This window comes from Lepidochelys kempii, chromosome 8, assembly GCF_965140265.1.
Source record: "Lepidochelys kempii isolate rLepKem1 chromosome 8, rLepKem1.hap2, whole genome shotgun sequence".
Taxonomy (NCBI): domain Eukaryota; kingdom Metazoa; phylum Chordata; order Testudines; family Cheloniidae; genus Lepidochelys; species Lepidochelys kempii.
In genome coordinates this window covers 21,611,356-21,724,615 of record NC_133263.1, presented here as the reverse complement: position 1 = coordinate 21,724,615, position 113,260 = coordinate 21,611,356, and the positions used below count along the sequence as shown (strand labels likewise).

Here is a 113,260-nt window from a genome sequence, read left to right as displayed (position 1 = left end):
GACTTTGATTCCAGGCAAAACAATGGAGCCGCTGCTACAGGATTCAATAAAGAATTAAAGGAGAGTAAAATAATTCATGCCAATCAACATGGATTTATGGAACACAGATCCTGTCAACATAACTTTATATCTTTTGCTGATGAGATTACAGACTTGTTTGATAAAGGTACTAGTGCTAATGAAATATACTTAAGACTTCTGTAAGGCGTTTGACTTGGTACCACATGGTATTTTGATTAAAAAACCAGAAGGATTGAAAATCAATGTGGCACACCATTAAGTAGATTAAAAACTAGCTAACTGACAGGTCTTAAATGTAATTGTAAGCAGGGAATCATCATTGAGCAGGTGTGTTTCTTAGTGGGATCCCCCAGGGATTGGTTCTTGCCCCTTTGCTATTTAATATTTTATCAATGACCTGGAAGAAAACATAAAATCCTCACTAATGAAGTTTGCAGACAACACAAAGATTGGGGAAGTGGTAAATAACAAAGAGGTCACTGATACAGTGCAATCTATACTGCTTAGCAAACAGGATGCAAGCAAATAATGTGCATTTTAATATGGCTCAATGTAAATATGTACATCTAGGATCAAAGAATGCAGGCCATGCTTACAGGATGCGGGATTCTATCCTGGGAAGTGGTGACTCTGAAAGAGATTTGGGGGTGCTGGTCACTAATCAGCTGAATGTGAGCTCCCAGTGTGATGCTGTGGCCAAAACAGCTAATGCGATCCTTGGGATATAAAAATGGGAATATCGAGCAGGTATAGAGGGGTTACATTACCTCGATATATGGCACTGGTGTGACTGCTATTGTGTCCAGTTCTGGTATCTGCAGTTCAAGAAGGATGTTGATAAATTGGAGGGTGTTCAGAGAACAGCCACAAGAATGATTAAAGGATTGGAAAACACGAGAGAGATTCAAGGAGCTTAACCTATTTATTTTAAGAAAGAGACTGTTAAGAGGTGACTTAATTACATTTTCTAAGTACCTACATGGGAAACTACAATTTGATAATTGGCTAACAGAAGGAGGTATAACAAGATTCAATGGCTGGAAGCTGAAGCTAGACAAATTCAGACTGGAAATAAGGCACGCATTTTTAACAGTGAGGGTAATTCATTATTGGAGCAATTTACGACGGATTGTGGTGAAGTCTCCATCACTGGCAATGTTAAAATTGAGATTGGCTGGTATTTTGCTAAAGGATATGCTTTAATTCAAACAGAATTAATTCAGGGAAGCTCTATAACCTGTTTTATACAGGAGGTCAAACTAGATGATCACAGTGGTCCCTTCTGGCCTTATCTATGACTCTATAAGCCTGGCCAGATTCAGCACTCAGAAACTTAAATTGATACAGCCTTGAGATAAGTACTGGAGTGGAAAGTAAACAAGAGAAGGCTGCAGGAGTTTGCAATGCAGAAAAAGAAATGATGGCCACGGTAATACAGATGCTATTGAAGCTGTGTGTGTGTGTGTGGTTATAAACATCTTGCCTGACCTGCTGCAGGCCTGGCACCGTGTTCATAATTGTAGCTGCCTGTCTAACATTGCTGTGATGGCACACTGAATCACTGCACAAATAAACTAAAAATGACACACCATTAACTGAGACTCAGGGAGCTGGAAGTCAGGTGATGGCAGCCCCTGCCTAGGAGGAAGGTGCTATTTCTTCAGACCAAAGAAGCTGAGTAATGAGACCTGAGCCAGAGAATTTAAACACCTTGAACCACCAAAGATTAGCAAAGGATAATGCAAACAGGAAACAAAGTTTATATTTAAGATCAGTCCATTCTCTGCTCCTTCCCTTCTTCCTCAGGCTGAAAGAGCAACAGGACTCAGAGTACCATGAACATTCTTCTGGACCACTCTCTCGGTCCTTTTTCCATTTGCTGCTTCTTGTGACTATCCAGGGTAGAGGAACTCTGGAGAGAATCCAAGCTGATGGTTATTCCCCAGCTCTGCTAATGCTGCAACTCTGTGGATAAATCTAAAGGCATGGGGCATGCTCAAGGGTGCTAAAGTTGCCCCCCCATCCTGAAAGCAATCCCAGTTTTGAACTACCCCACATCCTCCTAGGCTAGAGTTGGTGATGCTGGGAGGATCTGAGGCTGAATTAGTTAACCTCTGACTATAAGGTTCTTTAGGCCCTTCTAGCCCCCCATTTCAAAGAAGATCAAATTATTATGGAGGTCTCATGATGTCACCATGCCATGCCCCTCTTTGAATCCTTTCATGACCTTCCTCCTACTTACAGCACCAGGCTCAAGTTTCTCATTCTCATCGTTCAGGTCACACACAACTGTCTCCAGATGTTGTTATAATTAATAATACCTAGCTTTTATATAACACCTTTAATCTGGTGATCTCAAATAACTTTACACAGGGAGGTCAGGATTATTATCCCCATTTTGCAGATGGGGAAACTGAGGCACGGGGAGATCTTACCCAAGATCATCCAGCAGGCCAGCAGCAGAGGCAGGAATTGAACCTAGGTCTCAATTTACATTGAGTCCTAGTCCGGCACTCTGTCTCCTAGGCAGCACTGCTTCTTAAGGCCTCCACTTCTAAGCCTCACTCTGAGTCATGTCCTTTGTATCCCACTCTCATTTTTAAGCTTTTTTCCATGCTGTTATGGAATGCTAAACTGTGTTATACTGTTCAGCCACTAGGTGGCATTGTGTGTAAAATACCTTATTTAAAAGAAACCTCAAGGATTCTATGATGAACACATCCAGTGTGTGTAAGTAAATTCTGTGACCAGTCCATATGTGGAACAAAAGAACATGACATGGTGTCAGGAATAAACTAAGAACAGAAACAGAAGGAAAACAGCAACAAAGTTTGCAGACAAAAGGAACAAAGAAACAAAGGTGGCAGGAACTCAACACTCTTCAATGCACAAAGAATTTCAGCTTTGACAAACTGTCAGATTGGATAGACTGGAAACAATATTTTGCATGACTTGGCATTCCAAACAAATTCCACAAAGAAACTGGAGATATACATGTATCGTCTTTAACTTATGCTATGGGGAAGCAGGCAGAGCATATCTTTAAATCCTTTACTGAAGACAGTCATACAGGTGACTAGGAAAGGGATCGGGCTAGGTTTGAAGTATATTTTTATATTCTAGAGAAATGTGGTTCATAGGCACCGACTCCGTGGGTGCTCCAGGGCTGGAGCACCCATGGGGAAAAAAATAGTGTGTGCTCAGCACGCACCGACAGCATCACGGATCAGCCCCTCCCTTGCCCCTAGCACCTCCCGCCCGCTAGCGGCCTTGCAGATCAGCTCCTCCCCTTCCGTCCCAGTGCCTCCTGCCTGCCACGGATCAGCTGTTTAGCAGCGTGTAGGAGGCACTGGTGGGGGAGGGGAGTAGCAAGGGCGGGGTGCACTTGGGGGAGGGGGCGGAACAAGGGCAGGAAGAGGTGGGGTGGGAGCTTGAGGAAAAGGGTGAAGTGGGGGCAGGGATGGGGTTGAGCACTCCCCAGCAACTCATAAAGTTGGCGCCTATGATGTGGTTTATGAAGGAGCATGTTTTCACCAGAGAATTCAGCCCCTGGGGAGAATGTTGCATGTTTTTTAAGAGCTCTGCATATGCTGGCTGAAAGCTGTGGTTTGGGGACTGCAAAACACGAAAATATCAAAGACAGGCTAGTTATTGGGTTAACAGATAAAAGCCTTGCACAGCAGCTACACTTGAAGAGAGATTTAACCCTAACCAAAGATATACAGGTAACAAAACAGTCAGAATTAGTCAAACAACAGAACAAAGGGCAGGAGCAACTTGAAAACCTGAAACTAGCTTTGAAGCTAGAAACAGACACATAAATGTTAAAAGTCATTATCAACCTCCAAAGTGGCCAGACAGGAAGAGAGTAGCCAAATCTGATAAAAAGGCTAGAAGAGCTTGTGAACACTTTTACAACAGAAGTCACTCACTTTGAGAACTACCAGGTCTAGAACCTGGTGACTGTGTTACTGTCCAACTGGATGGAGAAATAGGATGGACAACTCCTGCTGTTGTGAAGAAAAAGAATTCAGCGCCCAGATCCTATGTGGTTGAGATCATCAATGGAGAGTTGAACGGAAACCGTCGACATCTACAGTTTGTTCCTCAGAAAGAACAATCAACAGAGCAAACTCTATCAATGGCAAATGCAGAACAAGAAGACTCAAGGATTCCAAACCAACCCCCGCCAGTCATTGCCCCTACTGGACAGCCTGATGACCAATTTGTCATGCATTTGGGCCATGTAATTAGAAAACCAGTACAATTCTGGGACACTCAACAGACTGATATGTACTGAACTTCAAAGACAGCGTGATAGTGTAAATATTGTAAATGGTAGGAATGTAGAACTTAAAGGGGGAGATGTAATTGAATGCTAAACTGTATTATATAGTTCAGCCCTACTGATGAACCTCAGCCATACCTGGCAGAGCATTAAAGGATCTTATGATGACCACATCCGGTGTGTATAAGCAAGGTCTGTGAACAGTCCCTATCTGGTACAGAAGAACATGACACATGCCATCTCTAATGCTTATCTGTAAGAAGCACAGATACAGCTCAGAGGGGCTGTACACCACATAGTTCACATCAGTTGCGGTGGATACCCTCCTCCAACATTAACAATGGGCTCGCCACCTTGGCTAAATAAAATAATTCTGAAAGTGTCAGTAACAAACAAACAAGTTGCAATTAGTTCAGGAGCAATGAAGTCTTTCCTGCTGCCTTGCTGTAGAAGCAAACTGGATGAGTGAAAGATTTGTAATATCTGCTGCATTCTGCACTCCCTACTGTTTGCAAGATAGTAACAAAACCAAGACACATGTGGTTTTAAAATTAACCAATTTACAGTTGCAAAACCTGATCAGCTGCAAAAATGACACAGTACCAGAGAAATCTAGACCATAGAATGAGCAAACGGATATTAAAAGCAGTCCTTTTGCTGCGAGGTATAAGCAAGAGCTGTTTGCCTTTTGGAGAGATTAAATAGATTAATAAAATACTCCCACTTGGACACCACTGTTTGTGACTGCGGCTGGTTCAGTCAGATTAACAACAGCCACATAAAGCAATTTTACATTCTCCTATCAAGACAATCTAAGATGCCATAATTCATGTTTGTACATCTAACCATGAAAGGATGAAGCTGTGTTTTATTGCAGCCATACGCCTAGGAATATCTCCTTGCAGTTATTTTTTGGGATGGGGGAGAAGCTTTGGGCTGCATGAAACTTTTTGGAAAGTAAGAAAAATATTTAGATCAATTGTGAATGTCTGGGTATTCTAAAAAAAAAAATCTTTTGGAAAGCATGGCTCAATTAATCACTTTGCCCCATCCCAAAAACCAAGGCAAACATCAGTGCTTGCTCAATTCTAGAAGCTAAAACATCCACAATGTTCAGTATGTGGGGAATATAAAGAAATGTTGAGTTGATAAATGGTTGGTGGATTAGGTAAGCCCTACTGAAACTATGTGGGTTGGCAGGCTTGGATCTGGAACTAGACAGAAAAAAGATACATGAGGCATAATTAAGTTTTGACACCCTTTGGTGCAAGGTGCCATAGGCATACAAAGTGCCACTTCTATGCCTTCAGCTGAGTTGTGCCCGCTGATGGCACAGCTGAATATGCCCTACCGTTTTCTAAGCCCTACTTCTTGGAATCAAAAAGAAAAGGAGTACTTGTGGCACCTTAGAGACTAACCAATTTATTTGAGCATGAGCTTTCGTGAGCTACAGCTCATGAGCTGTAGCTCACGAAAGCTCATGCTCAAATAAATTGGTTAGTCTCTAAGGTGCCACAAGTACTCCTTTTCTTTTTGCGAATACAGACTAACACGGCTGTTACTCTGAAACCTGTCTTCTTGGAATCAGTGTGTCAATGCATGTGTTGGAGACTGAGAGATGGGTTAGCTCCACAGAGCAATTATCTGTTTTCAGGGTCTCCAGTCTCATGGCAAGAGGAAAGTAGGTGGAAAATGATCCAATGAGATGAATAGGCCAACAAAAATACTGAGAACACCAGGACTGGTTAATAGCCAGTGACATGCTGCTGCTGGAATGCAGGCTTGTCTGGCCGATGAACAGTTCTCCCCCAACGGATTTGCCAGCCTCTCTCTGAGCAGCCATCGTGCCGTTACATCCTTACATCTTCTGAGTGGGAGAGGACAGGGAAATTGCTGCTAAGGGAGGGTTGCAGACAAAGGTCTGGGACAATATAACACCATCCTGACAGGGGAGGTTCGTGGCTAGTGGAGAGTGAAAAGGCCAGACTATAGATACCGTCCCAATGTCGATCAGATGGTTCACTGTGCGTATAACACAAGGCACACTCGTAGTAACATTAAATGACTGGCTCAGATATCAGGAAATATTAAGGCCCTGGCTAAGCTCTCTTTTATGTTTAAGATCCAGATGATGTTTCGTAAGGCATGGTGTAAGTGAAATCTGGTCACAACAATGTGTCGTTTACATTCTCTAATGATGCAGGCATTGAATGCTTCCCCTGACCGGTGCTTTTGGTAAAGCTAGCCCCCCTATCCACTCCGCCCACCTCACAACCATAGGACTTCACTAGTGGCAGATACCGGCACTAGCTGGGGATCTATTAGAGAGGAAGTTATGGTACATGCGATGTTGTCGGCTGAAATTATTCAAAGAAGCCTTCAAGTTACAGACCTTGAAGAGTTAAAGGGTGATCGTCTCTCCTCCAAAATCTTCTATCAGGATACTCTTACACCCTGGAGAGCCCCAAGTTATTTCCACTTTGATCTGGTTCTTGTTTTCCTCCTCGCTCCAGTTAAAAAGATGAGTCTGATACAGTTCTCGCTTGGTCTACGGTGGCTCACAAGCTGCTCTCCCTAAGTTGAAGGATCCTCGCTCTCCCGGACAGCATTGCTGTTACCAGATTAAGCACACACCCCCACAGCAGCGACTGGAGTCAGTGGATATTGATCCCTGTCCTGGGACCCTCCCTCATCTCAGGTGACTTGAGCAAGGAAATAAAGACCAGCCCCTTGTATTCTTTGTGTCATGCCTTTATTGCAGCTGGAGTGTTCAGTGCTCGCTCAGGCTCAGACTTTTAGAGGCATTGGGGTGTGGCTGCACTCAGTGATCCAACACCTACGTCTCCTTTTCAAAAGTGATTTAGGAGCCTAAATCCTGTTGACCTAGCCCCACAAAGCCTAAATACTTTTAAAAATATGGGACTCAGCACTTAAGATGCTTGCAAGAGATCTGCTTAATTTTGTGTCTGGTTCCAGCTGGCTGTGTGCTGGGGTGGCTTTAAGGGGGGTTCATGGGTTCAACTGAACCTACAGAAATCATGGAACCAAGGGTGCAAAACCAAGCAGACATAGACTTCTCCCAGCCTGGTGTGGAGGGGAAGCCCCGGGCAGTTGGGTGTTGGAAAGTGAGCCCACCCTGTATTCAACTCTGTCCCACAGGGCTGGGTCCGGCTCCTCCATCCAGGCATTGTGACCTGGTGCATGGGGTCACAGTGCTACTCAGGTTTGGCTCAGCTTCCCCTTTGTCATGGGGTCCCTGGGGCCACTCCCCCACACCAGACAGGCTTAGGGTTGCGATGCCAGGGCAGAGGGTGCTGCTGCAGGTGGTCAGTGACCCATTGGCAGTTTAGTTTAGTGCACCCACTGAATCAGGAAGTTACATCCACCCCTGCTGTGTATAACAAGAGATTCACAGTGCCCTGGCCAGACTCTGTCTGGGAAGCTGAGCCCTAAAAGGCACAGCCTCTGATACCAGCACAGCCTTTACTTATTTGACTTTGGGGCAGAGACCATTAGTCACATACCAACGAGGTCTTTTCTCTCTGACCGCAGCATAGACTCTAAAGTGCTACTGAAACATTTCTCACCAGATGCATTTGACAGGCGACTTTTGGACTGGAGTTTTGGTGCCCACCTGAAAGGCAGCCTGCAAACCCTGCCTCTCTCTCCTCTCCTCCATCATGCTGCCACAAACTCCAGTGTGACTGTGCTCCTTTCTGTTCTCTTCAATCTGACGAGAGTCCCTTCTCTGATCCACCACAACTTTTGGTGTACAGTGAAAATTCAGGACAAAGGAACAGGGCATTTCTGACTTTATTTGTGAGAACAATTTGTTCTCTGGAGAGAACAGAGGATGTCAGGTTCACAATAGCACTCACAATAAATGCAGCGTACAAAGACTCCCTCTGCAAGCCTGCCATGTGCATTCACTATGCTTATGTGCAGCTTTATTCTGCATGCCTACAAGGCGCATGTGCTTCTGTGTGTTGAGCAGTGTACAATGGCGCTCTCAACATGAACTGTGGCATCAGCCAAGGTGGCACCAGAATAAACTGTGCCCGTATGCCCACAACTGGTCTTAAAAAGCCCTCTTCCCAAGAGCCACGGGTCAATGCAGTCACACGAGCTGCTAAATGGTGCTGCACGCCTCCACTACCCAGTTTGAATTTGTGGGAGCTGGATTACTTTGGGATGGAGATTTGGTCCTATCCTGTCTTCAGCAGGATTTAGTTCCCTCCTGGATAAACTAGGACTTGTCACTGAACTTGTTCCAAATTCTCCCTGTGTCCCATGACGTGGTAGCTGTCTGACCCCTCATTGTGAAACCTGTGTTCAATCTTCCCGGGTGGTGAGGGCAAGGTCAACCTCACACATGGTACTGGGGAGCTATCCGTGTACGGCTAGTGCTTCAGGCATTGCTTCTAGAGCTAATTTGAAAACAGCTCTGTCACAAACTCCTCACAGCTGGAGTCAAAATTGAATCAGCCTATTTGTATGTCAAATTAGAAGGAGTTAAGAGAATAGCAACCATCAGGGAGCTGGAGAGACTGATCTGTGAGGAAAGATTAAAAGACTTAAAGGGGCAGTGCTTGGAAAAAGGACATCTTCCCTTAGACATGATAATGAGTGACACGGACTTGAAAGGTATGACCAGGTGTAGGTGTGATATTAGTAGAAGCTTTCTGACCTTGGCTGTGGAATGGTCTCCCAAGGGAAGTGGTGAAAGCCCCATTGGCTGAGGCATTTAAAAATAGACTTGACAATCCGCTAGCAGATGTAACATAGGGAACAAACCTGTAGGGCCTCAGCAGATGGACTGGATAGCGTCTAAGAGATTTCTTCCATCTCCTATGACTCTGTGAGGAAGCAATTGGTGGTAAACAGATCATAGATGACTTTGGGGGCGTGTTTGTGATCTACCAGTGAGACTGTGTCCATTTTAGTTACTGTCAGCTGCTCCCACGCCCACACAAGAGAGTATTAGCAGGAAAAGTAACTGAAAGGATCCTGTGTTGCTCTTTGGCCTGAAGAGAAAACTCATGGTACCATTTCTAAGAGAGACTCCATGACTAATCAGTCACTGCAATGACTCCTAGGCTTTGTTCTGTAAAAGGACAGTCCTCAAACATTAACAGAGTCAGGCCTAGAGTTCTCTCTCCAGCATAAGAATTCACGGGAAAGTGTGCTAAGGGATAAAGAAGTGAGGTTCATGGCCTCATTCAGTCACACCGGTTTGAATGGCTTGGGCCGAGGGTGAGCTGTTGAGGAGAAGAGAATGCCTACCCCATTTGCCTACAGAGTCACTTCGCAGCCAGCATCTAACCAGCTGCACTATACTGTATGGTAGTGTAGGGCACATTGGAGATACTGAGCCAGATCATCAGATGCTGCCAACTGATGTAGCTCCTCTTCAGTGGAAATATGCCAACTCACAGCAGCTGAGAACCTGGCCACCAGGTGCTTACAAGGCAACTGTATATAAAACAAATTTGATTCTGCTGTAGATGGCAGCATTGAGAAAACAATATTAAGAATATAAAGTACCAGAGTCTAAGTAGCGTACAAACATGCGTTTTCTTACACACACACATACACACACACACGCTCTGTACCCTTCACATCCTGCACAGCAGATAAAGAAGGTCAGACTGCAGCCTCTTGTTTTGTAAACATCAGGCAACCCCAGCGAAATGGCTTGCTTTTATTTTGCTAGAGCTGAAGGCCAGCTTACGGCATTACACAAGTTGTCAGTGGCTCCCACTTGCAGACACAGGTTCGGAAGCGGGTCTACAACAACACTCCGCAGTCCTGTTTTTGTGTTACATCAAGCAGCAAATAAAGAAACCCAACTGTACGTTAGTGAGAGGTTTTCCAGGTGGAAGCCCGGCCTGCCTGCACACTTCTTGTCAAAACAGAGCTGTGTGCAAAGCTGAGAAATTCCGTTATCGCTGCTGGTCCTCAGAACTCAGGGGGCTGTTAAGCAGGCTGATAAGCAGAATCCTGCACTCACTCAGCTGAGCCGGGTGCTTGGCATACAAGACTATCCTTTTGCCATCCAAAACTGCAAGAACACCACAGCTTTCCTACTGTTTGAATTCGTCTTTCCAATGGTTTGCTGCGTGGACCTCTAGCTCTCTGCCTTTTTCTTTGCAACATGGGTAAAGAGATGAAGGGCCTCCTGATCTTTTGAGATGCTGAGCTCCTGGGAGGTGCTGGTCACCCAACGCCCCTGGGTGCCAGTGGAGGTTGAGCGTCTCGTGGACAGTGCTAGGCAGCCTCTGAACCTCACCAGATCAAGCCCTTAATAGCCAAACCAGGGCTTTTCATTTTGAACCCTTTTGTATATTTAATAAGCCAGGGAGCTCAGTTTTCAACAAGGATTGACTTGTCCATGCACTGATTTCAATACCCGAATGAGGGATTTGAGCCTTGTATGGCATTTGGGGCTCAGGTCTGAAAACTGGGCTCCAAGGGTGTGGTGAGTGCTGTTTGACCATCAGGGCTGAAAAGTGAAAGGTGAAGCAGCTCTCTTCCCATCCCTGCTAAGTGCAAAAACATGGGGTCAAATCCTAGCGCCTTACAGTCATTGAAGTCAGTGTCTTGGGGTCTGTGGGAGTGTTGTCTGAGTAAAGACCTCAGATTTGGCCCATGTTAATGTTCCTCTTCTATCTGAGTAGGGCTGAGTGGCGTATTGGGAATTTATTAGTTTCTACCCATGGCATCTTCTCTGTCTCTTCCTCTGTAGAAACAAACACAGAGTAAATAAAAGCAAACTTCAGTGTTCCTTGTCTTTCTCGTCTTTAAAAGGTTCCTGTTTCATCTGAACGCCACTGCCAGCATGTGGACAAAAACCCATGGCCATGTTCCTAGCAATCCCTTGGCCTGGCCAGGAGGCAGTGAGCTTGGCTTCTTTTCCATGAATTGGCCAATGGAGAGGACAGGGCAGCCCTAGAGATTTCTTGCCTTTTGAAACTGTGCTTTCCGAGGTTAACATGACAGGGAAACCCCTGGATGTCTTTTTTCCTCCTGCATGGAACTCAACTCATTCTGTACTGTGTTGTTGGGCCATGCTATCACCTTCCCAGAGTAGATCCAATTTCACATGGTTGGTTCCGGAGATGTGGCTCTTTCAGGGCAGATCCTGCTCTTACATCCCCCTCAGATGCTTGATGCGCTGATGGATCCTCGCCTGGGTCGCTGTTACTCCTTCATCAGCTTCTCCTTCGGGTGACTCACTATGGGTGATGGGCTGAGATGAAGGCAGTTGCCAAAGCAATAGTTTCCCACCGTTTCACCAGCCTCAGAGAAGCACGGCTGTGCTCCTGCTTTCTCTCTCCAGAGCTCTTGTGAGCTCAGCATGGTAAGGAAAACACTTCAGCCCATTCAACTTTCCACCATTCCAGGACACCCAGGGATCTCTGTGGAGCAGAGAGAAAAATTATCAGCTTTTTACATTACAGTTTTACAGGCCTAGAAAAAATGAAGACTTTATACTGAGTCCTGGGAAAGGGATTACACCTCCCCCACTGCAATTTATCTGCTAGTGCTGTGGGCTGTATCCAGCAACTACAGCCCAGTAACTTAAGCACCCAGTCCTGCTCCTGTTAGTGTCAGCAATAAAAGTCTCCTTGGCTCCACATGGCCTATACGTGTATTTAACCAGCTAATGCAGACCTCACCCGGCAGCTCTACTCACTGAGCATGCAAGGCACACATTACCATAGACAAGACTCGAACTGGGAGACTCAAGTGAGCAAAGCCTGGCATCCATGGATTTAGAAGGAAGCTCACCAGGCACCATATCCCAGGGGAAGCCTGCTCTGGCATTTCCAGTGTATTTACAGGGTCTGTCTCCTTCCCGCAGCATAAGCAAATAAAATATCTAGCCGCATTCCCTTCATGCAGCTTTAAACTTCATAACAAACTGTAGACAGAGGACAGCACTCCCCAGAGCTGCTCACTGTACAAGCAGGATACAAACCCAACAGGAGCTGCTTGTGTCCTTCAGTGAGAGAAGTCAGTTTCTGACTTGGCAGTCAATGCGCCTCTCCCTCTTTCAAGCCTCTGAGCCTAACTAGGCTCATCCACAGCTAATTACCTCAGCTGCAAGCAGCAGGCCTACCTCTAGCTCAGGGAGCCTCCCAGATGGCAAAACTAGTGAAGAACCATTCTTGGGACATGAACCCCTATAAGACCCTCCCCCACCCCTTTCAGACACCCCCTCAGGACACCACTAGCTATGGGGCACCAAAGAACCTGTACCCCTCATTGTGATCCTCAGCTGCTGGTAGCTGTGCTATGCTCCCCTTGTCTGGAGAATGCTCTTTGCACACGTCAGAGTGCAGCTGATGCTTCTCCTTCTGCAGGTAGGTGGGGTTCCGCTGACACTGTCCCTAGAGACATTTCCACAACAATCCTGCGATCTCCATTCAGGTTCTCTGAACAATCTCACAAGCGGCTCAACAGAGAGCACACACAATTCTGGACATTTTAATTGTTAAACAATACTTTCCCCCCAACAGCAACCTCCCCACCTCCCCCCCCCCAATGGCTCAGTATCACTTCCCTGCAGAGAGCAAATAACAGAAATAAATAACGAATGCCTCCTAAGCACTTTTAGGGTATTACATAGAGCTTAAGACCAGAAGGGACCATCTAGCCTGACCTCCTGCACATCACAAGCCACTAAACTCCTCCCCGTTACCCCGGTATTGAGCCCAGTAATCAGGATTAGACACAAGTATTTTAGCTTTCAGGAGACTCAGCTAGCATAATGGTCCCTTCTGGCCTTCAGATCTATGAAAGGGTGGAGAGTGCAGTCTGTCAGAGGGATTTTTACTTTTCTTGGTTAAGTTTGTGCTCCTATACCCCAGTGACCGTAATGATAGAAGAAAAGAAGAACTCTCAATTTCCTGAAAATGGAAGGGTGTCGGAAAGAGAGAGAATATCCTGGGTCTGATTTTGTTTTTATTTTTATTTTTAAATGCTATTTTAATGAATGACTTGATGATTTTGACACAAAGACCTAGCTTTATGGATCTTGGAGGGCTAGAGGAGGACCTTTCAGTTCTATGAAGGCTGAAATAAAGCAAAATTTCTGTTGTGAATGGAAGTCAAACTTCCATAATGAGACAGATGATTTACAATAGTGTTGGCTGCCAATTCTGTCTGGTTTCAAAGCCACCAGTGCTGTCTCTGCTCTGTAAAATACAGACCCCTCTCCACCCTTCCTTCCTTCTAACTTACAGGATTTCTGGCTCTTGTGATGATAGTTTCTGCAGGGCTTGAAGATTATTTTGTACACTGAAATCAGCAGAGGGAGGATGGGCGCTAAACTTGCTGAGATGAGAACCACATTTTTCTTGAGGCTTTGTGGAGAGAATTGCACAGCATGGATACAGAGAAATGGGGCTTCCCTGGGAAACCATAGCCGCACTGAGACATGGAATCAACCCAACAGCTGGAGAAAAAAATTGCAATAAAGTATTCCCAGACACTCACTATGGGCCTGATCCAAAGACTACCCAAGGCAATGAAAAGTCTCCCATAGACCTCAGTGGTGTTTAGATCAGGCCCCAATGTGAGTAATACAGTAGAAGAATTGGTTTAAACTTTCTTCTGTGGCTTTCACACAGAGTTTGATTCCTCAGCTGGGGGAAAGGCTATCAAGGGTTCTGGCCTGAATGAATAAGCCAGTGAGTACTCTTCTTTCCTTTATTGCGATTAGGACTCCTAGTATCCAGGCTTCAGAATTACCCAAAGAACCATCTCCACGCATGCTTCATGTAGCAGCCCAATGGCATTGTTTTGACAGTATTGGGTCGTGGCTGGCAATATCTGGGGGAAGAGAGAGGCAATGTAAATAGGATTAAATTTTAATTTTATTCCTCATGAAAGTGAGGGGGATGGCTAGTGCTGACTAGATCCAGGATAGCATGGGAAGAAGCAGTGCAAGTTCCTCTCACTCAGCTCTGCCAAGGCACTATCAAAAAAGAACTACATGAGTTCATGGCGGATAGGTTCATCAATGGCTATTAGCCAGGATGGGCAGGGATGGTGTCCATAGCCTCTGTTTGCCAGAAGCTGGGAATGGGTGACAGGAGATGGATCACTTGTTCTGTTCATTCCCTCTGAAGCACCTGGCATTGCCACTGTCAGAAGACAGGATACTGGCCTAGATGGACCTTTGATCTGACCCAGTCTGGCCATTCTTATGATGTGTACCACCTTCTTCTATGCCAGCTCTTCTCATAAAAAGAGACTCTGATCTACTGTATAGTGGTTTTGTGTGGATCGGATAAAGATCTCCAAACTCAGTAGTGACTTCAGCCGTGTATGTGGGGTGGCTATCCAATAACAATAGTAGTTACAAATACTGATTAAAGGAAACTTAAAACTACACCTCAAAGACAAAAACAGAACATTTTAAAACACTTTATGATGAAAGCTTCTATTAGCCACACAAAGAAAAAGGAAGAGAACATGACCATCGGTATTTCCCCCTCCAAAAAGGTCTACTGACAGTTAGTATTTCTGTTGTCACAGCTATTAAAATACCCCAAGGGTTGGTCTGATATACACTTCACACAAAGTTAGTGGGAAACCGATTCAGTAAATAATCTTGGATTCTATTATTAATAATAATTATTTTATGTAATTTGTTTCTCTCATTGTCTACAGTGTATCATAAACTATTGAAACCTCTAAGAAATCATGTTCCCTGCTCCAAAAAACTTGCAGTCTAGCAGCTTACTTGAAATTCCTTAAGGCTTCCTAGGTGCAATGTGGTAGATATCAAGATTCCATTGGTTTCAATGCATAACGGCACCACATTAGGTGCAGTGAAGGACCTGGAGCTAGAGGTTTAGCACCAAAAAATAAGAATATTGTAAAGTCTGAAGTACCATTGCAAAGGTGAAACAAATCAGTCTCAGCAATGAAATGTGAAAACCACCCTTGAGTGAGACAGGAAAACTGGAATCAGTGAGTGACGCTTTTCCTCCTATCTTACCAAGTTGGAACCTGAAGGGATCTTTTTCAGTTCCCCTACAGATGGAGCTTTTGAGCTGACATTGACAAGGAAACTAACTTAAAACCTGGGGTTTGCAGAAGTGCTACACTGCAACCTCTGAGAGAAGATCCTAATTTTTGCAAGGGATTCACTTTAAAATAAGGGAAAGAATATGCCGGGCAAATAATATGTATGAAATCCGAAATAGGAAGTCCAAAAAGCAGATCAGGATTGGGTTTGATAGGACATAGCAATGGCAACATACCTACCCATTCTCTAACTTTGGAAGAGCCACGTTTTGGCTCTGCTACACACTCAGTCTTGTAGGTATTGACTGCCCAGAACTCTTAGGTCTAGGCCTCAGGTCCTTACACAGTTCTTACTCAGACAAACTCTCATAGAAGTCATTCTCTATCTGTAGCTAGTTTATGAGGAATTTATTGTGATTATTTGGTATTCTAAATTCAGTTAGTTTTGACTGGACAAATCAGTTACGTTCCATATTTCTGCTTCCTGACTGGACAAGTTGAACATTTATACTCAAATTTCCAGGGCCAACAATCACCGTTTCATTTGCTTTTTGTGACTGTCTTAAAGGGTGCTGATTCCTGCCAGTGAGCTCCTCTCCTAGCATAGTCACAGACAGCAAACACAAAAGAGGCAGGAAAAGTTATGCAGCATTTTCCCATCTCTAATCATTCCCATTTCAGTAACACTGAGCAGTAATTTTCATCTTCCATTCATGCTTAGATCCAGGAGTGCTGCCTCTAGGGAGTATTTTTCACTTTGATGGGACAATAAGTGTGAAATGAAGGGCGATGTCTCATTCTCACACTACCATACACATCCATCCTGTCCAATCCCCTTCAGCCACGTATCTCAGGGAATAAGAACTTAAGGGGAGGAATACATTTCTTCTTGAGTTTGTCATGTTCCCTCTATCTGGGACACTGGCCACTGCTGTTCTGTGACGGGATTTGGAGCTTCTAGAATATCCTCACAACTGAGCGTGCCAGGAATCCTCCTTTTTTTTTTTCTCTCTTTCCTAGGGAGATTCATTACACTCTTCCTCCCCTTTGGTGCCTCATGCTCTGTGACTTCTCGGGAGTTGCAGCAGGTGTGGAATCACTTCACTGTGTAAACTCTGCTGATGACACTACTTTCTTAGCACACACGCACTAGTAAAAAAAAACAGTCCTCTAAAAACAATTAACAAACTGGCCAGAAGCCAATAAAGGACTCCAGGCCAGTGGGGGTAAACAGGAATAGCTCCACCACTGACTTTAATGGAGCCAGGTGATTTACACCTACTGCAGGTCTGGCCCTCCACTTCTCCCGCCATGAGAGCCATAAGAACCCCAGACACTTGCCAATACTTCCTCAAGCAAAAGCCTCTTTAAATCCCTGAAGGTCGACAAGCTCAGGCTCCCACAAACCCTCTAGGAAATGGAGTTCCTGAGCCAAAGGCCCTTTCCTGAAAAATCCGTTTCCACCTTCTCCTTCTGTTTAAAGCTAGGGGCTGATGACAGCTCGAGCTGCTGTATCATGACAGAAGGAGAGAGGCAGCCCTGAGGTAGCCAGGACCAAATTTGTACAGGGTCAGAGTCTCCCACTTTCACTTTCTTAGTCTTCAAACCGTCCCCATTGGGAGTAAGGGGGAGGGGGAAATCTGGCCCACAGAAATGTAGAGGTCAAAGTCAATGCCCTGAATGACATCTAGTAATGAAGTAGAGGACAGTGCAGAATATTTAGACCAGGTGCCCCATGCTTCCTGCAAGCAGCACCACAAAGCAAGCATCCCACTGCATTTTTCCCCAGAGGCAGTTTCAGGTGCACCTGCAGACACAGTGGGACATCTACATTTGGGACCAGTAGGTGCCATTCCAAATTAATTAATTACTGTTTCAAGAAGGTAAGTAATAAGGCACAACAGGAAGAGGCTGATGCTACTGCCTAGGGAGTGTAACCTAGGAGGCATGAGGCAGAAGTGTTTACAAAGGCGCCGGGTGTGGTAGAGATATTGGAAGGTATCGCCCGCCCTGCAGAGTCTCACTGCTATCATAGTATGGCTGGTGAATTAAACTAGATGGCCAGATTCATTCCTGGTGTAACTCCACTGAAGATAGTGGATTACCCCATGGATCAACCTAGCCCAACAAGCTTTATGTAGGAGCATAGTTAATGCTTTGCTGAAGAAAAAAATAATCTATTTATTTGCCCCCGATACTTAAGACCTCACACTGGGATGATGAAAGGCCAGATTCTGATCTCTGTTACACCATCGTAAATCAGGAGTAACTCGAATGGAGTTACACTACATTTATATTAGTGTAACTGAGATCAGAATCTGGCCTGATTTCATATTATCCTGGTTGGGAATGTCCAGTGGTCATCCAGTTTCTTATTTCTGAACATTTTGGGCCCAATTCTCCTCTCACTGGCACTGGAGTAAATCAGGAGTAACACCATCAGAGTCAATTGTGCTGATTTTCCTCTCATTTACACCAGTGTAAAACCACTGTAACTCTCTTGACGTCAGTGGAAAAACTCCAGTGTACACTGGTGACAATGAGCGGAGACTCAGATCCAGCATATTTACACTGCTGTAAAACTGTTGTGAGAGGAATATCAGTTCGGCAGCATACAGTATATACAGGCAGTGATGGAAGACAGGGCTAGCTGTCCTAAGAACTGCATCACCTAAAGAATTCTTATTTATGGTTCCTGAATGTGTGTGCACATGTAGGAAGGAGGCTAGGAAGATGACAATTAAAATAAACTTCAGGTTGTTTTTCCAAAACATCTGTCATATAAACACAAAAATCAGATGTTGTTCTGGAATGCGAGCTATCTGCCGCTCTGCATAACCCAGTGGGAGCTGCAGCTTGCCTGACCTCTCATGGTCTCGCCTGTGATCTGGGAACTAAATTCCTGAGAGTTCACAAACTAAAACATGGGTTTCAAAACAGAAGCCAAATGAAGAAATCTCCCAATCCCTCTTCATGATTCCCAATCCCTGCTTGCCTATGAGAAGCCCAGACTTCATAAAGGAACAGACATAATGGTATGATGAACCACCTGCATACCAGAGTGCAATGGACATGACCAGGAGACTGGGCTGTGTGCCAGACGGAGGAATGTTACAGCCGGCATATGTGTGAATCTTATTAATTTATTGTATCTTACTAGGCCAGTCAGAACTCATTAACCATATTTCCTGGTTTTGTATCAATATGCCCTGTGATGGGTTTGGGCCCTTTGGGGTGTCACCTCATGTGCTGGGTGCTACTGAGTCAGCCTATTCTGCCAGCCTGGGTCCCCTTTACCTGACCTTTGCTGGGCTAGGCTCACAAGCCTCTTGCAGTCAAGTACACAGGCAGGGCCACACCCAGCTGCACAGAGAGACAGAGATCCATGCTGGAAAGATTCAGCCTGAGGGTCTTGCCCCAACACCCTGGTGCCCACTCCCTTTAAGGGGTACAAACCCAAAGGTTTTATGAAATTCGCTCCCTTCCTCAATGTGGAGGGAGAGATGCACAACTTCTTGCCCCTGTCCCCAATTAGAAATTACATAAACTGGGTTATATTATAAACAAGAAATAAGTTTATTGACTACAAAAGGTGAATTTTAAGTGAATATAAGAGATAACAGACAGAACAAAGCAGATTACTGTCCTAAAAAAGCTAAATATGCAAGCTAAGCTCAATATACTTAAAAAACTGGTTACAAAATGTAAATTCTCACCCTAAATGTTATTTTAGGCAGGTTGCAAAGTTTCTGTGGTTCAGAATTCCAGTTATACTCCTTTTCAGACTGGACCCCTGTCTCAGTCTGGACTCCCCGGCACCTTCCCTTCAGGTGGCTTTAGCAGTCTTTCTCCTTGGGGAGACAGGCCATGGAGAGGAAGAGTCCCGTTTGCCTTCCTCCCCACCCTTAAACAGGATTTACATAAAGCGGAAATCCTTTGTTTCCCAAATTTGACACACACACCCGTTCCCTTCCAGTGGAAAGTTACAAGAAGTCCCAGGTAATGTTTAGTATCAGGTGACAAAACCACCTGACCTAGTAGTGTCTCAGTTACATCCCCAGACACCTCCCAGGAGGGAGAGGGATTAGTATCTTCGTGGTTTTGTTGTTCCTTCCTGATGGCTCATCAAATTTGATGGCCTGTCGTCTGCTGGGTGTCTTCCCAATACATACCCAGTTGTAATTGCATACAAATTGGATAATCACTTCAGTAAATCATAACCTTTCCAATGATACCTTACAACACCCATCTTGCATAAAATATATCTCAGTTTGTCATATTCATATCATAAGTATATTTCCATAAAGAATATGGAGTGAAACGTCACACGCCCATGAAAGAGGTGAAAAACTAGTGGGGAGAATGCTTCTGTTCCATTGTGATAGGTCCAGCACAAGCTTCAGGGCAGCCATTTTGTAGGGGCACTCATTTGTTTGTGAGGAAAATGAAAATGACACTTGCACACACAAGCCATCCATATTTCTAACTGGATGTCAAAGGGCACTCTGAGTAATGGGTATTTGTGGTGAGGGGTTCAATGGGGGCTGGAGGAGGATAAATCATCTCCAGGCTATGGCTTGATAGCAGAATGCTTCAGTGGCCTCTACTGTGTCCCTGTAGGAGCCCCTGTAACATGCACACCCTCTGAGAGGGCTTGGAGGATCAGCACAGTCATAGACTGCCAGCCCCACCCCTCATCCAGCTCATCCCCAACTCCCCACCCTGTGCTGAGGAGCAGAGAACCACAGCGTAGCAGGGAGGGACGGACACCCTGTAGGCAATCTCCAAATCCTGCTGTCCCAGCGCAGTAGAATCACACTATGTCCTGGATGCTTGGTGTCCACTGGATTTGGGGTTAAGTGGTGGCTGGGGCAAAACTGGGGTTAGGATTTACCCTACATCTCTCCAGCATACTCAACAAATCAGAAGAGTCCATTAGCTTAGCATTGCAATGGCTCTGTGCTGATGAGAGAAATCTCTTTTTGTGTTTTTGTAGTCACTGATTCCCACATCTTCACCTCACTGCCCTTTTTGCCTCACCTGAATTGCTCACGTATGAAAAGAGAACTCATCAGGAACTCTTCTTATTATATCTCATGCCCCAACCACCTGCCACCTGTAGTTTGCATCTGGCCACATGGCTCAGAGAGTACATGCTAAACGGCTACCACTCTGTCCCACAAAGCAGAATACAAAATGGCTCTAGGGCAACTGACTATAAAGTAATCTATCAGTTACTTCTTCATCTCATACTAAAGTACAAAGGAACCTGATTCCCAATGCGAAACAAGAGGAAGAGTTGTATTTCCCCAGAACGGCTGCAGGACCCCTCTAGTGTGTCAGCTCTGCCTGGCAGTTACATGATGATAGACGCCAGGGAGCTGTGGTGTTCTATAACCCGATTTATTTAGGAAAAGGAAAGGTTGAGCATCAGACCCGTTGGTCGAATGTGAGCTAGGCAGAAGCTGCCCGGAAGATATTAGGATTGGCCGGAAAACAGCAATTCCTTTTTGTGAAAAATGCTGAGCTTTTGAAATACATTTTTGTTCCAATGAGGAACTGAAAAGAGACATTTCTTGAAAAGACCCACGCACGAGAGACCAAGTCCTACATCCAAATAGCCAGTAGCCTGGTGGAGGAGACACAGCTTCAAGTGCCTGCTCTGCCGGATTCAGAGTGATCCAAGATGAAAAGCTCTGCTCTGAGTCAGGCAAAGCAGTGGTTTGTAACTAGGTCTCCTACATACCAGCTCAGTATCCTGACCACTAGCATATCCCTACCTCCTTCCAAAATGCAAAGCATGGGTTTCAATCTGCAAACAGACATCTTGACCCAAATCTGCCTTTGCAAAGACTTTCGAAAGTTTTCCGATTGTTTTTATTCCAATGCAGAAAAAAAATCGTTTATTTTGAAATCTATTGGCTGTTCTGGGATGTCTGTCTGTCTGTCTCTCTCTGGGTTTGACCAGAAATTCCATCCTGGAGCAGAGAGACCTTCCTGACAAAAATGTCATCTAAGTTGATATATTTCCCTGAAACAACATTTTTTAAAGGAAAAAAGGGTCATCTACCTTTTTCCAGCCAGTCCTAGTAGATATATAAGTATGCTCAGGAGGATGAGAGCTAGGGTTGCCATCCATCCTGGTTGTCACAGAAGTGTTCCTTCAAGGTTTTGTGGTCTGTCTTGCATCACGCTGGGCAAGCCAAACCTGCTGACATTTGGATTGCCCCTGCCAGGTGAAATCAGGGCGTCAGGACATCACAATGCCAGATTGCAATAAGAGGCATGTCTCTTCCCTGCTGTTAAACACCCATGGCTGGCCCCTGTCAGTTGACTCGGACTCAGGCGATGGGGCTGTTTTAATTACAGTGTAGACATTTGGGCTCGGGCTGGAGCCCAGGCTCTGGGACCTGTGAGGAAGAAGAGGAACTTCTGTGCCACAGTTAAACAGCCCTGTGGCCAGAGCCCTACAAGCCCAAGTCAGCTAAAGTGCACCACCACGGGGGTTTAATTGCAGTGTACACATACTCATGATGTTCTGCTTTTGCATCATGGCAATGCCAAATGTTTCCATTCTGATGTAAGGCTATAACACAACACCCTCTCTAATGTGTAGTCAGGAGTTTATGCCACAACTGCTACATATCAGCTGGGACTTAGGGAGTATGTCTACTCTGCAATATAAGCCTTGAGTGAGTAGAACTCAGGTTAGGAGACCATGGGTTTGTTACCCTAGGGCTTGAGTGTCTACGCTCATTTGTAACCCGAGGTTAGAACTGTTGAACCCTGGCACCCAACCTGGGGCTCTAGCATCTACAGTGCATTATGGGGGCTCAAGTCCAACCACCCGATATCCCAGACTTCCTAGCATGCTCCCAAAACATGACCACCCTAGAAAGTCAGCCTCTGGGACTGTGGGATACTTTAGGTGGACTCCCAGAGCATGAGGCCATTGGAGCTGCATCTACACCGCAAAGCAATCGGACTTTAAACTCTGAGTCCCGGCTCGACTCAGTCTCAGACCTTCCATCATTGTGGGGTCCTGGGACACTGGGTCTGTGCTCTGGGTTAGCACAATTTGTGTGTAGACAGGTTAGGCTTGAGCCTGATTTTGAGCCCTGCACTTTTGTTGCAGTGTACAGTGGTGCAAGTGGAATCCATTTCTTACTGATATGGGGGGAGGACACGGAGGGGCACGTGACCTCCTCACGTGACCCCCCCCACATGACTCCTCCCCACCCTGCCACCAGCATGGGGCCCCCACGCTTTTCCTGTCCCCTCCCCATTATCCACCCCCTGTACCTGGGGAGGGTGGGGCTCTGTCCTCCTCCTGCTGTGCCTTCCGAACCGCAGCAGGGAAAGGAGCAGAACCTGGTGCCACTGGGCAGCCCCACGCCGGCAGCTCCTCCGGCGCAGTTGTACTGCCCCAGCCCTTCCACACAGGGTCTCATCCGTCTCTACAGCAGCAGCCTCACAGAGGACAGGGATGGGGCGAGCTTGGGACAGTACAGCAGCTGCGCCAGAGGATCTGCCAGCGTCGGGCTGCCCAGCGGCCCCACGTTCTGCTCCTTTCCCTGCTGTGGGTCCTGGGAGAACTGCAGGGCTCTCCCAGGAACCGCAGTGGGGAAAGGAGCAGAACCTGGGGCCACCGGGCGGCCCCATGCCGGCAGGATACCAGTGAAAATCACTGGCTCCTAAAGTGGTGTACATGACAGTCCAGCTGCTAATTTCCAATGTGGGTTCTCATTTACTTGAGTGAGAAATAACGTCCAAATACTATTTTACATTTCAGGGACATTTTCTCTTCCTGGCAGTGGATAATTTGAGTAATTCTGGAGTTTAGTCAGAATGTGGAAGAGCTGCAAGGCAGCAGGAGTTGAAAGGCAGTGTTATCCTATTTCTCCTTCTTGTTTGCCTGGCCCGGCTTTTCTGATTTTGTTTTTAAGTCCCTGAACAATTTGGACCTTGGTCCCAGAAGTGCTGTAAGTCCCTTGAAACTCTGTAAAACCAATCTATAAAATCTCCATTCCGGCAGGAGTTTTTGATTATATGAGAGTCAGGAGGGCTTGGGGTGTTTTTGCCAACAATATTTTTTTTCCTCCCTCGTATTTCCGTGACCGAAAGGCTGCGTGTGTGTTAGTGCATGCACGAGAAAATATTTTCACGTGTTGCGTTTGTGCCCTCAAATCTGTGAAACTGGTTTCCTCCACCCAACAGAGCTACTGTGATGTGAACTACCAGGGGACCAGGGTGAGAGAGGAAGGCCTATGAAGATGGACGCCCGTCCTCCCCCTCCCCCTTGCCCCCGGATCAGAAGGGGAACTAACAAACAGGCTCACCCAGAAATATTGGTGGCAGTTTCATTTCCACCCAAGAAGCATTTGGTTATTGTCAAGGAGGAAGGGAAAGGAGGTGAGTTTTTACAGAAACCAGACTGTTGGGTTACTTCCCTAAGTGGGATTCACAAGGGAACATACAACAAAGATAAAGAAACCACAGCCTCAGAGTACACATTCCTTATATTCAAGGCCCTGACAGCACTGTAACAGCTACATCATGAGGCCTGGTTATAGATGAGCACGTGCCCAGTGTGGTGACATTTCTATCACAGTTTGCTCTTGCAGTGTAGATGGAGCCCACTTGAGCCTACTACAAGCTTGACCTTTGGGCAGCTGCAGCAGAGTTTGCGAATGCTTAAAACATGCTTCAATCTTGTCTGACCTGCAAGACTAAAGCCCAGGTTTTAACTATGTCAGAGACAAGAGTTTGTGACCGAGTCCCCTGACACTGTAGTTATACTGTAGGCTGGACCCTAGTCTACCCAGTGCACATTCTTTCTTGTTGCTGATATGGTTCTAGTGTAGTATGGACAGGACCCTGGCTTGGGTTTAAGTACGATTATCAAAACAACATGTTCAACTGCTACACCTGGAAAAAATAAATAGCAACGTTACATTGACTAGAAATTCTCTCTTTGCCTGTAGGGATAATGGAGCAGTCTAAATGCACCTCCGCTCCTCCATCTATCTGTGTTCTTATATGGCATCTATCATGGTAGTATCTGAGTGCTGGAGAGATGTCAAGGGACGCATGGGGGGGCATGCAAGGTTGTGTGCAACCCTCCCCCACCATTTGCTGCTTTTGCTGCCTGGCTTATACCGAGCATGCTCACACGGACTCCCTCCCACCCCCCACTGCTTGGCTTGTACTGAGCATGCTCACACGGAATGTCCCCCCATTCCTCCTCCCCCACACCATCGGCAGGCATGGGTCATCGGGCTTCTAACTCCCCATCCACCCAAATCAAAGCAGAAATGGAGAGCGAGAGAGCTTCCTTTTACAGTATTTAATGACTGCAGATTCCAGTTGCTCTCTCTAAAAATGTGGATCCAGACACAGCATTCTGTCTCCCCACACTCCTCTACTGACAACAGAAACAAAGTTCAGAGGAGTGGTAATTGCCAGGCAGACATCAGTGATCCCAACAGCTGTGTTTAATCCCTTCTATCAGTACTGATTCTGTCTCAGAAGGTTGCGCAACATGGCGGTGGCTCATATACATGGGGATAGCAGCATCCCTCTCTTCCTACCAGGCTTACCCAGGCAGCCATCATGTGTAAATTGCTACATTGAATTTTCCTGCAAACTGCCTACTCATGGGTAACATAAGACACCCTCTCTCTCTCTTCCCCAGTCAGACATTAAACTCTGTGTGGCAGGCTCCATGTACTACCTGATCGCAGTGCTCTTGAGACGGGTTGGGTGTAATCGCTGCTGCACTAGAACAAGGAGAGGCGTCCCGGCTGCAATCTCAGTCAAGGGTTCCTTTGCTATTAGTAAATTCCACCAGCAAGAGCCATTAACTAAAGTGTTGCTCTGGTCTCTGAGTGGAGAGGAATAATATATGTGAAATCAGAGGGGTCCTGTCAGCTTGATGAAGCCCTAAACCGGACCTCTTTAAATATTGCTCCTTTGATTCTGAACCTTTGAATCCCCTTCCAACAATTGCTGTTTTAATTAATGATACAATGAATATAATATAGTTTGGGTTATTTTAAAAAACTGTGTCTAGCCTTCACAAAAGCTACCAAACCTGACACCCCGAGAGTCTGAAGCCCTCCATGCACTGAAAAGGCACAGCACCAGTGCAAATCTTCCCCTTGTTGTCTCCCCAGGTCTATGTGCCTCAGTCTGGATGGGGTGAGATTCCCACTGGGGATGGGATGGCAGTTCGGTCTCCATGGCTCATTCAGACCTTTGCCGTTCTGCTAAGCTTGCCATCAGTAGGGGTCCTTAGTGCCAGTTCTGGTGGTGTTTTTAGTGAGGTGGCTACCTGCTCACTAGTAAAGGGACAGAGACCCATCAGCCTCCCCAAAGCCGTCAGCTGGAAATGGCTTCCAATGGAAATGCATGCTTCGGGAGCTGCCTATCCTTGTTATTACCAGATGTGTTACCAAGCCAGTAACAAAGATAAGCTTGGCCAAGATTTTCAACCCTGACTAGTGATGACAGTGTCTTGGTTTCGGAGTACCCAGAGGGCAGGTGCTCAGCACCGTCTGAGGATAAGACTCCTTTATGCTGTCTTGAGTTGGGCAGCCCAAAATGGAGACAACCAAACCCCCAAGTCACTTTGGACAGTTTAAGCCAAGGTCCATGCGTTGTCTAATTTTAGATGCAACTCAGTGAGTGAGAGTAAGGAACAAAAGGGCCATGGGCTGAGGAAGGACAGGTCTACAGTCACAGGACTGTAGGATTATTCAATACTGGCATGGGCACATTTTGAGGATCCAAACAAACATTACTTTCAAATATACCACATTAAAATTGGTCCTGAGTCTGAAGGAGGAAACCCTTGTGGACACTTGGCTTCAGGGGATGGAAATACTTCCCCAGCTGTAAGACAATCGTTTGTGAAACTTGAGTATGAACTGCAATTCCCCCCTGACTGCTGAGCTGTTATAACAATTCCTGGGAAACTTCATGAGTGTATTTTTGGTGACTTGTTTGATTGTGCTACATCGTTATGACTGTGCTATCCAAAATAATTCAGGGGAAACCAATAATAATTCTTACTTTAAAAAGTCCAACTTCGTGACCATCCAAGATATGGATAAAGCTGTGCACACAAGTAGAGTCCACTGGTTGTTTTCGGAGCACACAAAGGTAGCTCTAGTTGTTACCATCAACAAGCAGATGCGTGATTTCTTGTTGTGCTGTGCATTTATGGCAAGAGGACCTGGAGGGTGACAACTACAAAAGAGAATCCCTTCTCAACTCTGTTGAGGGAATTAATCAAGTTGACATCTCCCATTTAAATGCCAGTAAAACCCATCCTCCCTATGCTGAAACACTGTTGAGGGTCTGACTTGAAATGACGAAGGCTGGGAAATTCAAATTTAAACTGAGTATCAAGGTTAATAGATTTAACATGAGACCTGTCAGCTTTATTTTATTGTGAGAACACAGTCACTGCAGTCTCCCTTCCTACTTCCTTCTTGTGAACTGGCAGGGCCTAGAAACCTACAAGAATCCAACAAAAAAACACCGCAGTGACAACACAGCATCCATGGCAGCAACCCTACAAAAACCAATCACTGGCTCACATATAACTCATGTAACCAGCCCCAAACCCACAAGTAACCCTACATTTACACTCTACCATGTGCAGCCAAGTGGCTACGAGCAACCCTACAATAATGCATTTTCTGCTTATATATAATGGACGCAACAAAATTGCTAAGGAAATACATTGCCATTCTAAGCGCCACACTTGCACTTAGGAGTGCAGCAAAAATGAAAACCCTTTGTGGGGCCAGTAGGAAATGTCACAAGGTAAACACAAGATTGGCCCTGCACTGACTGTCCAATCCAAAGACACTGAAAAGGCTCCATTATGGTCCTCCCCATGAACTCCATCTGAACGAGTTTACTTGTAGGAAGAATCACTTTGAATAGCTGGTACCTTACTTCCCAGCCTCTTCTGTTTTCAGTTTTTCAATCCCCATGTAATTGCTATTAGTTTTATTACTGGAATGGTTGCAGTGTCTGAATATCAATGCGTGTGTATATATAAGAAAATTCCAACAGCATCCCTGTTTTAATCTGCTCTCTGGATTGTAGAGGCATTTTTGCAAAAGCCTCTGATCCTGCAGCGATCCCACTGAGATTACTTCTTGAATAGAAATACCGCTAACAGGCCCGATGAGGAGGAAATTCTCTATCCCTCAGTCATGTGCATTTCCTGCCCTGTGGCTGCGTCCCCGGTGTAAATTGTTCCCACGTGAGCCCACCATGCGGAGGGTCAGTAACCCAAAGTGGACGAGAGCGGAATGTGGGAAATGATTTACAGCCTTAGAGCCAAGTCCCTAAACCCCAGGCAGCCTATTAACCCAGCATGTGCGTGGGGGAATAGATGCAGTGCGCAGGGTTGGAGTCAAACACTTTTACCCTTCTCTTTCAAATCGGGGTGCCCCTGCTGCACCACAGCTGGTGGCTTTATACTGCAGGAATTCCTTACTGGTACAAGTTTCTTTTCTGCAGGTGAAATGGGACAATTAAGCTAAATAGAGCTGAGCTGGGAATGCGTGCTGCTGTGACAGAGACTGCTTCCCTTTTGCTCCTTTGCTCTCTCCCCAACTTCCAATGCACTCTGTTCCTCCCCCACATCTTCTTCCCCGTGGGCCTAGTCTACACTTAAAACTTAGATTGACATAGCTAATTCTTCAGGAAGAATCCCCCTCTCTGAGTGCTGTCGGCTCTGCTGACCTAACCCCCGGTAAAGGCGCAGCGATGCTGATGGAAGAATGCTTCCATCAGCCTAGCTGCCAGCACTCAGGGAGACGGAGTTAGAGAAACCCTTCCATCGCTGTCATCTGTGTCTGCACTGCAGAGTGATGCAAGCATGGCTCCAGCACTGTAGCGATGCTGCTATGGTGTTCGTAGTGTAGACATGGCCTCAGTCTTCTCAGTGTCGCTTTCCTCCTTCGATGACACACAAATGGTTGCAGGGTGAGATGCAAAAGCTTTACACTCCCCAAAAGCTAGCCAATCTGCTTGAGAGTAGGAACTGTTAAGAGCAGAATGTGGCTGCACAAAGGAGATGGCTCCCTTAAGCCTGCTGAAGAGGGAATGTAGTGCTGCTGTATGAAATTCATGGTGGGCTGAGGTATAGATAATGCAATGAGTCCAATTATGTTCCTATCCACTTTATTCCAGCCAAACCCCTGGTATTTTGGGTGTACAAGCAAGACAGGATCCCGTCCATTGTTATTAATGTAATAATACATCGCTCTCAGATAGCACCTTTCATCTGTTGCTCTCCAAGCATTTTACAAGGGATATAAGTGTCATCGTTCCCATAGGGTGAAACTGAGGCAAAAAGAGGTGAAGTGACTTGCCCAAAGTTACACAGCAAGCCACTAGCAGTCAATAATAAAACCCTTGTCTCCTGAGTTCCAGTCCAGTGCACTGTCCTCTGGACCAGTGACCAAGTGGCTCTTTAATGTGTCTCCTCTGGCTCTTTGCAGCACATGATATTCAAACACTGTGTGATTTCATTATTAGCCAATCAGGATGCTTTCCCTACGTTATTAACCAATTGTAAGTCGATAAAATAATAATACTCGATCAATCATTTTGCTGTGAGAATAAAATATATATATCTATCAAAACTATTTCCCCTGTGATACTGTTTAAATATTAATATACAGTCCTATAATAAATGAAACAATGAATTCACACGACTGTGGCTCTTTTGGGTAATGCTGATCACTAATTTGGCTCCTGAACCACTGAGTTCTGAGTGTCACTGCTCTGGACTATCATGCTGTCTCATACTATGAATTATTCATAATAATGTATACAATAACACAGATGTGCATGGCACTTCACCAGCAAATAAACAACTAGATCCCTCCTTTAGGAGTTTATGATCTACATTTATTTCTTATTTAGTTAATTTCTTTTTGACTTATAAACTGGATCTGACCCAGCTATAGTTGATGGGTTAGGGTTAGGGTTAGGGGGAAGTGTACAAGAGAACAAAAGAAAGTCCTGAGATGTGCTTTATTGTATAGTACACATCTTGTTACTTCCTGGGCTTTACAAATATTAATTAATTATATTTGCATATAAATATTTGAGAACAGTGTCCACTCCAGAAAGAACTCTGGGTCACGGGTCAGGTCAATGATCATAGAATCATAGAATATTAGGGTTGGAAGAGACCTCAGGAGGTCATCTAGTCCAATCCCATGCTCAAAGCAGGACCAACACCAACTAAATCATCCCAGCCAAGGCTTTGTCAAGCTGGGCCTTAGAAATCTCTAAGGATGGAGATTCCACCACCTCCCTAGGTAACCCATTCCAGTGCTTCACCACCATGATGTAAGGCACGGCCCAAAAGCAGTGAGTTCTGAAGATGATTTTGATGATTTATTCTTTAAGCACTGTTTTTCAGAGTTGCACCAGTACGACTTCACATTCTATTCTGTTCAGTTTCTTGTACTGGGTCCATCACTGTAGTATCTGACGACTCAGTATCAGTGTATAGTTTCAGGGTGCAGAGGGATATGTATTAGTTAATCTTGTTTCAGAGGGATCCTTGAGGATTTCTGTGGGTGTTCAGGGCACAATGTGGCTGTCTGGTCGAGGACTCACAATCCCTTTTGTAGAGCTTTGGTGGAGAGCTAAAGCTAAAGGGGAACGATCAATGAATTTTAGCTCTCACAGGGGCAGACAGTGTTGTCAACTCTCATGATTTTAACATGAATCTTGTGCTATTTGGTGGTTTTTCTCAAGTCCAGGGCCTGGAGGCAAGTGATTAGGTGAGGATCTCAGCTTTCCTTATAAAATAAAATATAAAAGAGTACCGATCCCTTGAGTTTCCAGAGGAAAGCTTAAAAACTTGACATGTGTTCACCCTAACAGCTCATTAAGCAGAAGACAGAGAAAAAGGACTCAAACATTCTTTTCTAAAAATACCCAAACCCATGATTTTTGCATGCTTCAAGTGGGCACTGTTGGGGAAGAGGTTACATTACAGCTGGTGGAATGATTCCGCAGACAGAAGCCCGTCACAGTCAGCAAAACCTCTTCCTCAAGAATTAGTGTCTACAATGAGAAAGAAATGTAAGAATCAGAATGTAGACAGGTTGGGAATCATTCCAATTTGAAAACCCTGGGTGTACAGCATTATTTCCCCAAGATATACCTCGCTCCCAGGAGCCATTCTTAGAGCCCTTCTCTGACACTAGTGTATGGTAAGGGAGAAAGCTGGACTGAAGTTAACCTTTGTTTGCGAGGATCCAGATAGTTTCCCTGCCCCTGACATTAAACCCTAACCTGAACTGTTTGTAGTACATGTGTGTGTGATTTCCATAGAAACAAGTGTGCAGGAGATTGCTTTTTGTGTGTGTTTATTTTTTATTGGAAACTTCATTTCCCCTCTAATGATGGAATCTGAAACACAGCAGCCTTGTGTTAGCCTAGGAGCACCCCGACTGAGACAGACTAGAAACAGCAGTGACACTGACTAACCTTCCTCTGCTCTCTCCTCCTGAGTGGCGTGTGCAAATGAAACTAGCAGTGTGTAAATGTTGCACGTACATTGGATCCTTTACAGTTCTCTCAGCTGCAATGAAGATGTTGTTAGTGACACAGATAAGGACATTTGTTTTAATAAAACCATGCTAGCCAGCTTTATAAATACCACAAAGAACTGCAGCCAGCCCAAAGGATCTGTGTTTAGCACTCTGCGTAGCAGGCAGGAAACTCAGGCTCAATGTCCTTTCTCTTACTCCCTAAATTAGTTAAGGGTTGCCAACAAGGTGTCTTGCTCAGCAGTAAGAAGAACTAGGAGTACTTGTAGCACCTTAGAGACTAACAAATTTATTTGGGCATCAGCTTTCATGGGCTACAACCCACTTCATGAGATGCATGGAGTGGAAAATACAGTAGGAAGATAGATAGATAGATATACAGAGAACAAGAAAAGATGGGGGTTGCCTTACCAACTCTAATGAGACAAATCAATTGAAGTGGGCTATTATCAGCAGGAGGGAAGATCACTTTTGTAGTGGTAATCAGGACGGCCCATTTCAAACAGTTGACGAGAAGGTGGGAGTGACTCTTCTGGCCAATCTGAGTCTAATGCTGGTGATCTCAAAAGGGAGTGCAATCCTGCCCTTTCCATCTGAAGGCAGGTACCAATGGCACCAAGCCGTAATACGTTGTGGGGTCTCTGCTGTAGCGCAACACAATCCCAATTCAACCTGGATGCTGCAGGGTGGGGTACAAGTGCCTGTTGATAATGCAGATTCATCTCCCTGCAATGACCTCTGTGTGGCTGCTAAAGCCTTCTGCTTTAACAGCATTTTATTTTTTCCCTTGCAGATAATTTGACCCAAGTAACCATCTTTCCACTAGCTATAGGCTGACATACACTAAGGACCCAATCCTGCACCCTTGGAAAGCAGTGGCAAAGCTCCCAATCATTTCAGCAGGACCAAGCCCATAACACGCTCCTCACCCTAATGCAGCAATGCCTGTGTATTAATGAATACTCCTGTTCTGGGCTGAGTTGTGGGAAAAGAGCCCAGGGACCTACGATTGAGTTTGCTAGTTTAGAATGTAAGTGCGCTCCAGTTAGTTTTGGGTGCCTTGCGTCAGGACTCCGTGTCTATGTGAAAGTGATGGGTGCTGCAATAGTTGCAGAGAAGTCCAAAACTCTTTTAATATTGACAGGTTTCAGAGTAACAGCCGTGTTCGTCTGTATCCGTAAAAAGAAAAGGAGGACTTGTGGCACCTTAGAGACTAACCAATTTATTTGAGCATGAGCTTTCGTGAGCTACAGCTCACTTCATCGCAGTGAGCTGTAGCTCACGAAAGCTTATGCTCAAATAAATTGGTTAGACTCTAAGGTGCCACAAGTCCTCCTTGTCTTTTAATATTAACACTCTCTTGGGTCTGTGTCTAGCTCCTCCACGCCACAGAAGAGCTCTAGCAGCAGCTGCAGAAACTGAAACCACACAGAGCTCCATGGCCTCTGACATCAGGCTTCTAAGTATGTTTCCTTATCAGGAGGCCAACCAGCAAACAAAGACCAGCATCCTGCAGGCAGTGACTACCCTGTGACCCTGCTCATTGATCTTGTGTGCCCTACTCTCCCGACAAAAACTAATTGCCCCCAACAAACCAAAGAAGGGAACAGAACAAAATGCCATTTCACTCCAGAATAGCCTCTTCCTATGATTGCACATCTTTCCCCTTCCCCCACCTACTTTGCTGGGGGCGGTTGTGGGGAAGAGAGTCCTCTGCCAGAAACCAAAGGATCCCTCTCATTTGGACTCCTGTTCACGCTGTCGCTTTCATCCTGGAGGTCTCACTGGGCAGTCTTCATCTATCAGGGCACTGAGGACTGGACAGGGTTCCCCTCAGGGCTGGTTGGCATTGGTCCTTAATGGAGGGTACTATGCAGCAGCACAAGACATCTCATTGCCTTACTGGGGTGGTCGGTATGTTTCTTTTGCAGGGGTATTTTTTGTCTGGGTTGTCCAGGGCAAATGAAAGCATGACGGAGAGAGCTAGGAACCAACAGCTAAACCTGCACTTTGGTCAGTTAAACTCCAATTAATTCTCCTCCAATTAATTCTCCTCAAGGTAGACCTGATGGGCCTAATTAGTGGGTTAGAATGGGCTGGGGGAGGGCTAATGGGCAAATTGGCCCATTAACACAGGAGGGATGAGAAGGCACAGGAAGGATGGGCATGGGAGAGAGAGGCAGGGTAGCAGAGCTAGAACCAGGAAGAATTTCTGGGTAGAAAGATCTCTTCCCTCTTCTCAGCAGAGAATTGAGGAGAAACTGCAAATCATTAGGAGCAGGATGCTGTCCTGTCACAGAGAAACAGGGGATGGGAATCAAACTCAAGTCTCCTGCATGGCAGTTGCAGACAGCCCTGGCTTTGCCTGCTAGCCCAGGGCGAATGAGAGACCAGGAATGGAAACTGAAAGTGGAGCTCTCTGATGGAAATGTAGAGCACAGATACAAAACCTGCAGGCTAGTTGGCAAATCATTGTGCTCTATAATAAATCATAGGCTGGTGGGTTCCCGCACTGTCGCTAGCTCCCAGGGAAGTAGACATGGAAGGTCTCAGTCTGGATTCTTCTCCTGATTTGAGACCGAGCACTGCTCAGTGAGCAGCACTTCTGACTTTCACCCTTCATGCCTGTTGGATGCTCCTCCAGTGGAAAGCCTACCCTGACTGTTTCCTTGCACAATACATCTGTAGTGTCTCCCTGCCTGAATGTATGGCACCTGACTGTTCTCCTCACTTTTTTCAGTGATATGTAACCTGAACAGAAAAAACTCAACAGGCCAGATTCTCATCTCAGTTACACTGAAGTAAATGAGAGTAAATCCATTCACTTCAAGCCAGTTATGCTGCATTTACACCCAGACAACTTGGCTAAAAACAGGCATTGTGGCACTTTTCCTAGCCTGGGCTGTGCCATTTGGGGTTCTAAAATGTTATCCTTTATGGGAAATGCATGGACCTTGTTACTTCAGTAATGGTCATACTAAAATTATGTAGCTGGATGAACGGATGGGAGAGGGATAAAAAAAATCACTTGTTTTTTAATTCTCCGCTGCAAGATAAATCTAGGGTAAAAGTTTCAAATGTACCCAAGTGACTTAAGAGTCTAAATTCCATTTTCAAAATTGGGCAATAGTTCACTCATCAAGAGTAAGTAATTTTTATTTGACAATATGTGGAACAAAATTGATTTTACCCTAATCTGCACCATGAAGGGTGGAGCAAGTAGATTTTCTGCTTGAGCAGATAAATGTCCCTGAGTTTTGCAATGGGGAGCAGAAGAGTCTGTGAAAAGGATGTCAAGGCCAAAGGTGACCAAGTTATAGTATTGTCTGTTTGGCCTAATCTATCAAACCAACATTACAGCCAGCTAAGCAACGGGTGCAACTCTGAAAAGCTGGGCCACTGATGGTCTAGCAGACAGAATGTAACATGACACGATGCAACCCTACAGGAGGTGAGTGACCTAGTTCTGAAATATAAACAGAATAAAAGTAATGACCTGGAATTCATGGGTAGAGCACATGTAACACCCAGATAAATAATATCCCAGCAATGGGGCCTGTTTTTCCAGGCCCTGGCTTTGTGTGGTGATTGCACCATATCAGCCCTTGGGGGCTTTTCTGCAGAGATCTCTAGCAATCACCATCTTAAATGAGCAAGAGGTTGGCATCTGCCACAAGGATATAAAAAGATTTCCATGTGAGGCAAAGCTCTGCTTGCTGATGATATCATGGTTTCAGTCACGGTGATCTTCCATGCTTGGTTGGAGCACCCACTCCAACATCCTGCTTGCTCCCTGCTTTGTTAGCAATTTTTTTTTTTTTTTTTTTTGGTTGTGCTTTCAGCCAGGAAACCCAGGCACTCTGAACCTGCTGATCTGCAGCTCAGATCTCATCCTGACATATAGCTCGACGTAAGGACACTTCCTCCCTATCCCCAGAAGGGATGGTAGAGATCAGACAAGGCTTGGAAAAGTTCCAAGAGGGGAAAGTAAAATCTAAATGTTGCCATCAAGATTTGGAAACAGCTGTTGCAGGATTTTAAAGGGACACGGAGGCCTAACGATCATCAAATCCTTACATCACAATATCATGACTCTACAGCACAATTTCACCTCATATTGTGAAGGCAAAATGTAACATGGTACCAGATTTAAAATGTGGATGGTCCCATGATATTTGGCAGTGAGTTTTGTACCACAGGCCTAACTGGACCTTTGTCGCTACTGTGATGAGCTCCTGGGGAAAGTCCTCTGGATTCCTGATTTTTTTTATTTTTTTTTTTTAAAGGTAAATTTCATAGTGACAAAAGCTGTGCCACTGACAGACCTAGAGGCTGAAGTCCTCGATTTACCCAAAAGAGAGGTACAGTACAGGCAGTGGTAGTGGAAGTTTCTCCACCACTGGCCTCCAACGTATCTTAATCCTGACCCAGAGGGAACCCAGGAGAGATCAGTCTTCATGACCATTGGCCTCTCTGCTGAGATTGCCAATACAGTAAAGGTACAGATTACTATCATTTGTGGTGGTGGTTTCAGTGACATAAAAACCCATCCACTGAAGCTTAGAATGAGGGCAACAGAATTTATTTCACATAAGCTACTGAACAGCCATCACATGCTAACATCTTCCAAAACAAGCCTGCTAAAAGAAGGTGCTGGCAAGTTACATTTATTCTTCTTCTTCGCCATCACCTTGTCCAGACAATCAGGGTCAGTGGCTCTCATTCTTCATCTCCAACAGTTCCAGTGTTGTGTGTCTTCCACGATGACAACAATGTTCTTCATGTCTTTCTTCAGCATCTTGAACCATTTCCTGGGTCTTCTTATGGCCTTTGTTCTGTGACTACTATTTCTTGTATTCTCTGGCCAACATATTATGTGCTTTGTCATATCACATGACCCAGCCATCTCAACTGATACTGCCTTGGCTTTTCTGTGATGGGGTCTACCCACATCATGGATCGTACCATTTTACTGTGTAGCCTATCAGCTCTCATCTTACCCAGCATCCACCTGAGCAGTCTCATTTCAAAATATTTATATGTCTACTTAATTCTATTAATCTCTCCTCATAAACCAATCCTTCGGTTGGTTTGATTGCTCGTCTCTGAATTCTCTATTATATGTTATTAAGAAGAAGAATTTATTTATTATTTGTATTGCAGTAGCACTGATGAGACCCAGTCATAGGCCAGGACCCCATTGTGCTAGGTGAAACACCAACAGACCCCAGTCATCAGCGGGTGGAATTGAACCTGTGACCTCTGGAGCTTAGTGCATGAGCCTCAAGCCAATGGGCTGTTAGCTAAGGCTGTAGAGCAGACTCATTTATCTCTCTCTCTCTCTCTAAGTGGTCTCGGTGCCACTAGATGGGACAGAACACCACACCCAGGAGGTGTGTAGGTAACACTAGGCACTGTACAAACACAGAATAAAAAGATGGTCTCAGTGTCAAAGAGTTTATAATCTCAGTTGATTGCATTTTGTTGATATCTTTCATATATTGAAGTGCTCAGAACTGAGGGCATGGCTACACTTGCAGATGTAGAGCGCTTTGAGTTAAACCCGCCTTCGGAGAGCGCAGTAGGGAAAGCGCTACTGTCTGTCCACCCTGACAGGAACAACCGCACTGGCATGGCCACATTTGCGGCACTTGCAGCGGCATTGGGAGTGGTGCATTATGGGCAGCTATCCCACAGAGCACCTCTTCCCATTCTGGCACTGTGGCTTGTGGGAAGGGGTGGGGTGCAGGGCATTCTGGGTCCTGTCCCAATGCCCTGTGATGCATCAGTTCGCATCCCAGCAATCCCTGTGCTTCCATCCGCTTTTGGCGCCATCTTTCCACGTTTTTTGTACTGCGCGCTCTGTCTTCCCTTTCGGTCTGCGGGAATGGAGCCCGAACAGCTGAGGAGTATGCTGATGAGTCTCGCCAGCATGTCACGTTTGGCAGTCAAGTTATTCCTTATGATCCAAAGTGACAGCGATGGCGCCAACGATGAGATCGACTCGAGTAACGCATATGACACAAGTTTGCTTGTGGCATTCACAGACATGCTCACCACCGTGGAATGCTGCTTTGGGGCTCAGGAAACAAGCACTGAGCAGTGGGATCACATCGTCATGCAACTCTGGGATGACGAGCAATGGCTGCAGAACTTTCAGATGAGAAAAGCCACTTTCATAGGACTGTGCGGAGCTCGCCCCCACCCTGTGGCGCAAGGACACGAGATTGAGAGCGGCCCTGATGATGGAGAAGCGGGTGGCTATTGCAATCTGGTAGTTGGCAACTCCAGACAGCTACCAATCAGTCACTAACCAGTTTGGAGTGGGAAAGCCAACTGTTGGAATCGTGTTGATGCAAGTTTGCAGGGCCATTAATCGCATCCTGCTCAGAAGAACCGTGACTCTGGGTAACATGCATGACCTTGTGGATGGCTTTGCACAAATGGGTTCCCCTAACTGTGGAGGGGTGATAGACGGTACACATATTCCAATTCTGGCACCAGCCCACCTAGCCTCCAAGTACGTTAATCGGAAGGGGTATTTCTCTATGGTTCTCCAGGCACTTGTGGATCACCGCGGGCGTTACATTGACATTAACTCAGGCTGTCCCAGAAAGGGTGCATAATGCATGCATCTTTCAGAACATTGGCCTGTTCAGGAAACTGCAAGCCGGGACTTTTTTCCCAGACCAGAAGATCACGTAGGGGAAGTCAAAATGCCCGTTGTGATCCTTGGAGACCCCGCTTACCCTTTAAACCCTACACAGGGAGCCTTGACAGCAGCAAGGAACAGTTCAACAACAGGCTGAGCTGGTGCAGAATGACTGTGGAGTGTGCTTTTGGCCGTTTACAGGGCCGCTGGCACTCTCTGCATGGGAAGCTGGACCTGGCCAATGACAGCATCCCTGCCATTATAGCCACGTGCTGTACCCTCCGTAACATTTGTGAAGGGAAGGGTGAACAATTCACTCAGGCATGGAACTCGGAAGTTCAACACCTGGAGGCTGAATTTGAACAGCCAGAGGGCAGGGCTATTAGAGGAGCCCAGTGCGGGGCTGCAAGGACTAGGGATGCCTTGAGGGAGCAATTTGAGGCTGAAAGCCACCAGGAATGTCTGGTGCCCTGCACGGGAGTGAGGCGCAGTGGTTCCAGTGTTAGTAGGAATCTGTGTTTGCTACGCTGACTTGCAGCACCTGCTTCTTTCCTGGGCTAAGGTATCTTTTACTTTATGCAATAAAAAAGAATGTTTTCAAAGCCAAAAAATTCCATTTATTGAAAAGAAAATTCATTTATTGCAAAGAAACACAACTGCTTGGGAAACAGAAAGGGCAAAAGGGTGGGGTGGGGAGGGGAATGGTACAATCACATGGTACAATTTGCGTATGTCCTGTTATCATACTCAGCCTTCCTGTCTGGAGTGCTGTGCAATGAGTGCTGCACTTCAGGATGGCTACACTGCATGGTGATGGTGGTTGAGTGCAGAGGGTAATAAGGGTCGTAGTTTTCAGGGCTGGGTGGTGAAGCTTCCGGGGTTGGAGGCAGCTGGTGGCGGTAAGAACCCGGATGTTGGGGAAAGTGGGTTGGAGGTGAAATGGGGGCACAAGGGAAAGAGTTTTGGGCTGCGGGGGGGGTCTGGCACAGTAGTGCTCCGCCTGCATGGCTACGAGCGCCTGGATCGAGTCTGCTTGGCGCTCCATTATGCTTATCAGCCGATCCGTGCTTTGCTGCCGGAGCTCCGTGCTTTTGTGCCGGCGCTCCTCACTCTGCTGGTGGATCCTCCTTTCACTGTCCCGCCACTCCTGCACTTTTTGATTTTCATTACTTGAATGCTACATTACTTCATGCAACATGTCTTCCTTGCTTCTGTGTGGCCTCTTTCTGATTCTTTGGAGTCTTTTGGCCGGTGATAATACAGATGGCTGAGATCTCAAGGTTGCATCTGTAGAGGCAAAATGCAACACTTAACAGAGGCAGCATTGTTCAAACCAGACAGAGCAATGATTCCCCCGTACTTAAGGGAAAGAACAGTTTACAAAATAGCATAATTTGGCCTGTCCCAAAGCGAGCACACATAACCCATGGGAGCCCCAAAATGGTGAGTAAGCACAGTCAAGCATGACTGATTGTTTCATGGCTGTACTGTCCTCTGGGTTTCTGTGCCTTGGGGAGAGCCAACAGTGGCAGGGGACCCCTATACTGAACACTGTCCCCACATTTTCCACAGGAGTTCGTCCTAGAAGATATCTCACTGCTGAGGGTGAACTGGGAAGCAAGGGAGGGTCTTCTACTGCAAGACGGATTCCGCCCTGGCCCATATGCAGCTTGCCTGTGTGCAGCAATGGTCCCCCTGCCCCTCACGGCACAATGGCGTGGACAAGTTAGCCTTACTGGGTCAAGGAACACAATGGCTCTCCCAAGAAACCCGCACAAGCGCATTGCCCAAGTTCTGGATGAGACCTTTGAAGAGATCACTGAGGCCGATTACCACGATGTGAGAGAGCACATCAACGCCCTATTCCGCATCTAGGCATGCACGCAGCCCTAAACCTCTACACCCCAAGAGCCCGCACCGAATAACTTCCTTCCCAAAATATAAGCCGCTTACCGGGAACGTCCTCTGGTGTTTGTCCTTCCCCAAGCACCGGCCACCATGACTGGCTACCTTCCTCCTGACTTGAGAACAGCTCCTGGCTGCATGCATCTAGGGATTCCGGGGTGTCTTCCTCAGCCTCATCACCCTCGCTCCTGCTTTGCTGCTTCTCCTCCTCCTGCTGCCTTAATGAACTGGGCTCTGAAGTGTCCATGGTGGTGGGGTGGGCTTGGAGTGGAGGTGGGGTGGGCCCCAAGTATTGCGTCCAGCTCTTTGTAGAAACGGCAGGTCACAGGGGTAGCACCAGAGTGGCTGTTTGACTTGCTGCTTTGTGGTCGGCATTCCGCAGCTCCTTCACTTTAATCCTGCACTGCAGTGTGTCCCGGTCATGGCCCCTTTCCATCATGTCCCTTGATATCTGCCCAAAGGTATTGTAATTCCTATGGCTGGAGCGCAGCTGGGACTGGACAGCTTCCTCCCCCCAAACCCTGATGAGGTCCAGCACCTTGCCATTGCTCCATACTGGGGATCGCCTGGCACGTGGAGGCATGGTCACCTGGAATGATTCGCTGAGAGCACTCCACGCCTGGCTGAGCAAACAGGAAGGGGATTTTCAAAATTCCCAGATAATTTAAAGAGCAGGTCTGATGGTTGGTCACCTGAGGGCAGGGCAGTAGAGTTCAAAGTGATGACCTGAGTGGCTAGAACAGGCATTGTGGGACACTTCTGGAGGCCAATCAGAGTGCACTAACAGACCAAGGCGTCCACACTGGCGCTGCGGCGGTCCAGAGGGGGCGCACAAAAGGTTATTCCACTCGCCGAGTTGAAGTACCAGGAGTGCTCTAGGTACGGAGTCAGAGCGCTCTACGTGCCTTGCCAGTGTGGACGAGTAGTGAGCTAGTGCACCCAGGGCTCCTTTAATGCGCTGTAACTCGCAAGTGTAGCCAAGCCCTAAGGAAAGTGTCCAAAGGACTTTTAAAAGTGAGAATAACTTAACAAGGATTGCAGTGGATTCACCATCACTGGCAATTTTTAAATCAAGAGTGGAGGTTTTTCTAAAAGATCTGTACAAGTTCAAACATGAAAGAATTCAGGGAAGCTCTATGGCCTTGGTATACAGGAGGTCAGACTAGATGATCACACTGGTTTCCTCTGGCTTTATCATCTAAGACTCTGTGATGAACCCATATATCCTGGTAAATCCAGCAAATGAAAGAACATGAAAGGAAATACTGAGATCATGAGGAGATATTTAAAAGCATAGAACATGCATAACTTGGCCAAACGACAGCATAAAGGGACTGGTGGAACATAACTGATTTTAAATGTTTGAGAGAGACAAGGTGGGTGAGATAATATCTTTTATGGGACCAACTTCTGCGAGTGGATGGGACAAGCTTTTGAGCTTCACAGAACTCTTCTGCATGTCTGGAAGGGTTAGAATCATAGAATATCAGGGTTGGAAGGGACCTCAGGAGGTCATCTAGTCCAACCCCCTGCTCAAAAGCAGGACCCATCCCCAATTAAATCATCCCAGCCAGGGCTTTGTCAAGCCTGACCTTAAAAACTTCTAAGGAAGGAGATTCCACCACCTCCCTAGGCAACGCATTCCAGTGTTTCACCACCCTCCTAGTGAAAAAGTTTTTCCTAATATCCAACCTAAATCTCCCCCACTGCAACTTGAGACCATTACTCCTTGTCCTGTCCTCTTACACCAGTGAGAACAGTCTAGAACCATCCTCTCTGGAACCACCTCTCAGGTAGTTGAAAGCAGCTATCAAATCCCCCCTCATTCTTCTTTCCGCAGACTAAACAATCCCAGTTCCCTCAGCCTCTCCTCATAAGTCATGTGTTCCAGACCCCTAATCATTTTTGTTGCCTTTCGCTGGACTCTTTCCAATTTATCCACATCCTTCTTGTAGTGTGGGGCCCAAAACTGGACACAGTACTCCAGATGAGGCCTCACCAATGTCGAAGAGAGGGGGACGATCACGTCCCTCGATCTGCTCGCTATGCCCCTACTTATACATCCCAAAATGCCATTGGCCTTCTTGGCAACAAGGGCACACTGCTGGCTCATATCCAGCTTCTCGTCCACTGTCACCCCTAGGTCCTTTTCCGCATAACTGCTGCCTAGCCATTCAGTCCCTAGTCTGTAGCTGTGCATTGGGTTCTTCCATCCTAAGTGCAGGACCCTGCACTTATCCTTATTGAACCTCATCAGATTTCTTTTGGCCCAATCCTCCAATTTGTCTAGGTCCCTCTGTATCCTATCCCTGCCCTCCAGCGTATCTACCACTCCTCCCAGTTTAGTATCATCCGCAAATTTGCTGAGAGTGCAATCCACACCATCCTCCAGATCATTTAGGAAGATATTGAACAAAACCGGCCCCAGGACCGACCCCTGGGGCACTCCACTTGACACCGGCTGCCAGCTAGACATGGAGCCATTGATCACTACCCGTTGAGCCCGACAATCTAGCCAACTTTCTACCCACCTTATAGTGCATTCATCCAGCCCATATTTCTTTAACTTGCTGACAAGAATACTGTGGGAGACCGTGTCAAAAGCTTTGCTAAAGTCAAGATACAATACATCCACTGCTTTCCCTTCATCCACAGAACCAGTAATCTCATCATAGAAGGCGATTAGATTAGTCAGGCATGACCTTCCCTTGGTGAATCCATGCTGATTGTTCCTGATCACTTTCCTCTCAAGTAAGTGCTTCAGGATTGATTCTTTGAGGACCTGCTCCATGATTTTTCCGGGGACTGAAGTGAGGCTGACTGGCCTGTAGTTCCCAGGATCCTCCTTCTTCCCTTTTTTAAAGATTGGCACTACATTAGCCTTTTTCCAGTCATCCAGGACTTCCCCTGTTCGCCACGAGTTTTCAAAGATAATGGCCAATGGCTCTGCAGTCACAGCCGCCAGTTCCTTTAGCACTCTCGGATGCAACTCGTCTGGCCCCATGGACTTGTGCACGTCCAGCTTTTCTAAATAGTCCCTAACCACCTCTTTCTCCACAGAGGGCTGGCCATCTATTCCCCATGTTGTGATGCCCAGCGCAGCAGTCTGGGAGCTGACCTTGTTCGTGAAGACAGAGGCAAAAAAAGCATTTAGTACATTAACTTTTTCCACATCCTCTGTCACTAGGTTGCCTCCTCATTCATTAAGGGGCCCACACTTTCCTTGGCTTTCTTCTTGTTGCCAACATACCTGAAGAAACCCTTCTTGTTACTCTTAACATCTCTCGCTAGCTGCAGCTCCAGGTGTGATTTGGCCCTCCTAATTTCATTCCTACATGCCCGAGCAATATTTTTATACTCTTCCCTGGTCATATGTCCAACCTTCCACTTCTTGTAAGCTTCTTTTTTATGCTTAAGATCCGCTAGGATTTCACCGTTAAGCCAAGCTGGTCGCTTGCCATATTTACTATTCTTTCGACACATCGGGATGGTTTGTCCCTGTAACCTCAACAGGGATTCCTTGAAATACAGCCAGCTCTCCTGGACTCCTTTCCCCTTCATGTTAGTCCCCCAGGGGATCCTACCCATCTGTTCCCTGAGGGAGTCGAAGTCTGCTTTCCTGAAGTCCAGGGTCCGTATCCTGCTGCTTACCTTTCTTCCCTGTGTCAGGATCCTGAACTCAACCAACTCATGGTCACTGCCTCCCAGATTCCCATCCACTTTTGCTTCCCCTACTAATTCTTCCCGGTTTGTGAGCAGCAGGTCAAGAAAAGCTCCCCCCCTAGTTGGCTCCTCTAGCACTTGCACCAGGAAGTTTGTCTCCTCCACCAACAAAAGTTGATCCAATAAAAGATATTACCTCATCCACCTTGTCTGTCTCATATCTTGGAACCAACCCGGCTATAGCAACACTACAAACCATAAATATTTTAAGCATCTAGATACCAAGGAAGGAAAATAATTATGAAGATTGCAAACTAGTGGGAGCAAGAACCAAGATTTCCTTTGTGTCTTGTATGGCACGTCTCACACTGTCAGTACCGAACAAACACATTCTGATTATAATCACTGTTTAGTGTGGTTCAAGCAGAAATAACTCGTAGCAATGGGATGAAATTGAGCAAACATCAAGTGTAGGCAGGATAACAGAAAATACAAGGCACTAAGGTATATTGGACAGATCTCCGAAGGAAAATGGGGGAAGACCCATCATCTGAACTGGGTAAAGTACTCAATATTTATTTTAATAACTTTGCAATTGTTTACCCAGTGACGTCTAGTCACAACACAGGTGTAATTGTGTGCACTGTAGTGCAAGAACAACCCAGCACTGGGCTATGGGCAAGGGATAAGATGACCTAATAGTTCTAATTCTATTTATCATCTGTTTGTAACAACCAGCATGTGGAAATCACGGCTGAAATCCCTAGGGGCTCCCTCAGAAAAAGCCAAGACAGGATCTAGCCCTATGATTCTATAATTAGTGTGTGTACAGAAACTTACGCAGTAGAACCCTCCTGTTCCCCTGGCCTGATTCACTCAGTGATTTTGCTCTGGTGTTTGTGATACAATTGCTTCCTTGATGCTGGGTTGTTATATCACAAACAGCAGAACGTAGCATCCCTGAATGAATCACGCAATAGGATGGGTATAAAGAAAAAAGTCCTGTGTAAACAAAAACCCTCTTGGCAATCGCCATCAAACATGCATAGTCTACTAAGGACTGTCGCACCAGCCAGAGTTACCACGGTTGATGGTGTCACACCAGGCATCGTGTACTGAAGTTCCTAGATCAAGCTCAATCCTGCAAATCCCCAGTTCTCTGGGATGATCCTGTGGGTGGCACCAAGGCGTGCAGCCCTTTGCACATTGATGGAAACTTTGAGAGCACAGTGTGCTGGGATGGTTTTATCCTTGCTGGTGACACAGCCAAAGAACACGCAATGCCACTTTGGATATAATGAATGATTGAAGAAAGGCCAGATATTTGCAAGTTTGTAACATTTCATATAAAGTCAAACCACTTTATGCTCAGGATTTTGCACATCTCCAGTCAGCAGAGAGAAGGAAATACAGAAAAAGTTAATAAGCTCTTAGTGTGAAAGAAAAGATAGGTTTTTGTGCAGGGGACCGTTGGTTTTAAATTAGACAGGATTATACAGAACTAGCTGACAAAGTATAACGCCAGGGCCAGGGCCTTCTACTGCTACTAGCTAAGAGTTATTACTCTGTTATTAGCTCAAGTAATTATGTCCTGGGCTTTAAAAATGAAAGCCCTGGGTTTTCTCACTGGCTGTTTTACAGACAATCTCACAATAGTCTAGGTAAGAGCTGGCAATATAACAAAATGTGTTGATTAACAGCTAGCAAAGTCTTGCTGAATCTCTATTGGTAACCGGATCAGGCTGAGGTTCAACTTCCCTTGAGGATGCCAAGTAATGATAATTTCTGGCACTTATAAAGGTTCTCACCCCCTTTGCAAAGATGAATGAATTTACTCTCTCAGCCAGCATCTGAGGTAGGTGAATAATATTAGGTGAACATCATTCTGGGATGTATTAGCAGGAGTGTTGTAAGCAAGACAGGAGAAGTAATTCTTCCACTCAGCACTGATAAGGCCTCAACTGGAGTACTGGGTCCAGTTCTTGGCACCACACTTCAGGAAAGATGTGGACAAATTGGAGAAAGTCCAGAGAAGAGCAATAAAAATGATTAAAGGTCTAGAAAACATGACCTGTGAGGGTAGATTGAAAAAATGGGGTTTGTTTAGTTTGGAGAAGAGAAGACTGAGAGGGACATAACAATCTTCAAGTATGTGCAAAGTTGTTATAAAGAGGGAGGTGATCAATTGTTCTCCTTACCCATTGAGGACAGGTACAAGAAGTGATAAGCTAAAATTGCACCAAGGGTGGTTTAGGTTGGACATTAGGAAAAACTTCCTAGCTGTCAGGGTGGTTAAGCACTGGAATAAATTACCTGGGGAGGTTGTGGAATCTCCATCGTTGGAGGTTTTTAAGAACAGGTTAGACAAACACCTGTCAGGGACGGTCTAGTCTTGCCTCTGCACAGGGGACTGGACTCTATGACCCATCAATGGTCCCCTCCAACCCTACAGTTTTATGATTCTAGCTCGATCTTACTGATGAGAGAACTGAGGCATGGAGAAGTGAAATGACCACAGCTGGGAACAAAACACAGATTTCCTGACTCCCAGTTCTGTGCCTTAACCATAGACTATTGTTTCCAGAGCAAGGGGGTGATTTTTTCTCACCCCAACAGATCCTGCTTCTCATGCCTGCCACTCACAACCCCCCTATTCTCTCAGCGAATGGAGTCAGTCCTCAAATGAGCCCCAGGCATTGAGGAGCCTTTGTGCAGAACCGGAACAATTAAGCTTGCAGAGGCCCACGCCACAGACTCGCACGGGTTTTAGTACCAATAAAGATGCAATCGCCACCCACTAACCCTGACAATTGTGACTGCTCATCAGTGGAGATTGCAGATGTGAGATTGGGAGTATGTCTACATTAGCCAAAGACCACGTCTACACTATGAGCTAGGGGTAGGATTCCCACCTGTCATGCTCATGCTGGTTCCCACCGAGTTAGTGCCAGAATGAATAGCAGCACAGCTGCAGTAGCAGTGATGGCATGACTGAGCCATGCTGCATATATACCCACCAGTTTCAGGTGGGTTTATACTTAGCACAGCTTAGCTATGAGAGCTAGAGCGAGTATGTGTAAATGAGCTGGGAATTGCACCCCTAACGCAGAGTGTAGACTTAGCCAAGAGGTTAGCTAACATCTTAGCTAATCACTTACTAACCATCACTTTTTCTCTAGTGTAGACACCGGCAAACATCTTCTACTTCGCTCTGGCTGGTTGACCCTAGGGCAGTCAATAGGTTACATAGATGTGTAAAGTAGAGCATGTGTTTAAGTGCTAGCAGGACTGAGGCCTTTGACTGTAAACTCTTCAGGGCAGGTTTCAGAGTAGCAGCCGTGTTAGTCTGTATTCGCAAAAAGAGAAGGAGTACTTGTGGCACCTTAGAGACTAACCAATTTATTTGAGCATGAGCTTTCGTGAGCTACAGCTCACTTCATCGGATGCATACTGTGGAAACACGGTATGCATCCGATGAAGTGAGCTGTAGCTCACGAAAGCTCATGCTCAAATAAATTGGTTAGTCTCTAAGGTGCCACAAGTACTACTTTTCTTCAGGGCAGTGACTGGCTCTTCCTGTATGTTCGTACTGCACCTAGCACTATGGTGCTGTGACCCAGACAGGGACCGTTGTGAACCATTGCAAACTGACTAATATGAATTAAAAATAAACTAAGATGGGGGAACAAGAAGAGATGGACAATAGGGCAGAGGAATCCTGCACACAAAGCAGAGTCCCAGTCAGTGAAAAGCCCGTATTTGAACTCCTTTCTTTCCACACTTTCTATGCGTCTTTCTATGGAGAGAGGTAAACAACTTTGATTGCTGCAGGGAAAATGCCACATTATTCACACATTCACTGGCTTTCAACAGGTGGCCATGCTTAAAAGCCAGCCCAGTCCCAGGGAGGGAGATACAGGAGAGAGAGAAAAGACCATGCAGATTCATCTTTGTACCTGTTGGATGCACTCACTGAAAAGGGATAATGACTCAGAATAACAGCCACACACCTGCTCCACACCCATTGTAAAAATGGGTTTCAGGTAATTAGAGCAGCCTTGGAGAAGGAAGCTGGCTTGCTATTAATCTTAAAGGGACACATCAAAAAACAAAACTCCAACAATCAGGCCAAGCTTGGGAAGGGACACAATGAAAGAACTGTATTGCCACAGATAGCCTGATGTCTGCAGGGCAGGATTAACTTTTTGTGGGCCTGGTGCCAAACATATTTGTGGGGCCCCCTGGGGAATGAAGGGGTCGGGGCAAAAGCACAGCGGGCAGGGTGGATTTGATTTAAATCATGATTTAAATCACTAGTCAGGAAGACTCGATTTAATCATGGTTTTCTACAGAAAAGTGCATTCTTGTTGGTTGTTATAACCTTAATGCATATTCCTCACAACTCAGAGATAGATGTAGGTTTCATTTTTAGAAGGTACACACTATACATTTTTAAACAGTGATTTATTTTGAAAACTTTTCAGATGAATTTTACAGCTATATCAGAAAATGAATGATTGGTTATTTCATTTACCAAAGATAATTGAAGCACATATTTATGAAGTCATTGGGAGGTGAACTATCTCCAATTCAACAGGTTAATCATTAATATTTGAAGGATTTTCTTGTCAAACTGTATTAGGAGGAGAACATCACCAGACGGACATTTAAATTGTTTTATTTAACTAAAACAACAATATTAAGTATTCTGGATTTTTTTCTTCAACAGCAAACATAATATTTTAACAAAAAAGCATATGTCCCTCGCTTCTCACATTTATCTCCAGACTTCTTCTCCTTGTCCAGATCTATTCTGCCCCCAACAATCTTCTATTCATTGAACTTTTTGAAAGTTTTCACTTTTAAAGAGAGGTAAGGATTGACTCTGCACACAAATTTGCAGAGGGACAATAGAGTTGAGGTCTGTTATTTCTCACCTCTATATATTATTTATTTAAAAACATTTTTGCTGTTAACAAGCATGTTACCTCTGGAGACACAAATCCACAGTTTGAGAACTGCAAAACTAAGCATCTCTGATGGTATCTTCTAGACTGAGCACTGAGTCCCATTGGGTAGATAGAAAGATTAACCTAAATAATCTATACAGAAGCCTATGGAAGCCCATCAGATTGGGTCCCTAATCCATGAACTATTAGAACTCATTTACAAAACTTTTCTTAAACATTACATGAATATATTGTCTCATACTATAGAATTAGCATTTATAATCCCTATTCCATGATGAGATATAATAGGTTTTTTCCCTCAAAAATCCAATTTAAATTTAAAAAATCCGATTTTTAAAATTTTTTTTAAAAGTAATTGATTTTTATCCACCCTGACAGCGGGGCATGGTGGGGGGGGAGGATTCGTCCCCAGCTGGAGCGAGGCAGGGGCTAGGGGCAAGATGAGCACAGTGGGGCATGTGGGGAGGATTAGTCCCTGCTGACTGGAGCAAGGCAGGGGCCAAGGGCAAAAGCACAATGGGGCGGGAGCTAGGGTTGGTCTCTGGAGAAAGGGAGGGGCCGGGGGTAAACTGCAATTGCAGCAGGGCTGGGGAAGGGGTAAACCGGATTCCCCCCTGCCCCTGCCCACATAGAGTAGGTACCTACCTTCTCCCTGGTTCTAGCCCATTCTGTTCATCTCTCTCTGCACTGAGCTGAGGGTGGGGGTGCACTGAGCACAGGGCTGGGGATGCATGGTCTGGGAGGGATTTAGGGTGCAGGAGCAGGGTTGGGGTGCAGGGTCTGGCCAGGAGCTAGGGTGAGGGAGGGGGCTTAGGGTTGGGGCAGGAAGTTGGGGTGTGGAGTACTTACCTGGAGCAGCTCCCATTTGGTGCAAGGGGTGCAAGTGAAAATGTGCGGGGGGGGGTGCAGGAGCTCTCGTTTGGTGCTCAGGGTGGGGGGTGGGGATGGAGGGGGTGCAGCAGACAGGGCATGGGGTGTAGGGGTGCTGGGTATGTGGGGGGGTGCAGGAGTCAGGAGTAGGGGCTCGGTATGTGGGGGGGTGCAAGAGTCAAGGCTGGGGTCGTGGAGGTGTGGGGGGGGTGCAGGAGTCAGGGCACAGGGCTGGGGGTGTGAGCTGGGGCCGTGGGGGTGTTCCCAGCCTCCTGCAGCTCACGGCAGGGGGCTGAAGGGGGTATGCTCTGATTCCACCCCCTTCCCCAAGCCCCAGCCTCCTCCCCCGCCTCCTCCCCCGAGTGGTGAGTGCGCTGCGGCCCCGCTCCTCTCCCTCCCTCGTGCCAGCAAACAGCTGTTCGGTGGTGGGGGAAGCACTGGGAGGGGGAGGGGCGGAAACACGGCATGCTCAGGGGAAGAGGCGGGGTAGTGGGGAGCTTGGCTGCCGGCTGAGCCAGCTCTGCTGCAGCAGCAGGAGTCGGCAGGACCAAGGTTCTGCCCGTTGCCCCCGCAGAAGGGAGTAGGGGGCGGAGAAGAGCGGGCTGGACCGGGGCCCCTTTGGAGCATGGGCCCAGCAGCACGGTAAATCCGGTACTGACACCAGGGCCGTGCATCCAGGAGCAACGGGGGGGAGGAGGGGGCACTACTTTGCCCTCCCTCCACATCACAAGCCCAGGAGGTTGTGGCTGCAAGAAAACCCCCTGGTGGCTGCATTTGAGAAACGCTGCATAGACCACAGGAGGGCTCTTACTGGAGGAAACCTTTTCAGTGAGGCGTGCAGGTCTCTGAGAAGGATTTAATGAATGCTCTTGGCTGGTAGTGTTGTGAGGATCCTTGCTCTGTAATCTCAGCCTTGGCTGAGTGAGGGTGCACAGGTCACGCTGGGTTATGCAGAAGAGCTAATCTATACGTGTACCTCAGTCACATAGGGTCCCATGTACGCAGCCCATTGAATAACAAGGCACCTTTTGCCAAGATTTGTCTATGAGGTCACTGTTTGGACCAACAGCTGCTGGACTGTTGGCTCCCGACTTCCAGTGAAAGCCTTTGACAAACTGCAAACTTCAGTGTTTATGTGAAATGAGTGTGAAATGAGGCTTGGGGCTCATGTGGAAATGCCACAGGGAACTCAGGCTGGAAGAGAGTCAATGCCGAACAAGGTTTCTGTTCATCTAAATTCCCAGAACCAAAGCAAGGGAAGGCCCTACTTGACAATGCTTCCAGCTAGTGGCAGCTCTTGCAGGATTAACATATCAGCGAGGCGTGTCACAGCCGCCGAGTGGAAGGAAGGAATGTTCTGAAACGGTTTCTGTGGCGGTGGCAGCTGAGACTACGGGATGGTGGGGAGGGAGGGGAAAGACGACTCTAGCCTGCTAGAATTTGGAAGAACGTTCTTCCCTGTACAACAGATGATGGGGCAGGTATAGGTGAGAGAACAGGAGAGAGGTGGCCATGCAGGATGCAGCTGAGGGGACAGGTGCAAAGAATGCTGGAGGGGGTAGAGAGGGTTCAAACAAGGGTGCAGCGTGCAAGTCAAGCTGCAACTATCAGGGCAGGGTGATGGGGCTGTCCACACACAGTCCTCAGGCGCAACCGCCATGAATTAGATAAGTAGCCTTGCAAACTCTACTGTCCCTGGCGCCAGTAATGCCTTTTGACGGGCGAGTAAAATGTCATTCAGTTTTTTCCATTGCCACCATCATTCGCATTAGTGCAAAGGGCAGGAAAGTAGGTTTTATGACTGGGTAGTCAATTTCATGTCACAGGGTTTCAAGAGATTTAAAAACTGCAATAATACACCCTCGCTGGTGATCTGCATTATCTCCATCACAGGTATATTCACACATAGATATATTGAAGTCCTAGGCACATTGCTCATGTCTGCATGACTATTTTGCCAAATGGGGGATGGCAGTATGCTTTTCTTTCTTTCTTTCTTTCTTTCTTTCTTTCTTTCTTTCTTTCTTTCTTTCTTTCTTTCTTTCTTTCTTTCTTTCTTAAATCTCCTGAAATCCCAGTGGTTGAACCTAACATTACGAAGTGCATTGGTTCCCAAAACCAGCCATGCATTTTATTATTATTAATCATGTTTATTAGGATAGAGCTTAAGAACCTTGTTTATGTTCTGGTTTCAGTTCAGAATCCTATCAGACATGACGGGATCATGACCATCCCTAACACTACACTAAGTCAAACCTGATTGTCAACCTAGCTGCCAGAGTTTGTACCCAGGGGGTCAGGCAGGATGGTACTCGGGTGACTAGCCCAAAACACCACCCATGCCACTGAAGCCTCGGTCCTAGCTCGAGCACACTTAGTATGTATACATCCACCAGAGCTGGAATTACACCTCCCGGCTACTGTGTAGATGTGCCCCTATTGACTGCACAGCATCTGGGATTTGTTCAGAACACTCATAGCCCACTGGAGCCAGGAGCTTTTCCATTTTCATGGCTTCATTCAAGACCTCCACTGGAAACCTGTGGAATTCCATGGTGGACAGCTGTGTAACTGGAGAGACATGGCCATTTTCATCCCTATTTTAACCCCATTTACTCTACTGGGGATACATGAGGGCTGAATTTCACCCATGATGTTAAATTGCAATGTAGAGTCTTAAAAGTAAAGATGTGTTTGAATCTTGGATCTCATATATTCTTTTTACATTGATGAATCCTGCAGTTTATGACCTAGGAAATTAAGGGTCTCTCTACACTACAATTAGACACCTGTGGCTGGCCTGTGCCAACTGACTCAGGCTCACAGAGCCTGGGCAAAGGGACTGTTTTATTGCAAGGTAGACATTTGGGCTTGGGTTTGGACCCGCCTGGACTCCAGCCCCAGCCCAAACATCTACACCACAGTTAAACAGTCCCTTAGCTTGAGCCCTGCTGGCCTAAATCAGCTGGCCCGGGCCATCTGCAGATTTTTAATTGCAGTGTAGACACACCCAAAAGAAACAATATGGGGGCATAAGTGACACAGCAGATTAGTACCCTTGTCTTTCAGCTCTGGAGATGTGAGTTCAAATCCTGCCTCATGGTTACCAGTGAACACAAAGAATAGGAATTTCCTCCTAGGATTAAATGCTGGCCAATGCCACAGCCCCTTTTGCCTGCTCCAGGGATGAATTTGGCACATACATTGTGGCCAACTCTTGTAATTTTTAACAGGAGTCTTGTGGTTTTTGGTGTTTTTATTATTATATAAACATTGCAGCTTTTTTTCTTTTTCTTCTTTTTAAGTTTCTGACCTTCCTGGCTGGAGAGAAAAGCTTGAACATGTGAACCCTAAATGCTCAAAACCCAGAAGGGAAATAAACAGAATCCAAAATGTATTCGTAAAAAAACCCTCAAGATTTTTATGTTAATCTCATGATTTGGGGAGGCCTAGCTCATGGATTTTGAATCCTTGGGGTTGGCAATACTGCCATTAGTTATTATTATTGTTAATTATTATTTGTATTTCCTAGCAGGCCCAGCTATGAGCCCAGGACCCTATTTGCTAGCACTGTACATAACAAAATGATGCCCCTGCTTCAAAGAGTTTAGTGCTATTGTTGTTCTTCCAACATTTTCAGCTTTAGGGGAAACTCTTATGCAGCAGAAAGATATTCATTCAAGCACATGGGGTTTGCTGTTCACCTCTGGCATAGAGGATAACATGACAAGAAAAATACTCCAATCTATGGAAAAGCCCCGAGAGCTTTGCAGAATCACCGTAGCACAAATGCTAGTGTTTTGGTCCATTCCCACAGAACCCTGTAGTGCTGTCCTACAAGGGGAGACACGTGATGTTTGCCCCGGGTCAGAGGGCAGAATGAGCCTGATAAATGCCTGCATCCAGAGGGGAGATAGGAAGATGATGTCACGTCTCTGGACCTCCCTGAGCCTGGAGCTGGAGGGACATCCGAACATGCGTGTGTGATCGAGATCAGCAGAGCAGAATGTTTCACCAGCCGGCAGCTACGAAAGCCAAAGAAGATGAGGCTTTGTGATTTGTTTTTTTCTTCCCCATACTTTGTTTTTATCTCCACAGGCCAAAGTAAACAAGTCACACTAAAAACAACAGCCTCATCTGCCCTGTCCTGCCTGCTGCCGCCCCTGCCTTTGGTTCTGAGTCTGGTGACACTTCATTTGCATGCTGTGCTCCTGACCTTTCTTTGCTGGGAATGGCCTGGGCCCTTCGCCACGGATCACTTGACTCTTGTGCTCCTCATGCTGTTAGGTACAGTGCAGCTGGATAAGCCACACACCCCCATCCTCCCCCATCCCCGCCCACTGCTGGCGACGTACAGTATGTCATCACCTTTTATTGCTAGTGAGAACTGACCACAACTGTCACTTACGGTCTGCTAGCAAATGTCAGCCCACAGGCTGCATTAGGGAATTGGGGGGTGGAGAGGGGGAGCACAGACAGAACAGGGTGTACGTTACTCTCCTTGTGGGAGACTGAAAGATGTTCATTCAGGAATGGACAGTTCAGTGATACCTCTTTGCAGGGTTCCGGCCTGGAAATAAACATTTCCAGGAACCCCTGGGAGAGGGGATTATCTCCTCTGCTGATCCCCATGCCGGGGCTTGGACAACCTGCCAGTTTTTCACAATGAACTGAATAAGCGAATGGCACATTTAGTGGGTGCTGTCCTTTTTTAAGTCATACAATGCCTTTGCCATGATTTTGTTCACACACACACACACACACACACACCTCTCCCGGCCCTTCCCCCAGGTCCCCTCTCCCTCTCTCATTCTCTAATTGCACTGAACACATATTAATTAGTTCAAATGGTCTCTGATCCTGCCAGCTGCTGAGTCCCTTCTATTCCCCTGTACTTGGGGTGGGGGCTCTCATGGTCTTACAGCCACCAGCGTCCCCACTCTGCAGGTACCCGGGACACCATGATCTTCCCAGATCTTCTTTGCTGTTTGAAAATGTTACCCTGTGGTGAGTGTGTGCTACAAGAGCCCCTCTGTGCTGGGCCACAGAGGCTCTGACTCTGATATAGAGCAGTGATGCTTTAGTTGAAGCTGTAGCCCCTCGTATGTTTATCTCTGCAGGTCTCTGGGTCAATCCCTGCTAGGTCAGCTAAGACGACAGCCCTCACAAAAAGACAACATCCCCATCAGTTGGGGTAGGAGCAGAACTTGGGAAGGAGGCAAGGCCCGGCATGGCCGGGTGTATTTGGATCTCAGCCTCCTGGGCAAGGAACTGTACTGGCTCCGTGGGGACTATTATATGTCAGGTTTGCTCCCTCAAGAAGCAGGCTGCTATAATTACCCCAATCACAGGCTGCTGTGCATTTTCTTTTTTAAACTGGCTGTTGTCTTGGAGGGGAGATAATGTTTTAGGTGAAGAGTGACAGGGGAAGGAAAGGTGTCCGTGAGTGTCAGGGTGGGAGAGGCAATGGAGGGCTGGTTCTGATCTCACCCTGGTTTTACACTGCTGTAACCATTGACTTTAATGGTGGTATTCTTGATTTATACCCCCAGGAGAGAGGAAACTACCAACTCGATTCTGACTAGAACTACAGACTTGTACATGGGCGCTGGGCACAGTTGCCAACTTTCACACAGTAAATAAGCACCCTGACTTTCACAATAAGACAAAAATCAAGCTAATCCCATTTCAAAACAAGGTCAAAACAAGCCAATCCCTAAGAACCCCAACACTCTAGGTGACTAGACCCCACGATGTGCAGTCCGGGACTGTGGTGGGCCCGCTGTGCACCCCTGACTCTCTCCCCCCTTGTCCCTGCTTGCCCCTTGCCTCTGCTTGCCAGGAGCCGATCAAAAAAAAAAAAAAAAAAAGAAGCAACAAGCTACAAGCCAAAAACTAGCCCAATTTCTGTGGTTTCTTCGCGGATTTGGCATGTCTGGCACTGGGAGGAGTAAGCCCCCATCTTACGCTCCTGCATAGGCAAGCAGGACCACAAAGGTGTGACTGGGCACTGCATGCCTCTTTCTTCCCCCGGCCCTGGCCAAAGCAGGCAGGAAGCCTTGGCACTGTGCCCCAGCCCACCAACCAGCACAGCTCTGCCAGTGCAGTGGGTGTCGTCACTTGGTGCTCGTATAGAACAGCAAATTACTGCTCCCCTGGAGCAGGAGGGAAGCAGGGAAGGAACTGTACCTCCAAGGGATATCGCTGAGGCACAATGCCCCCCTCAGGCTATGTCTGGTGCAGTGCATTTTGCATGAAACCCCCTAGTTCAGGGCGGTGACTAATGTCTCACAATCAAGCCCTGAGCAAAATACAAACTGAAGACACTGATACCTTGTCTACACTAGGGAAATTTGCCACATTGAGTAATATTTGTTCCACCAGCACAGTTGTGAAAGCCACCCTCTCCGCAGTCATTTCACAACCATGCCAGCAGCCATGCTTCACAGATTATGCTTTTTCAGAGTTTACTATCAGTTGTTGAACTTGATGTCAGTGGAGTGAACTGCAGATTTTCACCAGTGTGACAGAGAGCAGAATCTGACTGTGAAAGGACAAACAAGCTGAATAATAGGCAATTAAAATCAGTGCCCCCGCAGGTCACAACACAGCCAAACCTACTGGGGAATTACAAGAGCTGAAGATACTTGGGTTTAATAAGGATGAGTCACACAGGCCCTTTGCTTCTGAGTCCTGACCAATTGACAGCACATGTACAGAGGGTGGGATCAATGAGGGAGGAGACATGGGAACGGTAAAATGGGGATCTGCATATAACAAGGTGTGATGGGGAGGATCAAATCTTCTAGTGAGCACAACCTAGAACCTATCCTCTGAGATTCAGCATTAATTTAGCAACCCCAGACCAAGGCAGTGGTCACTGTGATGTTTCTCCCTCTAATTATCTTTGTTTCCTGACACAAAGAGAAGGGATTTCTTTTTCTTTCTATTCTTTTGGTTGCTAGGCTGATCACACAAACCTTATACCCAGGAGACTTCTGCACCTAGAACAAAAGGGATATTTTAAACCTAGAACGTGCATGGAAAGAAAAAGGGCCAGGTTTTCAATTCAGCTGCACTAGTGTAAATCTTCAGTATTATGATGATTGATTCATATTACAGTAGCATGCAGGGACTCCAGTCAGGACCAAGGCTCCGTTGGGCTAGGCACAGTACAAACACACTGCGGGAGACAGTCTCCCTTCCCCAAAGAGTCTGCTGATTGAAAGCAAGGGATGCCAGGTTCATTTACACTAGTGTAACAGAGACTTGGCTCATGGGGCCTCACTTCAAGCAGGAGCTTATTGGATATGGAATGACAACCTATATTTAACATACACGGCTACCTGCCATCTAGTCTCAGAACAAATAAATCAGGTGGGACCAAAAAGGGTGGGGATTCCTGAGCCAGGAATGAGAAAACACTTGGATAGTGAACGGTCTAGAACTGGGGTCCAATATTAATATATTGATAAATGAATTAACAAATAATTAAGGTAGTTCCTTCTCTCCCTCCTTCCCCTACCCCTGTTTCATGTAACTCTCCGGGAGCTATGTCCCATGAAGCAATATCTCCTTTTAAAAACATGTGACCGAGAAAAGCTATCTTATCGAGCTGGATTGTGAGCTATTTACTCAGGTTTTATTCAGTGCTTACTCAGGCAAAACTGATAGTAAAATCAATGAATAAAGACTGAGTAAATGCCTTCAGGATTTGGTCCTGGATCATGTAACATTTATGAGCCCAGTTACACCCAGGGGTTTGAGAAGCAAGTGTTCAGGTTGCAGTGGTGAGATTCAGAAAGGGTGAGTAATGCTTTCAGCTGGGTGGCTCTGATAGGAATAAGGACTGAAACCTCGGGGCGAAAGAGAGCCCTTCCCTCCACGCCCAAGGTTGCCTGAAGGGTTTCCTCCTCTTTGTGGACCTAAAAAATCAAGCAAAAAGAAAAGGAGGACTTGTGGCACCTTAGAGACTAACCAATGTATTTGAGCATAAGCTTTCGTGAGCTACAGCTCACTTCATCGGATGCATTAAGTGGAAAATACAGTGAGGAGCTTTATAGACACACAGAACAGGAAAAAATGGGTGTTACCATACACACTGTAAGGAGAGTGATCACTTAAGATGAGCTATTACCAGCAGGAGAGTGGGGGGGCGGGGAAGAAGACCTTTTGTAGTGATAATCAAGGTGGGCCATTTCTAGCAGTTAACAGGAACGTCTGAGGAACAGAGGGGGGAGAGGGAAATAAAAATGGGGAAATAGTTTTACTTTGTGTAATGACCCATCCACTCCCAGTCTCTATTCAAGTCTAAGTTCATTGTATCCAGTTTGCAAATTAATTCCAATTCAGCAGTCTCTCGTTGGAGTCTGTTTTTGAAGTCTTTTTGTTGTAATATTGCGACTTTCAGGTCTGTAATCGAGTGACCAGAGAGATTGAAGTGTTCTCCGACTGGTTTATGAATGTTATAATTCTTGACATCTGATTTGTGTCCATTTATTCTTTTACGTAGAGACTGTCCAGTTTGACCAATGTACATGGCAGAGGGGTATTGCTGGCACATGATGGCATATATCACAGTGGTAGATGTGCAGATGAACGAGCCTCTGATAGTGTGGCTGATGTGATTAGGCCGCATTTTCTCCAACTCCTCAGACAAAGACAAACACCTACAAGATCTCTATCAAGCATTCTTACAACTACAACACCCACCTGCTGAAGTGAAGAAACAGACTGACAGACCCAGAAGAGTACCCACCTACTACAGGACAGGCCCAACAAAGAAAACAACAGAATGCCACTAGCCATCACCTTCAGCCCCCAACTAAAACCTCTCCAGCGCATCATCAAGGATCTACAACCTATCCTCAAGGACGACCCATCACTCTCACAGATCTTGGGAGACAGGCCAGTCCTTGCCTACAGACAGCACCCCAACCTGAAGCAAATACTCACCAGCAACCACATACCACACAACAAAAACACTAACCCAGGAACCTATCCTTGCAACAAAGCCTGTTGCCAGCTGTGTCCACATATCTATTCAGGGGACACCATCATAGGGCCAATGAGAGACTGCTGAATTGGAATTCATTTGGAAACTGGATACAATTAACTTAGGCTTGAATAGAGACTGGGAGTGGATGGGTCATTACACAAAGTAAAACTATTTCCCCATGTTTATTCCCCCCCCCCACTACCTCACCCCCTACTGTTCCTCAGAGGTTCTTGTTAACTGCTGGAAATGGCCCACCTTGATTTTCACTACAAAAGGTTTTCTCCCCCCCCCCCCCCCCCCGCTGGTAATAGCTCATCTTAAGTGATCACTCTCCTTACAGTGTGTATGATAACACCCATTTTTTCATGTTCTGTGTGTATATAAATCTCCTCACTGTATTTTCCACTGAATGCATCCGATGAAGTGAGCTGTAGCTCATGAAAGCTTATGCTGAAATAAATTGGTTAGTCTAGCCACAAGTACTCCTTTTCTTTTTGCGAATACAGACTAACACGGCTGCTACTCTGAAACCTTAAAAATGAAGGAGACTCTTGCACTAGCATGCACTTGAGAGAAGCAAATATTTATCTAAGGAGAAAAGACTTGGAAGGGATTTCCCTGAGGCTCCTTTTGCTGCCTATACATTTCAAAGGACCGGGTTGAAGCTGCAGGATTCAGCTCTGGAATTTGAACACCTGGAGCCCAGGAAGGGGGTGTTTGGAACCGTGGGTTGGGACGGTCTATAGTAAGGATCCCTACCTTCCAGACCAGGTTTCCCTGCTGCTTGAGCCTGCCATGAAGTCAGGTGTTTGTGAGACTGCAGGTAATTTTCATAGTAACCACTGTGATGTCACATTGTCCTCGCTACAGTGACATCACTGCAGGATCAAACCTGAGGAGGAGGCAGGTTGGGGAAGGAGGGAAGCCCCGGTTCAAACACAAAGGGATGGGAGAATTGGTGGTCATGGCTCATAAGGGTAAAATGCCTTTCTATGTAGTGTGATGTGGCTGGAAATTTACTCCAAGATGAGGTCCCACTTGAAAGTGTAGAGCTGATCCTGTGCGGTGCTGAGTGCCCTCAAAGTCCATTGAAGGTCTGGCACCAACTCAGGGCCCACCCTGTCAGGAAAGGCTTGGATCTCTCTAGTGTTCTCAGTCCTTTTTAAAACTAATACTTATCAATGAAGAAAATGATTAGATTCTGGATAGTTGTGGTGGCTTTGGCAATGACTGGGTTTAACCATTTCCCTGCCCAAGCTGTGCTGTGCCTCTGCAAAGCCCTGCTATTATTTTTTGGGAAGGGGGAATGCTGAACTACGCAGGGCATACACAGGCCTTTCACTACAGAAGCCCTTATCACAGCCCTATGTAGCATGAAGAATGCAAAATACTTTTCATTGCAACACTCTGGGCTGTGTTTCTGGCTGACGTTAACCATTTTGTTTCATCTCGGACACCTGCAGTGATGGGTCCCCTGGAGCAACCAGAGGAATGAGGTTCTGGAACAGCCTTCCACTAGGAGTAATGGGGGCAAGAAACCTAACTAGATTTAGGATGGAGCTTGATAAATGTATTAATGTGGGGTTGCCTGTGATAGCAAGGGACTGGATAATCCAGGAGATCTGTTACAGTCCAGTGTTCTTATGTTCTTCACCAGAAATCTTTATCTGCATGGTACAACGAGCCATAAAACTATCATACTTTTCAAATACCCCACCTAGTTGCTCCAGCCCTGACCTGGAACTACCTTCAAGGAGTTGTAGAGGGTACAAATGGAAAGGACCTATCAAGGTATGCTATTGCCATTCCCTGCCAATGTAGGACTGGTCTCCAGGATACATTTTCTAGTGCTCGGTCCCGTCTCATTTTAAATGATCTAATCTAGCAGGGGAACGCTCTCAGTATTTTACATCTGTTTCTCTGAAGTCCCGCTGGAACACTGGCACTGGAGATCAGCAACCAAACGGTTTAACAAAGCTGTAAATAAGTGCATGACAGCACCTCCTAAACAGGCCTGTTCTGTGGCAAAAGTACATTATTCATTCAGGATACAAGGGGGCGGGGGGTGTGAGGTAATATCTGTCATTGGCCCAACTTCTCTTGGTGAAAGAGACAAGATTTCAAGCTAAACAGAGCTCTTCTTCAGGTCTGGGCTCTGTGTAGCTTAAAAGCTTGCCTCTTTCACTAGTAGAAGTTGGGCCAGATTCAGATTAAGTTGGGCTTAAATTAAGCCGGAGCTGTCCGGAGCAGAGGTCTGGTAAACATTTCCAAGCCCCAGTGTGCCTCCCATGGAGCTGAAGCCCCAAGCCCCAGTGCACCCACCCCCAGGGGGCTGAAGCCCCGTGCCCCACACCACACAGGGCAGAAGCCCTAGCCTCACCAGCCTGCAGAGCAGAAGCCCTGAGCTCCACTCACCCTCCCCCCACCCCAGCCCAGATGCTGAAGCCTGGAGCCCTGAGGCCTCCTGCTTCCCCTCTCCTCCCCCACCCTCCCCTCTCCCCATTTGGTCCTGGAATTTTTATAGCATGGCGGGAACGACATGTCCATTATTTATCATATCCGGGAAATAATCTGTGAGAATTTAAGCCCTGAGTTGGTCCAATAAAATATATTACCTCACCCACTTGATCTCTCTAATATTCTGAGACCAAGATGGCTATAACGATGCTGCAAGCAGTATTCATTCAAGACAGTGATATGTTGTTTGCAATGTGATCAGACAGAAGAGCAGACGGATTGTTTGAAAACCATTAGAATGATAGCCCTCGATGGTGAGATGAAACAGAGAGAGGGCCCTATCCTGGGAAGTGCTAAACACTCTCAATTCCTGCTGGATTCAGGAGATGAAGGTGCTCAGTCCCTCATTGGATCAGGCCCCAAGAGAGGAAAACCTTATGCAAAAAAGGTTATGCAAACTCAAGAAGGTTTTGCATCCTGCCTGCTAATGCATGGTTGGTGGCTTTGTTTTGTTTCCAAATCTTGGAGGATTTATCAGCAGTGTTTGGGGGAAAGTGTGAGACATGCAACCAGCCAAAATGACAGCAAATCAACGGCAGAAGCAGTACCATAAATACTCTTTATTTAAACACATGTCAAACAGTAGGGCCTGTAATAAATACTCAGACTTTGTACATACATATTTTCATATATCTCTCTCTCTAGCTAGCTATAAGAACAAAAATATATTTACATTTCTTTACTCCATATTTTTATATAAACAATTGTGCAAAAATGACCTTACCAAGGACAGTAAACAAAAAACTATTTCCCCATGCACTCTCACTGGCACCAGCAATATTGCACAGGACTTCAGATATCCTTTCCTTCCACTGGGAAGATGAGAAGATGGGAGGAAAGCTGTCATTATGTTAATGGAGGACCTGCAAGCCCATTTTTGTGATTCAACAATATTCTGTCAAGGTCTGACACCTTGCAAAATATTGGTCCTGATTCTTCACTCCATTACACTATGATTCCTGTGTAAAATTGGAGTCAGAGTGGTGCATCGTGGTTATTTTGGCACAATCTTACGAATAGCCCCTGGCAGCACTTTACAGGCAAGCTGGCCCAAGGAATTCTACAGTGCAGCCTGTAGCTGCCTTCATATTTAGTACAGATAGAAACTACAGCTCCCACTATGCTCTGTCTTGATCCAGGCTGTGTCACTGAGACCTGCTGGGGTACTTCTACGTTAAAGATTAGGCTAGTTCATAGTCTGCTCTGATCCTACAGCTGATACATACGTGGACTGCTGTGCCCAAGCAGAGCCTGTTGTAGCTTCAGAGCGGCATTCCCCGCTTGTAGTATCACAAGAAGTGGCTGGTCCTGTGCACTCCCTTCAGTACCCACTGGGTATGTCTACACTGCAATTAAAAGCCTGCAGCTGGCCCGTGTCAGCTGATTTGGGCTTACAGCACTTGGGCTAAGGGGCTGTTCAATTGTGGTGTCGACATTCGGCTGAAGCTGGAGCTCTGGGACCCTCTCACCTTGCAGGATCCTAGAGCCTGGGCTCCAACCCAGGTCTGAATGTCAAACACAATTAAACAGCCCCTTAGCCCAAGTCAGCTGGCATGGGCTGGCCACAAGTTTTTAATTGCAATGTAGACATACCCATTATGATCAGTCATAGTTATAGGTGTTACCATACCCACTATCATGAGAGTGATCAATTAAGGTGAGCTACTATCAGCTCTCTCGTGATAGTGTGGATGGCAACACCTATTTTTTCATGTTCTCTGTGCATATATCTATATCTTCCTACTGTATTTTCCACTGCATGCCTCCGATGAAGTGGGTTTTCGCCCACAAAAGGTTATGCTCACATAAATTTGTTAGTCTCCAAGGTGCCACAAGTACTCCTCATTCTTTTTGCTCAGTATGGTGTCAGTTACTGATAACAAGGTCATGCAGGAACCTTGTTCCATCCTACTTTATAGGGGAGGGCAGTTTCCATTACACAGGTGGGCTCAGAGATCCCAGACAGCAGAAAGTGAACCTAGCAAAGGGAGAGTAAACAATGGAGGGAGCCTGCAGCCTGGGGAGATGACCTATTCCATAAGTTGATCTCATTGGGAAACAGATTTGCCAGGCTGGTGAAAAGAAGCAAGCAGAACAAGTAGAAGAGAAAGGCGAGAGAAAGCCAATCTTTCCTGTTTGCCAGCCTCAGTGTTTCTAACTCCTGAAGACTGGGCTGTTGTAACACAAGAAGGCAGGGAGATTCAGTGGGAGGATCTCAGCATTCTGTTAGCTCTTGCTCAGCATTGTCAAAATTGGTAGGCCTCATGCACTGGCTAAAATAGGTCCTTTATAGTAAGTAAGTAAATAAATAAAGGGCTTGAAAAATGTAGAGCCTTGTGACATTGCCAAGCTGGAGAGCATGGTATGTGCTCACTCACCCTTTGGTTACCTCTCCAGAGAGGCAGGGGCTCTTTCTTGTTTCTTAACTTCTTTAAATTTCATGCTGCTAATATTTCTGGATATTTGGTAACTAGCTCTCCTCCTCCCTTTCCCTGCCTCCGCGCCGTGTCTCAACACAACTCTTGCTCTCATCTTTAATGTGCCCAGCACATTAGACTTCAGCCATTTAGGAGCTAAACACCTGGCCCAGAATGCAGAGGAATGGGGGTAGATTTACATGTACAGTCAGTGGAACCTCAACTGTTTGCCCTTGATCCTTCAGCTCACAACCTTGGCTCCTCTATATACATCCATCCATACATGCCCTTTTGATATCATGCTATAGTATAATATGCATTGACCTGCAGTGCCTTTCATCACTAACTTCCTATAGCAATCAGCTGTTTTCTGATTTTGGGGATATGACTTAGCTAGATTCTACAGCATATACCATATGTCTGAACTAAGGAAAGCACAGCTGAGAGAGAGAGAGAGATTCCATAGTAACTAGAGATGGGCATAGAGCAAAACCCTGCTTTCAAAATTCACCATAGGCAGAATCAAAGCCCAGGGTCCTGAACTTGTGGGAGTGAAATATAGGTGTAAACCTGGACTTCTCCAGATCTTGGGGTGTTTGGAATTGGCCCATTACAGAAAAAGGTTTGAGCTGTGAGAATTCCCCATAACTGGGGCTCTGGATCAGCATACTTCTCATAGGTTAATTGTACACACATCAATAATTCTCTGATATTGACAATTCATCTTCTGAGGCCAAGGCATCTCACAAAGCAAAAGCTCTCCAGGAATGTCTCCAATGAAGCAAAAGACTGACACAGTGGAGGGACTCTACATACTATGTCTGCTTTGGAGGACGGAGCGAAGACAGCTCCTGAAGTGGAAAATGCAGCTACCAGAGTAAAAAAAGACTCAGGGGTCTGCAGCTACACCATTATTCGGCAACACTGCTAAAGCAGGAATTACAGCACCAAGACTTACAAGAATTCAAAGAATTACACAACTGAGCATGGATGTTATGCAAAACTCTATTCATCCAAAGTGCAATAAGCAATAGATGGGGAGGGCACTTATCCCCCACTATAAAATATATTCACAGGGACTATACATATACATACACAAGGGGTACAAAATATTCTACTTGCCTCTGGTGCAATCTCAGTGACATGGCAGTGTTTGTGGGAGGTACAAACCAGCAGCACAGAATGTAGGCCTGTGTGTTTTCAGTGGAGCACATTATTTTAGGTCTGGACAAGGTATTTCATTTCAGTGACAGTGGAATTCTCTAGGATTTATTTTTCCACGAGTGAAAGCAGCACAATGCGTATTATACACTCTGAGCCAGATCCTCAGCTAATATAAACAGACAAAACTGCACTGAAGTCACTTTACACCAGCTGGGGATCTGGCCCAGATACTTTATCTATATATACCTGTTTCTGCTGTTTTTTAGGATATTTTCTTCATTACAAAATAAATGACCAGGCAAGAGGTTTTCCTTTCTGCATTTTTTAATCTCCACATGGCAGTTTCTATAGGGGCCCATTTATTGTGTGTGTTATATTGTAACTGGTTGGGTCCATGACAGTTTCATTCTCTGAACTGTCATGTTTCTATGGAAAGTCAACAGTTTTCACTGAGCCAAGTCCAATGAGAGTTTTGGCTGAGTAAGACTGAGTAACACATGACTAAGCACCTGAGAATCTGACCTATTGTTTGGTGGATTTCCAAAGAAGTTGCTGATCCTTTCCTTCAGCTTCAGCTAGTTTGAGACCTCCACAGCTCACACCCCACCTGTGTTGACGTCAGAGAGAAAAGTAAAACCTGAAGCAATTGTCAGGTGATCTACACGCAAATCTCAGGACTAATGATGCCTCCTTTACCCATCCTGTCTGTGTTGATCAGTGCCACCATATCCCGGTCATCTTCCCAGCCTTGCCTCACAGTGAATAACCTATTGCTTCCTGACCCTTCCATCTTCCAGTGCTTGGAACAGCCCTGTGGTTCTGAGACAAGCCATGTCCCTGTTCACGCCTCTTCTTCAGATACACACAGCAAGAGCATTTGAAGTTTTAATATCAAATAGCCAAACAAATGTGGTCATTGACAAAATATGCACAACACTAGCAATGAGGGTGTGGCATTGTTTACACTCAGGGCCCACTCCTATTCCCACTGAAGTCAATGGAAGTTTGGCAGTAACGTCTATGACAGAAGAACTGGGCCCTTGCTAAAGAGAATGTCACCCTGCCACTTGTGAGGGGTTGCCGTTTCCCTCCTACTTGGCCCAATCAATCTTATAAGCTACCCTATCCTGGTGTGTATCCTCCATGTCACATGTGCATGTAATTCCATTCATGAGGGTATATTCATATTCCAAACACTGACAGCGATTGTTGGTTGCTGGCTGTTCAGACTAAAAAACACAGGAGAGGAAATCGAGAACCACAACTTGTACCTAATTTTTTACTTACTCTGGACTGCTATATAATAATAATTAATATACACACACACTGATGCAGCATATGCAACATGTAGATAATGAATGTGTGTGTTTACATGCACCTACTGTACTGTACAATAGCATTCTGTATCTAAATCCTCATACTACACAAAACGAGCTTCATTAACAAATGGCACCTGAGTTTCTGAGTTCCTAAATCTTGCACTGTGTCAGGTTTCATTCTGCTAGGACAGTGTGTTAATGTTTATCTGGAAAGAGATTGTTTTTGTAGACCCAGTGACTCCCCTAACAGCAATTGCATGTACCCTGTAACGTCATCACTATGTGTTTGCTTCAATGGGACTGGCTGTATTTTAAAGGCTTAATATGGGAATTGAACTGTGCACAGGATCTGCTTACAGCCTGACATCAACAGCAGGGAGCGATGCACCAGGCAACTTCCTTAAAGCAAACCCTGTTCTCTGCTTGGTGCTAGGGGGCAGTCAATGCCAGACAAGCAGGGATATCTTGGAAGTCATCTCCCATAGGAGGGAGACAGCTAGTGAAAGAGGAAGAAGCTTTCTCAGGCCACATTCTCTTTCTCTGTATATACTTTGGGCTCAGCCCTGCAGTCCTGACCCAGGCAGAACTCTTTGTAATGGCAACCACACCTCCCATCCTCTAAAGGAGGATTCAAGGATCCGGCTCTTTTAGCCACTCTTCCCAGAGGACCATGCCCACTTTGCTGGGGAGAGGGAGGAGCACCCATTTCAACTCCTCTTCCCTATAAAATGCCAATAGTTGAGACAAGGCTTCATGGACACGGTTCAAAATGTCTCAGAGCTGAATTCACCCTAGCACCTTGTATCACCATTGCTACCAGTGCAAAGTGAGCGTCAAAACAAAGCAGAATGGCATCGTTTACACCTGCTTTGAACTTACTTCACAATGGGGCAAATGACTACACAAGGTGCAGGTCAATGGCGAATTGGACCCTAAAGGGAATGTGGGTGCTAAACAGTTATCTCTACAATCCTTCCACAGACTTCTGCAGGGTTGAACGCTCCGCATGTTTAAAGAATGCCTGGTATTTTTATTTTAAATTTTGTTGCCATTATTTTTTATTTCACATTCCACATTTTTAGAGGCGATTTGAATCATTCCACTCCCCCCCCCGCCCCGAATTCCTTCATTTTCCCGCACACACACACTTTTGTAGTCTCTGAGCTCGCATCACCTTGTCAGAAAAGCCATGACATGGTGGCCCCCCTTTAACTTGCAGATACTCCTTTGCAAAGTAGCACAATAGTGCAAGTGTGTGTACTGTGACTGCAAGGTCTCTGCTATAAATAGTCCCACTTCATTGTGTTGCATGGTGTCTGGCTTTGTCTTTTAATTTGGCCTTCTCCTTTAAGGACAACTGTTAAAGGTGCAAAAGATAACGCAGCATTGTTTTTGTGGAGATTTGCCTTAGCATTCTTCTAATTTCACAGATGCAGTGAGTCTCTCCGTTAATCACACTTCGCAATTGGCCCCTAGCTGCAGAAAGGGCTGTCAGAAAGCCCCATGCATTTTGCTCCAAACTCTGCTGCAGCATGTCCCTCCCGGTCACCTCTCTTGAACCTGACGGCAGGCTTTTTACTGTTTTAATAACCACCTTGCATGGTGTAAACACTAATCCCAAGCATGACTATGCACAAATTGGAAGGTTTATGAAGGTGGTTCGGGCTACATATGCTTACTAGCTGCTAAACAAAGTGCTTTCTCCACTTGGAGGGTAGGTGAGTGAGTTGGGCAACAGGAAGAAACACTGTATATTCTGCAAAGAACAACTCAGCATACCTTTTACCAGTTTGGCCGGGGAGGGGGCTCCGCTACTTAGTTACATCCCTCTGGCATCTGCAGTTAACAGACACAACAAAAGATCTAACCTGAAAGAGAGAAAACTACAGATTTCTGATCAAGATGCAGAGACTTTAGCTTGTAAGAAATCAGTAGGCAAATCCTCACCACTCACTTGACAATCTCTGCAGCAGGCCTCACTTGAAAGGATAACGCTTAGGAGATCGAGCTTCCTGACTGCTCAGCAGCTCCCAGGAACCACAGGAAACTTCCCCAACTATGTGCCAAAAGTATTTTCAATACAGAAAGAACATAAGGCGAAGCCAATCTATGCTTTACATGGACAGCTTTCCAGGAGTTATCACAAATGATTTGCAAAGGCTCACTCAGAAATTCATTGGAAATACCAATTACAGTTAGTGACGATATTCTTGGTGGAGAGTTTTTTCAGGGCAAAGGCGTGGGTGAGCGGTGAAATAAATGCTGAGGTTGGGAGCAGCTCACCATTTGAAAACACCACGACTCTTTGCATTTGTTTTTTTGTTTTGTTTTCTCTGATATTTCTTCCCACTAAGACACTGTTCCAGGAAACTCCTTGTTGGAATCCTAGGGCACAGGTCAAAACAGTCTTGGTTGCCTAACCCATGCATGATTCCGAGATTGACCAAAAGCTATTTCAAGCAAATTAGTCAAAGCTCAAAGCAGTTCCCTAAGACAGCACACCTGTATTAACAGAGTGCAATAACAAAGCAGCAAAATAGAAACATACCAAGATATTAAGCATTCAGATACTGTGTTGAGGGATCTGGCATACAAATACATAGAACAGATTGGAATGGAAACTTTGTAAGGGACCCAGTGTGTGATCTTCCCCCACCTCAGTCTTTTTCACATGTTTTGAAAGGACCCTTCTCTTTCACATTCTCTTTGCAGCCATGCTGCACCCTTTTAAAAAAACATCTATGTAAGCCTGAAGGAAGAGTCCCGTTTTCTGATCACTGCTTCCTGCATCGAGAGGCTGCTCTGCTGAAGGGTAACAGTCTCCTCTCGCTCCCCCACAGGTCTCTGTACTCCTCCCCACCCGCACCTGTCCACTTGTGTCTGAGTATTAGCTTCCCATCTGACAGCCCCGGGGAGCTTGCAGCCAACATGAAGCAAGGTTTGCAAACCAGGAACAAAATGTAAAACCTGCCAAGAGGGAAAGCTAATAAATAAAACGGGGCCAGAAAAACAAAGACTGATCTACCCTTCCATATCCACTGTCTCCTGAGACCAAACACTCTCTGAATTAAATACACCTTGTTATTTTATTTTAAAGATTGGGAAAACCTTTAGCTAGAGGAATTTTCTGTGATTTTTAGCAGCACACAGGACAATTTTCCAGCTACCTTCTCCAGGAAATTTACAGTCATAGTCTTCTACATTCTCCCAAATTCCCCAGGCCTGTTTCTTTTTTTTAATGAAAAAGTCCTATAGAATTGAACAGAGAACATTAGTTTATTTGTTTCTTTAAATCAGCCTTCCAAATTTAACAGAAGTATCTCTCTTGTATAGAATTCTATAGAGCGATTCTATCTCCCCCTACAGAAATTATCTGGTTTCCTTTAAAAATCTAAAGGTTTGATGGTAATTTTAAAAGCACCCGACAGAACTTTGTTGGCTTCACCCTTGTACAATTCCAGAGGACTTTTCCATAAACAGGGATTTGTCCCAGACCCTCCATCTGAGGCTAAAATTGATTCATGTTTTGACCGCATGTTTCATTTGATTGTTTTGTTTTGTACATGAGAAATCATGTTCAAGAGCTGGTTTATTGGATGTGGAGGGGGGATTTCACTGTACAACAGCCTGGAGTGGCCTGGCTCATGATACGGTGTTCCTGTCCCTCATGAGATGGGGGACACAGTCGGAGATTACACAAAATGCTTTATAAGAGCACTATAAAGGGCAGACTGCCAGGCCCATGATCCCCTTAGCGCTGGGACTCCAGTGGGGGTGTAACCACCGTTGAAAGATGGGAAGACTAAAAGGGGAAATTTCAGGAGGGGGAAAATACAGCCCAGATGAATTCCCTCAGTGACCCCCAAAGCCCATGATTTAGAGCTTAAGCTCGCTCAGACCGGAGGGGTACAGCTCCGAGCACACTGAGTGCTTAACAAATAATACAGAACATAATGACCGGGATCAAACCACCCTTTATTTCACAGGTCATTGCCGAAGAGCCCCCACTGCGTGTCCTAGCCTACTCCACGCTTGGACCTCTGAGGCCACTGAGACCCAAATAGACAGGGGGAAAGCGCCTCTATTGTGAACACTGCCACTGAAGTGGCGTTGAAATGTCTTTAGAGTCCCTCTGTAAACGGAACGAGCTGTCAATGGGAACTGCTCACGGGCTACTCCCTGAGCTGAAACCTGTTGGAACCTGCCGAGCACTGCTCTGCCCACCTTTCCAATCAGTGCTCGCTCGCCTCCAGGGCAGAGCAAGCTCAGCCACGGGGTGGTGGCAGGGGAATCAGGTTCAGTGTGGCCAGAAGGGAAGTGCTAGTTATCGTGTTACAGCCCTCGCTGAGCTTCCCAGCCGCCCCCGCTCCCTGCTTTTGGATGATGTCAACTGCAGAACCCTAGTGCTAACAACTTTATAATTATGGGCTTAATCCTCATGAATTCCGCTGGCATTTAGGCTCAGACCTCTCCAGATGCCAAGAGGGAACAAAGATCGCAAGTGAAGAACACTATTAGCGTAGGAAGCCTCTAGTAATGGGGAAAGGGGCTGGTTTCTTTAGCATACGCGGACATTGCCCATTAGTTTCACAGCCAAGTCTTTGGGATTTAAATAATGCGCAGTAATGAAAATGTGACCATCATATTTGTGTGGGTGGAAGGGAAGCTCAGATCTCAAAGGAAGGGCAGTTGAAAGGTATGTTTACTGCACTAACATGAAGACTGAACTGGGATTAATGGGGATTTGGTGCGGGGGAGATGAGCCATTCCTAGCAGAACTGAGTATGAAGTCATTAGAGCATCACTTAAAGTTGTCACCATACTTTTATACAGTGGACAGGAATTTGGACAAACAGGTGCAGTGAGGTCATCCTTACACCAGTATTCACTGCACAAAGAAGTAAACTTCAGACTCGATTCCCCCAAACGACGGCAAATCGAGCCCTGACTCGTCCCCGAAGTAAAGGATCATCTTCCCCTCTGATGGGAGACAGCCCACTCACCAAAGGGACAGGAGTCCTGCTAGGCTTGAGGGCAGCAGTTACGTGCTTATTATTACTAGATCTCTGAGGTAGATAAACACAAACACCACAACAGTCATCAAGTCTTCAAGGGATGACCCTCATCCACAGTCTTAAAATAATCCCAGGTGCATATAAATATGTACTTGCCCGAGGATTTTGTACATCCTGCAAATAAACAACCCCCTCCCGCCCCTAAAGGGGGCACTCCCACATACTTGTATAAAGGTTGCTAGTTTTAGTTCTCTTGCAGTTACTACATTAAAGGTGCCTTTTTCATTGGACTGGGTTATTTTTGTTTTTGGTAAAGGCTCATCTCTCTACAATATGCAATCGTGTGTGCTATGACTGATGCTCTGGGACTCAACGCAACCGTTCAGCACAGTACCTTTACAGTGCAATAAGTCCTCACTGGCAGGTGGCCCCGCTCCATCACACAGCAATTCACACGTTTTGTCTTGTCCCAACTGATATCCATCGTCCTCCTCGTTGAAGTCACTTTTCCCGTTGCTGTTGGAATATCCATTGGCGTGCATCTTCAGGGCAGATCGCCGGAGGCACAGGAGCTCCTGGAAAGCATACCTGAAGTCCGGGCTTCTGCAGTAAATAAGGGGGTTGAAGCCGGAGTTGACGTATCCCAACCAGTTCAGGAGGATGTACAGGTAAGTGGGGATAATGTTGTCCTGTATCACGTGCACGATGTTGACTATGAAGAAGGGCAGCCAGCACAAAGTGAAGGTGCCCATGATGATCCCCAAGGTTTTCAGGGCTTTGTGCTCCTTCAAACAAAACTTGGAGGTTCTCCTGTGACTTCCTCTCCCGTTCTGCTCCTGCTGGTGGTTGTTCTGGTTATGAAACCTCCTTTCACATTTGTCTATCTTCTTCAACTGCTTCTTGGCTACCTGGAAGACCCTGGCATAGACGAAGACCATGACCACCAAAGGCAAGTAGAAGGAGATGATGGAAGAAGCGATGGCATAGGCTTGGTTGGTGAAGAAGTCACAGCAACTCTCATCTTTGTAACACTTTTCGGCTACCGGGCCCTCTGCTCTGTACCAGTGCATCTGGATAGGCAAGAAAGAGGTCAAAACAGACACTACCCAGACCACGAGGATGACAATCCTGGCTTTGCTCTTGGTCAGCAGGCTCTGATACTTGAAGGGGGAGGTGATGGCGAAATACCTGTCCACGGCAATGACGCAGAGGGTCTCGATGCTGGCCGTGACACACAGCACGTCTAAGGAGGTCCAGAACTCGCACCAGAAGTTCCCAAACTTCCACTGCTTCAGCATGATGTGGCTGGCTCCGAAGGGGACCACGGCCAGCCCCATCACCAGGTCGGCGCACGCCAGGGAAGTGATGAAGTAGTTGGTGACGGTCTGCAGCCGCTGGAACTTGGCGATGGCCGTGATCACCAGGATGTTGCCAAAGACGATGGCCAGCACGATCACAGACATCAGGATGCCCATGCCCACCATCCAGACGTCTTGCGACAGGCTGGAACTGCCCGTGTCCTCGCTGCTGCTCACATTGACCGCAGCAAGCCCCGGGCTGGTGGGACTCACCGATCCCATGGCTTCCTACCCGCAGCAGCGCACGTTCTGCGCTCTGCTCCCTGTTGACATGCAAGCCTCGGGCGGCCCCGCGACCGATCCCCCGCCGCACGGCGCCGGGGCTCTTCGCAGGCAAGTCTGGGACAGGCCGATGCCCACTGCGCAGCGCCGGCGCTCCGCTCGCGCTCTTTACACGCCGGCTGTCTCCTGCGCTCGGTGCCCGGTGCGCCTGGCTGGTGCCCTGGAGCAGTCACACGCGCGCTGTAGGAGATCCAAGCTGGCTCCCCGAGAAATGCCGGCGGTGGCTTGGCCGGGCTGGGGGCCTCTTGCAGTCAGACTTGTTGACAGACTGTTTGGTGGCTAGGGATTTGCATTTGTTTGTTCCCCCTTTAGCCTGCTCCCTCCCCTTCTGCAGCTGCAGCCTGGGCAGCTCCGACCCTGCCGGGAGTCTCGTCTACAAGTGTCCTGAGCCCGTTATGTGTTGGGGAGCTTATAGGAACAGCCAGCCGTGACATCAGGCAGCCCCCAGCCAATGGGCTGCTAGCAGGACACGGGGACACACACACACACACACACACACGGCTGACAGTGGTGACGGTGCTCCTGCTGGTCTGTCCCCTAGGGTGGTTCTCGCAGCCCCAGTGCCGGTCTCTCCCGGTGCCCTAGTTGACGGGGGAGCCTCCACTTTGATCCGCTGCAGCCTGCAGACGTCCCTCTCTCCTCACTCCCCAGCCCCGGCCACGGGTGCTTCTGGCAGAGCTCGCAGTCAGCCCGGATCGCTGCTTGCCCCGGTCCCATTTGCCTCTCAAAGCAGGGCGCTCCCTGGGAACACAGCCCGCAGGCTGATCCCTGGCTCCAGGCGCTTTTGCTGACAGAGGCAGGCGCGCCTTCCCTGGCGCTTTGGTTTCACTGTTGATACTTCGGCCCTTTTGCAGCGAAGGTTTCGAGTCTGCGACCGAGTGGCATTTTGCACAACTGTCTGCATTCACCCTCCCGCCTCACTTGTGCATTGCCAGCGAGGTTGGTTTGCGTGCGCCACGCTCCGTTCCCAGCGAACATTACTGCCTCGCGATCAAGAGAACTTCTCGCTAGTAAGTGCGTGCTAGGTCCCGAGAACTTCTCGCTAGTAAGTACGTGCTAGGTCCTTGTGTGTTTTCAGACACACAACTGCCGCAGCGTCCTGTGGAAGTGGATTGGCCCGGAAACCACCTGTGGAGCGGTGAAGTGAAAAGTTACAGATGCTCACTGTAAAAGAGAGGAAGAGGGATACTTTCTCAGCATACCTCGCCACCTAATCCCCTGGGGACCTGCCGCTGCATCGCTCGCAAAGCGAGCCAACAGCCTGTTGTTATTCCTTAGACCTGAAGTTTCTCTTCTTCAGCTTTAATTCAAATCACCGCGTAGCGCTGGAAATGGTACATTTCTAGTCTCCCTGCCAATCCGCCAGTACCCTGACATGCAGTTAGTTAGCATCACTGAGGCAGCTACCCATCTGTCTAGCTACTTTCAACGGTTAGCCAATTTACATCGGATATAGATCGGTATGTGTAGATATGATCGAAATCAAAGGTTTCGAGCAATAAGCGCAACGGCTTTGGTTGCTGAATTAGCCTTCGAAGTAGACTGTGTCTCTCTGTTTACAGCATTCATCTTCCAAAGCCTCCTTTTACATGCATGTCTAAACTTAGCACGGGATCTCTGAAACCAAGTCATATAACCGGTGTAAAGAAAACTTCCTTCCCGGTCACGGAGGGGTAGAAGAAAATATAACGCATCATTTACTCTGGAGAAAGCAAAGAGCCAGAAACCGAAAGAACAGTGATATATTGACAAGGCACTTTGAGACAGGATCCGAATCTGCCCCCCCCCTCCAATTATTCCTGCTAGAGCTAGACCCATTCAGAGAGACCACTCGCACAGCAAAATAGAGCTCAACAGGAGTAAGGGTGGCAGAATCGGGCCCTTTACTATTTTTCAGTGTTTGTTTTAAAAGCAGGCACAGTACGCCATTGCATGGAGAAGTCACGTAAACAACGGACAGCGCAACACTGGAACGGAGGGAAGCTTCCCCAGGTTTGATCCTAATGAGAGGTGCTGAGGATACAACAGTACAGATTTCTCATTGTTAGTTTCCATCCAGATACTATCTGTCTATCTCCCTGCCCGGGAGCTATCAACTGGATAAATCCAAGAAAAAAAAAAGAGGATGGAGGGAGACCATGTGTTTTGGACTGAGTTGGAAGATGGCAGGGGAAGTGGAGTTCAAGAAATCTGGAAGAGGTGAGGCCCCAATCTCAATCTTGTTTGAGCTACATCTGTGCTCTCAAAGGCCATATACAATTAAAGACCAATATAGTCTTTTTTATAGTCAGTTTAGCTCATCCTGAGGCCCTGAACACGAATAGGAAGACCTTATTCTTCCTTGGATTGTGCTGCAATTTAAAGTTTCCTGATTTCTTGGTAAGTAGAGATATCTTTTGACTGGAGAAAAGGAGTATACAAGGAGAGGAAGGAATTTTTAATGTGCTTTTCTTACATGATAGCTTTGTCTTAGTTTTTCCCCCCTCTACCTTACACTGGAATTGTTATTACAGATTGTACCTACTTTATCTGGCTGTACACTCAAAAGATAATCTTTTCAAATTAAAGGTTAATAACTTTTAATTTAAATGATTTGTGGCACATGCCTGGGGTGAGTGAGTGCCCTTTCTCTCAACAGCTCTAAAGGTTTCTCCTTAATGCACATTTGCTTGTAATCACAGCTGTGACCCATCTCCAGTAAAACCAGGGAACTGAACAAATGCATTCAGTTATTTCCCAAACACTTGAGAAATACTGTTAGAAATATGCCTGAGCTGACCATGTAACTTCAGTGCATCCCACTTGGTGATGTTGAAGCCAGATATGGTTAACCTGGTGGTCTGAGTGTAAAAGCATTTTCCCCAAAAGCAAACAGTTTGCTGTGTTAGGGAATAAAGACTACCACAAGCTCCTTTTCATCTAAATGAAGATAATTTTGCCTTTTATGTTTAATATCTGCTTGTTTATTTATAATTAACCCATATTGACTCAGCCCTTCTTGTTTCTGAGATAAATTGCATTCCATGCAGTGTGTGAAGTCTTTTGGACACGACTTTAAAACCTGAGGTCCTGTGGGCTGTGATTTGAATGGACTTAAAGATCTCCTGGCATTTAAGATTAAGGATTGCAGCAGTGTCTTTGGCTAAAAATACACCTCCATCCATAATGACAGGTTTCAGAGTAGCAGCCCTGTTAGTCTGTATTCGCAAAAAGAAAAGGAGTACTAGTGGCACCTTAGAGACTAACCAATTTATTTGAGCATAAGCTTTCGTGAGCTACAGCTCACTTCATCAGATGCATTCAGTGGAAAATACAGTGAGGAGATTTATATACACACAGAACATGAAAAAATGGGTGTTATCTTACACACTGTAAGGAGAGTGATCACTTAAGATGACCTATTACCAGCGGGGTGGGGGGGGTGGGGGAGAAAACCTTCTGTAGTGATAATCAAGGTGGGCCATTTCCAGCAGTTAACAGGAATGTCTGAGGAACAGTGGGGGGAGGGTGAAATAAACATGGGGAAATAGTTTTACTTTGTGTAATGACCCATCCACTCCCAGTCTCTATTCAAGTCTAAGTTCATTGTATCCAGTTTGCAAATTAATTCCAATTCAGCAGTCTCTCGTTGGAGTCTGTTTTTGAAGTCTTTTTGTTGTAATATTGCGACCTTTAGGTCTGTAATCGAGTGACCAGAGAGATTGAAGTGTTCTCTGACTGGTTTTTGAATGTTATAATTCTTGACATCTGATTTGTGTCCATTTATTCTTTTACGTAGAGACTGTCCAGTTTGGCCAATGTACATGGCAGAGGGGCATTGCTGGCACAGGATGGCATATATCACATTGGTAGATGTGCGGGTGAACGAGCCTCTGATAGTGTGGCTGATGTGATTAGGCCCTGTGATGGTGTCCCCTGAATAGATATCTGGACACAGTTAGCAACGGGCTTTGTTTCAAGGATAGTTTCCTGCGTTAGTGGTTCTGTTGTGTGGTGTGTGGTTGCTGGTGAGTATTTGCTTCAGGTTGGGGGCTGTCTGTAGGCAAGGACTGGCCTGTCTCCCATCCATAGTTGTGCAGTGTGCTGTGCACCTGGTAACTGCTGCCCTCCCCCCACAAGAGATAGCTGTATTTCTGCATTTCAGTGGTGATATATATACACACACCCTTATTCACAGAAGCAGGTCTTACTCACAAGAGTAATCCCATTGATTTCAGCAGAGCTATCATGCAGGGACTGCTTATGTATGCAAGTGTTTGGAGAACGGGGCCCACAGTTTGCAAAGTTCTTTGGGATGAAAGGTGCTATTCAAATGCAAATATTATTCTTAATTGAATGGGTTTGAAGTAGAGGACTGATGATTAATCTTCTTCAGATTTCTGAAGGATTAGTAATGTTGAATCACACTTTAAAGTTATTAAGACAATAAACATGCATAGGGTTTCAGGATTCTGCCTCATTTTTCTATTGCTAATATAAAAGTAAGAAAACCCTAGATGTTAAGTTCTGCTGAGTAAACCTGCCTACAGTTGCTCTGCTTCTCTCATTGTACCCATCACTTCTCAGGCCTTGTGGTATGAGCAAACTGCTCAGAACCTACTGCTTCAAAACCACTACTAGATGTCCCATGTCATGCAAATGCTGCTCTTAGAGGATGTATTTTTTCAGCCCAGAGCTGCTATTGTTAGAGCGCTACATTGTTTATAGGAAGTTTATATAAAGTTTTGTGGTTTTATAAAAGAAGGGTTAGTGAGGTGCTAGAAACAAGAAATAAGCTGTGTGGTTTTTGCTAAATGTTGCCGAAGTTTCCTTACGAAGTATCAGCCACAGTACTGCAAGCATTTTCTGACCCTACCCCCACATTTTGTAGTTAAAAACCACCCCTGCACACAGGGTCTTTAACACTACTAAAATGAACAGTATTTAAAAAATAAAATTGATGGTCTATATACCACCTGTTTCCACTGGAAATATCCAAGGCCTCTGGAAAGAATAAGGTTTGGATAAGCAAAGCATGCGGAATATTACACTAGGGAACATAAATGACCTTTGATAAAACAGGAGTTTCAGTTAACTGGAGATTGAGTAAATGGGGTTATACTCTAAATACATCTCTATCCATAGTTATAGGGCCAGATCCCCAACAGGTATAAATCAGCCTAGCTCCATTGAGTTAAATTGAGTTACACCAACTGGGGGGAGGGAGAGCTCAGTGGTTTGAGCATTGGCCTGCTAAACCCAGGGCTGTGAGTTCAATCCTTGAGGGGGCCATTTAGGGATCTGGGGCAAAAATTGGGGATTGGTCCTGCTTTGAGCAGGGAGTTGGACTAGATGACCTCCTGAGGTCCCTTCCAACCTTGATATTCTATGATAGCAGCTGAAGATCTAGTCCATAATTGTTTAATGTAGTCCCACTTGCTTCGAGACCATTTAATAGCTTGCTCTTAGCATTCCTCTTTTGCACATGCATTCAACCCTCCCCTGCACCAAAACTAGTGGTACACACTTTGCAGTGGGGACACTGAAGAAAATAATTGGGAGAGCATGCGGGGTATTAGGAGAGCAATATCTGAGAGAAGGTAATGGGCAAACAGAGTAGAGAAAGGAAGGTAGGATGCACTTGGGACTTTAGGCACCTAACTACCTTTGGGGGTCTCGGTTTGTCACAACACCAAACCCACTGGCTTTTTGTCCTGTCTTAAGAGCTGGTCAAATAAATCAGAAAATGATCAACAAATGTTTTTGTGAATAAAGTAGGAAGTTCACTTCGCTGTACTTTGTGGCATATGATATTATTTATTGATTGTGTTTAAATATCTGCTCCAAGAGTTCAAAAAGCATATGACAATCTCATGACATTTATTTCTAACCTCCATTGCATAAAATCTCCATATCCCTAAACATTCCTTACACACACATACACAGTATATGCCTGTTTGCATCATTTCAAAAAAGCATCATATCTTGAAAAGAGGAGGAAACTTACTGGAAAATACCTGGGAGATAGTAAATGCTGAATGATCTGTTTGCAAGTCCAAAAATGCTGCATGAGGCCTTGCTGCTTTCACTCTCTCTCTCTTACACCTACACACCCCTATCTACTTCAAGCAACTGGCCCATTTGCTCCCGTCACAACTGATCTCAGAGCTCTAGAGCTCTCTATCATTTTGGGTGGAGAGAGCCACTCAGCCCACTTTAATTCTTTGCTGATTTACAGACTCCATGAACCACCGCCTGGTTAGCAGGGTACGGTGGGGAAGTTGGGCAAGGAAGATTTCCACTGACTCAGGCAGGCGCCTGTTGGCCAAATGGTGGGACTTGTCTCTTTACAGACATTCCATTGAGTTTTTGTATGAAGATGGTCCATTGACTGATTTGTCTGGACCTTGTCCACTTTATTAACTCAATATAATCTGCTCTGCTGCTCTCAAAATGAAGATCTCCATTAGTTATCTCCAACACAAAGTTTTCAAGAGTTGATTGTATTGTTAAGAAGTAAGGGGGCAGGTTCTTTGGTCCACTAAGGCCATTATGTCAGCCAAAGATTACCAGTAGAGAATTCTCCCTACCTAGATGTGACGGGGAGGAGGAGACATGTTGAGTAGGTGATGGGGCTGAGGTCCACTTCACCAATCCTCTGCTGGTTGAAGGACCCTTATGCCAGCAGTGCCAGTGGCATGAGTTATAGCAGGATCTCTCCTACTCTAACTTACACCAAGGCCTGGCAGCTCTGAATCAGACATAGTGAAGACTCAGGGGGGTATGGGAAAATACTCTGTGTGAAATGCTGGCTCTGGTGAAGCCAATTGCCAAATTCCTATTGACTTCAATGGTGCCAGGATTGCACCACTGACATCTTGTCAGAGTGAAGCCTTCAGAGGTCTCTGGGGCTCTAAACTATAAAATTGGAGCTCTTGTAACATTCTAAAACATTCACAAGACACCACATGCACATCATAATGGATGCTGCAAACTCTGGGACATGTTTCTGCAACCCTTTCTGTGTAAAGAAGATTGCAAAGCCGTAATACCACTATTCAAATAACATCGACCCATTCTAGTTTTTGTGGTCACTGAATAAAACCGGACTTTGTTGTGGATGGACAAATAGTGTAGATTTTTGATCTGCTCTGGGCATAGCTACAAGGGGCAGAAGTAAGATTGCCCTATTCTCAGAGGTTAACGAGAACAATTTTTCTCCCTCCTTGTAAAAACCTTTTATGTACTTGAAAACGGTTACCATGTCCCCCCCTCACTCTTCTCTTCTCCAGACTAAACAAACCCAATATTTTCAATCTTTTCTCATAGGTCATGTTTTCTAGACCTTTAATAATTTTTGTTGCTCTCCTCTGGACTTTTCCTAATTTGTCCACATCTTTCCTGAAATGTGGCGCCCAAAACTGGACACAATTCTCCAGCTGAGGCCATATCAGGGAGGAGTAGAGCAGAATTATTTCTTGTGTCTTGCTAACGACACTCCTGCTAATACATTCCAGGAGGAGGAGGATCTTTTTCTTTTCTTTATTTTTTTTTATTTTTTTTTTTGCAACAGTGTTACACTGTTGACTCATATTTAACTTGTGATGCACTATGACCCCCAGATCCCTTTCCGCAGCACTCCTTCCAAGGCAGTCATTTCCCATTTTGTATGTGTACAATTGATTGTTCCATGAATACCCTGAGAGAATCTGATGCAAGAAAGAAAGAAAACCTTCTCCAACCTCACACCTCTACTTGTCACCTGCCACCCCATACTGGAACCCATAAAGGTATCATCAAACCATTACAATCCATACTCAAAGGGGACCCCATCGTGAAAGAACTCTTTTCTGAACCCACTCTTCTGGCCTTCAAACAAGGCCAGAACCTCACCAAGCAAGCTCCCCCACAGGCCAGGACACACAAACTCAAAGCAGAACCAGACCCTGCCAGAACAACAGATGCAAAGCTTGTAGCCATATCTCCACTGCTACAATGATCAACACCCCGCACAACACATCTTTCAAGATCCAAGGGTCCTACATATGCCTATCATTCACAACATATGGAGAAGTGTTAACGGGCCACTTAACTTTCAGTGGTCCCTTGAAATATGAGTTAACTACTTATGCTAAACAATCGGTTCCACCTTAGTTAGCTGTGAGCCTCTGAGTACATTTCTCAGACCTGAAGAAGAGTTCCGTGTAAGCTTGAAACCTTGTGCCTCTCATCAACAGAAGTTGGCCCAATAAAAGATATTACCTCACCCACCTTGTCTCTCTTGGGGCTTGTCTACACATAACACAGTACAGCTACAATGCTGCAGCACTTCAGTGTAGACACTACCTAAACTGATAGAAGGGATTTTCCCATCTCTATAGGTATCCACCAGACAGTAGCTCTTCTGTTGACGTAGCACTGTCTACACTGGTTTCAGAGTAACAGCCGTGTTAGTCTGTCTTCGCAAAAAGAAAAGGAGTACTTGTGGCACCTTAGAGACTAACCAATTTATTTGAGCATGAGCTTTCGTGAGCTACAGCTCACTTCATCGGATGCATACCGTGGAAACTGCAGAAGACATTATATACACACAGAGACCATGAAACAATACTTCCTCCCACCCCACTGTCCTGCTGGTAATAGCTTATCTAAAGTGATCATCAAGTTGGGCCATTTCCAGCACAAATCCAGGTTTTCTCACCCTCCGCCCCCCCTCCCCCCACACACAAACTTACTCTCCTGCTGGTTATGCCGCTTGGGGGTGTGGATTTTTTACACCTTTAACCAACATAGTTAAAACAAACTAATTTTCCAGTGTAGACCTGGCCTCAGTTTGACTCTAACACTCTGAAAAGGGAATATGCAGTCAGACCATTACTGTGTGGCTGCTGCTCTGGAGTCCAGCAGCAGAAATCAAATGCAGTCCCCACAGCAACATCTGTGGCAGGTATGACTGTTGTGGTGGAGAATTAAAAAAACAGAGAAAGGGAAACTTCAATGGGTGGGTTCACAGCTGATGCGGGATTTGTCCAAACTTCAAACAAAAGAGCCTGGCAGGCGGCATGTAGCTTTTATGAGGGGATTGTTGTGGTAACAAAATAATCTGGCCTGGTGGTTCTTTATTTCTCTTTTCTTTCTCTTTTTAAATTGTAAGGTGCGGCAACTTGAGATTAACCTGGCACCATGAATCACTAGAGAAGGAACGTGTTTATATTTGTTTTGAGCCACAGCCTGCTTGCCTTAGTCTGATTTGAAATTAACACTGAAGTGACACATGAACCTGAGTTTTTCCTTTCAGGGTTTCCTCCATTTCCCTATGAAAGTCCTGAGGACCCCCCCTTCCTACCTTTTATACCCTCACTCATGATGCCCCACTCTGAAGCTGCCATTCCTACAACCAAAAAGGAACTAGATGGGAGCTACCTTCAGAATCTGTCAGCACTTCTGCCAGAGGGCTTGGTTTACTATGGAATAAAGATGCAGCACTCCCTTTCTTTTCTTTTCTCACAGCGGGAGAATGTGCCTCCTCTGAGCTCTAGGAAAACATGCTCCCCTATATAATGAGAAGACATTTACGATAGATCTAGGCTAATGGCCTGGGCTCAGTCTCCAGGCTGGCAGGAGCTGTAGCTAATGGAAGGACACCTTAGGTGGCAGATGACAAAGAAAAACTTCTTGCTTCATTCAGTGATGATCCTTCCTCTTGTTTAAGGAGAGACGTTGGCCTACTGGATGGCTCAGCATATTGGCTGTGAGCTACTGTTTCTTTCATCTCTAAGTCACCAATCTGAATCCAGGTCAGTAGTGATTGGAAGGTGTTGCTGTTACAACCTGGCCCAGTTTTCTCTCCTGGACCCAAGTCCTGGGCCCCACACACTTCCAAACACCACCAGTCTGGGTAGTGACTGATAACAGTTCCTAGCTCTGGGTCTTTCAGACACACTCCCAGGTGCAGACCCTTTGTCTGACACCCTTCTTGGGCACTAGGACCCAGGAATCCAGCTGCCTTATCCCCTGAAACCAGTGCTGCAGCCTTCCCAAGCTGACAGTTGCTTAGACATATTTCCCCAGAGTGCACTTGGCTGTGGGAGCTGTAGTTTCTAGATAAGCCCTGCTGGGACAATGTGGCAGGAAAGCAGGGAACACAGGCTTAGCAGAGAAATTTCTTAACCAAAGATACTTTATTCTTAATAAAGCACACTAGAGAGTTATAGCCAGCAAAATCCTGAACATACACCACATAGTCTGATCTCACCCCTCCTGCGAGTCCTGGGGTTGGTGAGCTTCCTGCTTTCTTTCTCCTTAGTCTGGTGTTCTTGCCTGTGGTGGTGCTCTGACCTCTTGCTTAGAAAAGCACCCTTCTTCTAAGACAGACTCTCCTATTTCCCCATGTGCTTCATCCAAGAGACTTCCATATTTCAACTCCCCTTTCTGTTTCTGAGCAGACAGACATGCAAAGGCAATCGCCCTACCAGTAGAACACCCATTGTTCCAATACAGGAGAGTCATTTAATGTTGGTGGCCTCTGATTGCTCTCTCACAACTTCTCAGACATAGCCTTCCCCTGAGGTGTCAAGTCCCCATTACAAAATGGATGCTCTAATACAGTAGTTTTCACCCTGTGGTTCCTGGACACCTGGGGCTCTGCAGACTATGTCTAAGGGGTCTGCGAAAGGTGACCATGAGAATAAAGTTTCAGATCCCAGAAAAGGCATTCCATTTTTCTGATCAATCAAAGGTATACGAATATCCCCGCCCACAGGTCGAAATCCAGAAGCGTTGTCATTACCCTAGAAGCCCACAGTTTAGCGCCCGTTCTCACACTGTGTCAAATGCCGTGCCGAGCACATGCAACATTTGTAGTTGAATTCTGTTCAGTCAGTTTTCAGCCTTAAGGCTTCTCTGGCAGCTGTCCACGGACCACAGGTTGAATTTCCAAAGTGGTCTGCACCTCCATACAAAATTTTTAGGGGACCACAAATGAAAAAAGGTTGAAACTGTAATTCATAAATGAGGGTGCAAAGAGACCGGAAGAAGGTCACACTCCAAACAGAAGCAGACAACACAAAACCAGTTCATGCTGTGACTCAGAAATCTCCCCAATCTTCCATAATTACCAGCGGTGTGAAATCAGCCTGGTGGGTCTCATTCCAGTGGACAGGTCTCTATATCACAGTGGCACTGTCTGGATTTAGGGCACTTGATAGTCAAGAGCTGAATGAGTTGCAGAGATCTTTTTCCAGGTCAGGAGGGAAATATTTCCACTGCCCAGCCAAGTCAACAGATGTTGAATGTGGTCTCAACTCCTTACATGAACAGGCCCTATGTGGGGATGGTGTGGGCGGTCCGCAGGAGCACTGCGCCAGGGATATTTTATTTTACAGCAGGCTAACCAACAGCCTCTGATCTTCTTTCTGCCTTCTGTGGAGTGTGCTGGAGATTAGGATAATCAGAACTGCCTTTCAGACAGGACCAAGGGAACAGGAAGCTGGTCAAGATGAGTAATCATCCCAGTATATTTGATCTGCTTAATATGAAATATGATATTGGATACAACAGCTGAACACTGGGAATTTATAGTCTTCAGAACAAGTGCTAAATTGTTCCGGTAAAAATCAATAACAATGCTGAACAGAGGTTATAAAATGACACAGTGTGAAGGCAAAAGAGGAAATAAAGAAAACTCCAAAATAATAGTTAAAAGATAAATGTGTTTTTGAAGAAGCTTCTATTATTACTAGGGATGGGGGGTGAATTTTGTGCTCATAAATGTGGGTGACAGATAGCGCGAGCTATCACCAAGCATAATGCTGGCTGTGCCTCTGCCCCAGAGCTCTGGCAATGGACCTTGATCCTGTCCTGCAAACATCTCCTTCTGTTGCCTCCCTGTCCTCCCCAAAGCTCTGGGATGGCACCTCATGTCCTGAGCTGCAGACCCCATACTGTCCCTGGGCCTCTCTGGGGCAGAGACTGACTCTAATGGTGAATAGTGCAGGGATTTTATGATGTTTTGAAGACTGGGTTGAAAGCCCTATAACTAGTTTTCACTTGTAACCTAATTCTGAGCCAAATTCTCATATATGGACAAGACTCCCACTGAAAACAACTTGGACTATGTATGCACAGCTAAGGGTAGATATCCAGGTGTCCAGCAGTGAAAGGTTCAATCTTTTCTTAGGTTTCAGAGTAACAGTATGCATCCGATGAAGTGAGCTGTAGCTCATGAAAGCTTATGCTCAAATAAATTGGTTACTCTCTAAGGTGCCACAAGTACTCCTAATCTTTTCTTAATCGTCATTCCATGGCTTTTCAGTTGCTGGTAACACATAATGTTATTTGTAATGTTCCAGTCTAGAGCAAGCCCTCTCCTGTCAGACACAATGGCCCCAAATCATCCCCTGTGAATGGAGTTACACACCAAGGATGAATTTGTACCACAGGAAGTAACTACATCATGTTTACTACATGAAAGTCAGCTCTGATAAAGAGAAATGGTAAATACTGATAACGAGCCCACTGCCTATGTTCCTGCGTTTGGAGAGTACATGCATAAAAATAATTGAACCGTAATCCTCCCCCATATTCTGCTCAGGCAAAAGCTGGTATCTCGGGCCTTGTAGCGTGCCCTCAGATTCAGGCTCTGATGGAAAAGCTTGAGGAATGGTCTCCCAAGTCAAGGATCCTTCAGATAAAACATCCTGAACTAAGACTTTTACATATGGCGGTGTCAGGACCCAAGACTTTTAAATAAGGCAGTGTCAGCATGGGCACCTCAGCTGATTCCAGCCCTTTTAGAGGTGGTCACTAAGGCGTCAAGAGAGCCAAGCCTCCCACATGGGCTGTGTAGTCTGATGGATAACACTAGAGTTGGGAGTCAGGAGCTCTAGGTTCTATTCATGACTCTGCTACTGAATCATGGTGTGGCCATTGGAAATCGCTTCCCCTGCATGTGCGTCAGTTTCCCCATCTGTAAAATGATGGTAATTATCCTTAATCTCCTTTGTAACCCACTCTCAGATCCTCAGAGGAAAAGCCATATTAAAGTGCTGTGTATCCTTATTATCACTCGACAGGACTCAAACCACAGAGGGTTTACAGATTTCTAATGTCAGACAATTGATGCTACTAAACCTGTGGGGACTTGAACAACAAGAAGGAGCAACATGGTAGAAAGAATAAAGAATGTATAGGGCCAGCCACCCTTCTTCCATTTCAACCACGGATGTGGGATAGTAATGGACTGAGGGTGAAATCCTGGCCCCACTTAAGTCAATAGGAGTTTTGTCATTGACTTCTATGGGTCCAGGATTTCACCCCTGGTTTCTAATTTTAGAAAGGCTACTTAATGAGATTATAGGAAAGGGAACTCTATGTGCTACAGTATGTGCCCAGCTCTATTTAGTCCAAGAGGAAATTCGTTTTTTCCTGAAAGCTTTCTTATCAAATCTGCTGCATATCAAACCCAAAATAACTTGTGTGGCTGCTGGTCAGAGATATTTTTCTTTCAGTTCTATGGGATCATTCCAACGGTTGATGGAAGGAAGATAGAGCCAAGAAGAGTCATGGGGGTGAAAGAGCAACAGGGTATGAAGAAGTGGAAGTGAAGTATTGCCCCTCTGTTCCTGATATAAAAAACACTGTCACATCTCTCCTTCCTCCAGTTTCTCTCCATAGGGAAGGGCCAGCAAGTGTTCTCTCCTGAACAAGAGGGTCAGCTGTGGAGGAGGGGAAGAACTGCTTTCAGTTTCTCACTCAAGATAGTGAGAATCCAATCCCCTCAGTGGCTGATACAGTCAGAACCTAATGAGGGACCACAGTCCAGCCACTGGCAAAGTGTGAAAGAAGGAAAGTGTAAGGAAAGGATGAAAAGTGAAGAAGGGTAGTTTTGTGGTTAAAGCACTAGATTGGCTCTCAGGAGAGCTGCGTTCAGTTTCCGCCTCTGCCACAGGTGTCTTGTGTGACCTTGAGCAAGTCACCTAGGCTAACATTTTCAAAAGTGACCTAAGTGAGTTAGAAATCTAAATTCCCATTGAAAGTTATAAAGAAGGGCTGTGATCAGTGGGATTTAGACTCCTATATCACTCAGGTGCTTTTGAAAATGTTATTCTTAATCTCTGCGTGCCTCGGCTGCCACTCTATAAAGTGGGAATAATACTTCTTTACCTCTCAGAGGTGTCTGGAGGACACATTCATTAGTGTTTGTGAGGTGTTCATTGGCAAGGGCTACATAGACAGTGACTGGTGGTTATTCATTCCCTGCTGTACAATCCACAGCATTGTTCTGGAAGAAGGTTGTTCTCTTGGCCCCTAGTCTGGTTGTCTTAGATATGGACCTGCCCTTTTCCTGTCAGTCTCTGTCTGCTCTCCTGGTTGGTTCTTTCACAGAAGGTAGGGAGCTGGCTCGAGTAAGAATAAAGTATTCTAAGGCCACGCCTGTGACACTGTCTCGCTGTGTCTTGGTTTCCCTGATTGTCTGTTTGGATCCATCTGTTATCTCTTCTTTTATACTTCAATTGTAAGCTCTTTGGGGGCAGGGAGCATCTTTTTGTTCCATGCATATACAGTGCCTAGCAGAATGGGGTCCTGGTCTATGGCTGCCTGTGGCTCCTAGACACTATGATCATACAAATAATAATGACTCTCAAACCAAGAGCAATCATCTCATTGATAATTGTCCATGCAACTTATATTCTTTGCACTCCATAAAGCATGATCTACAAGCCACTCTTCCAGTTACATGTTTGTTGTTAAAAATGGGATCAGGTTGTAAGAGTCCAAGTAGGGGCACATGGTCAGTTCATGCCAGTTCTGTTAGACATTCACAGGCTGGGTGGGTGATGGAGCATTTTCTTTTTTAGGAACATATCTATCCCTGTTGCATGAGGGCACAAGCACTCTTTATGTTAATAGTTTTGTGGGAGGCAGTCTTTACAAGTGAATGTAAGGCTGGTGACAGGTGTCTGATTGACAGCCCTGGAGACTAAAATCTCTAGAACAGGTACAACTTGGGTGGAGACAACATAACTCCTAACTCACCCTCTGTGGCCAGTGGGCCTCAACTCTGATCTGGGATAACCTTTAGATGTGAGAAGGACATTAGTTAATAGGTTCTTCTCACACTGTGCCTATTGCCATGGTATCTAAGTAGAATAATTCAATCTCCACAGCTCATTCACTCCTTGATCTTTCTCTGGAGTTTGTTAAGGCCAACTGTGGTGGTGTGTCTGGTGATGTGGTATCTGTTCATTAAGAACAGGACTCAGATCTCTCCCCATCCACAACTCATCTTGCACAGGCCATTCACCTGTCGGATACTGTCAGCTTTTTCTGCTTATTAACAACCTGAGCCAAATTCAAGCTGGTCGCCTGCAAGCGAAAGGCACCGTATCCCATGACCACCTAATCCCCTTATCCACCCAGGCCTCCAGTGTCAAGTCAAAACAAATGTTGTGTGTAATTTCTTAAACAATGCATGTAATTGATTTTAGATTTACTATTGTGTGTGGCATTCATTTGTGTGATGGTATCAGTGAGTGGTGTTTTGCACTGATATTTTATGTTAATAGCCCATGCAATTAAATCTCCGACTGGTGTTTTTATATCCTATTGTGTGGTAATGGATTGATTTTTCTCTCTAACTGATGGTTTTATAGCTCCTGTTCCTCAGGGAAGGGAACTAATGTAAAGATGTATCTTCACTGCAGAGAAACCTGGGCTCTTACTCAGATGTAGACCCAAATGACCTCCTGTCCACAGGCCCTGTAACCTGAATTTGGGTATGCTTTCAACCCAGGCTAGCTAGTCTGGTTGGGGTTGCGGGCCAGAACTTTGGTTCTTGTGGCACCTTAGAGACTAACCAATTTATTTGAGCATAAGCTTTCATGAGCTACAGCTCACCTCATCGGATGCATACTGTGGAAAGTGTAGAAGATCTTTTTATACACACAAAGCATGAAAAAATACCTCCCCCCACAAACCCACTCTCCTGTTGGTAATAGCTTATCTAAAGTGACCACTCTCTTTACAATGTGTATGATAATCAAGGTGGGCCATTTCCAGCACAAATCCAGGGTTTAACAAGAACGTCTGAGGGGGGAGGGTAGGAAAAAACAAGGGGAAATAGGTTACCTTGCATAATGACTTAGCCACTCCCAGTCTCTATTCAAGCCTAAGTTAATTGTATCCAATTTGCAAATGAATTCCAATTCAACAGTCTCTCGCTAGAGTCTGGTCCAGTCCACACAAGAGATCCACTTCCTGGACACTACAGTGCTAATAAACGATGGTCACATAAACACCACCCTATACCAGAAACCTACTGACTGCTATTCCTACATACATGCCTCCAGCTTTCACCCTGACCACACCACATGATCCATTGTCTACAGCCAAGCTCTGCGATACAACCGCATTTGCTCCAACCCCTCAGACAGAGACAAACACCTACAAGATCTCTATCAAGCATTCTTACAACTACAATACCCACCTGTGGAAGTGAAGAAACAGATTGATAGAGCCAAAAGAGTTCCCAGAAGTCACCTACTACAGGACAGGCCTAACAAAGAAAACAACAGAACATCACTAGCTGTCACCTTCAGCCCCCAACTAAAACCCCTCCAACGCATTATTAAGGATCTACAACCTATCCTGAAGGATGACCCAATACTCTCACAAATCTTGGGAGACAGGCCAGTCCTTGCCTACAGACAGCCCCCCAACCTGAAGCAAATACTCACCAGCAACCACATACCACACAACAGAACCACTAACCCAGGAACCTATCCTTGCAACAAAGCCTGTTGCCAACTGTGCCCACATATCTATTCAGGGGACACCATCACAGGGCCTAATAACATCAGCCACACTATCAGAGGCTCGTTCACCTGCACATCCACCAATGTGATGTATGCCATCATGTGCCAGCAATGCCCCTCTGCCATGTACATTGGTCAAACTGGACAGTCTCTACGTAAAAGAATGGACACAAATCAGATGTCAAGAATTATAACATTCATAAACCAGTTGGAGAACACTTTAATCTCTCTGGTCACGCGATTACAGATATGAAAGTTGTGATATTACAACAAAAAAACTTCAAATCCAGACTCCAGTTAGAGACTGTTGAATTGGAATTCATTTGCAAATTGGATACAATTAATTTAGGCTTGAATAGAGAAGGGGAGTGGCTAAGTCATTATGCAAGGTAACTTATTTCCCCTTGTTTTTTCCTACCCCCCCCCCCAGACGTTCTTGTTAAACCCTGGATTTGTGCTGGAAATGGCCCACCTTGATTATCATACACATTGTAAGGAGAGTGATCACTTTAGATAAGCTATTACCAGCAGGAGAGTGGGTTTGTGGGGGGAGGTATTTTTTCATGCTTTGTGTGTATAAAAAGATCTTCTACACTTTCCACAGTATGCATCCGATGAAGTGAGCTGTAGCTCACGAAAGCTCATGCTCAAATAAATTGGTTAGTCTCTAAGGTGCCACAAGTACTCCTTTTCTTTTTGCAAATACAGACTAACACGGTTGTTACTCTGAAACTTTGGTTCTGTTCTCACTCTGTCTGGGAACTCGCCTGCTCTTCAGTGAGGACACAAGCTAAATCATCTGAGTATTGATAGGTTTCAGAGTAGCAGCCGTGTTAGTCTGTATTCGCAAAAAGAAAAGGAGTACTTGTGGCACCTTAGAGACTAACAAATTTATTTGAGCATAAGCTTTCGTGAGCTACAGCTCACTTCATCGGATGTATTGATAGTCCTCCAGTGCCTTCCCACAATTCCCTCCATGTGCACAGAAGGACAGACAAGTTCTCCCACAATTCATTGGGAAAGAATCATGCAGCAACTCAGCTTACTGTAGCACAAAGAACCATGGGATGTTGTACGTCCTGGGGACATACGCACAGTGAGAACGCAGTAACTCAGGTAGGGCTTTATACTTTGTAGTGTGGCTGTTTACACCTAGGCCAGGCTAACCGGGACACTCAGACCAGGTGCCAGTCACCTAGGCTAACTCAGCAGTGGAGATAAACCCTAAGTGAGATCCTGCCATGGTAACTTGCACAAAATGCAGCATTTCTCTGCAGGGTCCTCTGCCTCTTTCCCTGGGACGCAGTCATGCAGTTGCACTGAGTCTTTATGGGATCCCTTCAGTGACTGGGCTCCTACCACAATAAGTTTCTTCACACAGGTTTCCTACCTATATTAGATACATGGGGCCAAATTCTTCTTTCAGTTGCACCCAGTTCAGCAAGACTGCTGGGGTATTATTGGGGGCAGGAGTGAGGGCTATGGGCCGTAAACTGGGGGGCACAGCAAAGTTTAACATATGAATTGGGCATATCATGGGCTGGCTCCTTGCCGTGCCCCAACAAGTTCAATAAAGAAATACAATGGCACTTGAATGCTTGTAAATAATACCACAGTGAATTGGTCCCGCCTCAGCCCTTCACTTCCCACTTCAAAGGTCAAAGTCACTTGGTTTCACAATAGTTGATGTAGCCACTTAACAGGAGTGAAAGGCAGAGAGAGGGAACCTGGAGAGACAGGTGAGGCAGCGAGAGTGATCCCACATTTCCAAAACAGCCAAGAGAAACCCTGAGAATATGTCACCTATGAGGGCTAGGAGTGGTGAGAAACTGGGAGATTGGAGGGCTCAACACAACACCACCCTAGTATGGTGCTGTTTTATAGCCAGTCCCCATAAACAGCCCTTTTTAATGCAGTCTGAGTGGGGAGGCCAAAGACTGAACGAGTGGTAGAGACTGAGTTCCTGTCTCACCTCTAATGCTGCTTCCAACTGAATCTGGATTTGAGGCAGATGGATGAGGAAGAAAATCACCACTGTTGGAAGGCTGAACCGTATGCAGTGCCAATTCCCTGGATAAAAAGGGGCCATGTATACAGTGTCACAAGCATAAAATTCCCACATAAACTTTGATGGGAAACTACAAACATGGCTTACATCAAAGGAATCAAGTACATAATTCAGCTAAAACCATCTCTAGGACTAAGCAGCCAGAGGGCTCTCAGCATTGGTTCTTCTGTGCAGAGCATTTCCAGGTGCGAGTGAATACATCAGCCCAGACTGTGGGCATGTCTACTCAGCAAATGAAGGTGTGACTGTAGCACAGGTGGGCATATCCAGGCTAGCTGTAATTGAGATAGTGCAGGTAAGGGATGTGGCAGCACAGGGGCTAGCAACCTGCGTATGTACCCAGGGTCCCTGGCGGTGTTGTAGTCAGGCTGCTAGCATGCGCTGAAGTCCAGGTTAACATGTCTTCACTCTGATTGCTACCCAAGTTAACTAGATTAAAGCTAAATCAGGTATGCTTACCTGTGCTACAGTCTCACCTTCATTTGCTGTCCTCTTCCCCATCCCCGCCATTTGGAGAGTCTTATAGGGAGAGGAATAAATATGTTTTTGTGTAGGCCTGAAGGGCAGCTACATTTTTTATCTTCATGACTCACATATAATCTTCACACACACATACCCCCCCTTCCAGTGCCAGGGTGCCATTCGTGAGTTACTTAGTCATCATTACCTCATTCATAACGTAACCACAAATGACCTGCTGGATGTAATATGAACACCATAGATCCATGTGCACACATTATATATGTTTCCTATGACTGCCATTCTCAGCCCAGAATTAGCAAGAAATGTAGCAGGTCAGGGTTGATGTGGGTAACCACAGCACTGTGTGTTTGTATCTAGGCACGTGTGAAAGGGCGGGTATCCTATGACTGGCATGGCAGGGGTTGTTGCTTGTCAGGACTGGCAGAACTGTGCCAGGATCCTGAAACTGCTCGCACAAGGAATGCAGTTGATCAGAATTAAGGTGTATTGCATTAAGTCATGCATGATGTTAATTTTGCACAGTTCCTGCCCACATATGGTATGTCTACGCTGCAATTAAACAGCAGGGGCTAGCCCATGTCAGCTGACTCAGGCTCGTGGGGTTTGGGTTACGAGGCTGTTTGATTGGGGTGTAGATGTTCAGGCTTGGGCTGGAGTATGGGCTCTGAGACTCTCCTCTCTGGTGGGGTCCCAGAGCTCATCTACACCACAATTAAACAGCCCCATTGCCTGAGCCCCACGAGCCTGAATCAGCTGACATGGGCCAGCCACAAGTATTTAATTTCAGTGATAGTGCTTAATGGTGGCCAGAACTACTATACAGATCCTCAGTTTCATGAGCGTTACATTCATACCACACTATTTTCATATAGCTAAAAGGAATGGGCTGATGCTTTCAAAGCTGTCTAAGGGATTTGAACATCCAATTCCCATCAGAATTGTCCAGATCTCCTAGATGGCTTTGAAATTCTCAGCCCTGGTGGCTGTTTCATAGGTTAGGTCCACGTGTAATTTAGTTTGACGTAAACAATGAGGATTCCAGTGGCACTTTAAAGACTAACAGATTTATTTGGGCATAAGCTTTTGTGGGTAAAAAACCCACTTCTTCAGATGCATGGAGTGAAAATTACAGATACAACATACATAGACTGGCACATGAAGAGAAGGGAGTTACCTTACAAGTGGAGAACCAGTGTTGACAAGGCCAGTTCAGTCAGGGAGGATGTGGTCACTCCCAATAATTGATGAGGAGGTGTCAATACCAAGAGAGGGGAAATTGCCAGCTACTCCCAGTCCCTATTCAAGTCCAAATTAATGGTGCCAAGTTTGCAAATGAATTGTAGCTCTGCAGTTTCTCTTTTAAGTCTGTTTTGGAAGTTTTTTTGTTGAAGGATGGCTATATCTGAAGAAGGTTTTTAACCCATGAAAGCTTATGCCCAAATACATCTGTTAGTCTTTAAGGTGCCACTGGACTCCTCATTTTCGTGGAGACAGGCTAACACAGCTACCGCTCTCATACTTAGTTTGACATGTGGCGTTTGCCTACTATATGGGCATGATCAATGATTTAGGTGAAGGACTTGTCACCTATCAAATGCAACTCAATCCTTTTAGCAGTCACCATGGCTATTGGATATATTTCCTACTAGGCTATCTAAACTTAAAATATCCTAGATAATTTCATAGGCAAGACAGAGATGTGGAGAAGATCAGTTATTTAGTTATGTCGGCTATTACAGACACTATCTAAAACTGTATTGTGAAGCATATAGAAGACACAGTTCCCCACCATCACTATATGTTAAAAAAAAAATGAACCTTGTTCCTTTCCACATTTAGACATAAGGCTTTTCCTGGTCTATAAACCCTAATAGGAGATAAACTATTTTTAGGAAGGTATATATTCCCTTTCCTTGCAAATCCATAGCTTATTCTGATTGCATTAGTTAAGGGAGAACAATAAAGCTTTAGTGTGTGTGTGTGTTTTTAAAATTAAAATCATAAGATCCAAAATAAACAGCACAACGAATTTGGCATTATAAAACGATTCAGCCACACTTAAAAAATCAGCACTTCCATCATTTATCTGCCAGGACCTGAGTTCAGAGGTCTATGCTTCCCCAGCAAGGGTTGATTAGGATGGTTTATACAAGAAGCTAAAGAAGCCCAAGGAATTCAGAAAGTGTCTTCTACTGCTTATTATGGCAAGGGAGGCAGCATTGTTCGCTGAACTGAGCATGGTCCCAGGAAGTCCTGAGTTGTAGTTCTGGCTCAGCTGTTGATTTTCTTGGGTAAGTCACCATCTAACCCTTCTTTTTGCCCATAAGCAAGAGTTTGTGAGGATTAATTAGTTAACTTGTGTAAATTGCATTAGTATTTATTATTATCAGGTCATCAGCTTTTGTGGGAGAAAGAAAGAACCCTGATTCATTAGGGCGTCAAAGTTAGTGCAGAAGAAAGTATATTTGAGTCCAGCCCTGCAAGATACTGGGTGCTCTCAACTCCCACTGTAGTTAATGTGAGTAGCCAGAGGAAGGTGCTTGGCAGCGTTCAAGAGGTGCTCACCATCTCACAAGACTGGCCCTCTATTTTCTATTTTGAAAATTAAACACACCTCCTACACACACCTTCTCTTACAACCAGTGTGACAGTCAAGGTCCAAACATCCCAAGAGGAGAACAGAAGGGTTAACCCCCCACCCCCAAATGAGCAGTTAAAGCTACTGATTGCACGATATTTTACTGTAAAAATTTATCGAGTAAGTTCTTTTATGAGAGCTTGTAATGTTCTGGACTTGATGGTCATTATGAGATATGTATGCAGCCTGTGATTATGAATCTGTGTACACAGAAAACTGTGCTCATAATGACAGGTTTCAGAGTAACAGCCGTGTTAGTCTGTATTCGCAAAAAGAAAAGGAGGACTTGTGGCACCTTAGAGACTAACCAATTTATTTGAGCATAAGCTTTCGTGAGCTATAGCTCACTTCATCGGATGCTCATAATCTGTACTATAGCTTCAACGTCATCTCAGAACAAGGCAGTGAAGCAGTCAAGTGTGGAGGGGCATCTCTAGGGCCCTACCAAATTCACGGTCCACTTTGTTCATGGTCACAGGATTTTAAAAATCATAATTTTCATGATTTCAGCTATTTCAATCTGAAATTTCAGGGTGTTGTAATTGTAGGGGTCCTGACCCCAAAAAGGAGTTCGGGGAGGGGGAGGGGTTTGGCAAGGTTATTGTGGAGGGTGTTGCAGTACTGCTACCCTTACTTCTGCGCTGCTGCTGGTGAGGCGGTGCTGCCTTCAGAGCTGGGCGGCTGGAGCGCGGCAGCTGCTGGCCAGGAGCCCAGCTCTGAAGGCAGAGCCGCTGCCAGCCGCAGCGCAGCAGCAAGAGTGGCATGGGCTGGTGTTGCCACCCTGACTTCTGTGCTGCTGCCTGCAGAGCTGGACCCTCGGTAAGCAGCCGTCACTCTCCTGCCACCCAGCTCTGAAGGCAGCAGCGCAGAAGTAAAGGTGGCATGGTTTGGTATTGCCACCCTTACTTCGGCACTGCTGCTGATGGGGCGCTGCCTTCAGAGCTGGGCGCCCGGCCTACAGCCGCCACTCTCTGGCCGCCCAACTCTGAAGGCAGTACAGAAATAAGGGTGGCGATATCACAACCCCCCTAAAATAGTCTTGTGACTCCCCCCTGCAACTCCCTCTTGGTCAGGCCCCCCAGTTTGCAAAACTGTGAAAATCTGTATAGTGTAGGGTAAAAGCACACAAAAGACCAGATTTCACAGCAGGGAGACCAGGTTTCATGGTCCATGGCTGTGAATTTTGTAGGCCCTAGGCATCCCCAAGCCAGTTGTTTACATGAAACCCCTTCAAATACCCATCCATTGTCCAGCCCTGGAAAAGACAAAGGTAGACAATCAGAGTTAATGGGAAAACATTGAAACAACTTGAAACTGAAAAGCAAATCCCAGTCTTCAGAAAACAAGAAATTAGGGAGTTTCCCCCACTTTGCGTATCAAGTGACTGAAGGGGAAAAAAAAACCTGCAAACCCTTTTAAAATGGAAGAGGTTTGAATTGACGACCATCCAGAAACTGAGGGGCAGTCTGTAGGTGGGAAGCTGTCTAGGAATAGCTGGATCTCCTCTTTGGCTAGGTGGTACTCCAGGAATCTGTGCAAAGGCAATAGGCAACTTGTATTAGAAACCAGGGTTTATCTAGTATGAAAGTGTAAAACCTACAGTTGCTCTTGAGGTTTGTTTTCTGTGTAATTTGTCTATGTTTGCTTTCCCTCATTATTTCATCTTTGAATCTGTGGTTTTTCTATTAAATAAACTTTTTGTTTATTTTTACCCCAACCAGGTCTCTGGTGTGCAAACTGTGTGCAGTGTGTGCCAAAATGAACTGATAACTGGGGAGCTGCTTCCATGTCATCAGGGGATGACAAACCAGAGGGGAATGGTCCAAGTGTCTGGTACTTAAGAACTTGGGAAGAATGGTTTTGGGGAGACTCAGGACTGGAGGGGTTATTGGTGTCAAAGAGTAACAAGGCTGGTGAGAGCCAGGGTGAGGCCTTATGGTTGTGGGGTGGTTACTGGTGTCAGGGATCTGAATCATAGCCACACGGCACCAAGGCACCCAGAAGCTAAATGACAGGCGGTGACTGAACCCCTTACTGGTCTGGGTGGTCCCCAAAACATCATGGCCAGATCCTGCAGCCCTTACACAGGCAGAACTGCCAGTGACATCAATGAGAGTTTTACCTGAACAATGTCTTTGTAGCCACTGTAGAATTTGGCTGGTTAGGTTAGCTGTCTAATGATTAGAACTTAGATATCTTATTCTTTTTCAAGGATTTTTAAATAAAGCTTTATGATTCCCCTGAATCTGGGAAGCCATTTCTCAAAGCTGGCTGCTGAAGCTATGTGCATGAAACGCTGCGTTAGTGGGCTGTGGTTAGAACTTAGGTGCCTCATATTTAAGGCATTAAATGGCCATGTAAAAGCCCAGTCATGAGGTTGGGGGATCAAGTTTGAAAACTGAGTCTACCATCTGTGTCTCTTTCCAGCCTGTATACCATCTACCTTTCTCACTTTTCCATTTGTCATTAAATTGAACTAAAACACATTGTTCACGATCAATGTCATGATACTACCCTCTAGTGAGATTTGATTTTCTTAGCCAGCATTGTTTCAAGTTGTGCTGTATACCAGTGTCCTTAGAATTTGTCATTCAAGTAGTGTAACTCCAACATTTGAGCCTCAGCACCTTCAAAGAATTGTAGCCCTGTAGGAAATGTCTTCTGTATTCTAAATCCTCGTTTTACTGACCTACTTACTATGGAAATATTTACCCAACAAAATAAAAAATACATACCAAGTGTTTCGGTTTGGCCTCATTTCTACATGTCAAAGCCAAAAACATGCTGGATGCTTGGTTATTCATTATGTAAATAGTTTTTCGAAATTAAATAACAACCCTCCAAAGAACGGATTGGCCCATGTACATCAACATGGGTTGATAAAATGGGGGTTGGATGCGCAGACTCTAATAAAAAAATTAGCAGGTACTTAGCACCCACTGGCAGCCAAGCTCCTCTTCCTCCCGACCTCCCAGCAGCGCCTCCCCCCCACCGGTGGCCCCGCTGATCAACTCCTCCCCTTCCCTCCCAGTGCCTCCTGCACACCGTGGAACAGTTGTTCCATGGCATGCAGGAGGCGCTGGGAGGGAGGGGGAAGAGCTGGGATGGGGCGTGCTCAGGGGAGGGGGTGGAAAGAGGCGGAGTGGGACAGGAAGAGGTGGGGTGGGGCTTTGGGGAAGGGGTGGAGTGGGGGTGGGGTCAGGGGCCGAGGGAGGGTTGAGCACCCCCCAGGTAGAGAGGAAGTTGGCGCCTATGGTGCACATTACAAGAAGATTGGTACATTAGTTCGGTGCTATAGTAAAATCAGGAGACTAAAGGGTGTGTAGTGCTGATCACTGGGGAGAGCGTGGTGCAGTGACTTTTTGCACTATTTTTTTTTATCGTGGGAGACATGAGTACAAAATGCTGCTTAGATTGGAAGTGCAAAAAGGCTGGTGGATTTTATTATAGTTCACATTTTTGCAGCTCATTGCAAAATTTGCAGGTGCAGCCAAAGCTAGTCACTGAACTGGAAAGGCCAAGGGTGCTGCAGGTAAAAAATGAAGTATATTGTCAAAGTTGGCTAGGGACCCAAAAATGGACTATCTGGGGATAATGCAGGCCTCCATGAGATACACTGAAAGAACTGTGTGTGTCACAGGACTGAAATAACTGGGGTTGGGACAGGTCATAACAGGTGTATTAACAAAGCTGTATGGGGCTGTGAGACAGGATTCTGCAAGGTAATCCTGAGGTGTGTTGATGAAGCAGTCAGGTGTGCAGGACGGGAATGTCAGTGTACAGGGAAGGACTGAGGTGAGTTGACAGAGCTTGTATGGAGGAGCCACAGACTGGAAATGGAGGTGATGCGGGTGGTCAGGACTCACGCAAAGTTCTACATGTGGGAATCTCTGGGGAAGTCTGCAGTGTCTGTGGGATTCATACTTGGTCCAGTAGGTGGGCTGCAGGTGCAGAATGATAGCATGCAGGGGTGGTATCTGGAGGCCCATAGAACTAACTCTGCTTCTGATACCACCTCTATCAAGCTCTAGTAACCTTATAGTCCTTCCCCAGGAAAGGAGGTATAGGGCTTGGGGGGATATTTTGGGGGGAAAGACATTTCCAAGTGGGCTCTTTCCTTGTTCTTTGTGTAACACTTTGGTGGTGGCAGCATAAGGTCCAAGGACAAAAGGTGAAAGTTTGTACCTTGGGTAAGTATTAACCTAAGCTGGTAAAAATAAGCTTAGGGGGTCTTTCATGCAGGTCCCAACATCTGTACCCTAGAGTTCAGAGTGGGGAAGGAACCTTGAATGCATCCGATGAAGTGAGCTGTAGCTCACGAAAGCTTATGCTCAAATAAATTTGTTAGTCTCTAAGGTGCTACAAGTACTCCTTTTCTTTTTGTGGATACAGACTAACATGGCTGCTACTCTGAAACCGCACAGTCCTTATAACTCAGGCAGTGAATACACAATACGTGGTGAGGGGGAGGGAAAGGACCATAGGTTCCCACAGGTACAGGTTGATAGCCAAATATCCACCCTCTTATCTGTGGCCCAGTAACTAGCCTCCATACCCAGACCACCCCATTTCTTCACAGTTATTCTAGGAAGACCTTGCCATGGATTCTCAGAAAAGTCAAAGCATGGTAACAGTGCCGAGAACCATTTCAGTTACAACAGAGGAAAGGCCTCATCAGCAATTCTAGGCTTTGCCTGCAGTGACTTCTGCTGCTGTACTGGAGAGACATCAGATCAGATTTGCAACTGATAACTGGTTATCCCCTTTAGAAGACATGATTTCAGCTAATCCCCAGCTTCCCACTGGTGTGACATGAGATGAGGATTTCAAAGCAAATATTATCTGATATTCTAACAGCTGAAACATAGAAATAGCCATGTAGCAGGTGCAGAAATTATGAGTGAAGTAGAAAGTCATGAGTGTAATAAATTATGCAGTAGAGGAACAAGTAAAATCTTTATAGTGTCACAAGCTGACTTAGTGGAAAGGGTTCCCTTGGGAGCCCTCTGCTTTCCCTGAACTTGCGGCAAGTTCTGGTTTTTGGAGTGAGCAAGAAGGAAGATGAATATCAGGTAGACATCTGACAAACTTGGATGACTAGGGTGATGTCATAAGTTAGGGCATCAGCCTTTCATCTCTAGGAAGTGGGTTCAAATCCTACCTTCCAGCCTAATGAGTTATGTGTTCTTTTATCGTCCCACCTGCGTCACATTTGTCCACACCACAAAATTGACCATGGCTACGAGTCTCTGGAAGTGCCTCAGGTCACGAAGGGGGTTTTGGAGGCGAGAAATGCGCTACTTTGCAGAGGTGTCTGTGGGCTCAGGACTGGAAGAGCCAGCAATGTTGCAGGTCAAGACTGAGGTGGAAGGGGCCTAGGATTATGATAGCAGGATGTCATGCAGCTGGATTTAAAATAAAAACCCCTCTTGCTGTAACTATGGTAAAAATCTATGCAAGTGTCTTAGGTCATGATTGGAGTCCATGATGCACAACTCCTCATTTATACAAGCTATTGTGGTAGCTAGAAGTTACACATTGATGTTCTCTGCACCAGGGAGGTTAGAATCAGAACCCTTAGATTCTGGTTAGGAACCCAGGACTGGAACCCAGCCAGATACATCAAAAATCCCCTCCCCACTTATCAAAATCTTACAGGACCCAGGAACCCATTTAACTGCTGCATGCTCCATCTGGTATCTCTTTTGTGCGAGTTGCTGATCTCTGAGATATGCTTGTCGATAAAAGGCTTTGCACGTTACTGGGGATGGGAGGGTTCGCCTTGTCTGTAGCATCAGGTACAAGCTGCTGCCAGAGGCAGAGTGCCCCGTCAGCTGAAACAGACCTTTGATCTGGTATGAAAAGTCTTATATTCTTCTGAGCCTCTCCCCTCTGCAGCAAGCCCTGCAGTGTGCTCAGAATATCCTGCGGAGACAGGAGAACAGTTCCCTTTGCACTCACGTGACTTGGCAAGCAGCAGTGATGGCAGAGGAAGAGCAGATCAAACAGTGATAGCTGGAGGTGAGGGGGGTTAAGGATTTGATAAAATCATCTGTATTTTAATATGGTCCTGAGTCTGAAAGGCATGGTAAAGCCAGGGTCCACTCCATGGAAAGGATTAAGGGCCAGTCCTGCAAGAGGCCAAGCACCTTCAACTCCCATTGAAGTCAATCCTACTCCCATTGAAACCAATAGGACATTTGCCATTGGCTTCAAAGGAAGCAGGAGCAGATCCGAAAGGAAATGAGAGTGCGCCGCCCATTGCAGCATTGGACCCCAGGTTGGTAGCATTTCCTAGTTTCTATGCAGTTATGGACCTGAATTGGATTCCCTGCTGTGTCACTTCTTCTAATAATCTCTGTCTAGGGACAGAGCGATCAGAGCTGTAATGCCTCCTGGCACATCAGATGTTCTTGTACCACTTCAGCTGCACTCTCCAGTGCTGGTGGCATGTCTTCAGTAGGAGGCCCTGCCTTTGGAACTCACTCCCCTTGGCAGTCAGCAGGACCTGGAGCTTTGCTGCTTTCAGAGCATAATGTAAAGTGGGTTTCTTTGGTTTAGACTTGGGTTGAGGTTTATTTTTAGTTCTTGGGGTTATATATTGTGTTTACAGCACTGGTCTAGTCTAGTCTATATAGATATTTATATCACCCTCATCACCATTGTATCCGAGCAACTCCCAGTAGTGCATGAAGTGACGTGACTGACATCTGTTACATGTAGTTCATTCTCTGACAAGTTGGAGAATTAGGTGTGCAGTGAAGTGTTTTGCTTTAGTACTTATTGGTGTTGTATTTTAATGTACAAGCTGCTCCAGGTTTATGTTAGAGAAGGCAGGTCAAAGCAGGTGGTGAGGTTTGTGATGGTCCTTAGTTCTTGTAGGAATTTGTTCCTAAGAAAGTTCTGTCTCCTGCACACAGAAGCTTTGTGGTAGAAAGGTCCATTATCTCTGAGAAGTGGTCCTCATCCTGGAGCTTTAGGCAATCATTTACTTATGCTGGGCCCATTGATCACTTCAAAAAGGAGGAATGTGATCCTGAACTTAACTTGACATTCTAAGGGAAGCCATTGTAGAGTGTAGAGGACAGGTTAGATGTGTTTGCAGGAGCCGATTGTGGTGAGGGAAGAGAATATTGTTTGGAATGGGGGAGTTGTATGTTTAAATATTATGAAAGCCTTATTCTGTACTTGCTTACAACATTGCAACTCCATTGACTTGAGTGGAGTTGCTCTTGATTTACACTAACATAATGAAGTGGAGTATCAGGCCCTTGGTGTCCATAGCAATGATATGGCAAAGCAAAATAGTACTTTATGAGTTAATTAATTAATATTCTGGGTCTGATGTTTCTCTCACTCTTCTGTAAATCAGAAGAAACTCCACTGAAGGCAATGGCATTGTGCAGCTGCACAGGAGAATCAGGCCGTCCATGGTTTGATTAGGCTGAATGTTCTAACTATTAGTAGTTATGAATTATTATTGTCATCATCAGTAATTTGAGTGCAAGCAATGTGGCCAGTGTTTTGAAAACAGAGAAAGAGATGTGGTATCTGCCCCAGAGAGCTTACAGTGTTGCTCAGATGTAGTCAAAAGTTTGGAAGGTGAAGGGACAGACTTGAGGTGATGTCTGTAGGAATCTGTAGTGGTGATTGCTGAAAGGTCCTTTGAAGAAGAAAATTCGGTTGAGCAGGGAACTGAATTGAGTGGTGGGGATGTTTGGGGCATAAGACAGAGATGCATTTCCAAGCATGGAAAATGTCACAAAACTGAGACGGATACAAGTGGGCAGTGACGAAAGAGTCTTGGATGGAGCAAAGGGAGAGGGCGCAGAGCAGAAGAAAATAAGAACAGAGATGTAGCTGTGCAGGGTCCTTAGAAGTGAAAATTAATAACTTGAACCTAACATAGAAGGCCAGGGAAAGCCAGTGAAGAAATTTGAATATGTGAGTGACAGGATTGGAACCATAAGAAAGGAAGACTGTCCTGGCAGCACATTCCTAGACAGATGTTCCAGGAAAATCCTGTCTTTAGATACTCAGTGGGCAGAAAGATTCTGTTCACTGTGCCAAGTAACTCTGAGGGCAGCTGAAAATCTCCAGGAGTGTGGATAAAAAATCCTAACTGTGCTAGACCCTGAGCATAACAACAATCTAGGGGTGTTAGATACTTTACAATTAAAGAAAATGAAAGCACCCTGTGTCTTTCAGCCTGCTGATTTCAGTCTCCCCCCACCTCTTCATAGCTGGTGTTAGAGATAATAGAATGTACTGACACTTCAAGGAAAAAGAAGCAGTGAAAAGTGTTGGCCTGTATTTGGAATCAGAGGGCCTTCTCCACTGATCTCTCCCGCACTACTCTCTGGTCACTGAATAGTAAACCTAAAGAAATGTAATTGGAAGGAAAATAAGCCTTCAGAAATCCAGTGCTGTCAGTGTTAATGATAGAAACATAGAAATGTAGGGCTGGAAGGGACCTGGAGAGGTCATGTAGTCCACCCCCCTGCACTGAGGCAGGACCAAATAAACCTAAACCGTCCCTGACTGTTTTTTTTTTACAAATCTCCAATGATGGAGATTCCACAACCTCCCTTTGAAGCCTATTCCAGTACTTAACTATCCTTATAGCTGGAAAGTTTTCCCTAATATCTAACCTCAATCTCCCTTGCTGTAGATTAAGCCCATTACTTCTTGTCCTACCTTCAGTGGACACAGAGAACCATTGATCATAGGCCTCTTTAAAATATATTTGAAGACTCTTCTTTTCTCAAGATTAAACATGCCCAGTTATTTAACTTTCCTCGTAGTTCAGGTTTTCTAAATCTTTCATCATTTTTTGTTGCTCTCCTCTGGACTCTTTCTAATTTGTCCACATCTTTCCTAAAGTTTGGCTCCCAGAATTGGACACAGTACTCCAGCTGAGGCCTCACCAGTGCCCAGTAGAGCAGGACAATTACCTCCCATGTTTTACATACAACGTTCCTGTTAATACACCCCAAAATAATATTAGCCTTTTTTTGCAAGTGCATCACATTGTTGATTCATATTCAATTTGTGATCCACTATAACCCCCAGATCCTTTTCAGCATTTCTACTGCCCTCTCAGTTATTCCCTATTTTGTATTTTTGCATTTGATTTTTCCTTCCGAAGAGTATTACTCTGCACTTATCTTTATTGAATTTCAGCTTTGCTGATTTCAGAAAAATTCTCCAATTTGTCAAGGTCCTTTTGATCTAATCCTGTCCTCCAAAATGCTACCATCCCCTTCCTGTGTAATGTCATCTGCAAATTTTAAAAGCATACTCACCATGCCATTATCCAAGTCATTAACGAAAATATTGACTGTGTCATCAACTGATAATCTAGCTGGCCTGTTCTTGCTTCCTCGCCTACTTTTTTTCTCCTATCTACCCACTTGCAGACCGACATCACCAATACAGCTACTTACTAAGAATCAGACATCAGTGCCTCTCTGGGAACTAGCCCAATAAAGGATATTCTGTTGTAGAGTTAGCTGAAGCTTACACACACACCCTACTTCCTTCTTTTTCTGGCGCTTGCATGCAGCCGTACCTCCATGGGAATCCTGACATCTTTCCAAACCCAGGTCCCTAGTGTGCCTCTGACCTGACACAATGAGGGTCCTGAACTGCTAAAGGAATTGGGCTGGCATTGTAGAATGCATTCTCTCCCCAGGGGCTCAGAAAACACACACTGAGTGTTCACTTCCACCCAAGCAGCCAAGCTTCCAGGACCCTGAAAACAGTGAGATTAGCACAAGGAATGGTTTTGGAACTCCTCCAGGGCTGGGTCAGCACAATAATACTTCAGGATTTTTAAATTTTATTTTTGGATTCATTAAATAATAGCCCGTACTGCATACAGTTTAGTCAGGGCATGTTCTGCGCAAGATTTCCACATAGCTCCATAAATGCATCTAAGTTGTGATCTGCAGCACCATCTGCTAAACTAATTCTAGCCCCTGAAACAACTGTCATAATGGCCCTTATTCCTGGCTTGACCATGCTATCCTAGGTCTGGCCCTCCTCGCAGCTTTTCCTGTCAATGCAACCCTGTCCAGACCTACTGTGCACCCTCCTAATCCAGACCTGGGCCTCTCTTGAAGAGGGAGCATCATGTGCTAGGTCTATTTGGTGGTTTTGTGCTGGGCTGAGACTGAATTCACTCTCTTGGTGATCCAACAGACATTTGAATGCTAGTCTCCTTTTCTGGAGAAAATGACACAAATTCAGTGCATCATCCTTATTCCTTTGCCCTCCAACTAGTGAAAGACTTGCTGATCTTTTTGTTGTTTGTTTGTTATCTGGGTTGTTGGTTCCGCCAAACCAGCTGTTCTTTATGTATAATGACTTTGTCAGTTCTGCAGCCTGGTGTCTCCATCACCTCTAGACTGTTAGACGCTACTATCTCCTGCCTGTAGGAAGATCACTCCCTCTGTTTCCGCAGCTTAAGGACGTAACACAACTTAAAGACATCTAGCCACTAGTTTTCAGAATAAGGATCTTAGTTTTAATATATCTCTACTCATCACCACAATTCTTATGGACACACACATGTATAGGCACATATACGCTCACTGATACAGCTTGACGGATGTAATTGGATACAGATGTATTTCATACAGGAATAGGGCAAAGCACTTCAGAAAACAGGGCTGTGCGTCAGTAGCTTTTGGCCCACCCCGCAACAAATGTTTCTGCTGATAAGGACAGAGCATTGTTAGCTTTGGATTCTTTACTCAAAGGGGGGGAAAATCATGCATTGCTACTGTTACATATTATAAATCATGAGCTTCTTAGCAGCCAACTGGCAGCCAGGATTCCCCAATGTTCTATGGCACTCTCACTTTGTTAACAGTTCCAGCTTATGCTGCTTTCAGAGCACGGGGGCATCACAGTTCACGGAATGACTTTTTGTTCCATTTAGCCAGGGGAGATCGTCTCTAAGAAACCAATTGTGTAAACCAATAAATAAACCATAAGCTGATAATAGTAACTGCAGAATTAAACACTCAATAGGGTTCAGATCAGCATTATTATTATCTGACAAATGAAGTCTATGAGCCTTATTGCCACACATTAACATTGCTCTTATGCTGTTATAAATCCATCCATTTCAATGGAATGGCACTTGATGGCCCTGAGAGGAGAATCAGGGGCTGTAAGTCATGTGACAAGGATAGTTCATGTGATGAGAGGCACAATGGCTGAAAATGGTATTTGTTCAGAAAAGCAGCCCTTAAAGTTTGATTGCACTGTAGGAAACCATTGTATCCCTTTCACCATTTGGCAATCACAGCTTTGCTTAGCCTTTTGCTTAGGCCTTTCATGACCTTGCCAACTGCTGCTCTGTCCTGTGCGGGAAGGTTTTTGAAAAGGTCATGGCAAAGCAGTTCTCAAGTCATCTGTTTTCCTCTGACTTCCTGAATCCTTATCCATCTGCTGTCTCCTTTTCATCAGACCTGAATAGTGAGGGCTCTTTTTTCCCCAAAAGCTAAAATGTTGGAGGACAGTCCTGAGGCCTGGAAATGCTGAGTGATTGTTTTTTCCCCATGTCCCTTTCAGAGGCTTAAGGAGTCGTCTGGCTTTTTCTCGCTTTATACACCACTTCCACTTTGTGGCCTTATATCATGTCAACCCGCCCCCAGCCAAAAGAGAATGGAGGGGACTCCCTTAGGAACCTACCAGTGCCTCACTTTTAATCAGTCAGAGAGGTCATTGATTGATGAGCAATGCAAGGCCCCTCTAGCCCCTTCCAGCTCCTGCTAAACCCTGGTAAGAAAAGCCCAGGAACTAAACTCTGTCATAGGCCTTGCAGAGAACTATACCCCGCTCCTCCTTACCACATTAGCTGTAACATGGTAGAACATGAACAGATTTTTAATAATTGCATTGGAGGAGATCCTGGGGAGATCATGCAAAGATTTCTAAAGATACCTGGGCCATGCCCTATAGCACATTTTTAACCCTGCCAGTGGCAGAAAGATTAAGGAGGGATTTTTTAAATTAATTTTTCCAAGATTACCTCTATTTGTTCAACATGACTTAGCACAATTGCATTGTCCCTATCCAGGGACAGATTCAGTAGGTCAGTGTTTTTCATAAATAAGTACTTGTGAGAAAGGACTGAAGATCACCTGACTACTATCCAATACAGCAGAGAAAGGGCAGAGGCAAAGGGCAGAGGATCTACTTCTGCTGTTACGTGTGAATTCTTTGGTTATTTGTTGTTGTTCTGAACCACTACATCTCTCCCTTCACCCAGTGGCAGATTTAGAGTTAGTGGGGCCCTGTGCACGGCTTCCTTTTCAGTGGCCGCCCCCTCGGGACCCAGTCAAGAGAAAGAACATTCTCTCTTATCTCCCCCTCTGTTTTTCATTCTTTTTTTCTTCATCCTCCTCCTATATTATAAGTAATGGGAAGTAAATGAAAATAAAGTGAGGTACCTTGCTTGGGGCAGGGGGTTGGGGTGTGGGAGTGGGTGAGGGGTGCAGGCTCTGGGGGAAGTTTGGGTACGGGATGCAGGCTCTGGGCTGGGGCAGGGAGTTGGGGGCAGGAGGGGGGCAGGGGGTGGTGCTTACCTCAGGCAGCATGGCTCCCAAAGCGACCGGCACACACACTCCTCCGCAAGCGGCTCCTAGGCAGGGCGGGGTCCAGGGGGTCTCCGAGCACCGTTGCCCGCAGGCGCCGCCTCCACAGCTCCCATTGGCCACAGTTCCCGGCCCATGGGAGCTGCGGAGTTGGCGCTCAGGGTGGGGGCAGCGTGTGGAGACAAGACACACACACACACACACACCCAAGGGCCGCAGGGACATGCCAGCTGCTTCTGGTAGTGAAGTGGTACAGAGGGAAGGAGGCAGAGCGGGCAGGGAGCCACCTTAGCCCTGCTGCTGGCATGTCTCTGTGCACCCCTTGGGAGGAGGGGGGCAGCGAGTCTCCAACCGCTGCCCGGGGCAGGGGCAGTGCGTGGAGCCACCTCCCCCCCAGCTAGGGGCACACAGAGACATGCCAGCAGGCAGCCACTTCCAGGAGCAGCATGGGGCTACTGGCCACGGCATGCAGTCAGCCTGCCTGCCTCAGCCCTGCTGTGTCGCCGGCCGGAACTCAGGGGCAGGTTGTCAGATATTTGTCCTGCCTTTTGGGGGCCCTCCAGTCATTGGGGGCCCCGTGCCACCGCACGGATAGTTTCATGGTAAATCTGCTCCTGCCTTCACCCCTTCAAAATGTGTGTGTTTTGGAATGGAAAGAAAGAAAGAAAGAAAGAAAGAAAGAAAGAAAGAAAGAAAGAAAGAAAGAAAGAAAGAAAGAAAGAAAGAAAGAAAGAAAGAAAGAAAGAAAGAAAATACAAGGACAGACATTTTTGGAAGAGAATTCTTCCAGTTTAATAGCACAGCCTGGTCTATATGTGCGTTCATGGTCACTTATTTCCCAGCCTTTTCCACTGGGGAAGAATGTCCCCCCTGCCATAGTTTTACAGGCGCATGTTTATCTATCTGGGGGGTTATCACTCCAATTAAGAATGTGCAGTGGATTCCCTGTTAACTGTTTCACATAAGCAAGTTTAACAAAGTCAGACTCTGAAGAAAAACAACTGCTAAAAATGGATGGGCAGCAGCAGCAACTGGAGACAGCAGAGGCTCAACACCCGCTCTTGCTCGTCCAGCTCTTCTTTGTTGTCTGCAGACACTGGCGTAAGTGTGCAACCACACAAACACACATGCATCCACATGGAACTGTTACATGCACACATAACAGGCATGTGCACACTTACACATATACGTAAATGCACATGCAGACCCATATGTACACATACAAGTCCATGTGCACACATACAAACCACATGTATCCGCACAAGCACACACAAATGGCATGTTTGCATGTGAACATACAGGGAGACACACAAAAGCCTGTCTAACCACACATGCAAGTTTGCACACACAAAGATTTACTATTTCCTTCTAAATCTCTGTCTCTGATTCCCCACAGATTTCCTATTGGCTACAATCACTGAAGAGAGAAAAGATCCCAAGTGGGTAGCATTAACCACAGGGGGGTTAGTTTTAGGAAACCATCCTTTTATTTATTTTTCACCTGTTAGAATTTCAGTTGCCATACCAGTATTTTGTGTATGTTGGTTCACAGGACAAAATATTATGTGTCAGCAAAGTACAAATACAGAAATAGTTTCTGAAGATTTGCATAAAAGTAGCACAGAACCTCCGCCCTCCCTTCCTCCCCATCACCTTGAGTCATTACATTTTTCTAAGGTTTAGCATGCCAGATCCTGTCAGGAGGTTGCTGAGAGGTCTAAGATATGTATTCAAGGTTCTGCCATCTATAATTCTCAGTTCTCTTTCCCAGTGTAGATTCATGTATATAGTTTCCATTGACATCAATCACATATGGAACCTAGACCCCAATCCAGCAAGCACATGCTCAACATTAAGCCATGCTGTTGTCCCCCCATGCTTAAATAAGAACATGGCTAAATGCTTTGCTAGATCAAGGTCCTAAAGAGGAACCATGCTGTTCTTGGCCATGGTGTCTTGATCGGAAAATGTCCTTGTTTCTAAAGGTGAGTGGGGGATAAATGACCTCTTGAAGACTCAGCATTCCGTTTAATGAGCTAATATTTCCTCTTGAACCTGGCTATAAAAACCCTCCCTGTAGTCCTCAGGGAGTTGTTCAGTCATATCCAGTACTTTGCTGTTTGGATTTGTGTAGCATATAAATCCTATTTTTAAGTCTGCGTGGAAGTTTTTTTTATGGTTCAGGGCAGATGCTCACGTAGCACTATATAGGACTAATTGTAAGCCCTAATTAGAGGCCAGAGGGCAAGGCTATTCTACAATTAAATGTTACTTTCTCAACCATTATTGAGACCCTTTTGTCTGTCACGGAGAACTTTAAATGAACCTGAGCCCAAAGAGGGCTACATACAATACAATCTTTCCATCAACAGTGTCAGGACATCCTTGGAATCTACTGAAACTGCCCAGTTTTCCTTTTAGCTGGAAATCCCCAGGGTCGTAAAATCTTGGTTATTAATCTTCACAATATACAAACATGTCAGTAAAACCTGAAGCAACCCACAAAATCTCATGGTAAATCCTGGGCTATGCAAAACCTCACACACTGCACATGACAGGTTGGTACCAAGTCAACGATAGTCCTTTCCTGTTTGAAACTAGAGAGAATGGTTGTTTTTGGTTTTGTCTTTAACCCGCTCCTTTGGTTAAACTTGTCCACAGGATGAACTCTAGCATACAGTAGGGCCTGGTTATCCTCAGGTACAGGAAAAAATTGTTTAGTCTAACTGTAAGGAATTGCTTCAGGAATAGCGTTCATGCAAGGGAAGGGGAGCTACACTGGGAGGAAAACCAAATAAATCAGTACAGAGTCTCCAGTTTTACAACAGATTGCTGACAGGGCCTTTTATGGACATAATGGGTTACTGCGTAGGGTGTGGTCATGTGCTACTGGAAAGTCAAGAGACAGTAAGGTGGGGAATACATCGAAGATTTAGCTCTAGCTTTATTAATAATTAGAATTCCTCAATATTTGTCTCTCAGGGAACCCATCTAGGCTTCTGAATCTCCCACCAAATGTCGGAGTAGGCCACCACTGCCTGTCCAGAGCAATGGAAGGTTCTCTCTTTAACATCTCCCATAGTTGTGTGAGGAAGAGAGCTCCTTTTATTGCCCCTGCTGAGCCGCCATCCCCCATTCACATTTGTTAGTATTAGGGGGTACAATGTTCCTGCTGGGACTGGCCTAGAAGGTTCAGCCGTATACAACAGATGAAGTTGCCTGAAGCGTTCAATATCACAGTGCACGCATTCTCTGTGGACAAACTTGAAACATGCAGCAGTACTGCTGCAGGTGGGTGTAGCTGGATGCAGCCCAGCATATTCTGCAGTATGGCAGGAGCAAGTTACCCAGAACAATAGAGAGGTGAAGTGACTTACCCCAGGTCAGCTGCAAAACTAGTCAGAGCTGGGAACAGAATCTGGGCCTCCTGGGTCTCAGTCTAGTGCCCTAGCCACACTGCCTACCCACAGGTTGTTGACTGTGACTGTTCATTGGAATCTTTTCTCGCTTTCTTTTCTTTCTTTTCTTATCTTTAAAACCTGCTCATGGAGTAGGTACAGGGTGGAAAGAAAGTGAAGGAAACTTCCCAAGCAACCCTTCCAAAGGAAGCCTGAGGATGGTGCATCCTTGCTCAGATTTTTTTCTCTTCTCAGCGTGAATCACTGTTATTTTATCGCACATTCTGCAACAGTAGCCCATCAGTTTGCTCAGTTGTCTAAATAGTTCTCAAACCAGAGCAAAAGCCAGATACATTGCCCCTCAGATAACAGTGCTTAAGACAGGTTTCAGAGTAACAGCCGTGTTAGTCTGTATTCGCAAAAAGAAAAGGAGTACTTGTGGCACCTTAGAGACTAACCACTTTATTTGAGCATGAGCTTTTGTGAGCTACAGCTCACTTCATCGGATGCATACTGTGGAAACTGCAGCAGACATTATATACACACAGAGATCATGAAACAATACCTCCTCCCACCCCACTGCCTTGCTGGTAATAGCTTATCTAAAGTGATCATCAAGTTGGGCCATTTCCAGCACAAATCCAGGTTTTCTCACCCTCCGCCCCCCCCCCCCACCACACACACAAACTCACTCTCCTGCTGGTAATAGCCCATCCAAAGTGACAACTCTCTTCACAATGTGTATTATAATCAAGGTGGGCCTTTCCTGCAAAAATCCAGGTTCTCTCACTCCCTCACCCCCCTCCAAAAACCACACACACAAACTCACTCTCCTGCTGGTAACGGCTTATCCAAAGTGACCACTCTCCCTGCAATGTGCATGATAATCAAGGAGAGTGAGTTTGTGTGTGTGTGGGGGGGGTGGAGGGCGGAGGGTGAGAAAACCTGGATTTGTGCTGAAAATGGCCCAACTTGATGATCACTTTAGATAAGCTATTACCAGCAAGACAGTGGGGTGGGAGGAGGTATTGTTTCACGATCTCTGTGTGTATATAATGTCTGCTGCAGTTTCCACGGTATGCATCCGATGAAGTGAGCTGTAGCTCACGAAAGCTCATGCTCAAATAAACTGGTTAGTCTCTAAGGTGCCACAAGTCCTCCTTTTCTTTTTAGTGCTTAAGACATAACTCCATGTCTAAGTCACATCAGCACAATGTGGGCACCGGCAAAGTGACAGCTTTTTGCATTCACAAAACACTGATTTCATGGAATCATGGAATATCAGGGTTGGAAGGGACCTCAGGAGGTCATCTAGTCCGACCCCCTGCTCAAAGCAGGACCAATCCCCAATTTTTGCCCCTTATCCCTAAATGGCCCCCTCGAAGATTGAACTCACAACACTGGGTTTAGCAGGCCAAAGCTCAAACCACTGAGCTATCCCTTCCCCCAAACTGTTTCTGCCCGGTTTCGAACTGGGGACCTTTCGCGTGTTAGGCAAACATGATAACCACTACGCTGTGGAATTTGTATGCACAAAACCGGTCTTTGCCCTGCAGACGGGTCAATGTGCACACTCTTGCCTATTTCTACATGCCCATATGTCACGGCGCACAGTTCAGCTGCTGCAATTGGAAAAGTTAGTCCCATGTGATTATTTTAAAAAGAAAACTTCACCGGGGGGGCGGGAAATCATGACTGAAAATGACGACTGTCGTCAGCCAGTGGCCGGTCTCTCTGATTTAATGTGGCTGACATGAAATGCTTGAGCGTGCTGACCTATGCAGGGCTAAATGGTAACAAATGGGTAATATCCCAAAGACAGCAGAACGGCACCGAGCCTGCTGAGATATCAATAAGTGTTAAGTACTGCAGTGAGTGATTGTGTTAAGATTTGAGGCAGGCCATGCAGAAACAGCAATTAATTAGGCACAAAACACAACTACAGTCATTGTCAAGGGAAACCTGAGAAACAGAGAGGGAGGAGAAATGGGCAGGTTCTTGGGAGTCGCTTGTTCTTAAATTTTAATTGTATAGAGTAATTTCAGGGGACATACTCCATGTCCATTATGGGCTCTATTACTCTCCATGTATCTAGTCTTTGTGTCTCCATAACACATCCATAACTAGCATCCATAACACAGCACTGACCACTTTTGTCGCATTGCCTGCCTGGTGCAGACAGGCCTTATTTAGCCCAATGGCGTTGATCTAACAAGATTATCAATGAGCTCTGCTGCCATGCAAAACCCTGCCCACTTGTCTCATAGCTTTTATCCAAGAAAGCAGCAGTACTGTTTGAGGTTGAGGCAGGAGCTTTCCCAGCCAGATGGGGAATGGAAGGAGAAGAGCAGAAGACGGAGAAAGGCAATCTTTGCAATGCTTATAAACTGGCAAACACAGCAGTTGCCCAATCGCTGGGATTATTTTGGCCATGCTCAGTCTACTTACATGAGTATTCAAGGTCTCCCTAGTTCTGGTACCTGGGTTTGGATCATGTATATGAGCCACATCTTCAATATTGCAGCTTCATTTCTTCATGATGCGTCTTGCTACCACTCCTCATTACATTGTTTGCAAAGAAACATTTCTAATTAACCTGTTCTATCCAGACTAGTGCCAGTTGAAAAGTCTCACATTGTCATGGGGTTGGGGATGGATCCAAGCTCCAAAATTCACATCTTGTTTTTATCAACTTAAAATCTAGGTGTGTTCAGAATTGAGGTTTGGGTTGAGGCCTGTTGCTAATTACACTCAACTCATCAGCTTGGCAGTTCATAGGGCATGTCATCTTCAAGGTATCCCACATACTACACAAAAGAATGAGTAAGATAGTAGCTGGCAGTGGTCCTGCTAGTGAAATATCTTCATATCTGACTATTTAGGGTATTCAGGTTCACAGGCCAAAAGTGTTTCAATAAGAAAACAGCAAGAAATATGTATTTTATAATTAGTGATTTTCTTTTCTTTTTTCTTTTGCTTATGAAAATTTGCTTCTTAAATTTTACCTTGTTCTTGGTTCACTTTGAAATGTTTCATAGATGGTCATACTGCAGGTGCTAAATGTACTATCTGTAGTCAGGTACTCAGTGCTGCCCCATACTGGAGTTTGCAAGACAAGTACCTTCCAAACACTTTCCTGCTATTACTGAGGAAGACCAAGAATTTAATAAACGAAATACAAAAGAAGTACAGAA

At 45.7% G+C, this 113,260-nt stretch overlaps 1 protein-coding gene across 3 annotated transcripts; it reads right to left on the bottom strand.

Moving 5' to 3' along the window:
- Positions 1-9,998: 9,998 nt before the first annotated feature.
- Positions 9,999-73,081, bottom strand: ADRB2 (adrenoceptor beta 2). 3 transcript variants are annotated; one of them, XM_073355816.1, is made up of 2 exons: positions 70,833-73,075; positions 9,999-11,727 (listed from the first exon to the last, which is right to left on the bottom strand). In XM_073355816.1, exons 1-2 carry the CDS (start codon positions 72,016-72,018, stop codon positions 11,693-11,695), a joined length of 1,221 nt encoding a protein of 406 aa, XP_073211917.1. In that variant the 5' UTR covers positions 72,019-73,075; the 3' UTR covers positions 9,999-11,692. The 3 variants fall into 3 exon arrangements, with proteins under 3 accessions (XP_073211917.1, XP_073211916.1, XP_073211915.1); XM_073355815.1 differs by lacking the exon at positions 9,999-11,727 and adding an exon at positions 38,217-38,887 and having other exon boundaries at positions 70,833-73,079; XM_073355814.1 differs by lacking the exon at positions 9,999-11,727 and adding an exon at positions 55,366-56,933 and having other exon boundaries at positions 70,833-73,081.
- Positions 73,082-113,260: the final 40,179 nt, after the last annotated feature.

Excerpts from the sequence above, each read along its gene's own strand:
- ADRB2 (XM_073355814.1), bottom strand. The coding sequence starts at position 72,018 with ATGGGATCGGTGAGTCCCACCAGCCCGGGGCTTGCTGCGGTCAATGTG. Across the intron at positions 56,934-70,832 it reads GGACTTATTGCACTGTAAAG|GTCCACAAAGAGGAGGAAAC; the intron begins GTACTGTGCTGA and ends TTGATTTTTTAG.